Below are 121896 nucleotides of genomic sequence, written 5' to 3'. Positions count from 1 at the left end.
CCTTGAAGTCCTGTTTCCCTCCACTCTGTAGGAGTGATTCAGTTCATAGTCAAAAGCAGTTAGTGACATTTTAGGTGCCCTAGGGATCCTGCCTGCCCTTCAGCTGCTTCTCCACAAGTCTTGGGTCTCTTGCAGGCCCTCTGTCACAGCTGGCAGACCCATGTGCATGTCTCAAGTGCCCCGGATGGTGTTTGGGCAAGGTAGCCTGTCCCTTGCTACTGGTTGAAGCTAAACACTTCTCTTTTAGAAGCCTTAGTGCCATCGAGACATCTGGTGGTACAGCATTAAAACCATTTAATTTGAGAGGATGCTGCCAAGGCCCTGCATCTGCTCTTGGGCTGATGGTCACCTGGCCCCACAATAAGCCAGTTCAGATTTTAACTTGTCCAGTCCAGCTTCCTGCTGCCCTCCAGGCAGCCGCAAACAAACCTGTCTCTATAAGGAGGCGAGTGGGACTCCAGCAGTACAGCCAGGCTTGGAAGAGAGAGTGACAACACCAACCCAGAGCAGCTCAGACTTTGCAAAGTGGTCAAAAGGTGAGAAAAGGTGAAGCTGTCTTTCTACAGTGTTGTAACAACATACACCCTTATCCACACCTCCATTCTCTTCCCCTTTTCCCCCCAGTTCCAACAGAAGGATCTGAGCTGGTTGTCTTCATGTTTATTTTGTGTTAACTTGTCTTATTCCGTTGGCAGGAGAACCAGGGCTTATTTTCAGCACCAAACACGTTCTGTTTTTTTCTACCACAAGGAGAACCATTGTGAAAGAGAATATACTTTACATTGAGTAATACCAAAGATGCGGTTAATTTTCACAGACTGAGTTGTACATTTTGATTCTGGCCCTGTGGTCTGTGCATAAGGCTCTAAAGTCACTCTGGAAGGAAACAGGTGAATAGCTTTGTCTTTCCCAAGTCTCTGCTTCTTAAATGTCTCCTGGATGCAATACGTGGCCCCCTTTTAAGGGCTAAGGGTTAAACATCATCAAGAAATGTCTCTGATCTGTCAGAGCAAGAGGAAAAGAGCAGGGAAAATGTAAACTTCACCTTGAAGTAGATGCAAGTAGAATCCCTTCTGCTGGCTAGGGTGCATCACGGCATGGCCTTTTTAAAAGGGTAGAGTAGCTCCCAGCCATCACAAGAGCTTCGTGAAGCCAAAACCTGAACGTCCCTCTCTCATTTCTTGCATCTGTATACTAGAACGAACTGCAGCTAACGCCACTTCTGTATATTCAACGAACAATTCTGTCTGGCACGAGCAGAGAGCAGGATGATATCCCCCTAAAAGCAGGAGAGCGATTGCACCTTCACTAACAGCGTGCTTCAGAGCAGTCTCCACAGACACGTCAGGGAAAAGCTCCTAACAAGCCTTAGCAGTGCCTCTCTGCACGCTCCTCACTCAGACTCCACACACGTGAGCACGTGTTTCTCACACATCCAGGCTGACCTGTATTTTTGCTAAACCACAGGCTGGTCCTGTTTGTGAGGCTGCCACTCTAAATTCTCTAGTCTTCTAATCAGCAAATTTCTAGCTCCCTATTTGCTTTGCTTCCCCTTCTTCTTCCCTCTCCCATTTCACCAAGGAAAAAATGAAGGAGAGAGAAAAACCCTAGCTACAGAATCAGGTATGATTAGCTCTTTGCCTGAGGACCAAACCCGCTATCCATGACTGCGATGAGTCCAACGATCACTTAGAAGTAGCTTATGGAAATGGCTTCTCCGATCCCCGCTTCCTGCCTTTTTTTCTATTTCCTGCTCCACTGTTTAACCTGTTCAAGCCCACGATCTGGGCTTTTATTCCAACCAATCCATGAGACAGAAAAGTGTTTCTGACAGTTAGGGATTGGTGGGGTTTTTGGTGCTTTTTTTAATTTATTCAACTTTGTATTTTTATTTTTGTGTAAGAAAGCTAGATGCAAGAGATCGTTAGAGAATCAAGAAAGAAACAGAATCCTCTAAATGTATGCTAGGAATAACCTCAAGCTAGTAACACTGCATAAGCCATCTTTTTCTTGATGTTGGCATGTTACGACTGGAGAGTAATGTACTAACTTTTTCAGCTCCCACAATGGATAGCAATATGTTATATGTTGAATTATCCTAGGTAAACACTCATCATCCATATTAATACCTGCTTGTGGCTGTGGTTATCGATCATCTAGCAAGAAGGTGACGTATTGCAAATGCACAGGGTTGATGCTGATGTATTCAGAAGGTATTCACCTGGCTAATGGGGTGCATCTCCAAGTGTATCCATCTTTCAATCATTTCTCTGACTTCCTGCAAGACTGCAGGCTTCCCTCAGGAGTCATCAGACCTTCTACTTCTCCATCTACAGGGCTGACAAGAGATCCCTTTAGACTCCTCCGCCCTACCACAGAAGGGGAGGGTACCTTCACTCCGAAGATTTAAAAAAGGACCCCCAAACCTGTAGGAGGTCTTGTGACACATTATCCCAAGAAAAGGAGACTGAAGATTTGCTGCTGAACTAAGTATGAAGGTGAGTGAGACTCTTTTTGTGTGTGGGAAACATTTACTTTGCAATTTATACTTTTTCATGTGAGTATGATATTTAGGAACTGCAGAGCCTCTTCATAATTTTAACTTAAAAATAACCTGAGAGGAATATACACATAGTTATATTCAGTGTGCTTGAAAAAACTGCATTAAATATCATTAATAGCACAATGTGCTCTCAAAACCAGGATGAAATAAACCACTGTGAATCATAGTGTTAAATGCTCTCTGTTGCCCAGCACTGTTATCAATGCATGAATAACAACATCGTCTGTGCCAACAAGCAGAGATGCAACCTGTTTGCAGAAGATTCGTATTTAATGCTTTCATTTGCATGTGCTGCATCAGTGAACAAACTCCAAGAATCAAACAAGCCTCTCTTGTGACATGTGTGAAATCATGGTTGATGCAACTAGGATGCTAATTTTAAAAACTTTCTTTTCCTGAGGAAGTAGTGATCCGCTCTTTGGTTGGTTGGTTGGTTTGTTTGAAATGGAAAGTCCCCTACATTTGCTTGTTGTATAAACTCTATCATTCAAGGTTTGGTAGGATCAAGATATACTTTATATCATCTTTCCCCTTTAGTTTGTACATTATTCTCGTTTCTGGAGAATCTAATGTCCTTGTAAATAGGAGTACAAAGGCTGCTTGCCTCGATGGCAGTTCTCACCAGTACGGATCCTTTATAATGAACATGAGTAAAGAGAATAAAGTATGTTTGATTTAACAATCATCCTCCCATCAGATCACTGTGTATTGAAGCTAAAATAGCCACTGTGCAAGAGGAGGTTTGGCAGCAAGACAGGGAGAAAGCAGGGACTGGAAATACCCTCACATTTAGATTTGAAGTTCAGAGTATCTACAGACCTGAAAGACTTTTCCTGGACCTCATGGTTCTTTGTTCTTTACGCAGGGACTGTGTAAACTGTCTGCATCTGCAATGGCACTGTTCTTGGCAGCATCCTTTATATCTTTCTCCTGGAGCGCGCCTCAGGTAAACAGCTTGCTCAGGCTGAATGTGCAGCATCTGTGAATCTCACAGCTGTTCACGTATTTGTACTAGTCAGTAATGGCATGCAATGTTGACACGTATCTTTTCTCTTTTTGGCATAAAGGCTCCTTTCCAAAGGAGAAACTGGACTCCTCAGGCTATGTTCTATTTGAAGGGTGCACGTAAGTCTCAAGCTCTTTCCACTTCGAGGAGATAACTTTCTCTGCCACTGGATTATTCCTAATCTGCTTGGCTCCACACGAACAGTAATCCTTGAGGATGCTGTGGAGGTTGAAGTTCTGAGGTCCGCAGGGATGTGTTAATGGTTGTTTCTTCTTGTCTCTGAAACAGTGGCATTGCCAGTATTATTCTTATTTTGAAAAAAAATCAAATTGAAGAAAGCAAGCATTGGAAGAAGAAAAGCAAACCAAAGTACTGAAAATGTATAGAGTTTGAAGCTTGATTGTAAAACTTATTGGAAAAGCAGTTTCCTTATCTGAAATAATCTTAAGGGGGTTTAAGATGCACTGGCTATAGTTTTCATTCCTTATTTTCACTCAGGATTTATTAAAACATCTTCTCAAGCAATAGGAGAACACACATTCTTATTACAAGCATCTTGCACTGGAGTTGGTTATTAAGACCACGAGCAACCCCTTCTAAGGAGAACTTCGATGTCAGTGTTATCAATTCTGTGGTGTTAAGGTTGTATAAATGACCTTTTGAGTTTCTATTGTTAGTCCAGAGTTAAAGAAGCATTAAATATAAAGATAAAATTTAGAGCCAAAGAGAGATTTCGTCCTTTGATGCAAACCCATTAAATTTAACACAACTACTCTTTTTTTTTAAAAAAAAAAACTATTCTGAATTGTTGTTTCAAAATTAAAAGCTATCAGGTAGGGTAGGTATTAAGAGAGCAAGTAAAATAGCTTCCTTGAAATTAAAAAAAAATAAATATTGAAGCCCATAATCCAGAAAGAAATGCAAAAGGGAGACAATACAGATAATAAAAACACATAGTAAATATAGGCTCAAAACAACTGTAAGTGTAACTGAATGAAGTTCTAGTAACATTAATAAAATTATTTCTATTCATAAAAGCAAAGGATTTGGCCCTTTTTTCATTTGTTTAAATCTTCCAACTGAATAATGCACTGTGTTACTTCTATATTGACCTGTGTATCATTCTTATTGATATATAAGAAGAAATGTGATTTTATTGTTTTGCGGGTTTTTTTTTTCATTTTTTAAATAGAAATATTCCTCATAAAGGCAATACTTTATAATTCAGCAAAGAGATTGAAGACTCTTGACCATACAGCAGTCGAGGAAAGCGTGAGATAAAAATAGTAAATTCCCCCCTACGTACAGTTCTTACAGCAGGTTAATACAAGAATGAAAAGGGCTGAAACACCAGTTCTATGGAATAAAGGATGTCTGGAGTGTTCTGCTTCAGGATAGGCTGTGGCTGATTGGGAAAACCCCGGGATGGATTTATGCCTCTCATTTTATGTTTGTAGAAGTATTGCTATAATTTTGTACTTTGAAAAGACTACTTTAGGGATTGTAAAGTAGGAATTACAACAGGTTTGGGAGGTTGTTTTCATCTTTTTCCCACTGCTTTTGTAGAGGGACGTCGATTCATCCCAGATGAGAGCCAGCGAAAGGATCTGTATGACAGAATGCAGCTTGGTACGTACATGGGCGCGGGTGTATGTTTCAATCTTTCCTCCGATTATGGAAGAAATCTGTGGAAGCTGGAGGGGATTTGCTTTCCTGGAATTATATTCAAGGAAGCGATTAAACTCCCTTTTGTTAGTTCCTTCATTTCAAAAAGCAAATGATAAAGTCTGTCTGACTTCCCTCTCTTGTGTGCCTGTGTGACTTCATTTACTTAAGTGATGTTCCAGACTGACCTGGCTGTTATGTGCGATTATCATCAGTACCTTTGACATTCTTTTTCCACTGGAAAAAAAATCAAATCAATTTATTAATTGTGCTGAACTGACAAGCAACAAAAGTAGACAACATTAATCCATGCTAGACAATGTTTCTGGAGGAAACACAATGCTGTAGCAAAGTAAGAAACATATGAAAAAAGAAAAAGTATTTTCTACCTTCTAAGGGACTTTAAAAGAGCCCCCTTTGTAAAAACATTGCTAGTCTCTTCTGTGTTGGATATTTATCAGGCTGATTTTGAGCAGAGAATGTTATAGAGAGGAGGAGACAGCAGTATTTTTTTTCTCTTTGGGTCTAGAGATAAAAAAGCAAAGAAGAAAATAAATAAATGCCCATAAACACTAACAAACCATGCATCTCTGATTTTATAATTCTAGAAACACGCAGCCAAAACGCAAATCCTTTATCTCTTTCTGAAGCTGCAGCACTGTTCCTTAGTTCCTTACGGAAAGCCCAAGAAGGAGGTAAATGCATGTTTTGTATTACCCTGACTTTTTAAAAAGGGGTTTATCAGTATGTCATTTACTCACAGTTTAGTAAATTGATCTACGACCTGATTTAAGAAGATGTATTATTCCACAGAGTGCATTGTATTAGAGTGTACATTTACACAGATTAGAACATAAATCAGATAAATGATAATAGGTAAACTTTTGTATATTCTGCTTTTAATTTGCTTCTCAGATTTTTATTAGTTGATATTAAAGGGAATGGCTAGGGCTCCTTTTTCTGCAGAACATTGTTTGCTTGTGAAATTTTCATTCCTCCATTGTCTTTTATGCCCTGGTGGAAAGGCTTAAAAGAATCCTAAAAAGCCCCAGCAGAGGAGCGGTGGGATGGACATCTGGCTCCCGAGAGCTCTGTTGCTGGCATAGCTGACAACAGGTCCCAATGACATTTAGAGGCAGAGCCCTGAAATATCCTAAAAAATCCCGTAATTAATTCATGTATTCCCAGCCTCCCAGATATATTGTCTAACCCTCCCGTCTCTGTCTCCTTACCACCTGCTTCCTCACTACCTGCTACGTGCTTCCACTTCTCACTTCAGAACCTCGGAACCCACGTCTCCTTTGCACAACAGCAAAACCTGGCTACTGAGTCAGGCGCAGATAACTTGTGTTTCCTCATCTCCTTTACGCGCATTGCACCCCCTTAGATGCGGACCCCTATCGTATGTTTCCCAGCTCCCTCATCCTGCTATAGTCCACCTTTCCTCCCTAGACCAGCTTTCCTGCAAAGCCGTTATCCTGAACCCCTTATCGCCTGACGCATACCTACAGCTCACCAGGCTGAGACCCTAAGTCCACGCTATCCCTGTCCTCTGTCTTTCTACCTCTCACCTCTGCAAGTAGATAGACTATTTTTTGGAAATGGAGCTGGAGGGGCAGGGAGGTTGTTTAAAAGGAGGGTACATCCTACAGTGCTGTGGAGAGTCTGTGCTGTGCTCTGGCCCCTGGGTGCTGGGGGGCTGTCATAGCGCGTACGAGCCCAGGAGTTTGTCTAAGTTACACTCTTCCCCTCCTCGGTTCAGGACAGGGAGGAAGAGAAGGTGGCTGGAAGCTGCCTTTGCTTCTGATTGTCCTGGTTGCGAGTTCCTTATTCAAACTCCTAATTTCCATCATCATGACAGGAAGGAAAAGTGCTTTGCTTGAATTAGGAAATGTGAAGTAAAACCTTAGTAAAGTTCACATAGATGAGAGGTAAGACAGGCCTGTTACTGCCCAATTGCCTTTGACATCATCAACAGACAGTCATAAATAACTGTCTTGCCATTGCTGTGACATCACCTCTCCTTAGTTATCTAGAGTATGCAGCTTTCCTGAAATGAAAAGAGCGTGTGAGAAACACCTGACAGAATTTACCTGGTGTATGTGGAGATATGCTGGGATCACTCCTGTCTTCTCCACTTCCTAAAACCTCCCACGGAATGTCACGTAGCGCTGGGCTCTGTGCTCAGCTCTCTCTTCCCTGCCCTGGCAGAGCCCTGCTTACCAACAAAATTCAGTGGCATTTTGACTGAGAGAGAAAGGCAGAATTAAAAATTAAAATTGAATTTAATTACTTTAATTAAAAAATTAAACTAAAAATAAACATAGTGCTTTGGACAAAATATATGAGAAGTTCTAAAGATAAATGAGCGAAGGTGTCATTTGTGTGCTAACAAAAAGAGAAGATCCTCCCAAGTTCACGATTCATAAGTTTTAGTGGTATTTTCCTGCCTGCTGTTGCTGTCATAGAGGAGAGAGAGGACAGGAACGGCCCCCTAAGAAACGTGGTGACGTATCTGAGAGAGTAACTGGCAGCTTATTTGAAAAATACTACGTGGAATAACATTGCCATCGCTGTGGTAGGGAATAACACCACAATAACCCAAACCTGGGTAAGCCCTACAATTTCAGAAGACCCCTTTCAGGCAATTTTAGAATCCTCTTAACTGAGAGAAATGTGCAAATAAAGAACAAACACATTATTTTCTTCTGTATGAAAAATTTGTGCCTTGTACTAAGATATCCCTCTGGACATGGTTTTTATCCTTGCTCTTCAGCAAACAGAAAAATTCCTACATTAAAAAAGAGAGAAGATTTGATTATTTCTACGGGTGCCTGCATCTCTTAGCTAAGCGGTCACATTACATCAGTCCCGTGCCTGAGGCACACCTATCTCATGAAAACTTTGGCTGATTGAAATGCCTTTAACTACAGCTTATTTTTCCCCATAATGTCTTGTCTTACAGTTGAAGAAGAAAACAGTGATCACCCTGTCTACTTGACAGATAATCTATCAAATTGGTGAAATATTTCAAATTTCTTTAACGTTTGTATTGTATATACCCTGAATCCATGATTTGTGTAAACAGAGTATTTCATCCATCCTCACTTAGTTTCCCATATATACTCAGTGCAACATTTTGAATGCAAACTGGTTAAAAGTTATTGGTTCAGATGAGGAAGTTATTTGTAAAATTCCTGCCTTGTTTAGACCATTTTGTACGTCCCACCCAAAATTTAAAATACACTGTACCGTCTTCCCCGAAAAGTTGTTGGACAACTACTTCATTAAAGACAATTTTTAAATACTATTTGGCAAACCTTTTACCACCTTCCACCCAGCTGGATAATGAAGACCTTTTATTTCTGATAAAGGTAGATGCCTTCACCACTTCACTGCTGCCCTTGTAAGTTGCTGATGGTCAATAAAGTCAGTGAGATATTCAACCAATCCAGCTATCTTTGATGCAAAGCAGGTGACTTTTTTTTTTTTACAGATATTGGCTTCAAACTATAAGAGGGTAGATTTAGATTAGATATCAGGAAGGAATTTTTCTCTGTGAGGGTGGTGAGGCACTGGAACAGGTTGCCCAGGGAAGTTGTGGATGCCTCAGCCCTGGAAGTGTTCAAGGCCAGGCTGGATGGGGCTTTGAGCAACCTGGTCTGGTGGGAGGTGTCCCTGCCCATGGCAGGGGGGTTGGAACTCGATGATCTTTAAGGTCCCTTCCAACCCAAACCATTCTATGATTTGTCAGCACCAGCACTTACTTAGACCTCGGTGCTGCCCCAGTTACACACAGGTGGAAATTTATACTCTGAGCAATCCTACTGAGCAAGTCCCACCCCATGAAGATAGTATGGGGAGAGGTCTTACAGGATCAGGGCCTCACTAATGACTATGGCCCACAGTCACTACTGTTGTCAGGAGCTGCAGCGCTGCTAGAGCTAATGTTGGTGTACTAGGTACAAAACTCGTCTCATCCATGACATCAGGCATGCAGAATATTAATTACATCATTATTGTACTTCTTTGTCGTTCTGGTTTTTGAGTTGAAAAGCTGGAATTTTACATAAATGGATTAATTATCATCCCATGCTGATAAGGATATATTTAACATTATTTATGTAGTTTTGTGATCTTACTGGAAAGTCCTCTGTAGTTCTCATGTAATTAAAAAGTAGCCACGTGATTCCTGTGTCCAAGCAACTATGTTTTATTTTTTTAACATTTAACCCTAGTTGTGTTCTTCATCTTTTAATGCTGCTCTCCTCTGATCTTTCTCATGACACTGTTAATTAATTTTGTTATCTGACACTAACTATTATGTTGCTTCTCCTTGACACAAAGAAATGCAGCTGAAGGAACAGAGGAACTAATTTCTATCATGGGACTATAGGCATTTTCAGTAATGGTTTATAATCTCTATCATTTCATGGAGGAACTATGACAGAATGTGTTCATGATGAACTTCATCTAAAGACCAATGGTATCCACCAGAATCTTTTCATTAATTTAATTGCTCTTTGTTTCAAGCATACTCTGAATATCTGAGGTGCATCTAAGTTATTTTTCAGCATATTTTACAGTATGATCAGTCAGTGCTCAGACAAAAAGTAGAAGGCTTATACATCCTTTGGTTTGGTAGTATCATGAAATTCATATGCCTCTAAATGTCCCAGGTATTCAAAAACTGTACTAATCACATTCCCACATGACCGATTTCTGTATGTATTCCTGATCTAAGCTTATTAGCTTAAACAATTGTTCACAAATATCGTGAAATAGAATAAACATTCTCCTTGTTGGGGAGCTCTTTGTGAAACCCTAATATTTTCAATCATCTGGCAGATATTTGCTTATGTAACAGATAGCTGCCACCAAGCTTGTCAGATGTCAGCAACTGTTAGAAATGGGTGGCATTTCAGTTAGACAATCTGCTGCCTTGACTGAATGAAAAGCCATTCCCTCTAACACTGCAAATTAAAAAGGCAGAAGTGTTGTGCTGTAGTTAAATTGCCTTCCTACTGACGGCTAGTCCTAGCGTTCAAGGCAGAACTAAAATAAGCCTAGGGGCATGAGGCAGAGGTCATTTTGACCCCCGCAGGACCATTTCTGAGAAGAATGGGCATAATACTCACATTAGTCGGATCTCAGAAGCTGTGCACTTTCTGTCACCAGGCAGGTGCTCAAAGCGTGTGAGCGTGCTGAAACAAATGCAGCTGGATTTGTGCAAGATGTCATGCCAGCTCTCTGCTCTTCCTAGGGAACCCAAGCACCATAAACACATATCAGAGAACCCGCACCCTGGATCGTACATGTTGCTTATTTTTCTCCTCTAGGACTTGCCCAGAAAAAACAAGTGTAGTTGCCTTAATGCAACCCTAGCAAGACCTTTCCACCTTCCATATTGTCTGTGCTGTGCCTCCATCATTTAGCAATATTTACAATATGTGTGTAGTGACCACATCTTTCAGCACTGCAATGAAGCTGGGTCTGGAATGATGATTAACAGATGCTCATCAGCCCGTGGCTACTAGAACATTTTTAGGCAACAAAGGAAGTGCTGGATCACTCTCAGATGTTGTTAATGCAATTTTGATGACAGGGAATTTGGGGTGAAATGCTTTTCTTCAGTGCAACAGTGCATTGAAATACAAGCAATAATGTCAGATTTCTTGAATTTATTTTTTTTTTAAGAGATCTTTTACTTTCAATCAATATGACCTTTAAAGGTTATTGTGTTGGACTCTCAGCCATTACATTCTTTAACTCTGCAAGGGAACTTTGATTAAAAGCACTTTGGGGAAGAATATACATTTCTCAACTCAAAAATGCAGGTGTTCTCCCCTTAGTAAACTGTATGAAAGAAAATATATGATGTTTGCTTTCACCACATATGAACAGTAACTACCCATTGTTTTACTTACTTTTAAAATGGCTAAAAAATAGTGACTCCTTTTAAATCCAAGTAAGTTTTTTTGCCATAAAAGCCTGAACCTGTCTTCTGAGAATTCTTTCTGGTATCCAAATCAGCTTAAGAATGAAAGTCCAATTTTAAAACTGATTTTAGGTGGCCAAAAATACAAATAGGCACCTAACTTCTTCTATTCTAGATGGCCTACAGTGAGAACGACGTCATCAAATGTTGGTTAACTGTTTGAAAGGCAGGTGTCTAATCAAAGTTGTACATCTAGGCTCCCTCTGAGATTGTCAGTGAAGGTAAATACCTCCAAAGGTTACATTGTCCTACCTGCTGAAGAACAGGCTGAATCAGTTCCTGGAAATGTCTTTTCTTGAACAGCATGAGAAATTCTTGATGCACAAACTTCTAAAATAAAAGGTGAACCTCCTTCCTAATGTCTTCATTTCAACATCTACTTCTGAAGAGCACGTTCAGACCCTCTCTGCATCTCTAGGAATTGAAATACTTTTGAAAGCTTTCTGTAAGGCAAATGAAACGTCTAGTTCTCATTGTGAGGCTTAATTATTCCCCAAGCACTTCTAAGTTTCAGGTGCTTTTTGAAATTATGTCTGTGGGGCAGATGTGTTCTTGGAATTCTTTTAGCGTTATTTGATATGACTAGGTCTTTTCTAGAAGTGAAATAGACCATGGATTAATGGGGCAATTCAAAGAATTGGAGTTACCCATCTTTAAATGTTGTCACATTGCTCTGTGACATGTTGGTTTGTCTGCAGGAGAAGGCGTTACCTTAAAGGATTAAGGAAATTAAGGAAATGTAATTCTCTGTAGCCAAGTCACATTAATTTCCTCTCAAACTAGTTTGTTAACAAACTTAGAATCTAACACAAGATGAAAACAATAAAAGACACATACCAGAGGAATCAGAAAATAAACGGTCTGCTGTTTATTGTGGGTCTAAATGACTTCAGAAAGATGACTTCATTTGTCTCAAATTCAAATGCCCACTGCATAAGACTTTATATTGTTCCACAGGAAGTATGTTTTACCACTGGATCAAGACTGTGTGCTGTAAAAAAATGTTTTACATGATGTAAGCTTATAATAAACAGCATAAGGAAAAGGAAAGACCATTTTCTTTTCAGTGTATCTTTTTTAACCCTGCCAAGGTTTCCCCAGTGTAACACTTTTTTTCTCTAAAGTTGTTGAGCTCTGTCTTAAAGTTCATGTTAGTTTTGGAGGGGAAAAGGGGGAACATAAATGAAGCAGGAATACATTTGGGACACCCATAATGGAGTTATCAGCACAGACTATGATTAACATAGGTGATTATGTAGATACAGGTATGATCTGCAGTTTGTATAAGCTCCTGAGGGGATTCTCGCATTCTCTAGGTTTATTAAACTTGAGAAAGCTCTTCTACCTCAAAGGGCACAGAGAAATTGTGAAAGGGTGAAATAATATTAGGCTTTCCAACAGTGTAGCTCAAGTGACATTTAAGATTCCCCTAATTATATCACACTGTCCTTAATACAAAGCTTGCCAAGCCTACAGGAGAAACTGTTGAATGGATGGAGAGACCCTGCCAGGGTGAGAGCAACAAATTCAGTTCCTGTATTCTCCATGCTGCTTCTTTTTTCCTTGTGGCAATACTCCAAGGGAAAAGGGAGACTTGATGTTTTGCCTATCCCTTTCGGCTTCCTCATCCTCATCATATCTTTCATCCTCATCTTCATCTTCGCCTTCACTATGGTGAGGGCTGGAATGCTGAGAGACAGAAGGTGACGGTGGCACTGATGAAGGCCTGGGATACCTGAAACCTTCCGTCTGGCAAAGAGAGAAGCAAGTTGTATATATTATCACAGTGTTCCTCAATTGGTTGTATACAGCAATTTAAGGCTATCAACACTTCAAAGGAAATCAATGGTGGGTTGCACCTTCTCTGCACTCTGAAATTAAACTCCCTTGAAACCAGATCCCCGCAGTCCTTCTCAGCCATTAAGTACACGTTTGTATGGCAGTAATCTTTAGTCTGTGCCATAAAAAATATGCTCTGCTTCCAGCACTGCTTTTTGCAAAATATGACTACCTTTATTGAGCCTTAAAACCATCAACACAACATGAAATCCTTCTGTACTCTGCAGTTAGAATATGCTCATTGAAATCCAGATTTCAATCAGAAGTTTTAAAACAGTTTTCTCATTATAATGTCAATATCTGCAAAATCAGAACCAACCAAGGAATTTTGGCCTGAGCCTCCCTTCTTCTTATTTAAAAAAATGAGTTGCTCTTTGGAGGTTGCAAATAACATGGTTCTTACACTGGATCAGAGCAGACTCCTTTCTCAAATTAGTGCTAATATGCATTATGTAAGAACTGTTTGAAGGTGTCCTTTAAGCTGACTCCTTGTAGTTCCAGCCGCAGCCTCCTCCTCACATACCATGTACAGATGAAGGCAATACTTTGCCTCGCTTTCCCTTGAACATCCTTTTCCAGCTTCCCTTCTATTTAGTTTGTGCAGACCATCTCCATAGCATTTATGAGAAGAAAAATAAGAAGCTGCCACTCTTCTAATAGGAATTTCAAGGGCCGGTTCCTCAACTGGTCTAAAGTTGCATAGTTCCATCCAGGTCACTCTAAATCACCTGAGGAACAGTCCCTGTATTGCACCTGGTACCCCAAGTGTTTGCATCTAATACCATTAAAACTCCTGACTGAAGTTTGGGTCTTGTTGAGCTTTTAACTATGAGCTCCTACTCCCCTTCAGTTAAAACAAAACTTGCTAACTTTCTTCTCTCTCTTTCTGTCACACGCACACATTCTTTCTCTCTCTCTTTGTAAAGTAGCTAAAATGCAGATGAACTCATCTCCAAAAGCAGACTTTACCTTTGGTGGAGCACTTGGTTCCATCTCAAATTTATCTGGGAATGTTCTGCTGAGAGCCAAGTGTCTGGCATGCATGTAATACTGCAACATAAAAGAGAAGCCTTTACAAGTCAAGGAAGTCATGGGTAGATTTAAGCAGGAAAAAATTAATATAAAATGAGTATCATCTAAAATATGATGCTGAACAAAGGCTAAAAATGTTTTCGGTTAAGGAGAATCCAATTGATACCACTGCTTGTAATGAACACATTGCTGTGAAATAGTGAGCCTTTCGCACTAAAGTAGTCTGGAACAGAAGCTGAATAGGGTTTCTGTAAGACTAAGATGTATCAAGATGGAACCCTGTGCTTGTTTCAGTCAGTGTAGTTCTTCTTGAGTGACAGGTATTCTTTGTTCCTCAAGATAGAACTGGCTCTTTTTTAACCAGCAAAATTTACACCTTTAATTATGCATGGGTATACACATAAACTTTGGACTCATCCTTGCATAGGAAGCATGTGTAACAGTTACAAAGAAGTAACATTTAAAAGTTTACTGAGAGCTGGTATTTAAAAATTTGGCAAAAGTATTTATGGATCCACTATATTCACAAGTCTCCATCACATGCACTGAAAAAAGTTTGTGGTGTCAGGGTCTTATGCTGTGCTGGGAACTATATAAACAGAGAAGTCCTCACACAGGTATCAGGTCAGGACAAGGTCCAAAATAGTTACAAAACTGATGGATGTGCTTCCACTTCTTTGCTCCTGTGGACTTAAGAATAACACTGCAGGTGGTAGTGCAGTGTTTCCTATGTCAAATTAAAAACACTATTTTGCCTTTAAGCCACAGGGACAGTTTAGGAGTTTAGAGGAGCCACAAGGCCCAGAAACATTTTAGGAAGAACAGGTAGCATTTTTGAAAGAGCCCAGATGACTTTGGAGCACAAATTCCACTTAGTGTAGGGTTGCCAGTCAGAGACACAAGCTTTTTACATTGTCTTTTGCATGAGGATTACAAAGACCTCAGTGTGACTGGCTTCCTCTCTAACCTATTCAGTTAAGTCATGTCTCTCCTTAGGAGTGGTGAATGGAAGCATTACACAGAAGTGTAAAGGCAAGCTTTGCCTTCAGCACCTTTGAGAGGTGCTTTTCAGAACAGGGATGTTTCCTTGCATTGTAGCATGATGTTGAAGACTGCTACCTAGACCGATGTGTCTGGAATTTTTAACACCTCTATGACATAATTTCACACACCCTGCCTAGGTATCTCCAGTCCAACAGATCTGAGAGCCTCTCAGTTCGGTTTCTTTGGATGATCCTCTGGCGACGGGACTGCTGACAAAATCCGTACAGGAACTGAGTCAGCTGGTTGCATGATTCATCAGGTGAGCGGAACCTCCTGTCAACTATGTAGATGCCTGAAGGACACAAAAAAGGTGAAGGTGAGCGCAACTGAAAATGAGATCTGACCTCTTACATTTCCATTCTACCTTCTGTCACATAGCCTTACATACATTACATGTGTTATATGTTCTTTTTAATGTTAAAAGGTAGCTATGACTGGAACATCTGTTACTATTCTGATGGAATGGAAAGCCGCAGAGAAATAGGTATTTTTCTTTTAATTTTCTTCATGTTTCAGGCTGAAATTCAGTAAATTATTCAAAACTCAGAGGCTTTGTTGTTAAGTATGTCCAATAGGATTCCAGAGTTTCTGGATAAGGATATATAATTTTTACCTCCCATGATTTTTAAAATACTGACTGCTTAAAAAAAATAATGTAGTGCTTTCCTAGTATGCAGTAGAATTGAGAAGTGTGGATGGTCAGAATCAGCCTGTAGGAGAGAGACTGTGTTTTCTCTAGAAATACAAGTGTTTCCATAGAGATAGCTAACTCACATACATCAGTCAATATACAATTCTGGCAGAGAGAGGGCTGAGGTAAACTTTGCCTCTACGTAGTTTGTCAAGATCAATACTTTTATTTTTGCCACCTTCCTTACACCAGTGTGGTGTGAAGAAGAGTGTACTAGGCCTCAGCTATCTTAATGGACAAGACAGACACACGACTACCTTAAATGAAGTGCCCGCTGTCCCCTAGGAAAGTACAGTAAGTTACGTCAACGCTCACATCTCTGTTTTGGCAGGGAAGAGCAAGTGGCCTGTGCTCTCGGTCTGTGACCCTTCTGAAGGCTCTCAAACGACATGTCTACGCAGGCAGGCGTAGCTCTGTTTTGCAACTGGCTCTACCCCTGCCTCTGGGTCAGGGTATAGTTGGTACTAGTGTGGAGCCGCCATTGCCTGATGATGCAGACAAGCCCAGGTACTTAGAAAGAGGCCTACTTTGGGCACATTGTCAATATTGTCTCGACACACCAGGAGATGGCTACCCCCCTCCTTACCACACTCCAGTCATGAACCATTTCTAAACCTTTATGAGCAGACTCTTATTTGTAAGTAGGTTCCTTTTATTTTCACGTTTACTTTTTAGTGTACGTGATAATTTCTCTTTGCTTGATGGGGGCAAGTTTCACTGGCCTCGAGGTCCCAGCACATACTTCTTGGACTATTCAAAGAGAATCAGATTTTCACTGCTTCTTTTGAAGGGTTACCCTGTAACAGAAGCATTAAAGCGAAGTGCTGGTAGACTCCGGAATAGGTATGAGGAATGCTGAGTTTGGAAGGATGAAGGAAACAAGAGAGAACCTGGGAAGGGTTCGGATAAATATGAACGCTTGAATGGCTCATTTAACACAGCGAGATGTTCAGAGCTCTGAATATATCCCCTCAATGAACGCCATTGCACCAGTGAAAGCACGAAATTGAGGAGTAACAGAATCATTGCTGTGCTTCTTGCTCTCCTAACTTAGAGGTGGTATTTTGATATGGTGTTAAAATTTTTACCATAAGCCGCTGGGTCAGCAACATGTTCCTGCATGAAACAGCCGAATCCAGAAAGGTTTGTGGTTACACTGGGAATGCCCATCACAGTACATTCAGCTGCCGAAAGAGACAGACAAAAAGCATTTCAGGGAAATAAGCTTTGAACGGTTTCACCTTGAGAGAAAAAAGAAAAAGAAACTGGCAGACAGAAGGTCCCATAACACTAGAGCTGCTCTGAAAATGTGAAAACTATTATGCTTTGTTGTGGATTTGGAGAAAAAGAAAAAAGCAAAAAAGAAAAAGAAATTTTAAAGAAAAAATTTCACACTATTTTTGCAACTATTTTTGAAACATCTTTGTGTTTCCCAGCAACTAAACTGAAAACTTTCTGGAGTCCAGTGTTGAAACACAGAACTGCAATACATGGTCTAGACTGTTTGTTTGGATTTTAAATTGAAGCTTGTTGTACACATCTGTTCATTAGTTGTTCACAACTGTTTACAAAACTGAATCTCTTAAGTGCAGGAGCATGTTAAACTTTGTATTTTGATATTCATTGTTTGTAAACTGGTCCCTATAGCAAGAAAAACCCCCAACAAATCCCATCATTAACTCAGGACTGCATTCAAAGTAGATGTGGAGCTAGTTTTATAAAATTAAAAAAATGCGTGTATCTTCTGTAGTTACTTGGATCATTGCTGTGAGTATGTATAACTGTTTATTCAGGCTTCAAGAGCTTTTGCATATGAACTTAGGCCTAAACTAAACATGCGGGTAAATATTCTTGTCTCTGAAATGCTGAAAGCCATGTACATGTCCTTCATTAATACGACAATGAAAATGGTGTCTATAAAATAGAGCTATAAATTTACCTTAAAAAAATCACTTTTTGTTTCTGGGAGAATTAAATGGGTAACAACAAAGAGAATCACTTTAATCACTTTTGCACTGGTAATGGAAAGAGAAACTACTCTTTTAAGCAGTGTAAACCACAGATTTCCTCAAAACCGCTGCATATCAGTCTAACTTTTCTGTCCAGTTTTACTTTAATGTTGACTTCAAAATCACCCTGGCTGTTACATTTTACAACTGAGCCGAGATTAGAACAGGAAGTGAAATTGCTGGAATGCATGACAGTTGTCTCACTTGGAATAGAATAGCTCTCTTCATTTGAGAGAAGTAGCTCTGGAGAATGACTAAATTTGCAAAATTTCTATTCTGATTCATTGGCTTACAACAGATGCTTTTCAGAGGGGCACCACAACATTCAGGTGTGTATCAAGACTACAGAAGGTATTTTGCAGGACATAAAAAACCCGGGCACCTAGGCTGCAATCTTCATAGGTATTCAAGTTCACATTTTGTGCTGATTTCATCAGGTGTTAAGTGCCTTTCGTAAATCTGGGACAATTTTTTTTAAGTCAGAAACTACATGCTCTCTGTATCTTTAAAAATTTCCATTTAATTCTGGGAGATTCTCTACCACTGCATGTATTTGTGGTAAATCTCTTAGATATGGTGTTACATAATTCTTTCAAACTGAATTGTTATCTTGAATTAAATCCACTGAAGTATGTTGGCTGGTGGCATCAGAGTTCTTGCCCTACTTTTTTCCGTATGTACATTCCTTTCAATCTTCTTTTATAATCTTTGAATCAAGTTAAGAATTAAGTTTAAAAAATGATTTTTTTGTTTTAAAGCTACACACAAGCAAAAGATTACATGTTAGTATGGGCAAGGGTCCAGCGCAGGGACAGATGTGAGTAGTTGTCAGCCAGCAGATGACATTTTATACTACCTGGCCCCCAATTTTTGCCAGTACTAAGACCTTTGCACCGCACAGGAAATGAGCCAAAAGAGTTTTTTCAGCACTCCAGAAGAAACTGGCTGCAAAGCTATTCTGCATCAACAGAACAAGTCGTCAACTTTTGGTACTAGTTAAGTGTACAGATTGCCTACCTGGAGTGTAACCCCAGGGTTCATAGTATGATGGAAATACACCAAGGTGGCAGCCTCTAACAAACTCCTCATAGTCCAATGGCAGCAACGGGCTTGTCGAAGAAAGAAACTCCGGATGTAGGATCACCTGGATATTCAAAACTTATATTAGAAGTGAAAGAAAACCATCATCAATGCATTTTAATTATCAATAAGCTTAAGCAATTTCTTCACTCTGGTCTTTCCTAAGAATCTGGACAACACTTCCTTTGCCCATCTGTTATCTAATTTATTTCCCACACTAAAATGTATCCTGCCTGCATGCAACTTCTTCTGGAAATAGTACTGATAATGAACCCTTTTTCTGGACAGGTCTTCAGCTTTACCCTTGTTGATCAAGCAAGACCATATGCATTGAGAATTATGTCTAAGGCTGGGGCATTTAGCAATACCAAATTTGTTCTCTTGGTCTGTTGTACCAAGGTACAGAGTATTGGGATCTCTTATTCCAGAGGAGGCCTCAGGAGGCTACAGCACTTCTGAGTTTCACAGCATCCAGCTGAAATACAGGAATACTCAATAGATCTCTCAAGAACTGAGAGAATTTTGAAACCAGACATATAATAGCCCCATCATCACAATCCTGTTCCTAAGCTAATTAATCTTGCTGAAAGACAAAGCTTATTAACTTGGGCTAATGTCTGCTTTCAGGACCCAAGCTAATTTATCTGCATGACTCTGCAGGGCTTGGGGTCACTGCCCCATATTCCACTGCTAAGTAGAGAAGTGCCTTGTGTATTCTGTCCAGTTAGTTTTGGGAGGAAGAAGTGTGAGGGAAGGGTTTAACCTTCTCTGGGCTTTTTTCCCCATAGAAACATACTGCAGCCTTATTCCATGTCAAGGATATGCTTTTATCCTTTCTTAATAATATAGTCATACTACTCACTTGAGAAAATCAACACATGAATGTATTCAACGAGTAAATGGGCTGTAAACTCATTATGCAAGCTTATTTGATCTCAGTGATTCAAGTAAGATTTTCCATTGGCACTGCTGAGGCTATTTTTCACATGCCGACTGTGTCTGCATGGATATCTCTCAAAATGACTTTCCGATTGAAGTTTACAGAATTTTTGTCCATGATGTTCAGCTTATTAAGTATTACACCGGTTCATGCATCAGGTAATTTTCCAGTGGTAAAGACAGTTTTGTACAAAGTTGACGCATAGCCAGCCAATCAAGTCTGTTGAGAAGCAGGAAGAGGTGTCTGCGGTGTTATATGGTATCTGCTTTCTAATGAGAGTTCTGAGGAATTTTTTATTACATTTATATACAGTGCATCCTTCCACCCTGCTTTAGTTACATCTAGTTTATTATTACCGTATTATGCTCTCAGAGCTCATCGGAGACACAGGCTTAGCAGAGAATATGGTAAGCCAGGAAGTTGAGGAGAACGTTTACTCAGTTACTGTCAGGGGTTTAAAAGCCAAAACACTGAGAACAAGTGACATGTCATTGTCGGAATACTGTGGATCTGACTTTAAAAAGAAGGTTTGAAAGAGGAAGTACTTGCAATTTTAGGTTCTACTTTGAATAGACAGAGGATGAGATAGTCACAGTTAACAGAGAGAATGCCAGAGATTGCCAGACAGCTTTGGAAGTTTCATGAAAGTGGGAGCTGATCATTTCTGTGTTCTGGCAAGATAGACATGGAAGTAAGGAAAGGAATTATTTACATACATTTAGCTTCAACAGTTGATGTAAACATGAGCACAGCATGAACAGGAAGTATTTCTGCTCAGGATCAAAGCCCGGGTTACCTCCTACAGCAAATGCTGAGTATCAGGGTGCTGTTCTTAAGAGATGAACCAATACTTCAGAAACGTCTATGCTCAACCCCCGGATCTCCAGTTTTAAGCAAATGTATCTATTACAGTTTTACATCTGGGTGCAAATGACCTGTGGCACTTTCTGGATTTCAGGAGTAGTAGTTCCACATTCAGTACAGGAGGCAGTAATGGAAACAATTCCCTAACATCAGATTTCTGACTTGAAATGAACTTGGTTAAACAGCAACTGAGGATATCTGTGAAATGACTAGTTGTTATTCCTGGAAAGGGAGGAAGAGGGAAGAAGTACTCTATTAGTATAATACTGCCCATCAAGAATTTGACTGCACTCCCCATGCTAATGATCCAGACCAAGCCTGTTTAAAGAAATCCCATTTTATATCTAAAATGAAAATGACAGAATGTACCTTTACTCTGTCTGTCCGGTTATTGAAAAGGCCAATGCGTCGGATGGTATTGAGGATTGGATCATTGCCATCGTCAATCATGTTGTGGGTGGTCACTGGAGGCAGACAGTGTCGCTAAACAGAGAAAAGGCAATCCATAAGCCAGACAAAACTATTGGCAAACAGTCCTGTTACCATTTTCTAAGGTTAGTGGAAGATTTTGTCATCCATGTGGACAAGTTTTTACTCTTGCATTTTAAGGTAAGGAAGGAAAGTTATGCTCATATAATGTCTTCTATATAACTAAGGCCACAAATGACACCATAAAATCTGCCACAGGACTTGTTTAATTTACCTCAAAATAAATGCATTTGTACTAACTGTTAGAAAGGCCTACCATTTGATTTTAAAGGTTTTTAGTCAATACGTTATGTGTCCTTAAGAGACTGATTTTACATATTTAATATAAATGGAAGAAGCCAGGCTTCAGGAACATTGCCAAGTTCACACTTAGTGCAGAAGAAAAGAATTAGGAATTTTGGGGTCCTGCATGTGACTGGGGGAATATCCACGGATTCCCCAAAAGAACTAGTTTGGGTCATACCGTCATTAAAAACAATCACAGCTGATCTTTAAATGTTACTGCTGAGAAGTATATTTGCTGAAGACTTTTCAAATGCATGAAAATATCACTGTATGTCATACACAGTCCTTGTACATAGTCAGGTTTATCATTTAGACTAGATGTTTGTGTAAATAATACATTTTCTGACCTGAGTTGAAAAGATGGCTCTTTTCATAATGGTTATATCATCTCGGTCAAGAATCTTGTTCAAGTCTGGAATTTCTCCTCTGCAAAGGCAACAGAGAGCCTATTTTACCAAATGACTTATTAACAGTTGTATAAAGAAAATGAAGAAACCGCAAACAAGATCTGATCTGAAATCTGCTGATGTCAACATGAATCTTTCCTTTGTTTTCGTGGCCCTTCTATATTCCCTATATTTTGTTCTCTCATACACTTGCTGACCTTCCAATTAACTTCCAAAAAAGCTAAAGAATTCTTATTTTCTGGGTTTCAGAGACACATTGTTTTTGCTGAAGTTCCAGTCATCTCATTTGTGCTTTGGGTCATTCACTTCCAGCCGTCTTTTGAAAGGATATGATTAAGCCACTAATAAATATCACTTTGTCTCTGGTGCTTACCTACCTCTGGTGAGGTAGCTAATTTTTGACAGTGAGTAAGCCTTTGTGTTACTTAGACATCCCCCATATCTCTTAAGACTCTTTCCACAATGGGCTGCTAGCACCTTTTAAATTTTTTCTCTGTGATTTGCCTACTGAACAAGTAACCTATATATGGAACAGAGGGTCCCATATCCTTCTCCTATGCCTTTCCTATGGATGTCAAAAATTCTTACACAAAGAGTAGAAGCATAGAAACACCACAAATAAGCCAGCTAAATAGGTGGCTCTGCAAGGCAAAGCAAAATAACCTATACACTCACTTTAGCAGGGCATTGTAGAGTTTCTTTCCAAACTTTTCTTTCACAGATTGTGCAGTGTCCCTAGGAAAATAAACAAATATATGTATAAAAACAGGAGAATCCAGCACAAAGACAGAATAAAAGAGATGCCTGCTGTTGGAAATTAGATTGTGCTTTCATGTATACTGATGGAATCAAGAATGCAGCAGCAGACAGAGGTCTAGTTCTCACAGCCCTTTTATCCAGCCAGCAGCCATACTGATGGATTTCAGCACAACTGAGAACTTGACCTGCATCCAAAGATGAATGCACTGTGAAAACCAGAAGCAGACCTCACTAGTGATTACTTATAATATTTAGCTCTGATCAGTAGACCACACTTTCACCTAAGCTATGAAAAAGAGAGCATATGTATGACTTTACATAGCGAAACTTGATCTCTTGGATCATTGGAAAGAAACATTGGGCACTAATCAAGACTGAGAGGTCTCCAATTTCACTTGACCTCATAGGAAGTTAAACAAATAGGGCTTTTAAAGCAAGCTTCTCGCATCACTTTCTGCCCTACTTCCTAACTCAAAGACTTTTGAAAACAAGTGTTAGACTAAAAGGTAGTTTGCCATAAATTAGTTTGCAAACCAAAAAACTTCCTGGAAAGCTCAGGCCATGTTTTAAGCTAATAGCAAAGCCTGTACCAGACAAATGTTGTATTTTAGGTAAAAAAACCCTCACCCTCCAATGAACAACTCTTCCAAATGCAAAGATTCATCTATATTATCCTGAAAGTGCTGTTGTCAAAATAGCAAATGCACTCTCGATTTGAGTAAACCACCCACTTCATGGAACATTTCCTCCCTTTCTGATTTCTAAGAATCATACTTTGGGCTAAGACAAAACTTGTTATGTGAAATCCTAAGTAAAATCCTAAGGCTGAGAATCTCAAGGCTGAGAATCCACATACCTGTTAGTTGCTCTCTCCCAACTCACACAGACACAACAGTACATGAGTTAATTTTGGATGAGTTGTAAAGCAGCTAAATGTTAAACCAAATTGATCCAAATCCCAGCAAACTAGGCCCCTCATTAATATATTTTCATAGACTCATGCCATGAACAATATCCAAAACTTAATCCAGATAGGATAGACCGCTTTTTTAGAAGCAGAGGAAACAAAGGATTTTATATCCCAGATCAGCCATTGTTTATTTCTTTGTAAGTGCCAACCTCTTCTTGTATGTAATTTCTGTGGCATCCTTAAAATCCTCTAATACTATTATGTAATACTGATATCAGGTGGTTTTATCCAGGAGCTCCAGATTATGATAACGCTACATATGATGATGCAGAGGGTCTTTTGCTTTTCACAGAGCAAGTGGGAAGAATAGCTGGAAACAGCATTTTTTGCACGATTTCACATCTTTAGGTTTACCTTTACTGTTACTATTGTGCCTGTATTACTGAGTACCAGAGAAATAACCATGTAGTAATGATATAACAGGGAAAAAACCTTTGCGTATTTCATTTAATTTAAACTTTCCTAACATCCATATATTATGTATTTAATATTTACCTGTTGTATTATATTCAAACATTACATCAAAGTAGAGGCCAAAAGCACGTGTTGCAAGCAGGGCTGTTTCTCACTGCACTCACGTTATTTTCCTACAGTTCTTTGTGTACAGAGTTCTCATTAAAAACTCTGCCTGTGTTACCCCTCTTTAAACATCTACAGTTTAAGCTAGTTGCACAGATCCTCCACACATCCGCAGAGGGTGACAGTCTGTTTCAGAGAATGATTCCCTTCACTCATCTTTCTGAAGTTTTATAGGCTGAAACAGCATTTGTGATGAACGATCACTCTCCACTTGTAGTGAAGGCAGCTCAGATGCGTTACTTTTTAGGAAGCCAGAGTTGGATGATTAATTCCAACCTCTACATTTGTGGTACCTGTTTCCAGAGTGGTAACCAGGTAGAACGTTTCCTGTAAATCCCAAGAAGTTGCTGTGTGGTGACTCCAGAAATAATCTAGAGAGCAGGCAGGTTTCTCATATCTGTCTCTTTTTCCAGATATGGCAAAAGCTAAATGATTTCAATTATCCTTGTTAAACTATTTCTGTCACTGTTTTTGGGCAGGTTTGATATCTGTTAATCAAAGACTTCAACTTGATTACTGATATCCAGAAACTGAGCTATAGATCATCTGCTGGAGGCAGTTAATGAGATAACAAGAAAAACAGTACCCTCTTACACAGTGTCTTTCATCTACAGATCTCTAAGTCGTTTAGCTTTCTATCATTTTATAAATATAGAACTGGCATCAGAAAGAGGTTAAACAGAGTGAGACACAGACATAAAAGCAGAAGCTAGGTTTTGTGGGTTTTAGTTCCTTAGCTTTAAGACAGCTTCCTTACTTCTGCAGCAGAGTTTAACCGCTCTTGCCACCTGATAAGGTGCACATTTCCACTTCCCTGCTTAGATAATTAATGTGTAAATACATTGAGTGAAATGGCATTTTTCACTTTTTTAAACAAAATTAATTCTTGATAACCCGCCACTGATTTTGTTTATGAAGTCCAACCTTCAGTTTTGCCATGACTCAGTTTAGAAGTACCTCAATACGTGTCTTTTCCTATGTGGAATCACATAGCAGGTGAAGGTTAAGTCTGCTCCTGCTTTGCTTTTTTGATTGGGAAGTTGTAAAATTAAAAAGTTAAACTGAGAAGGGCTGTGACAATGTTCGCTTTTAAGCTTCACTGCTTGGGTATCGTCATTGCTCATTGTAGGCTATATAGAAAATTACATTACAAATTGTTATCAACTGTTATTCTGCTGGATTAGACAGTACAATTTCCATATTTCTAAATAAATGAAGACATATTTAATTTATTTTTCCCTCTGGTGGCAGAGAAGGTCACTCTGATAAATTAGCAGGTGGTCCTTATTTTGTGGAAGTTCAACGGTGTGTCCAAAGGGAGTATTAGAAACAGTCAGAAGACATCCAGAACACTGAATTTTCTAGAACCTTCAACTTTGTCACTGCAAACCAAGTACTATTTTTTTAACTTGTTACAAAGAATGGCAAGGCAAGTTTACTAAAAATAACCTAGGACAAAAAAGAGAAATATTTGCCCTTATTTATCATTCCCATCTCTGTCATCCCCACAAATACATTCCAGTTACCCACAATCCCCAATTTTACCAGAGCAGAAAGAAAGTGCATTATTTTTCATCAGAAGCTTTTGCACATCTCCTCAATTGACCGTACAAGGCCCTCAGTGAGAACGGCAATTACCAGAGCTGCTTCCGGACTGCTTGTCCTTTCAGGGTTTCCACATTGAAATTATTTGTCTTGGCTGGCATGATGAAGAACACAACAACTGTAACATCAGTCTTATGAACCTACATGGACACAAGACGGAGAGAAAAAAAACCCTTCTCACTCCAAGGTATGACAGCCATCTTTAACAGTAAGAATTAGTCACAAGAAAAGCCAGTGCACTTTGACTGGTTGTCCAGGGAGGCTCTGATCTTATACCTCTCCCTTTAGCTATGAAGTTTTTGTCAAGTCAGACATATAGCTGAGGATAGATACAGGTAAACAGATGCCACCCAGTTCCAGTTTGGGTAACAGAGATCTTCTTGGTTTACAGGCCATGGCTTAGGATGTGAACATAAATTGCAAAAAATAAAAATTCAACAGACATTTTCTCACCTGACACAAAATTAGTTTACTAGCTGTGGTATGCCCAGGCATGGGGCGAGGGATTCCCCACAGGAGCACGCAGAACTACCTTCTACAGCAATAGTGCCTCAGAGGCATGGACAGAAAGAGGCATGATAGCAACCCCCCTCTACCCAAACCCCTGGCAAAGAATCTGCCAGACAAAAAGCTGCAAGTAACTTCTTGCTCATCTCTCACATCCAGATACTGCAAAGGCAAAAAGCATTGGCTGCAAAATCTGACTCTTTACTTATAGATGGTTTCACTTGCTGTTTTCTCCTGTGCGCTAGCAAGATTCAGAATACCACGTCCCTGAGGGATACCTCACATGGAGCAGAACGAGGTTGTACTCCTGTCAGCAACTATTTAAAGAAAAGCTAAGGGTGAACTCTGTTCAGAGCTGTAAAAACTAAATTATTTTTAATTGGCTCCATTTTAAACTTTGGACATACAAACATGCTATAAGCATGCCTTCTCTAAGATTGATGTACAGGGAAATGTACATTTTAAAATAAACTATGGGAGTCACCTATCATTTTAAGGTTCTTCCCTTCCCTCTCTTCAAGGCAGGTTCAAAGTCCATCATGCTATGATCTCAGCGTGCATTAACGATCTGTCCCAACATTCGTATTTTATTTCCAAAACATTAGTAAGGTTTTCAAGTAGCAAAGGAAAAGGACTCTATAAAATAAAATAATTCCATCAATCACTATATATTTTTTAGGTTCAGGCTCATCACTGAAAATTGTTTAAGAAACCATCATTCCCAGATTCACAAATACTACAGGTATTCTGCTGTTTCCAATGGAATTACCTCTTGAAATAATCACAGAGCAAATGTTCTTTGAACAGCTAATCAGGTGATAGCGCGCATGTTGGAAGAATAACGCAATAAAGCCAGGCTCAGCTTATGGAGAAACAAGTCCCAGTACACTGTTCTAGAGAGCTTTGGAAAACTAGCCTCAGTTTCCTTTGACTTTCCATCAGCCTAGCTTGTCATTGATATAAATCATTAGATACAAAAAGAGATTGCTGCAATCATCGCTCAAGCAATTCTTTCCCCCTTACCAAATAACATCTTCCACATCATCAGCACTTATAGTTAATAGCTATGTAAATGTCACTAAAAGGGAGCTGATGTTGCACAACATCGCCAAACAACAAAAGTCATTTATTTGCCAAAGTTGTGGAAGAAATACTTATGTGAGGTGACCTGTTGTGTGAGTGAATGGATTAAGTATTTCCAGAAATTCCACAGGCTCTAATGGTGGCAGTAGAACAAGTGTACTTAGGGCTTTGAAAATTAGTATTTTTTCAGCCCTGCTGACAATATAGCATCAAGATTTTTAACCACGTTTTCTATATCATTTAAATGATAGAGTACAAAAGACAGAGTCTGGGACAACAGCCAGTTCATCCTTACTAGATGACTGAAAACTGATTAGCATTTTTAAAATTTTTTATTTTAAATGTAGTGGTCTGTGGGACACATCTGGAGACATTTATATGACCTCATTTGCAGGTGGCAAGTGCTCTGCTCTTTGGTCATGACAAGGCCTAGGACTTATCTTCATTAAAGTATTCCACAAAGGCACTTACAAACATTGCACTCACTTTTTACCTGAGGAAACAGAAGCATAGAGGAGTGAGTGGCTACCCCACGCTTATTCATCAGGCCACTGCCACACTGAATTTTAATGCAAGATTTCCATCCAATGCGATAATAGTACTCATAGATTAAAAAGATCATGGTCAGGTCCTAATGAATTAGGCAATTTGCTTAAGAAGATATTTTAAAATTGCATCATTAAAGGATTATTTTTATTTGCCTTATAATATATAAACCTTCAGAGTAAATTCTTGAATCTTATTTTCAGTATTTTTCTCTAAAAACAAGAGAGATAACCATGGATTAATTTTTTGAACTACATAATCAATTATTTTTAAACAGACTGAGATCATTATATACTCTGATGATTCAAGGAGAGAGCTTTATGAAAACACTGAATATTCCATAATTATCTTCCTATAAATCAGAGCACGGCATGGAAATTCTTGCAGGTGACTTCCCTAGCATGGTAAATTTCAGCATAAGCTCTACGTCATCTACGTTTACAAAAGCTTTCTCACCCTCAGCAAAAAGTTTAATCTTGATAAGGCTTCCAGAAACATATCAGCTCCTTTGTTGGAAAACTCGTATCTCCCAGCGATGAAGAAAAATAAGGTCTTCTCAAGACTGAAGTCAAGGTGGCTGAAACCAAGCAAACAAACAGACAAGCACAAAGCATTTCTCAAGATATAATCAAACAAAACACACAACAGCTTTCTATTCTGGTAGACTTTCTGATCCCAAGAAAATAACGAAAGCGAGGCTTTTCTGCTGTTCTTTAAATTAAGATGACTGTCTTAATCTGATAAACTGCATCTTGGGTAAATAATGAAAAAATCAGGACCTTCTGCCTGATCCCACAATCTGTTAACAAGCAGAGTTAGAATTGGTGTCTAAAATTCCTTTAGCCTCTGACTGAGAAATCCCAGACAGCTATTTGAATAAGGCAGTAGCATTTCACGTCCTCTATGAAGTACTTGTTAGTCTTCCTGCTTTGGTTCTTGCCTTAAATAGTGTTGGACAACCATTGCTAATTTTTGAAAAGTGAAAGCATACCCATAGAAATGACCTCGAATGAACTCTTGGATCCTAGCCTTGTACATGGAATGCAAATTCTGAAACTCATGCATTGCTGAAAATTTCTTAATGTTCAAGCCATTTGGGGTGACAACATCTGGAAAAGCAGAGAAAAGGCAGAGATAGACATCTTCAGAGTCAGAAAAATCTTTCAGCAAAGAACCGGCATGTCTTTCAGTTGTCAGTATGTGAACAGTTTATGTACTCTTGTTACTCGTGGATAGGGAACAGCACTGTCTAACACAATGGTCTCCACCAGCTTACTCTACAAAGCCATTGCGCGTGGCACTTGGCTGTCTATAACATTGAAGGGGCTTTGTACCATTTTGACCTGTACCCGACATTAGCAGAGATCCTGCTGAACAGTGAGGCCTCCCCCTGCCCTTTCATCCTGTCAGGACTTAAGTAATGTCTCCATTTAGCCATATGCTTTTTGTGCAACGTGCCCTTTACCTCTTTATTCTTGGTATCACTGTTGCCTGCTTTATCACTAGAGACTGAAAACTCTTGAAAGCTGAGTCTGTACTGTACACTACAGTACCATGTAGTACTTGTTTACTACACGGCACAAGAGAGGTCTGTTTTGTCAAGACTTCTGAGGATTTACGAGAAAAGGGAGAATATAACAGAACTTTATAAAAGGACCACCTTTCAGTAATCTGTTGGATTTCTCCTAAAAATAGCCACAAAATAGTATGCTTTACATTTTTTTGGCTTGCCTCCTCAAAGACTCCAATGCATCTTACAATTAAAATGTGTTCATTTTCAGTACCTTCTAAGATAGACTTATAGAATATACATAGAGTTACAAGGATAGACATAGATTGTTCCAACCAACACTGAAATTCAGTCACTCTTCACCTTTCTGGTAGAACACAGCAGCTATTCAAAGGCTTGCCCTAAATCTAATTGAATAAATGAAGAGAATTCCATTTTCTTTTATTTAAGTTGGCTGATGAAAGCCAGGTATGGAAATGAAAGGGGAAGCCAGTTCCTCAGCAGATGTATTTAATAGTAACACAACTAACATCAGTAGACTTATACTAATTTATGATCCCAAAGATTCTTCAGATACAAAGAATCTTCAAAGAATCAAGTAGTGCTAATTATCAGAGGATGTACTAGCGCTGATTTCATACTTGTTCTCCTGGCAAGTGTCATCAGATGTCTAGTAACCACAACCATTAACTGTAGTAATTTTAAAAGTTTTATTCATCATCTAAAGGACCTTCAGTAAGATACCATTCCCTACCACACACGGTTCGTGCAAACAAAACCGCATCTCCTCTGATCTTGGTGCACATGGTCAACTCCCCCCCCCCCCATACTGATGGGCTACTGATGGGAGTAGAGTCTCTTGCTTGCCACCGATACAGGACTTGAACATTACTTCTTCTTTCAGTCAAGGATGCTTGACATCCAGGGTTTTCTGTCCCTTCCCCTAAAAGTAGAGGTTTGTAAGTCTAGCATTAAGCATCTGACAATACAAAACTGTCTCTTATTTCTGGAGAGACTTAGGGAGATGTTTTTAAAACATCTATCACTCCTTTGGTTGACTACATATCAAGATGATCTTAAAATAAGTATAATCAATTCTTCGTATGATGCCCAGTGTACTTGCTTAACATTTTTCATGCAAGTACAACAGCCATTTTTAATTACTTCCTTGAAATTTACAATCTGTTTTAGCAGCATATGTATTTTTCTGCAAGGTAAGTGATCACCAATTGCTCTTTATCTTGTAAAGTGTTTTGGGACTCTTTAGGTTAAACAGCAGCACATAAAAATAAAACCTTTATTAGTAACCATGCAATATCAAAAAATTTGATGGATCTGTCTTGAAACACCACATTTCAAACTGAAGACCAACCTTCACCAAGAAATCTTTACTTGCTAGGTACTTGGGATTTGGTTCTCAGGGACAAGAAAGGGGAGTCTTGGTGGGCATGACAAGAAAATTGTATACTCAAGTTTTTGACAAATATGGTTTGATAAATTATTGATCAAATAACAACAGCAGTAAGTGAAATCAGTGTAATGCAAGCAGTCGTTCTGCCAGGTTTAGACTGGCAAACCGGCCTTTGTCCTGGTGCAAAAGCTCTTTATGCAATCACATCTACTGAATTTTAAAGGGGTGTTTCCAAGTGATGAGATTTATAATTATAATCCAAGTTTAATGTTAATGAGAATTAACAGAGACTGCTATACTTACCACATTTCCTCAGTTATTTTTAGTTAACAACTTCGTTACAAAGTTTTCTTCTCAATAAATTCAAATGCAAACAAAAGTCAATTTTGCCAATTCTGCATCCCTCTTCTAAAATTTTATTTTTAAAGTGTATCGAGAAGTGTACAAATTCTTTCAGTATTCACATTCCTTTGCAGAATTCAGCCTCAACGATCTACTGAAAGATTGCTGACGTTTCTGAACAACCAATGTCTATGCTGATTTCACTTCAAGGAGAATAAATAGTATGAGACTAGATTCCTACGCAGTTTATCTGTGGTCTAAGATACAAAGAAACTATTCCCATCAGAACATATTTTTCCACTTATAATTGTCTCCTAGGATTGGGGTATCAATTCCTATTGGATTTCTCTGTCAACATGAAGCATGATATGTCAATTTTTAATCCAAACGCTAAATATATTTACTTGGTTTCTTCAAAGTTGCAAGAATAATCAAAAAAAAATCTCAGGCCTGTGAATCTCTGTGCATGGAATTCTCTTCAGCTTCAACTGATGGTCTATCTGTGAGCAGGCTGCAGATTTTTTCTCCCAAATTAAACTGGATTCAGACTCATTTCAGTCTCCTAAAATCCCAAAACATAAACTATGATTTTCAAGAGTAGCTGTTGTGGGGAGAAGCCTCATGCCAATATAAAACAGCTTCAAAAGTCTGATTTTCAAAGATCAAGTGCTCCGCACCTGGTGAAAAACAAGACCTTTCAGAGATATCCCAGATCAGATGACTGAACACCTAAATTACTTTTAAAACATGGCTGTCATGTTTAAAATAAAAAGGAAAAATCTCTTAAGTTCATCATCCTATTGGCAATTTTTTGCAGTTTTTCCCCCCATGATGCTGACCTGCGGATGGAGTATTGTGGCTTGTCCTTATAAAGCACTGTGCTGATTTAAAGAGAACTTTAATGACACATCAAACTGGGATCATGACTTTATTCAAACTCCACGCATGGAACACGACAAGGTGTGTTGGTAAGTTCCATATTTTATTAGACTAATACAAAGGGGGAAATCAGACAAACTGTTGGGCAAATATCTCGACTATTTTTTCAAACTGTACTGCTTGGTCTATAAGAAAATATTGCATCTATGAAACTTATCATGGTTAGATCCTAAGACCATCATGGCCGCAACCATACTGCTACTCCCAGCTGTGAGAGATCCGGGGAAATAAACTGTCTCTTCTCTTTCGATATTAAGTAAAGAAAAACAGCATTAGTCCTGGAAATCAAAACTTATCTAACATTCTGTTTTGCATGTGAAACTTTTTGATACATTTCTAAAAGAATATAACCATCATCTCTAGCAAAGCAATAAACCTCACACTGTAAAAGCTGGTGAAATGTATTACAAAGATCGCAGCTTCGGATTCCGTCAGTTGACCTGAATATACCACCACCACTGGAAACCCCACTACAGACAGAACTCCTGAAGCTGAGATGTTCTTGCAAAGAAAACCTAACATCCATGGAGTTAAACTAACGCTCTCCTGGGATGGTACTGAAAGCAGTTATTAAATGGTGCTGAACTTGACTTCTTCTGAATTACACATGCTACTAGAATGTGTTTCAAGTGAAATTATCTGCACTTTTCTTTTGAAAATAGGTTATTCTCTGTAGCGTAGCCAGACATACACATGCATGTGTTCTTGTTCTTCATGTTTGTATACCTGTCTCTATTATTTTCATTCAGCCTGAGGGAACGTTGGCACTCAGAGGAAATATAGCAAGAACAGAATTCAGGTCTTACCAGGATTTCTTTTAAGCATATGTTCTGCTTCTATAGCTGTTATCTGTGAGACTGTGGTGAACACATGGGCACAATGTACAGATGCCCGTTCCATACAGTACCGATGGTAAATCTGTCTCTCTCCTGCTTCCTTGTCAATGTCAAACTGTTAAATAATAAAACAAACAAAAAAGACACCTGTATGATATGCTCGTTAGACTTACTACCACAGAGGTGGTCTCTCATGATAAGCTTACTTTCCCCAGGGGATAAAAATCGTGTGATTATGCTGTTGATTTGTCTTTGTGTTTTTTGAACCATTTTACCAACTTCAAAGAGTTTGAAGAAGCAAGAAAGGTCTCAGTGCCTGCACGTTTGTGAAAAAAAAATGGCAGCTCTGCAATGGAGGGAGACCTAGATTAATGATCCTGTGAAAGGTGAGGATCTGTAATACTTGGCAATATGTCATGCTGCATCTTGCCTGGCCTTGTTGAAAAACTTGGGAGAGCAGGGAAGTTGCTGGTAACTGAGGGTATAGGGGAGAGAAGAAAAAAGGCATGGGGATAAGTAGAGAATCTGGGGACTGGGTAGAATGGTGGGAATCACTGGTAGGCAAGAGAGAAATGGAATTGTGGTAGAGGTAGGATGTAAGAACTCAGTCACAAATCCTGAGGGAACAAAGAAAATAGAAAATGAGATATTTTCTGATACTCAGATGTTCTTCCTCCAACTCCACCACTATTATTTGCTGTTCCTTTTACTTCAATTTGAAATCCTTCAATTTCTAGAGGCAGGTGTAAGTTAAACTGCTAGATAAGGCCATCCCAAATACCAAAGTATTTATAAATCACCTTTAAACCTTGCAGCTACCCCCTTTTTTTTTTTTTCAGTGAGCTTATGTAAACCTGATGGGAAGAAAACGCACAATACCTATTAAGCCCATGCTTAAATGTTTGAATGTTCACTAGTGCCCACTGCAAAAGCACTACAATGTAGTCTAAAACAGAATAATGCCAATGGGGTATCAATGATTACAATTAAATTACAATCCTCTTAGTCTTACATGATGTTTCACTTGCGGGAACAGAAGTGTTGACCTCCTAAGGTCAACAGCACGGGCACCAAATAGACTGTGTGAATCACACGAGAGCGACAGTGACTCTCAACGAGCTCTGCCATTATCAGTGCCTAACGCTAGGTGCAGTCTGATTTTGATTGCATTTGACTCCGTAACTTCATTGACCATAATAGATTTAACCATTATCATAGGCTGGGCAGACAGCGCTTTCTATAGTTAGGACTATCCGACCCTTGCCATGGCTAGTTGCTTTTACTACTTTAGAACTTAGTCGGTAGTAAAGCTATGTAGACCACGACTTCTCATACTGAGTACATGCTTAAGGTTGGTATAGAAGATATTTTAAGAAATTTCAGCAAATGTGAACCATGTCAGGGAATAAGATCTAAGCAAACTATTTTTTATTTTTACTTAGGTATGTATAGATGTAGGTATAGATATCTTACAACTGTTTTGCTAAGAAACTTAAGCGCTTTTATCCACTGCACACACATTTTGCAGTGGTGCTGCACTGTTGGTGAGAAAGTGGCATCCACTGTATTAGTTGAAAATGCCACCTTAATGTGACCAAAAAGGAGCCTTGAAAAATTTCAGCTGAAAAGCTCTAGAGAAACTAGATGCTTTCTTTTGGTATTGATGACCCTCTACATCAAGAGTTTCTAACCTTGCCAAAGAGATTTTTAGAAAAGCTGTAAAACATGCTATACATTATGATACCATTTTTCAGTTGTATCGTCATATATCATATTTTCTGGATTCACCATGAGGATTTTGGTGCATGAAATACAACCATGTCACAAAAGATCTTTTCTCTAGAACATACATCTCATTTGTCACAGAAGTTGAATGGTAGAAAAAGCACAGAGCAGGAAGGTAGAGTAAGAGAAAAATAAAAGTGAATTCATTTGACTCCTTAGAGTGCCACAGATCTCCAGCATGACGCTTCACTTACCCTAAACCAAATCTTTCACATGCAGTTCTTAACTGTGTGTTCCTCCTTTTCTGGGAGACTACCTTGATATGTTTAAGTCTGATCTGTTGAAGTGCTGAGCATTCAAATCTACATCTGAAATACAATGTGGACCTATGCTCTGAGGTTATAAAGTACTTGGTACTGTTAACACAAATAAAAGCTTCCCTAAGAAAATATGGATGATGTAGCTACCTCCCCTCATACGGGTATGGTAAACTAAGTAATTAATGTTTCTGGACCATTCAGGTACCACTGATGAAGTGTACTCACCTGGAGTACTGTGTGCAGGTCTGGAGCCCTCAATATAGAAAGGACATGGACCTGATGGAGGGGGTCCAGAGGAGGGCCACCAAAATGATCAGGGGGCTGGAGCACCTCTCCTATGAGGACAGACTGAGGGAGCTGGGGTTGTTCAGCTTGGAGAAAAGGAGGCTCCGGGGAGACCTCATAGCAGCCTTCCAGTACCTGAGGGGGGCCTACAGGAAGGCTGGGGAGGGTCTGTTTACAAAGGCCTGCAGTGACAGGACGAGGGGCAATGGTTTTAAGTTGGAGAAGGGGAGATTTAGATTGGATATTAGGAAAAAATTCTTTACCATGAGGGTGGTGGAACACTGGAAGAGGTTGCCCAGGGAGGTGGTTGAGGCCCCTTCCCTTGAGATATTCAAGGTGAAGCTCGACGAGGCCCTGGGCAACCTGGTCTAGTTGGGGGTGTCCCTGCTGACTGCGGGGAGGTCGGACTAGATGACCTTTGGAGGTCCCTTCCGGCCTGGACCAATCTATGAATCTATGAATGCTGCAAAACAGCTCTTAAGAGACATCTTAATAACACATTGTAAATAAGGTAGGAAGCTGCATATTCAACAATACAAAACCAAAAATCATTATGATTGTTCAACCATTCCGCGTGCCAAAGACACAAGATGGGACAGTCCTTTAGCATGCTGGGCAGACACACAAATGGGACGGGGCACCACTGCACAGTCAAAACTATGGAAGTTTTTCCAAATGTGTTTGACTTTGTATTAAAGAAGATTTTTAAATTGCTAGCAAACAAATAGCTGGCCAAACTTTACAAGGCCCTCTCTCACCGAGAATGGGTTATTTACAAAATGTAACTAAAAAATAAATTCAGGACATATTCACTGTGATAAGACTATTCACTACGATAAACACTACTAGGAGAAAGGTTCATAAAAGGGTTGTTCAAAGCACTACGGCTTATTTCTTGGTAGATTTTATTTCTTTGATTGCATGAAAGCTTCTAACACATTTAACACATACACATATTGGTGTTTATTTCTTCATTGCTATTCATTTTGTCATCTTCTGGAAATGGGAAATATTTCTTCTACACACGCTTGCATGACTTTTGGCACGCTTTTTCAAAGGTACACAATTCCCTGTCTATTAGCAAGTGTAAACTGAGGTCACAGGGTTCTCATGCTGGACTCTTTTCAGTGGTTCCCAGCAATAGGACGAGGGGCAACGGGCACAAGCTGGAACATGGGAAGTTCCATTCAAATATGAGGAGAAACTTCTTTCCGGTGAGGGTGCCAGAGCGCTGGAACAGGCTGCCCAGGGAGGTCGTGGAGTCCCCTTCTCTGGAGATCTTCAAGATCCGCCTGGATGCAGTCCTGAGTGATGTGCTCTGGGCAACCCTGCTTTAGCAGGGGAGTTGGACTAGGTGATCTCTAGAGGCCCCTTCCAACTCTGACAATTCCCTGATTCCGTGATTTGCTCTCACTCTCCAGCAGTTCCCTCCACCGATCAGTAAAGCAAGATCTTGACCTTTGACTTCACTTACAGGGTGGAGTAAGAAACCTCACTGTGCACCTCTGAGCAGGCTGGATGAGTGACTACAGAAAATAAGCCTTAGACAAGTTGAAGGGCAGGTTAAATGGAACTTAATTGATGAGACAGTGCAGGAGACAAATTTAGTCCACGCAGTACTGTGCAAAGACAGCTGAGCTTGCTGTGACAGTATTAGCTCCGGAATTAGAGGCAACACGGGGCATGGCACTGTATTGAGCCAACAGGCTGAAATGAAGTAGAACACCAGTGCAGCCAGTTTGCTCTTCACCCCAAAAACACTGTTTGGCTTTGCTGTCTGAATGCTTGTCTGCTACAGCTCAGGCACCTGTGAACTATGTTCCACAGCACTGGCGTTCAGCAAGGGCAAAGCAAAATATCTGTTAAGTGCGTCATGATTACTTTTGTTTGTTTGCCGTTATCAGCAAATGGGAACACTAGCAAAGTCACAAATGAAAGTTGCATCAAGGGAGAGACAGACCTAAGCCAGAATTAACTGTTTATAGAATTATTTAGGTTGAAAAATACCTGTCAGAACATTGAGTCCAACCATTTCTTCCCTCGGTGACTTTTAAAGACTAATGACTTCAATATCCACCCCCCTGTAAATATTCCACTGCTCCCGGTGAGGATCCTCTCCTACTCCGATTGTTAGAAACCAAGCAGATTATTAGAATTTACATGATGTCAAGGATCAGAGGGGAAAATGCCTCCCTTACAAGGCCACTCTAATTTCAAAGCAAAACAGGAAGATGTTCCACAGGCTTTAAAGTAAAACTTGCATTTGCTGCAATGCAATTCTAAGGAAAAATTTCAGCTCATTTCTGTCCTTTCTATGGATCCATGTGATGCATAACATTTCATTCACGTCTTAAAATTTATCACGTTAAAAGGCACAGTAGGTAACGACTGAACCTCCCAGCATGACATTCTGGTTAAGACAGCTAAGATAATCTTTGAATGCAAAAAGAAGAGAATATTAAGTAGTTATGGGATACTGTTGTTATGCTTCTCTTGGAAACAGTGAACAGTCACTGAAGTAATAAAAAAAAACCCAAATCAGACATTCCTACTTGAAAATAATAAAGACAAATTGCAAAAAACTTACAGAAGAACAAGAAGAATGATTTGAGACAAAACCTGGGAAAGACTATACTAGCTATGTAAATACTTTTCTGAAAGACAGATAAATTATTTGTCACAGTCTGCATACAATCTCTAGATACTGATACTAGCCTATGCTTTCATAAAGCAAAAAAAACACCCCAAAAACTATGATGAAAGCCAACAGAAGTTAAACGAAGACAAATTCAAACCGGAATTAAAATACATAGTTTTGCTAATGAATAACTTTGTGACACCTTTGCATAAATAATAAAGATTCCCCTCACTACTTGAACATTACCTCAACATTTTTGTATGTAGTTTGTATCTCAAAGAAAAGGTACAGGTTTGATGCACGAATTTTTAGCTGAGGATCTTAAGCAGAGAATGAAATGATCTCTTTTGGTCTTTATAATCAGTGGCATGCTGGAGTTCAGAAGGTGATTCTGCAGCAGAATCAGTAAAAGTCAGAGACAGGCCTGATGTTCAAATTCCTTACCTACCAAAAGGTAGAACGGACAGATCTTCACTTCTCGCATAATCTCACTGTCTGGATTATGTAAGAATTACTCTTTTTAAAATCCAGCTTACTTCAAATTTAACTCCCATTGATTTTTATCTTTCGCAACTAGAACTTTCATTCTGGTATAGCTCTGCCACGCCAAGTAAGAATGAAATTTACACTTCCTGGCTTAAGTCAGATTTCCATTAGCTGCTCTACTAACAAAGCGGATCAGCTTTGCATAACAGTGAGCTCGGTGACAGCCGGGACAATACTGCACTAAGTGGAATGAGAATTTGGGCTTCTATATCGTTAGCATAAAAGCTCTTGACTGTTTATTTTCATTGGGACTTTTAGTACTTTTCCTTGAAATCTTTTGGGACAGAATTCTCCAGCACTTTGCAAACTAGATTCTGCACCTGTATGAGCCGAATGTAAAATGTTGCTAGGTCTAAATAAAAGTGTTACACATTGGCAGGTCAACCTTATATTGAGGAAAAAGGCAATGAAGAGACTACATTTGTTTTTTCTTCTCCTTAGAGCACTTTTTCCATTATAACTCAAAGTGATTTTTCAGTAAGAAGCATCAGAGGCTGAAGCCTACAAATTTCTCCATTATGCCTGGCCAGTGGTCCACAAAACCATTTCAGATGGTCACCTCTCCGATGATATTCCAGGTTAGATCACTTGCCAAAAAGACTGCTCGCAATACAGCTGTCTATTCACCTATGAACCAGCCTGGATCAGCAGTGTCTTTCAGTCAGTTTATGAGAGGTGTTAGTCTATTTAAAACTCTGCAGGGGTGAAATGAGACCAAAAAAAAACCTACCAATCAACCAGCCGAAAAAAACCTAAATTACCCAGTCCCCTTAAACAATGGGGAAACCAATAAAAGATTAACATTCTTGATCTTCAGCTGAGAAGTCAGTTTCTCCTGAAGAGAAAAAGGCTTCACAGAACTTCTTTCACAGAACTTTCTACCTTCTGGGTGAACTATTTTGGCTCAGTTTATCTTAGAAAGAAACATAACCTACTTTCACCAGTGTAAAAGCTACACTGGACATGGGGACAATGGGAAAAAATGCATTGCTGGTTTGTCCTGGTTTGAGGTAAAACAGAACCAATTTTCTGTTCAGTAATTTTACTTTTCAGCTAATCCTCTCCTACCTGAACTCTCAGAAATTAACTGCATATTTTTAAGACAGTAATCCACTTCCAGAGTGATAAGACTTGATTGTTTATAATTTATAAATGTATATAATTTATATAATTTTTATATCATGATATATAATTTATAAATTACGTATGATTTCTAATTTATAAAGTCCAGTCCAGTCTAGGACTTTCCCAGTGCCTGCTTGTGATGTCATCCCAGGAGCTTGATATGCTTTCTATACATTGTATATATTTCATTATTTCCTTTTTATTATTTTATTAATATTTGCGTTTAAGTAGTTTAGCTTCTTTTCAAACTCATAAGTCTCTTTTCTCTCTCATCCTTTTCACCCTGAAGGGAGATGCTCTCCTTTCTCTGAAGGGGAAAGAAGAAAAAGAGAGCATCTGTCATTTGTTTCATTGGCCAGCCTAGCCCAAACCACGGCATGGTTGGACTATTTAGATCTGCAAAACTTCTGTAGCGTAGTTAAATCTATGACGGTATGCCCCTCGTTAGGGCAACGAGGATGATTCAAGGATTGGAGTATCTTCCTTATGAAGAAAGGCTGAGAGAGCTGGGACTGTTTAGCCTGGAGAAGAGAAGGCTGAGGGGAGACCTTATCTATGTTTACAAGTACCTAAAGGGTGGGCTGAAGGAGGAGGGAGCCAGACTCTTTTCAGTGGTTCCCAGTGAGAGGATGAGGGGCAACAGGCACAAGCCGGAACATAGGAGGTTCCACTCAAATATGAGAAGAAACTTCACGGTGAGGGTGCCAGAGCCCTGGAACAGGCTGCCCAGGGAGGGTGTGGAGTCCCCTTCTCTGGAGATCTTCAAGACCCTCCTGGATGCAGTCCTGAGTAACATGCTCTGACATGCTCTGGGCAACCCTGCTTCGGCAGGGGAGTTGGACTAGATGATCTTTATGGTCCCTTCCAACTCTAAAAATTCAGTGAAATCTCTGTTGGGAATTAAGCTCATAACATATCCTGCTTGATACTGAAATTAGAATGTGTTGACTTTGGAAGCGTTCAGGCCAGTAACCTGTAGGTAGAGTTAGCAGTCCCTAAGCCAGCCATTTACCCAGGGTTCTTCAGAGGCTTAAAAGTAAGTAAAAATATCACACGCTACCAGTTACTGTACAAGTCACCTTCTGTTTTGTTGTTTTTGTTTTCCCTTCCTTCCTTCCTCTAGAATCAGAGTGATTTAAATGTGAATCTAGGAACTAAAACTTACACTGAGTAGCTGTTATATGGTCATCACCTCAGGGTTCCTCAGCTCAGACACAGCCCTGTGGTGTTTGTCACGTGCTGCTGAGAACATACCAGTGCTGCTGCTCCTGTGCACACTGCTAAGGGTTTAACACCCAGGTTTCCACTGCAGCAGAGGCAACTAAATTTCTCCCAGTCCAGATGAACTGAGTTAAGGCTGTAAGAATATAAGAATTATATAAATTTCATACAGTAATGCTGTGTAAGAACCAGGATCCTGTCTCTGATTGAGGCAAAAAACAGATGGCTTGGGAAGAGCTCAGGAGTCAGACAACATTAGAGTCGTTATATCAACAGTGCACCCGCCTATCTTCCAGCAATCTACTAGGTTGACTAGGTTTTCAGCCCCCTAGAAAATGTCCTCTTACAGCTCACAGGCTGACATATGCCCTCAGCTCAAGAAACAAAGAATTTTGTTTAGCCTACGGTTCAGGCCTCTCCATGATTTAGGGAATCTGTAAAGAATCATCCACCACAATGTGGCAACCTTTCACTAAATCAACTAGTCCTTTGGGGAAAAGTTAAGAATAAGCTGAAAGTCAAGTTGTCACAGGTTCAGTGTTTGTAAGGGCTATCAGAAGACCACGTGCAGCCTTCCCTTCCAGTTTTATCACCTGACAGGGGCTGGTGACTTGAGCTCTTTGTTCGTAGAAGTGCTAGAGAAAACGTCAGCCACCCCGCTCCGCACAACCCTTCGCCTGATCATTGATACTGACGTTCACTCCAAACAGGTTGGAACTCGGGCCAAAGCCTTCTCTGGTGTAAAGCTACTGACCTCACTGGCTTACTTCAGAGAATACTTTTGTACCTTCTACACCCGTGCCAATTGGCACCTATTGAGCTTTGTTAGGAAGGTGAATTGAAGTGGTATTTTCCATGGTGGAATCCAGAGAAAAAAAAGAAAATCTCAGTAATCCTTTATATTTTTAAAAGAGATGTTTCAACTCATCTCAGATCTTCTGGTCTTGCTTATCGTCAGGGAGGGTTTAACACTGAAGTGGATGAGTGCTGCACTGTGCGGGCACGTGTGTGTGCAGAGCAGGCAGTGGAGGACGAAGTGAGAGTGTGTCACAATTTCAGGTCTAACAGGAAATATTACGGTGAGGAACAACACACTGGCCACAAACACTGAGGGCACTGTGAAGAGAAAGGACCGTGAAGACGCCAGGCAAATATCTTTTATCAGTCATCAAACAGCCATGTCATGGTTTTGCCTGTGCATCCCACTGTTAAATCCCTTAACACTGCAGAAAAGCACTTGGCCTCACAGGGCTGAGTAGAACTCTCTCTTGCAGGCGTTCTAAGCCAGCTTTTTGTGGTCTGTGTTGGGGACTAGAAAAGGGAACATGAGGTTTCCTCTTTCCTCTGCGAAGGCTGTGCGTACCTGATTGTCTCTAGGCACAATTAAACCATACCTTTCCTTTTTGCGCTGCAATAATTTTTCTGCTATATCTGGCACAGCACATATTACAGTTGCATCTTTCCCACCCATCTTAACTGCTGTGCTTAGAACTGGTGGAAATTGTGTTCTGACCATGAAACGCTGATCCAAAGAACTTAAAGTAAATTATTATTATCGTGCTTTAAAGGAAGAAAATTGTGCAACAGCACTGGAACAGGAAAACCAGCCCTTCTACTTTGGGGTGGGAGGGGATGATGCCCTAAAAATATATTGTCTCATCCAAAGATTAAACATTAGGAAGCCCTGGAAAATCTTCTCTACTGGACAAACTGCTTGTTTGACCTTAACAGTTTACTACTAGAAGACAAAAACAAGAATAGCCTCTGAAGACTTAGCTATCTGTATCATTTAATTGTTGTACTCCAGATCAACCTCTCATGTTTCTCAACTGACTTCTGGGCCAGGTTGACGTTTTTACAGCCAAAAGAGCCCTCGTTAAGACATCTGATCTCTTACTAAAAGTTAATTTTGTCAGGGAGAGCTTTAGCACACTATAAGCAGGTTAAACAGTAGTATAGCAGGTTGGCACCATTTCCTCTATTAGTACCTTTAAATATCAGTCTCTCCACAGAGGGCATAAAGCATTAAGGTCTAGAAATCCTTTTAGTTTGTTTGTTTGTTTTTACTATGGCTTCCTTACTAACTAATTATCTGTAAGATGCAAGGCTAAATGAACAAAATTACTGCTGAAAAGTCCCCACTTGATCTCAGTGTTAAACCTGAAACTGCACCGTTTTAGTTCTTTTAATCTAGCTCTGTCCAGAGAAAAATAATGTGACTTCAAAGCTAGATTTTGCATATATACACATAAAGAAAATATGTCTAGACTCCTCTAATTTGGGTCTGACAACAGGACTGAGTTATTCATGCTGCCTCATTAATGCACCTAATATAATTTAGGAGGCTAGTTTTCCTAGGTGATAGATAGAGACAGATCTTTCCAGTGGTAATCTGAGGATGTTTGCCTTAGACTGATTGTGAAGAGGCCAGTGTAATTCCACTGATGATAGATGGAGCTCGGAGGAGTAACCACCTATGTTAGCTACCTCATACTGGGCAGAGAGAATTCCCCCTAAACACCACCACGCTGCAACCTTTGTGCATACGAGTGAACGAGTAGACATAGTCTTTGACTCTTAGTGTGGTCAGCAGATTCAATAGTTACCTTTGGTGGGACAGGAAAAAAAAAAAAAAAAAAAGGTGAATGACTGTTTCCTTGGAGCACAATGGACTGTTAATCTACTCCAAGCTTCTAAACAAGGCCAGTCGCACACTGCTGCTTGGGCCTTGTCTTTGGAAGATGCTGTTCCACAAAGTGTCAAGCTTCAAACATCCAACTGAAAATTGCCAACTGAGTAACTTTTTCATTGATTTTAGCCAAGGAAATGCATGGACAGTGAAGAAGGCAGCTGTTTCAGTCTTTTAACTACCTCTACCCTCAGTAAGTGCTGGAATGCAAAAATCTCTTGAACTCAGTTTGTCTGTAACCATATTAGAAGCCCCAGATCAGGTAATGTACCTCTACTGAAGGCAGTGCTAAAGACATCTGGGTCCCTAAAACGTTGGTTTGTGTTATGCTTCGAGTGGAAAGAGAACAGTGAAAACCAAAACCACTAGATAGTTAACAAAAATTCCAAGAAACAGATGTGGTCTTTTGAACTCATAAAATAATTCCTACATTTGACAGTTACAAGTTAAGCCTAATCTGAAAAGCCTGAAAGTAGAAGGACTTGTGACTTGGAAGAATTAAGAAGTAGGCTGGCGAAAGAGAAAAGATAATGGAATTCCAGGGTAATTTCAGCAAGAGGAGGGGTACTGGCTATTTTTAATACTGCCTTTCATTAAGAAAGACTGGTGTGAGGCTGCACCTGAAGTGTCAGGTGATGACTGCAGCTGAATAGGTTTTACATTCAGCGGTTACTGATGCTGCTACCAGTAACTCCCAAACCACAGCAATCAACTCAAGCAATGGATGTCTTTCGTGAACACAAAGGGGAAGATCCTCAAGGACACTTAACTTAGAACATTGTCTGGGCCCATAACTCTCCTGTTGCTTTTGAAAAATGTCCCAAACCATTGCCAACAGAGATTCTTAACCTTCTTTTCAATCTCATACTGCTGCAATATTACTCCATGTATCAGTGGATTGGACTAGGGTGCTGACTTGACTGGAGACTGAGTTTCAGTACTCTGCAGTGCAAATCTGGTAAACCCAAGTTCACTGAAGGTAGCACAAGTATTCTAGACTCCACTGAGCTTTAAGATCTGTCAGATGATACAGAGACAAAGGCACTCATGCCTCGACACCACATGGTCTTACAAATACCATTTCTTGTGCTCTGGAACTGACAGCCAATCACTCAGCTGTGGGTCAATCATAAGCTATCTCACAATATACAATATGGTGTAGCACAGTAAATAGAAAAGGAGCCAGAAGCTGATTAACTGAAAAAAGAAGGAATGAGGAAATGTCTCTTACCTGGTCAAGATTGTTGTAAAAATCTATATTGGCTGCACAGAGGTATCTTCCAAGTAGAGTTGCATGGGTAGTAAAAATTGTGGCAACAGGAAGTTTCTGAGATCGAGACAGTATTAAACCCACTCCTGCCTGCCACTCATGAAAGTGGGCAATTATGTTGGGCTTGTCATCAAACTGACAGGAAAGCTGAAAATAATTAGAAAGAACATACATTATGATGCTCATCATCCCAGCTACAGAAACCTCTTCTTTTCATGCCGCCTTCTGTGTGCTTGCTTTCTCTCATGTGACAAAGCAGTACAGAGTTTTAAGTGGTCATTCATCTTGATTCCCATCAGCCCTAATCCTTAGCCCAAGAAGCACATGCACCTTACTAGTGCCTCAGAACAGTATCCTTTCTAGAGTGTTGGGGAGCTCTGGCAAGCACAGTTACTCGTTTCCTTTAACTTGCTCTTCTGCTGCTGAAACTCGTTTGGATAAGAAAATCATGAGCACCTATGACAGACAGATGATTCCACAGATTAACAAAGTTTCCTCTCTTCAGGTAGGCTGTGGTAGAGTGACATGGGAAGTGATAGTGCTACCAGTAATTCTTTCTGTCTGTCTATATTCCCTGTGCAAGGCAGTACCTAATTGCTGAGAGATGGCTTGACCAGCTTCAAGAACAGTTTGTGAGTGTGACATCTTGACTACCATTGAAGAGAATAAGGGAGTTTGAGATCCTACGTCTAAGGGCACCCAGTAACAAACAAGGGAGTTGAGAAGAAACAGAGGGGGAAGTGACAGTAAAGACACATCCCAAAATCTCACGTAGGTCAGCATCCCACCCCCTACCGACCACCCACATTCTCCCAGAAAATATAGTTAAATGACCACTTAAGATTTAAATTTTAAATACAAATTTGATCTACATCTGGTATCAACTTCCTTAAAATCATAGTTTTCAAACTGGAGAATAGGAACCACATTCCAAAGCTCTTTTGCCCTGCTGACAAGGCTGAGGTTTGAAAATCTCTATAACAACTGTACCTCTTTTAAAAACCAGGCTGTTAACGATCCAAAAATCACAGCATCGTTGGCTTCTCGGTCATGAAAAGGGATCCCTATGTTGCTGACATCCCAAAATTCACCTTTCCACTTGTCCAGATTCCAAGCTGCTGATCCTATATCAAACAGTAAGACATATGGGCTTCCCTCTATCAGCCATCTTCCAAAAAAGACCTGTGGGAAAGAGGCAAGGATATAAGCAGAAAATGTAAAAGTAAATGTAAAGGCCAGTTAGCATAACTATTTTCATCCATCAAATCTTAAGTATTTTACATAAGGAATATGTGATCATAGTCCTACACACGCAGGATTTGTGGTTTTCCTTGCAAAATACACGGAGTAATACTGGACCAAACACAGGGTAAAAGGAAATGACAATCTTTAAGAACATCCTGTTTTTAAGACTTTAATTTTAGATTTTCATTACAATGTTAACTTTTTGTAATGAAAGCAAGCTTAGGAAGACTATACTTGGCTGAATAATGAGGTCTCACGTTCTTATTGAAGTATCTGTGCCATTTTTGTTCTTATTTCAAAATAATTATTTTATTTCAGTCAGATTTGTCATCAATCTTTCACCATTTATGCTAGATTACTGCTGACAGATTTTGTAGCACAGGTGCTCGGGAACTGTATCTACCATGACATTTCCTCACTCTCTCCAGGCAGCACAGCTGATGTCCTTTGGCATAGTAGAACGATCAACCAGAAGGTGTAATAATAGCTAAAACCACATCAGCCCAAAAATACAGCTTTCCTACTTTATCCGCATCAGTATCGTTAAACATCTCTAAGAGTATTTAGAACTCCACTGATATAACTTACGTGCCCAACCAGGAGAATAGGCTGAAATGTCATAAGGCAACACAATAGAGATTGTACCAGTCTGCACAGTCAAATTATTTCACATTAATTCTACCATCAAAAACACCTCAAAGGAAGGACACCTGGAGAGCAGCACAAAGGAACTGCAGCCACTCCAACCAGGGACCCAGCTTAAGTGCCTCTATGAAAACACAAGTAGCACAGGGAACAAACAAGAGGAGTTAGAGACGTGTGTACACCTCCAGGGCTATGATCTCATTGGCATCACGAGACATGGTGGGATGGCTCCTATGACTGGAGTGTTGGAAGGGAAGGATACAGGCTTTTTAGGAACGGCAGGCAGGGGAGACGAGGAGGGGGTGTTGCTCCCTATGTCAGTGAACAGCTGGAGTGCATGGAGGTCCACCTGGGGATGGATGAAGACCCAACAGAGAGCTTATGGGTCAAGATTAAAGGGAACACAGGGGCAGGTGACGTTACAGTAAGGGTCTGCTACAGACCACCTGACCAGGATGATGGAGCAGATGAGGCCCTCTATAGACAGATAGGAGCAGCATCACGTCCACAGGCCCTGGTCCTCATGGGGGACTTCAACCACCCCAATATCTGTTGGACAGACAACACAGTGGGGCACAAGCAATCTACAAATTTCTTGGAATGCATTGAGGACAACTTCCTTCTCCAAGTGGTAGAAGAGCTAACAAGGAGAGGAACAATGCTGGACCTTGTCCTGCATATGCTGGATGAACAAGGAGGGGCTAGTGGGGAATGTCAAGCTCGAGGGTAGCCTCGGCTGCAGTGATCGTGAGATGGTAGAGTTCAAGATCCCTAGGGCAGTGAGGAGGGTGCACAGCCACTACCCTGGACTTCAGGAGAGCAGACTTCGGCCTCTTGAGGGATCTGCTTGGTAGGGTTCCATGCATAAGGCACTGGAAGGGAGAAGGCCCAAGGAAGCTGGATAGTACTGAAGGATCACCTCTTCCAAGCTCCGAAGCGATGTAACCCAACAAAGAAGTCAGGCAAAAAAGCCAGGAGGCCTGCACGGATGAACAAGGAGCTCCTGGACACACTCAAAAGCAAAAAGGAGGCCTACAGAGGGTGGAAGCAAGGACAGGTAGCCTGGGAAGAATACAGAGAAACTGTCCAAGCAGCCAGGGACCAGGTTAGGCAAGCTAAATCCCAGATAGAATCTGGCCAGGGACATCAAGGGCAACGAAAAACTTCTATAAGGATGTTAGTGATAAAAGGAAGACTAAGGAAGATGTGGGCCCTCTCCGGAAGGAAAGGGAAGACCTGGTCACCCAGGATACGGAGAAGGCTGAGGTACTCAATGACTTTTTTGCCTCTGTTTGAACCGGCAAGGGCTCTAACCACATCACGCAAGTCGCAGAGGGCAAAGGCAGGGGCTGTGAGAATGAAGAACCTCCCACTGTAGGTGATGATCAAGTACGAGACCATCTAAGGAACCTGAAGGTACACAAGTCCATGGGACCCGAAGAAATCCATCCATGGGTCCTGAGGGAGCTGCCAGATGAAGATGCTAAGCCGCTTTCCATTATATTTGAGAAGTCATGGCACTTTGGTGAAGTTTCCACTGACTGGAAAAGGGGAAACAACCTCCCTTTTTAAAAAGGGAAAAAAAGAAGACTCAGGGAATTACAGGCTGGTCAGTCTCACCTCTGTGCCTGGAAAGATCATGGATCAGATCCTCCTGGAAGGCACATGGAAAATAAAGAGGTGATCACTGATAGTCAACATGGCTTCACCAAGGGAAGTCATGCCACAAATTTGGTGATCTTTTATGATGGGGTTACAGCATTGTTGGATAAGGGCACAGGAACAACCGTCATCTACTTGGACTAGTGCAAAGCGTTTGACACTGTCCCACATGACACTCTGGTCTCAAAATTGGAGAGACATGGATTTGATGGAGGGACCACTTGGTGGATAAGGAACTGGCTGGATGGCCACACTCAAAGTGTTGCGGATCAACGGCTTGATGTCCAAGTAGAAACCAGTGATGAGTGGTGTTCCTCAGGGGTCGGTACTGGGACCAGTGCTGTTTAACATCTTTCTTGGCAACATGGGTGTTGGGATTGAGTGCACCCTCAGCAAGTTTGCCGATGACACCAAGCTGTGTGGTGCAGTCAACATGCTGGAGGGAAGGGATGCCATCTAAAGGGACCTGGACAGGCTTGAGAGGTGGGCCCATGCTATGTCATGAAGTTCAACCAGGTCAAGTGCAAGGTCCTGCACCTGGGTCGCAGCAATCCCAAGCACAAATACAGGCTGGATGGAGAACGGACTGAGAACAGCCCTGAGGAGAAGCACTTGGAGGTGCTGGTTGATGAAAATCTCAACATGAGCCAGCAATGCACACTTGCAGCCCAGAAGGCCAACTGTATCCTAGGCTGCATCAAAAGAAGCATGGTCAGCAGATCGAGGGAAGTGATTCTATCCCTCTACTCTGCTCTGGTGAGACCTCACCTGGAGTACTGCATCCAGCTTTGGAGTCCTCAACACAGGAAGGACATGGACCTGTTGGAGCAGGTTCAGAGGAGGGCCACAAAGATGATCAGAGGGCTGGCACACCTCTCCTATGAAGAAAGGCTGAGAGAGCTGGGGTTGTTCAGCCTGGAGAAGGCTCTGGGGAGACCTTATAGTACCCTTCCAGTATCTGAAGGGGGCCTACAGGAAAGCTGGAGAGGGACTTTTTACAAGGGGATGTAGTGATAGGATGAGGTGTAGTGGTTTCAAACTGGAAGACAATAGATTTAGATTAGATATCAGGAAGAAATTTTAAACTGTGAGGGTGGTGAGGCACTGGAACAGGTTGCCCAGAGAAGCTGTGGTTCCCCATCCCTGGAAGTGCTCAAGGCCAGACTGGATGGGGCTTTGAGCAACCTGCTCTAGTGAGAGTTGTCCCTACCCATGGCAGGGGGTTGGAACTAAATGATCTTTAAGGTCCCTTCCAACCTAAACCATTCTATGATTCTAAGCAGCAGAGACATATTAACTGGGAAGAACAAGGTACTATAGGGAGACTACTGCAGTTTATACCCCATGCAGAGAAATCTTTTATGCCACTATTCAATCTCTTTTCATTCACCAACCCCTGGGACCTCAGGGGTTGAACCCAGCCCTGATGTTAGAATTGGTTCAGTAGAGGTCAAGTCTTGAAAATAATGAGGTGAAAGCTCTTAGACCCGTTTGCACAAAAAATACAGAGTGTAACAAAGACAGGTGTGTGATGGAGGGTCAGCTCCTTATGTACTTGTTTCAGGCTATCCAGGTTTCTTACTCAGGAAAATGAGGTTAAAGAGCAGGGAGTTTGTGTGAACCCATACTTCACCTAAATATGAAGTCAGGCTGCAGCAAGGAACACACCTGACCTGAGAAGTTTGGAAGTGTTCCTAGGTCCCCTGGTTTAAAGGGATCCATTGTGATGCATAAGCAGAATCCAGACATAAATGTTAATAGGATAAGCGCAGCTGCTGGAAACTAGAGCGTCATTATTAGAGATCAAAGCTATACTTGACGTACCTGGGAGAGATTTGCTGCTATATGTGAATATGCCAGCAGCACAATGCACATGGTAGGCTGGCAGAGTTGGCTGATTAAATTGAATGTATTGCTGGAACAGCAAGAAGTGTATAGAAACAGCATTGCAATTAATCTGCCCCACAAATCTTTAGCTGTTTTCCAAACAAAAGAGCGTTACACAGCCTGTAGAGACATGAGGCATGCAACAGAGGCAACAAGAAAACTTGACCAATCACTTACAAAACTTTGATTAGAAATAAGAAATGGCAGTTAGATTTAGAACTAAAAGTTCAAATCTTTTAGTTTGAACTCCAACCTGAACAATGCAAGCATCACACAATCTTATTGTCCCCAACAGACGCTTTCCCAAGGCTTGGCACATACATATCCAACTTCTATATAATATGCAATAGGACACTGGATCCTAGTAACAGCAGAACTACTGTTACAAAGGGAGATAACACCATTGCCAGTGCCACCCCCGGTGGCAGCCCAGGAAGTTTATGAATTTCTACATTAAAGTGTGTCATGCCCCTCAGCAACAGAAACTTTTAAGAACACTTGCTTGCTGTTCCTCTCAATGTTTTTCACATCTGTTCGGCACACATTATAAGCCAACAATTTTTCCTCCTGCCAATTAGCATCTCTGAGGAACTCAATGCTGAATGAGAGTGAAGGTGAGTTCTAGATCTCTGATGAAGACTTTCAGGAAAGGAGGTCAGATTTAGCATGCGTTATCTTCCACTCATTTTCAGGTAATCTATTGTTCTCAAGGGTGCAGCTGCTTGCAGCTTAGTAGCTTACCCATCAACACAGCAGATTCTATTCCCTTCAGCAGATCACCTTTACAGAAGAAATTTATTCCTAGTTTATTGTTGGAGAAACAGTCACAGAGAGGCTATGAGGTTTGACTGAGACCGCACAGAAAACACTGGCTAAAAATTGTGTAGGAAACACAGATGAACTCACTCATTGTGCTGTGGTTTAACCTCTCTTCCTAGGGCACAACTAGTTGCATTGATCCAACAAAGCAGATTCTTAATCAGTAGGGTGCTTTTCTTAAGTCCACCTGTGGTTTGTCCCTTTCTGGCTTTCAACTCAATATAATGCTTCCTAAGAAAAATTGTGAACTAGTGGAATGCTTCTCTCTCTCCAGCACAAGAGTGTCAAATGTAACATAAGGGTTCAGTCAAAGTAAGGTCATATTATATCTACTCAAATCTCACTGTATTTAGAGACTGGATAGATAAGTCATTAATCCAATTAACCAGACTTGCAGATAAATGACTGTTAAAACCTGTAATTGGATAAACTGGTTCTTCCTCAAAAAGAACCTTTAATGAATTGACTCTGCTGTTCTAACAGTGGATTCTGAGCCTTTCCTATTGTGACATTGACCAGGACTGCTGTGTCAAGTGGAACAGCAAGAGCATTAACCAAAACTGTAATCTCCTCAGTCAGCTTCGTTGCCCTGGAAAGCAGTAGCACATCTTATTTACCTGACACCCTTGGCTTTTCATAGTGTCCATTGCCTTCTTAACTGCGGGGTTTGGAGGCTCACATGCTTCCACCTGAGTCTTCACATTGTGCTCAAAATAGGGACCAACCAGAAAATAGTTTTCACCCCATTCATCTGCTGTAATTTTCGCTTTTGTCTGGATCACAGTGTAAATGCCTCCCACTGCAAAAGAAGATCACAAAGAACAAAAAGGAGAAAGGGGTACAGGCCACAAAGCTCTAGAATAAGCTCCAACCTACTGGTGGATCAGATAGACCTCTACTTAAATGCCTTCACATATTCAGATTTTAAGTGAAACCCAGAGTCCATCAAATAAATAGAAGTTTGGTCTCTTAAATGGGATCAGAGCTTCACTGTACCATTTAGGAGTATCCACTGATAGCAGACCATGTGTAATTCTTAAATGACAATTTAACGCTTTGCTTACTCCTGAGTGGCTTCATACGGCTTCCCTCAATTTCTCCTCTAATCTCAAATGGATGCTTTCTACCCTTAACTTTTATTTTTATCTAGTCTGTGATTTTTTTTTTTAATTTCTTTTAGGCGGTTGAAATCACACCACAAATGTTGAATTAATACATTATTTCATTCTTAGGTTATTCCCCACTTTTTGGCACTTGAAATCTTTACATGCAGACTGTGGGATTCAAATCCCAGGGCTCATGCTTCCGCTTTTCCATGCCTAATCTTGGTTCTACTGCAAACCAAGTACAGCCTTCTGCTTTTTTATTGCAGCAGATATAATTTTCAAACATAGTTTTGGTGATGTGGAAATACATGTGGTGAGAACTGAGCTAGCACTTCCAGATTGTTTTACACAAATCACTGAGAGAAGTTGAGGGGCATTGACTACTGACTATAAAACTGGATTGAAACCAATATCCTTGAAGCAAAAGGTGTCATGTTCCATCACCATTCTAAAGAGTTGTTAAAGTTGGAAGGAACATAGCCTACACTGCCAATATAAATGTCTGCAGCACCTTCCACCAAAACATTGTCCATTTTAAAAACAAACACATTATAAAACGTATAAGAGAATGCGACAACAACATCCCCTGACGAGTCAGTACAGATCTATCTAGTCTTGTGCCCAGTATGCAACATTCATTTGGCCGCTCTTCCTCTGTTTTCCATAGCCAGCCCTGTAATTCAAAGAATCATACAGGGTTGGAAGGGACCTCTGGAGATCATCTAGTCCAACCCCCCCAGTTCTTGCATTGGCAGGGCATCCTTGCAAAGCCCCCTTTGCCATGGGGCCCGGGGTGCCAAGCAGTGGGCGTTCCACAAGCACAAATTTGGAAGAACAACAGCACATGCTTGAATCCAGCAAGTGGAAGGGAAGGCAAGGGAAAGGAAAATCAGAGGCTAGGTAGCTGCTGTACATCAGAGACAAGTTTAGCATAGCTCCAGTGATTTTAAAGCGTGGTAAGATAAATGAAGCTCAACAGGTACAAGCAAACAACAAAGGAAGCAACAGGAAAAGAATTAGCGCTCCTACTTAAAAATTTCATCCTCCACTGAATTTGAAAACACTTGGTAATACTCCGGGTAAGAAGGCTGTGCTATGTCTTTCCACAGCGACATCAAAATTACACAAGAAGTCAGCACTGCAAGTTGCCAGTGATGGACAGCAGGTACTCCAGGCTTACTTTTTAAAAGGTACTGGGGCATCCAGAGGTGCCAATGCACTGCATGCAACTGCACACAGCAAGAATCTTCAGAGAATACCTGATTCTCCTTAAAAATCTGCAGCAAATGACCACTATTTACAGTACAGCAGCTCAAGTTGCTCAGCACTTTGGGAGATCAGTTCCCAGATTAATTAAACTGAATCACCTGACAGTTGCAGAAAGCCTCCGGCCAAGCCTGGTACCTTGTAGCCCTGAAGAACTGAACGACAGTTTTTAATTGTGCTCCTAGAAAAGAAACTGTGCACTTAAAATCCTTTTCTTTAGAACTATACCATTTGTTTTGAATGCTTGAAGGGTCCCTAGCTCTACGATTTTAAAGTCAAGATGTCTCGGGATTCTAGGTATTTTACAAAGAAAACCAAATGCAGTTCTAATCGCCCAGCTTGCTATGTAGAATTATTACAATAAATTATTACCCTACATAGGAACTCAAGACCTAAGAATATAAGAATCTTACAGGTATATGTTCCTAAATCAAGCTCACAGTTCCAGAATTTCACATCATATAGACATGGAACCGCAGAAGGAAATCTATGCATAAGATATTCTTCTCCACTTCATTAGGACTAGAAAGGTAAGAAACTAACAGTCACCATATTCTTCCATCACTGCTCCAGACAGGGATTTAGAGAAATCTTAGGTAAATGACACTATATATTTCCTCCAAGTTCCTCTGCTCACAAGCTGAGAGAGACTACTTGAATAACTTTGATTCACATAAACATATAATTTTAATTATATGAGACAAGTCAGAATGTTCAGCCCCTAAAGCGACGCGGTAACAATGATACGTCTGTTCTTAGGGGGTGGTAAGTGCGTCACCTGAGCATAAGGCACTGTAATCCAACACGGATAAACAAGGGACTTGGTAGAAATCTTAGTCATGAAACTAGTTGGTTTTAACTGGCAGAAACACTGAACTTACAATAAGGAAAGTTTTTTGTGCAAAGCAGCCTGGTGACTCCAGGAAAAGAGAAAATACCTTTGAGATGAAAGATACGTTAGATAAAGCTACATATGACTAGAGTGGCCCAAAGCTCTTACCCCGCTCCCACAAGAGTGGAGATCAGCCTCTGTCACACTGCAAGGTGCTCAATATTGGGATCGGCAGGTAGCTGATTTTCCACAGCTATTAATTTTAAGATTAGTAAGAAAGCTGCAGCTCAGGAGCTGCACAGAGCCTGGAACTTTGTTTTGTATAGCCAACAGCCGAGTGTTTCTTTTCACAAGGTTTTGCTTCGGATCACCACGTGTCCTAAAGCGTGCCCTGCAAAAACGTATGGAAAGCCTGTTTGGAGGGTTAGAGCAGAGAGTACGCTGTGCTCTGCCACCGGAATCTCTTGCACAGCAAAGTAAAAAAAAAAACACTTCAGGGCACTGACTTGCCTGAAATGCAATGAAAAATTCTTAGGATAAAAACAAAAAAGTCGGTTTTACGGACTAAAAACTCTTCAGAAGACAGCTGTGATAAAAGCTCTGGGTTACCTGGTCCCCAAACTTGCTTTTGTCTTCTCTGTTACTGTGGAAATGTGACTCACAAAGCACGTCTCTGCATAAGCTTTAATTGACAGGGGAGAGAAAATGTGGAAGTGAAACTACGTATATGGAAAGTGTTGGGCATCACTTAAAAAAAAGACATCTTGAAAAGAACAGAGCAATGTCTAGAATGACGTATTGACTTTTGAAATTACAGTTTTCCATAGCAAATTCAAGGAGCACATTATGTATCATTAAAAGATAGCTAGTATCTGCTCAGTTACTCTGAATTCCCTGGAAATACTTGTGTCAGTAAGCAACGCATTACACAGCTACTGAGTAAGAGAGTAAGGGTTTACATATTCACTTGCAGCCTAACAGAATTCTCAAATTACTTCCAACAATTTAGTAAACCTCCTTATTCTTCTCTAATATAATATTTTAAGGTCATATTATAAACAGAAAGTGTTTCCAAACAACAGGGATGTACCAAAATGTACTTGATGTTGCAAGTTTCTGTATGCAGCCTCTGAAGTTTTGTACTTTGAAACAGGTTTTAAAACAAACAATAAAAGACAAAATGAGGAATAGATGCAGAATTAGAGAGAACAGATCCAGAGAACTGGTTTGGATCATCACAAACATGGGAAATTAGCAGTAAAATGTGGATACAGGGTTAGTTTAGTGTTCTGATTGCCATAAAAATGTTTTATTAAAATATTTTAAGCTTTAATCAATTTTAAATGTTCCTGAGCACAAAATATTTCTATTATTTCTTTTTAAAATACGTCTTTAAATTTTCCACCAGAGTAAAGGAAATCAAGTTAAAAAACAAATCAGCAAGAAATCTTTTTCCCCATTTATTTCCTTTCCATTCTTCCTCTACTTCTAGGGAAAAAATAAGCTGGAAAGGGGAACTAAAATGTTTGGGAAAGAAGGGTTTTGTTAATTTAAGAGGAGTCTGACTTTTTTTAGTGACCTCTTTAAAAAATAGAAGATGAAAACAAAATATTTTCTCAGAAAATTTCATAGAATTATTTTTAAAAGCTCGAATGTTTTCATATACGTTACCACTACTATGAATTTGTCTAAAGGAGTTCTCTGCATCACTCCAGTCATTTTCTTCTTTCTTTATTTCATAAGTCCTGGTGCATTATTTCCTTCGTATATTTTAAATCCAAGCAACAATTAGAGCCCTCCAGCATAGGCATCAGAACTATCTAAATAAATTAGAAGTCTGTGAGTCAAGAACAGTCTCCCAATATCGTATCACTACTGAGGACAACATTAGGCAGAAGTGGAGATCTAACTATGCAACTGGAGACCTTTGTGCAAGATCTAATACGCAGATGTGCTCTTTCTTCCACAAGCTGCTATATGGGAAGATGCATTGCCAATGCTTTTTGTCACCTGATGAGGAACAGTCCACAACTTCCAGGATTACCCAGGAATTGCGCTGACAAAAAAATGTCTTCTGGAGGTGTGACCCTTTCAGCATGGAATTGCCCAAACTTCTCGAAACTGCCAGAGATACCCACCATTCATTTTACTTGCTCTCCCACCCAGCACACATTGCAGAAGGGCAGAAGCAAGGAGCAGCAGAAATCAGAAAAGGAGGGAGAGTGATAGGAAGCGAAGCTGTAGAAGCGAGACATAGGTAAGTGCAGACTGTCACTGATCGGTGCAGTAACCTTTCCACACACACCTTTTCTACACAGACAGAGAGGATCAGGGTGCTCCCAAGGCTCTTCACCTTCTTTGCTATGGCCAGACCAGGCCACTCAAAGCACTAAAGCCTTCCAGAGGACCATGGCTGCCATGGAATCCAAGAAAGCCATGGGACCCCAGGTTCAGGATTCAAGTTGACTTCACCGCCACAATTACTAGTTACATCGACTATTCTTTCACGCCTTCCCCTCAGAATGTATCTCTGATCTATAGAGATGTGATAAAATTGGGCTTGGGTTTTTTTTTTTTTTCTAATGATTAGTTGGAATTTTATTTATTGTTTGCCTGTTGAGATATCTGGGGACCATTTTTAGAGTAAGGTTGTAAAACATGGCAGGTGAAAAAACCCCAGCATCTTCAGAAAGCAAATTTTTTTCATGTATTTTTGGCTACGTTTGTGGTCAGGACTCATCAGAAGACAGAAGTTCTCTAAATTCTGTGAAATTCTGGCATTCCAGACATGTTCTGAACTAATACTGAAACACTGAAATTCATGACAGATGTCCACAATACAGAAGCTATTTCTGTGTGCATCACCCCCAATGCACGAGATTTCATTTGAGATTGATTTGACGTTGACATACCGCCCCATTCTAGAAATGCACAGGGCTCATGCCAAGTTTATGCCAGCACATCCCCGCTCCCCACAGTGTGTTAGTTTAAGTGCGTCACAGATTACATCTTTCACCTTCTTCCAAGGAACTTTAATCATGGAAGGATGTTTAATGAAGAGGGGGCAAAATGTTGGTCCTACTGACTTCAGTGGATTCAGGATTTAATTTCCAATAGTCCAGATTTTCACCAGAGAAACTGCACACAGAGCTCTGCTCCAGGGAGAACTGAACCCAGGTTTGTTTTCAGCAGAGCTTTCATTCCAATAGGGATGGAAAAAAGTATTTAGGATTCATTTACCAGTGATTCTTGAGCTAATCTGTTCACAGCTAAATGATGATATAAACTGGCTGTTTGCCTAGCCTTTTTAGGCATTCTTCTATTTTCTATCTAAAAGCTGTTAGTATTACAGCAGGAGATACTAATCTAAATATTACTGGAATTATTTTAAAGACATCTTTATAGAGCACAGACCAGATCTTGAACACTCTCATCCCTTCTCATTGACGTATCGGAAAACCCACTAAACTACAGCTAACTGTTATTATAACTTACAGAATTAACTGTTATTGTAACTTACAGAATTTATCCAGATTAAATACTTACATTCTCAGGGGGGAAAAGGGACTGCTGCCATTACTCCTGCAATGGCCTTTGGCTACTCCCTGTTGACAATTTCCACCTGTGGGGCTTTGGACACAAGATCTACATAGCTTGTAGCCACTTGGTTTGTGCTCCTGTCCTTAAAGTTTTTATTAGTCTTCATGTTATGGGGTAAAGAAAAGCAGTCTTCCTTTCCAACATGTACAGAGATCTGACCAGACCTGGCTTTACTGGAGCGTGGTGGCCAGGAGAGAAGGGAAGGGTGAAAAAAGCTGAGCTTCCCCAAGATTACCATGTGGTACTGCAGCGCACTGGAGCTCTTGCCTGCCCGCTTTTTCCCTCTTCAGTTACAGAAACACAGTAGATCCACTTCACAGCATGTGTCTTACCCATCAGTGAAAATTCAAATAAAGTGAGGAAAACCTTGCAAAACAAACTACGGTTTTCTCATTTCTTTGGCAGGGGACTTGCAATGCAAGATGATTTCAACGTTGTGCTTGGTTTAGGTGGCAAGTTCCTTTTCACAGGGAGAGTGACACTGGCAAATGAGACTTCTTTATTTCTCATTCTCTCCTCCAACTACCTTGTCTTTCCTTGCTCGAGACAGAGAAAAGGACAAACAAGAGCTGTCAGTGCTTTCCAACATATATGTCGGAGATTGCCACTTAGCAATGTCCAGGCAGCGGCCAGGACAGAGAACATAAAAAGAAGTAGAAAGCTCTGCCTAGTTAAAGCATGTGTTAATATGATCTAGATTTAAGGAAAAAAAAAAAAAAGGAAAAAAAAAGAAGGAGAGAGAGACACCTCCACTGCACCAGCTGCTGAGAAAGAAGGGATGAGACTCTGGAAATCATGGATACTTGTAGATCTCCGAGCACTGCATTCATACAGCTGACTTGTCCTTCCCTACAGCGGCATCTCATGCCTCAGTACCAACCAGCACCATCTGCTGCTCAAGGAAATCCCAGTAAACGTTCACTCCCCATGGACAGCCTGGCACACGAAGATTCTCTCACAATACGTAATCAGACATGCTCCAATTTGCAGGACCCCTTCATCATCCTCAACCTCTGAAGGAGAATATATTTGAAAGGTTCAGAGAACAGCTCAGCACCTGTGAAGTGCACCGTTTACAGGTGTGGGACTAGATAGCTATCCGTGAGCTCCGGTAGTATGTTCCTCACAGGGAAGAAGACATTCAGCCTTGAATGTCACTGTCACGTGTCACTGTCACAGAGGATTGGAGGAACCACTAAGAAGCAGCATGGGTCAAGGAGAAATTGGACCCCAAGCACCTAGTTAAAAGTTAATACAAGGACTTGAACTCTCTCCTGCAGGCAACAGCAGCTTCGCACCACTTTAGCAGTGCAAGGGAGCTTCAGGCTGAACCACCCTGACACACCTTCGCATTGCCAGAAAGGACGAAAGAAACCTTCACGCTAAATGCTCAGAATTAGCTTGTCAGACAATAAACCCAGCTAATACTTATCTTTTCCTCTACATTAGGAATAAATATAGCAACATTAAAACTAAAACAGGTAGCAGTACTAAATGTATGCGGAGTCAGCCCACTTAATCAAATAAACAGTTCTTCCTTCTGTTACAGGAGGCAGGAAAAATACAGTGTAAGGTACTATTTTTCCTAAGCCTTTGTACCTTCTGTGATGACTCTCCCCATATTTTGTTGGCTACACTCTCTCCTAAGAAACACAGTGCCCTAACATTTTCCAAGAACTGTTTATAAAAGTTATGTCACCAGGGAACAGTATCTCACAACATGACTTAGACATTCAATTGCCTGGAAGATACAGAAAAAAAACACTACAGTATCAAGATTTTATCAGAAAAATAAGCTGAAATAGGCTAATTAAAGAGTTTTTGCACAAATGTTTCCAGTCAAGTTTGGTTAACAGAAACTTTGCACAGAAATCTGGTTCGAATGAAGAAATTGTTTGCTATGAGCAGTTCAGTCAGCTCTGTTTGAATATATGGGCTTGGTAAGTGGTGGAATTAACAGCACCTTATTTTTAAACTGAATAGATATTCACCCTCATAAATATTAATTCTCTCAAAATGTGAGAATAATAAATTTTAGCTGTGTCAGTTGATTTGGCTTTGGTGAAGTCAAGAGCTATATGGATGATTAAATGATTCACTGCATTTTGTACGTACACAGAAAGACAGATAAATCTAATTGTGTTCTACTTTTTCTTAAACATATTGTGTGATATCTATAACCAGTAGGTCCAGATGACTCAGAAAATATATATACTACGGAGTTCAGAGATGTTAGCCAGAACAACTGAATTTTCTAGATTTCTGCTGCCATCTGCTTGCCAGCGCCTTACTTACCATGCACACTGCAAAATTAAATGCTGCGTGTTCCAAGTTCTGATAGTAGTAAATTAACTCAAAAAGCTCTACTGAAGCTGCTGAAAAATAAGCCCATGGGGATTTGAAGCGCAAAAGCTACTTTGTACTACCTCTGGGTATTGATACACTGCTTTTTTCACGGTGGTGAGGAGTAAAATTGCACTGCAGTGCAGATTACATACTGGAAGCTATCACAGAATATAACTCCAGTTTCACCATGAGGATAAACCCTAGCTGGCTGTTCCTCTCACACACATTTCCCCTTTAGAGTTAAAATCTTAACAGATTACAGATCCTCTCTCCTGACTAATCTCTCTATTTTTCTGCCAGGACAATAAGACACATGAGGTCAATCATTCACTTATACTAACTCACTTTTGTGGCAAAAATGGAGCCTGTCCCCCCTTGGTGAACCACCCCTAGCAAAGAAGGATGATTTGATGAGTGAATTAGAAATGGAGGCAGAAAGATCTTTGCAGAACAAGCAGCGTGCACTTTGCTTGACAAGCTCTGTGCAGTGAACAGATTTTGAATCTGTACACATGCACAAAGCATGAAGTCCCTGTCTGGCATCACCTGTGTTTGCAGAGACCAGTCCAAAAAGGTGCTGGTCATTGACATCTGGCTGTTGTTCAGTGGCTTCAAAGCAACTATGTTTATTTATACTTGTTTCAAATTTGGCCTCTTCTCTACAGGGCTACAGAAGGGAGACCACTGAACTGCTCTGAATCTGATGTCTGTTTTACAGCTCATTTTCATGCACTACATTCCCAAGTGAAATTGCAGGGAAGGTAAAATATAAATATGTACAAAGCAACATCCATATAGATGGAGATATATCCATACATCTGCACACCCAGGCATAACACTTCAATGTTTGTTTAAACAACCTATCCCTGGTGGTGAAACATGTAAAGACACACAGACATCCAAACTATATGCTCATCCCACACATAGCATGCATGACTACACACGGATGCCACAGGCACTCCTTCCAACACAACAGCTCTGCAGCCCGCTTTTCCCCAAGCTCCCCTTAATGCCTTTCTTGTCCGAACCCTTCACGCCTCCCTCCAGTCCCATGAAAACAGCAAGACTAACTCCTAAGAGCGTTATACAAACCTTTGTTGGTAACTTCCCAAGAAACTTCAAAGAGCAACAAATCCTCCACTGGTAGATCTTCATCCTCCCACTGAGGAAGCCCGTTAAGAGAAGTCATGGACAGTGATCTAGCCAGTGGCATTTTCTTCAGCCCTTGAATGCTCACCACGCAGGCCACAACAGTTAGCAAATGTCCCGTTAACGTGGCAGTTCTCTGCAGTTCTGGTTCGAGCAATCTGCTGGTGTGCTGGGCTCCGAGGAGAAAATTATTCAGATAGCTGGGAGCTAATGGGTTTAAACTGTCTGACCACCAGCATTAAATTGGCTCAGTGAAATCCTCAGGGCTTGAGAAGCAGCTGCTCGTAGAGGTAAGAATTTAAGACTGACCTGAGAAAGGTCTTGACTGTTTTGGGGCCAGGGTTCTTTCTTTTTCTTCTCTTAGAGGGAGGTAAAAAATGGTTTGGAGCTCCTCGGCCACAGCATTCAGTATCTACCACCTCAGGGACAACAGAAACTCGACTGTTGTAAATTCAGTACTGCCCTGAGCAAACTCCAGCAGGGAGGACACTTTGAGTTCACCACCTGATTTGAGTCCAGCCCCTGAGTCCTCCCCTTGAGATACACCCTCCCATTAACACCCATGGACCTTCTCTATCTGCTGGTCACTTAACAACCGGGTTAGTAGACTCGTTCTATGTGATGTCTCTTGGATTACTTGCCAGGTTAAATGCCGTTACCTATTCTTGTTCAGTTCATCAGTCTGTAAGCACTAGTCTACCTCATACCCTTCCTCCACAATTAACTCCAGCTGTGTACCCAGGGCTCTGCACAAGCTTCTGGCTTCATTCTGTTCTCGAACAGCCTTGCAGCTTTTACAAACAGAGCTACAAAGGCTCTATCCCTATTCTGGCATGCACTTTGGCAGTTCTGATCCCTGATTTTCCGCCTGGTTTCTCTTTTTCTATGCTGCAGCTCTTTTCTGGCCGCTGGGCCCATGTCCTGTGCCCAGGGAAACTAGTGAGTAGTAAGTCAGGGAACAGTATGCCCCAGTCTTGCTCCAGCACAGAGCCTGGATGCTGGAAGTGGTGCACACACATGTGCAGAGATGTTGCTCCATAACTCACAACCTGAGATCCTCAGAGCTCCACAGAGCAGCTGCCTGTTTCAAAGATGCTTATGTGCTTACACGTCTGATTGGGAAGCCAGTGCTTCTGGGACAGCTGTGTGAGTTGAAGCTGATTCTGAGCTTAGAGCACAACCTGCCCAAAATCCGCAGCTCAGCAGTGAGCAAATCTCCAGGTGAGATCCAGGGCATCTCTGGCCCCGCGGAGAGTAACACTGCACCAGCAGGCACGGACTACACAGGAGCACTGAGGGAGAGGCTCTGAGCTCACTTAAGACAAAACAAGCCCAAGGCAATCGGTTTAAAAGACGGGCAGCCCATATATATGCACAAAAGTCTCTGGGACACGCTATAACACAGCTCAGCCTGCTTTAATGGCTAACTACTCGCCAAAAGACTTGGCCTTCCCCTGACACTGCCCATGCCCTCTCTGCGCTCACGGTGGTCAGACCCATCCCTCAGCTGACGGACACAGCTCACTGAGCCAACCTAAGGACGCAGAGAGCCTGGCAAGAGGGGACGGAGCGGCGCAGCCGGGAGGAGGGAGAGGCGGGCAGGCTGAGAGGGAGCGCTGCCTCAGCCGCCGGAGGAGCCGCCGCCTCACCCGCGGCCCGGGCCGTGGGGCGGGGGAAAGGTTTCCCTTCCAGGTTAACTGGAAGGCGTTACAGCCCGCCCCGGGAAGGGCTCGGGGCTTTAGTGGCTGGGTGTCCTTTTGTCTCAACGGCTTAGGTTGCCCTATTTACCCGTTTATGAAAAGAAAAAAAAAAAGCCAGGCTGAGAATCATTATTTTTGGAGCAGCTGTGGCTTTCACTACCTGGAGCAGGCCAGTCCCACGAAGGCGACCTCAGGCGATAAGCGGAGAAGGGAAGAACAAAGCAGCCCACAACCCCGTCCCCATCCCGGAGGCCTTCGTCAGCCCCGAGCCCAGCGCTCACAGGGGACAGCGGGGGCGGGTGCCCCACAGCCCGCGCGTGACTGCGGCCTACGGACCGCCTCCCGCGGCGCCGCAGTGCTGGGGGGGGGCTGCTGCCCGCCCCGCCGACCCTCCCGCCGGGCCCCCCTGCTGCCATGCTGCATGCCGGCCACCAGGGGGCGCCGCCGAACGGCCACCGTGGCGGGCCTCGGTGTCCCCTCGCAACGAGCGTGATGGCGGTAGGCGGAGGCCTTGCGGTGTCTCACTGCCGGACGGCCGGCGGGTTCGTCGGTAGTGTCGGGGCTATGTACGAACTTTTAGTCCAGCTCTGGAGCCCCCAGAAAAAGGACAGGGACCAGATAGAGCGGGTCCAACGGAGGGCCGCAAAGAGCACCTCCCCTGTGAGGGACAGGCTGAGAGAGCTGGGGCTGTTCAGCCTGGAGAAGAGAAGGCTCCGGGGAGACCTCACAGCAGCCTTCCAGGGCTTACAGGAGGCCTGCAGGAAAGGTGGAGAAAGGGACTCTTTGTCAGGGAGTACAGTGATGGGATGAAGGCTGACAGTTTTAAACTGAAGGAGAGGAGATCAGGAAGGTATATTAAACTGTGAGGGTGGTGAGAGCCTGGCCCAGGTTGCCCAGAGAAGCTGTGGATGCCCCATCCCTGGAGGGGTTCAAGGCCAGGCTGGACGGGGCTTGGAGCAACCTGGGCTGGTGGGAGGTGTCCCTGCCCAGGGCAGGGGGGTGGGCTTTAAGATGGATGGGCTTTAAGATGGGCTTTACTGGATGGGCTTTAAGATCCCTTCCAACTCTAAACATTCTGTGATTTGCGTACTTTGAGTCTGGGTTTGCTGGCCACAGAACAAGGTATGACCCTACACTTTAATGGGTGGGGCATGGACGCTGATGCGATCAGGGACAAACCCAGTTTTACTGTAGGTGAGTGATCTTTTAAAAATCAAGATTCACTATCAGAGGAGAAAAGGGCCCACCCCCTGTCCTCTAAGACAACCGATACCCCTTCGTGCACATCCGTCTCAAGCATCCTGCAAGATGATGCCCCACAACATAGCTTTGAATTCTTTCACTAACCGAGAACAAAGCAGGAAGGAACTGTGCAAAGGTGATCAGGACCAGTTATTAGCAGGAACTTAAATTAAGCTATCAAAGGATGGAAAGCCTTCCAGTAAGATCTCCACATGGAGCTACAAAAGCAGACTGTAACATTCCCTCTCCCATCGGTAAAGGAGTCTGGCCCTTAGCCCACGACCGAGAATGACAGACCTCCCGAGGTCTCCCTGGGCCACCCTTTGTCAATAGTGCTGTCACCAGCATACCATGGTGTGATGTTTCACCAACTACAACGATGCTTACTGACCCGCAGGATAGGAGTTATCTTGCAATAGGAGAGAACTTGCACGAACAGGAATGAACTACATTTAGTCAGCACCTGGACTGAAACTAAATCCTACAGAAAAGGCTTCCAATAGGGTTGCATTAGGGAAGTCCCACCACAGGTGATTACTACATTGCTTCTAACCTTTTGAAAGGACATGCGTGTCTACACCTCCGTGTGCTCTGTGGCAAACATTAAAGGAGAGCTCTAGAGTAAACTAGACAATTTCAATACTGAAAACAAGTCACTAGGACAACAAAACATGCCAGAAAGTTGCTTTATTTGTTCATAAGGTCTGTGCGTTACAGCAAGCAAAAGTTTAGCTACTGTGGACAAAGCTCAGCCTGGAAGAGCGTGACGTGTTTACCATGGAGATGTAGGTTTGCACACAACATGCTGGCTTTCTATTGCTGGAATCTAACATTCGTGAGTTAGAGATCCTTGAGGTCTTTCTGGATGTTCCACAGAGTATCCGCGCTCTTCTTCAGCTGAGCCACCTCATCATCCTTCAGCTTTTGGTTAATGACACTCGTCAATCCAGAGGCACTTAAGACAGCAGGAAGGCTCAGGAAGACATCATTCTCAACACCATACATGCCCTGCCACAAACAAAAGAGGTCACTCGGACATGAATCCATCACTCCTGTTCAGCTTTTGGTTTGTAGAGCAGGAAGCCTTCTGGGCACAGAGCTCAAGACTATTATTTTGCAGCCTGCAAAAAGTTTTCAGTCACAATGTATTTGAGAAAATAACAAGTACAGAGCTGTTTCAGACCAAGTGATGGCAATACTGAGATGGAGATTTCAGAAATCCCACCTCCAAACCCCTCACTTGTATTTATATACAGCAAGTCGCAGGCAAAATTCAAAGACACAGGATTAGGGTAGGTCCTTTTTGCTTCTATAGAGGGGGCACTAAGTTCAGCCTGCTCAGAGTCTGTGCTGTACCGGGGGTTATACAGCTGGTACAGACTAGATGCAGCCAGTTACGCCAGCCGTAAGAGGGCATCACTCTCTTCCCTCGCACCGTCGCTGGACAGTGGTTCATGCAATTGCAGCTGGGCCTCCATTAAGTTTCCCATTTTTGCTTCATCTTCGTGAATCTGCACCCCACACATGGCAAGCTTTACACACGGGTAGTACAACGTTGGGTAGAGTACAGAGAACTTTCAGCTCCGTACTTGGGAGAAGGGTAGGCTAAGGGGTCTGGCTAGAAAGGAAGTTGCAATAGGAAGCTCCCATTTCAAATTCCAAGTAGTATTCCACAAAGCTTCCTCTGTTCAGCACCTTCCTAATTGAGCCTGGATAGCTTTTCCGTAACAACAATATGCACTGGAGCATCCAATCAGCCACCGCTTCTTACCTTTACCAGGGTTGAGACGGAATGCACCCGGCACAGGTTCTTCAGCATGGTCTCACAGAGGTCAGCAACGCTGAGGCCAATAGCCCAGTTTGTGTAGCCCTTCAGTTTGATCACCTCATAGGCACTATGGAAATATTGAAATACAGTTGCCTTAAGATGTCGTCAGGACGCTGCGTGAATGCCAAGTCTTAAGATGAGTGAATGTTTCCCTTTTAAGGCATCTGAAATTCCTGTGACACGTTGTAAGTTTTGGAATTAAAACGTCAAAGAGAGAGTTACGTATTTCAGCATTAGAGGATAAAGCATGAAGTCTGCATTATACCACAGGCGTAATAAAGAAGGCCTGTTGTTCTCACAGGATTAGATGGAAAGAAAAATAGCTTCTGTCTGTGGAAGTGTTCTTAGTGTTACGCAGAAACACAGACACCTACAACTGAACATGTTCTCTGTTCAAGTCAGCGGCATAATCATTCTGAGCACATTTGGAGTAGGTAAACATTTAGAGTCAAAGCCATGCACTGCCTACACACATCCTCATATTTTTTTTTTAGCCAACATCTGTGTATAATTTGTGCTAGTATAGTCCTTATTTCACAAGTGGGACAAGGGATGTAGCAACACGTATAGTTACCTCTAGACAAGTTTTCCTAAAACAATGAACAAAATTTTCCCCAAATCAACTGGAGAGGCAGTGACAAGGAGGCAGCCGAGCTACTTTCAGCATCCCAGATACCCAGCTTATTCCTCAAGGCACTCTACCTTTCCACCACTTGCTTGTGGACCTCCTTCCAGTTCTCGGCATCTTTGTCAGTTCCCATGGCAGGATTCAGCTCCTGGAGAGAAACGCCTGCCACGTTAACTCCGCTCCAAACAGCCACTGTAACAGAGAGAGGGCTGAGGTGTCAGCAGACCTTAGCAACTCCCCCTCCACTTTTCCCATCCAGGATAACCGGAAACAGAGTAGGAGTAGCCAGGACCACAATCATGTTTGAGGCCTCAACCTCTAACACCGTCCCGCTTATTCCCAAGGAGGTCAGAACGGCTCCTTACCACTGGAGTCACCATGTTCTCCCAAGATCCAGCCATGGCAGCTGCTGGGGTGGATACCAAGTCTCTCAGACATCAGATAGCGAAACCTTGCTGTGTCTAGATTGCAGCCACTTCCAATCACACGGTGTTTTGGCAGGCCACTCAGCTTCCAGGTGACATAAGTTAATATATCCACTGAAAAGAAGAACATGCACAGTAAGTGACACAAGCCACATACACCCAGAAGAATGCTCCAACAATTACTTTGCTGTAGGCATTCAGGAGGACTCCAAAGACAGTTGGGCTCACTGGTCACAGTATTTTAGGTCTGAAGTATGCTTTTAAAATATGGACACTAGAAGAAGCTCTGAATAAAAAGAGCATCAGAAAGTACAGAATATTTGTTTGCATTGTACCATTAGCAACTACATGGCAGATGTCCACACAAACAGAGCTATTAATTTTCAACATTCAGTTTGTAAATTAGAAGACTGAGAAAACAAAACACTAGTTCCCTCACAAATAGTATTCATAACTGCTCTAGGATAAGACTGCCTTACCTGGGTTGGAAACCACCAGGATGGTGCAGTTGGGACTGTGCTTAACAATCTGAGGAATGATGTGTTTGAAGACATTCACATTCCTCTGAACCAGGTTGAGGCGACTCTCCCCCTCTTGCTGACGAACGCCTGCAGATACTACCACAATCTTGGAGTTGGCTGTGACAGCATAGTCTACAACACAGCATGGGGGAGAGATACGGGAGGCGTTAAATAGACTTACCACTCATTTCAAGAGCATTGTGTTCATAGAGGTATTACGGGTAGCTTCTCCACCGTGCATTCATTCAAACCCAAGAAACATGAGACAACATTCAAACCAGCACTATCTCTTACACTGTCCTGCGATATCAATACATAGGTCTTGAAAGTACATTCAACTGCTCCGGATCTCAATTCCACTACCCAAATAACAATACTGTTCCTTATACATCAATGAGGTACTAGAGTTCCACAAAAAAACAGTTTTACTCATCAAGCCCAAACCAGTAAAGTGACCACTATGGATGTAAGTGAAAGCCCAGGTTAAGTGTCACTCCCCTTGTTACAGGGTTCATCCGAAATCTCACCCCAATTCATCTACTTTAACTTTTCGATGCCAAATCCTTAAGAATTCTTTACAGTACACAACTAATGCTCCACTATTAAGCAAATTCATAAAATACCAATATTAAATAAAAGAAACTGAGGTTCACCTTTGTCTGCCACAATCTTGTGAGTGTGAAGGAACAGGCTCCCATGCTGTAGATCCATCATCTCTCCTTTTAGTTTGTCTTCCAAAACGTCAACCAGAGCAAGCTCATCGCAAAGTTCCTGAAGAAAGCCACAAAATTTGAAAGAGACAATCAAGCAGCTCACCTGCATTTCAAAGCTACCCCTGAGTTGAGCTATGTTCTATGTTGCCTTTTAGAGTGGCACGTTACACATCTGAAAGCATCCCTTCTCCAAAGGTAAACCAGCAGGACAGCACTGTCTTGGTGTTCTGATGCGTCCCGCAGTAACAAAGTCAGAGGCTACTACCGCACGGGCTCATAAAACTCATTCAGAGCCTCTAATGGGGGAGTTTGAATGCACAGCTAACCCTTTGCTAACAAGGCACTTCATGATTTAGGTATTCGGAAAAAGCTTGCATCTTTCAGAGTCATAACAAACTCTCTAAATCTGTTTTAAATTTTTAAATACATAACACAGCACACCACATAATTACCATATAGATATTCTCTTATAACATTCCTTCAACCAATTCATTTCACAACGAATAGAGCGGGAGCAGACTATTCCAGAGCACCCGGAGTAGCTCCAGCGACTGATTTCATGAGTTTGCATCAGTGCTGGCAAGCAAAGAATTCCTCTCACTATTATCCGTACCTTTGCAAGGACGCTGATGGCACAGGCCATCCCAACCTGTCCAGCCCCCACAACGGTTATCTTGTTGTTCGGGACCTTGGCTCCCGCAGCAATGGGGGTGATCAGCTTCTCCTTCAGCGTTGCCATGGCGTCCTGCAAGGAGAGGGGGCGAGGTTTGGTTCAAAACAATCTAGCGGGAACCGAAACGCGTGCTCTGAGTTGAAGAGGTCACCTGCCACAGCCGGGAACCTGCCGATGGAAGTGCTGTCGGTGGCCGCTGGTGGTGGTTTAACGGAAGGCAGCACGCGGGCAGACTGCTCGTGCTCGCCGGGCTCCTTCCAGCCCAACGGTCGCCAGCCCACCCACCAGTTAACGGCTCTCTGGCAGCCGCCTCCCTCCCAAGCGCCCGGCAGGGCTGGCGGCATTGGGACTGGTCATCAAACCAGGAACCAGTTGGGCACCAGTCAGACCGCTGGCATTTCTCCCACTTGTTTCCCCTCAGCCCCGCAGCTCCCCTTGCTCAGCCCACCCGCACATCCCTGCCTCCCCTGGCAGGGGGCTCAGGCAATGAGGGCGTTCTGCTCTGCCTAAAACTCTTTTTGAAACTCTTACCTCCCAGGATGTTGTCTTCTCTGCACGCTTTGACCTAACTCTGTCTATTCGGGTAGAGCAAAGTTTTTTGCAAACACCACCTCGGCACGTAACCCCTGGAAGTGACTAGGCATGGATGTTGTCTTCACACCACAGTGCCTCCAGAAGAGCAACTTCCGACAGTCTTTTCTGTTGGAAAACTGACTTCAGCCTCCCTGGCTGCAAGTGAGAAAGCGTGTGTTAGGGGAAGGAACACTCTCAATGTGTGGGAGTTTATGTTGAGATAACTGCCTAGGTCTGGCTTGTTCTGAACATAACTGCCGTTTCAGGTTTGCCTGGGTTAACTGCAGGGAAAAAACCACCCAAGACATAGATGTTAAAAATGCTCATACACATTGAGTCTAATTTTACAGGAGGAAGCTACGATGGTTTGTAGCAATTGCTGATGTACGCACGCTGTACTTTAGGCGTAGAGCAGTAGGTGGCACTGACGGTGTTAACGTTGAGTTCTCCGGTGTCTGTATTGCTTGCTTTGACCAAGAGGCTGTTTCATCCCTATTACTGAATCCTGGTTCATGACAAACATTAGTTTTATGAAGCCCGCGGAAACAGAATCACAACACAATCGGCAAAATGGGGCTTCTCTGACTGGAAGAAAAGTTCTTGCCTCAGGCTGAGAGACACAGGGAAGAGAGGAGAAGAAGAGGAAAGACTGGTTCCTACATAAAATGAGCTCTTGGTACTCAGCAGTGTGGGCTGCCAAGGCTAAAGCAGCCCTTATGAAGAAAACTCAAGGAACTTAGAGGCTGAGCTTTATTTTGTACCCCTACAAGTAATATCCACTCTCCTAAAGGGACACATTACAGACATTTGTTTGCCGAGGATGCTGCTGAGTTTAAAAAAGCAGTATGATAACATCACATTTCTTTTCTTTTCCCTCTTCACCCCAGATTTTTGTTCTCTTCTTTCTTTTCCCCTTTTGAACTTCATTGCGGTATTTCCTGTCTTCAGTTACCTAACATTTAAAGGTGTTCCTTTGATCTCCATGTGATGTAGGTGTCTTTTTGACCCCGCTGGAAGGCCTCACTGTTTATTACCTTTGCAGTTTAGGTTTACCCATGAAGCTCCCCAGAAGTATTTTAGAAAAAAAAATCAGATTTTTACTTCCTTATAAAAAATCTTTCCCAGAATTTCAAGGTAGAAACGTCTATTTTCTGTGGTTTAGTTTTGTGTTATACAACCACAGTGAGACGGCAGCTGCGCTTGTTTTTGACCCTTCTAAACAGAAAAGGGTAAAGTCTGACTATGTTTTGCTTCAGAACCTAGTAAAACTCATTATAAATCCCAACGTGGTAGAGAAAATGAGAATAATAAAGCGAACCTGCCTAAGTGCTGTGTCTAAATTGTTCACCAGCATTCTCCTCCTCTGTTACAGAGGCTCTGTGATCAAGCGTCTTAGCTCTGCTGGCCATCTGCCAAGCTGTCGCGTGGTCTGAAACCCAGTGGAAGAGCTGGATCACGATGGACAGACTTTGCTTTAATAAATAAGACTTGAGAAATGCAGGAGGAGCGTACAGGTACGCATAGGACTGCTTGAGATGTTGAGGGTCTTTAGTTACCCTTAAAGCATTTGGCATTCAGTGTACGATCAAACTCTAGTCAAATTTTTTGTGAAACTGTCTGGAAAAGATTTCCGGGAGCTTTACATCCAGGTCCCGGTAGCTGATAAAATCAGGACCTGTTCTGAGGAGGTGGGGGATACGTGTCTGTTAGCTCAGCTACTTCTCTCTCTTTTTGTAGTTGGAAAACAAATCCTATGAAGAGCGGTTGAAGGAGCTGGGACTGTTTAGTATGAGGAAGAGGAGGCTGAGGGGAGACCTCATCACTCTCTACAACTACTTGAAAGGACACTGTAGAGAGGTTGGTGCTGGTCTCTTCGCACAGGTAGTTAATGACAGAACGAGAGGGAATGGCTTCAAGCTCCAGCAGGGTAGGTTTAGACTGAACATTAGGAAAGAATTTTTCACAGAAAGAGTGGTCGGGCATTGGAACAGGCTGCCCAGGGAGGTGGTTGAGTCACCATCCCTGGATGTGTTTAAGAGCCGTTTAGATGTGGTGTTGGGGGAGATGATATAGGGAAGAATTTTGTAGTGTAGGGTAGATGGTTGGACTCGATGACCCCAAGGGTCTTTTCCAACCTGGATGATTCTATGAGACACAGCTATGATTTTGCTCCATTCAATACCCATGGTAAATTGCTTACCCAAAGGAGCTCTGGAAAAATTTGTTGGTGGGGATGTATTAGTTGATTTTTCAGATGTTTTGAGGGATCACAAGTGTTTGTCAGCCTGATCTCACTCTCCAAATACTGTAGGCTAGAAAATGGCATATTATTAAGCCTCTAGCCTTGGTAGAAGACCTCAGCCTCAGACCACTGCATTCTGGGGTTGATAGTTGTTGAGAAATTCCTGTCTGAGGATACTCCCAAACTGGAAGAGACTTCCCCAATTCTGAATCCCAAACATGTTAAGGGTAACTGTATATGCTTATAAGCCCCTTAAAGCCACAGACTGCCACAGACATTAGTTTATGCCAGCACTACCAACGATTTTGTAATTATCTGTTAAAATGGTAATAAAAAAATATCCAGGTTAGCATGGCATTTCAGCTGCCACGAAAGGAATAATTTAGAGAGAAAACTGCCTGTTCAAAACTGTAGCTGCTGGTGAGAGGATCATAGCAGTCGTGTGGCATGACAAATAGCGAAACAATTTTTCTTTCCTACCCCAGCAGAATACCTACGAAAGTGAAAGGAATTCATGCTTCAGAACAGCACATGAACTTCTAGAAGTGTTGCTCACAACTCTTTTTGCAGTGGCTGCCACCTTCAGGCCTGATATTAAGGACCTTAGCTGTTGGGGAATCATAGAATCCTATAATTACAGAATGGTTAGAGTTGGAAGGGACCTTAAAGATCATCCAGTTCCAACCTCCCTGCCATGGGCTGGGACACCTCCCACCAGAACAGGTTGCTCAAAGCCCCATCCAGCCTGGCTTTGAAGACTTCCAGGGATGGGGCATCCACAGCTTCTCTGGGCAACCTGTTCCAGTGCCTCACCAGCCTCACAGGAAAGAGTTTCTTCCTGACATCTAATCTAAATCTCCCCTCTTTCAGTTTAAAACCATTACCCCTCATCCTATCCCTACGGCTCCCTTATCTGATAAAGGGTCCCTTCTCATCTCTCTTGTAGGCCCCCTTCAGGTACTGGAAGGCCATTATAAGGTCTCCCCGGAGCCTTCTCTTCTCCAGGCTGAACAACCCCAGCTCTCTCAGCCTGTCTTCGTAGAATCAGCTAGACTTTTCCTTTTTGCTGCCACTTACCTGGTTACTGCATGGGCTCTCCTGAGCTGTTACCTTTGCTGTGCAAATGTCATGGGAAGCGAGGCTGCCTGAGCAGTCAGCTGAAGGTTCCCCGGCACTGTCACCAGCACACCAGAAAGCTGTTGGAGGACAAAGCTATTTGCAGAGAGAACAGCTCATTGAGAGAATAGCTCATTTTCCGGCACGTTGCTCATTTAGGGTCGTTGCCAAGTAAAGGGAAGATCAAGGAGTTGTTCAGAAATGCTCTAGGGCCAGCCCTCATTGCCTGCCTGCACTCAGCAAGTTTAGCTTGTTCCAGCTGTGAAGTGACAGCCTTCACCTCTGCTTTGTGCAAGTCCAAAATCTCACACGCGTGGAGAATTGTTCCTTCCAGTTAGAAGACCCTGTGAAACGGCCAGTAGGGAGTAGAGGCTATGAAAACTTTTAAGTTTTGGGGAATGATGCGACACAATGGACTTTTCTGAGTGACTTCTGGTGTATGTTTTGTCCCAAATGAGCATGGAGTAGGTGGACTCCATGGCACACCAAACAAAAGACATTCATATCAGGTGGTCTGAGAGGCCAATGTTCCCAGGTCTGCAGAGCATTGTGGCCTCTACTGCTTCATCCAGGAGAGTGAGAATGAGAGTCAGCCATCTCGCAGGTATCAGTTTGCCAGGGGCAAGTTTAATGTTAATCCTTTTGGACTTGATTTGGCAAAGGATGCCAGGGTAGCTCAGCCACTAAGCTGGGTCCTGAAACTTGGATAAGAATCAGAATGCTACCATTCTATTTAAAGTTTGAAATAAATGCTGCGATGACCAAGTATCCCTCCGGGAGAGAGGACTGTTGGATGCATAAAAGCTACGCTACAAATTATGTATGCCTTTTTCCCATGTGAGTAGAATTCTAAGTTTGGGGTTTTTTTGTTAGAAACATTAAAAAGCTCGGGCTAGGTATGAATTCTTAGTACATCTCTTATCTTGTGTGACCTTGGAGGAATTGCGATCAGGGCTGCCAGCTCTGCTTCACAGAGCTTATCTGCATCTCCTCAAGTAGGCAGGACTGCATCGTTTTACTTCTCTGGCTACAAACAAAGGTTTCTATGCTTGGAAAGACTGTGCTGCAAACTCAAGGGTGTCGTGCTGAAAGAGGCTTTTCCATTCGTAAGGACTTCATAAAAAAACAGGTTATCCCATGGTCAGCATTAAGATTGAAATTTAACCCCATTCAACAAACCACTTAAGCATAAATCCTACTCAGTGGAACAAAGGCGCTTGGTCTAAGGGGACTGTGGTCTTCTTTTCTGTCTGAGAACCACTCTACTGACTGTGAATGCCCTTGAAGCACGTCAAAAGAGATATTTCTGTTTATTCCTCTTCTGACTTTTATCTTTTAAGAAAATTATACTGCAGCATTCAGAACCAGCCCAGCACAGAAGTCATTTAAAAATTATTTATATCCTTCTACTGCACAACAATTTGCTGTGGGAGAAACAAACTCAGTAAAACGAACAGCAGGTCAACAAACACTCTTCTAGACTGATCTTCAGTCCGAGAGTATGAGGGACTACTCTGCTGTTGTATGTGGGTAGGAAAATGAGTTTGATGTGACTCTTAGACATGGTAACCATGCCTGATTCCCAGTAATACTGGGAGAGTATTCCGGTATCTACTGTTGGTGGAGACTGCTGAATGAACAGACTCTGGAAATCATTGCCTTTCTGTCTCATTGTCTGAAATACAGAATTAGCAGCACAGAGAAAACTGTATCTCAAGCAAAAAATCTTTTTTCTTCCTTTTGCATTTTCATTTAGAAATCTCAGAGCAAGAATTATGAATATTCCTTTCCAGAAATCAATGCTGGTAGGAATCCACCTTCATGCTATTTTGACAAATTTTCTGGATTCTAAACCTCAGATACGGAAATGTGTAAACACATCTAAATAATGTTGAAGAGCTGTTAAAGAGGAGAGCATACGGGAGAAAATAGTTACTCTGAAATCTTCCTTTGCGTAGCCACTGCCTGGGCCAGCCTGGGCTTTGTTGCTCATGTTTGCAGGTAAATTATTCATCTCGGACACTGAGCAAATCCAGCCCTCCTGAGTCTGACCCCTCCAACTGACAATTTAAGTTAATTATTTGCACGACTCCTTTGCTTGCACAGAACAATAACTCGCGTAGCAATGGTATCTCAGGAACGGTTTATAAAAATGTGGTACGTCCCTGTGACCGGTGTGGCTTTTAGGAAGACTCTGGCTACTGTAGTCTCTGAAAAGCTTTGACTCACATAAGGCTGGATTCACAGACGTGTTAGAGAAGAACTGTTCGTAGAAGAAAGAAATGCCCAAAAGCAGGTATTGCCCTGAGAGGCTGTTACACTATGGCACCGTGTCAGTCTGGAGCACAACGTAAGGAGCTGTGTCTTCAATATTTTTGGGCTTTTGGTCACACTGACACCAGTGAGAGTTCAGCATCTACATTCCACTGGGAATTGGTGGCTTAATTGTTCTGGTTTATATCTGTAGTTGGGGAAAACAGCATTTCTTTGCAGCACAAGGCTGCCATGAATTGCGTAAACACAATGATAACAGGAACTCTGTGAGCAACTTAAGGCACAAGTCACCTACTTACCATAAAACACAGTGCTAAGTTAGCTGGTACGAAAGTCATATGAGCACTACCAGTCCAGCAAATTGCATAAATACACCATTTCCACTGCTCTACACCTACATGTTCTTTTTAACTTCATTTCACTCTTTAAACCTGCCTTCAATTCCCTGCCCCATTTTTATCCCTTGACTATTGAAAAAGCAGCTCTTTAGCCTGGAGAAGAGAAGGCTGAGGGGAGACCTTATCTATGTTTACAAGTACCTAAAGGGTGGGTTGGAGGATGATGGGGCTGGACTCTTTTCAGTGGTTCCCAGCGATAGGACGAGGGGCAACGGGCACAAGCTGGAACATGGGAAGTTCCATTTAAATATGAGGAGAAACTTCTTTCCGGTGAGGGTGCCAGAGCCCTGGAACAGGCTGCCCAGGGAGGTGGTGGAGTCCCCTTCTCTGGAGATCTTCAAGACCCGCCTGGATGCAGCCCTGAGTGATGTGCTCTGGGCAACCCTGCTTTAGCAGGGGAGTTGGACGAGATGATCTCTAGAGGTCCCTTCCAACCCTGACAATTCCGTGATTCCGTGAACTCAAACTCTGTCTCCATCACATCCATTTCTTTGGAAAGCCATGATACAAATACATGCTATTACCACTGTATCTGAGCCTGAGCATAACTCAGAGGACTGAGTTTCTGTTGTCCTCTGGCACAACCATGCCAGTAGTATCCTTCCCGTCTCTGATGTCCGTCAGTGTCTGCTTGTTTCTTGTCTGACATTTGCAGGGTAGTCAGGCTGACTTTCTGTTCCGTAGCCTGTATCTCTATACCTGCAAAAGGGAGGGGGTTCAGATCCTTCCAGCAATTAAAATAACATTACTGGTCTTACTTCACTTGAGTCCAGCAGGTTGTCCTCAGCACCTTCCGAAGTGTTCTGCTGTGCCGCTTCTTACTGGCTGCATTACTCCGTCCAACAGCACCACCATGTTTTCTGTTGGACCAAGGAGTGACAAAGGCACCTCTTGACACACAGGAATGTGTTTAAAAACCTGCACTGCCTTTCATGGAATAAAAGAAGAACAAAGTTCATGGTATCAATGGGCTGTACAAACAAAGCATATACAAGATAGATACGAGTCTACTGTGTTCAGAAAAAAACCCACAGCTATCTTTTAGTGATAAAGTACAACAACAATGTAGTTATTAAGGAAGTTATATAGTTGATATAAGACTATAATATGGAAAGCGATAGGCTGGTGGTGTGTAAGCATACGTAGGGGAAGCTATTCTACAGCCACGCGACCGTAATGAGGTTAAGATACAAGGTTGTGTGATAAGACTCCTAATAAAAATTAATTACAATATAATCAATATACTTGCCCAGGGCTTACAAACATCAGCGAATGCAACAAATAATCTGAAGGGCCTATTTATAAAAACCTAAAAATCCCCTAGCCTGAGATACTCCTTCCTATTCAACAATTTTGAACCAATCCCACATAGCACCCGTTAGGCCACTTCATTGTTGTTTAAATTCCTTAGAATTTTCCTTCATTATATCACCTCCCCAAAAGTACAAGTTGGTACAGTGAAGCTGCTGATGTGCTGAGAAAGCGCTCATCCTTGCTCATTCCTTCAGCTCCTTGTTTGTCACGGACGGCACTTCTTTGTGACAGTTTCTGTCATCACCTCTCTGGTTGCTTAATATCTAGGAACAAAAGATCTCATGCTGCTGTTGTGATTATGATCACTAAAAAAGAAAACCTCTGTGGACTCAGAGGGGATTGAAGGAATGCTTGACAGACACTAGGTGATAGCAGCTGCCCAGCTTGGGCACTGATCACCATGTTCCTTGCAGATGCCCCAACCTACTTTGAGTCTGGGTTTGCTGGCCACAGAACAAGGTATGACCCTACACTTTAATGGGTGAGGCATGGACACTGATGCTATCAGGGACAAACCCAGTTTTACTGTAGGTGAGTGATCTTGAAACAAATCAAGATTCACTATCAGAGGAGAAAAATGCCCACCCCCTGTCCTCTAAGACAACCGATACCCCTTCGTGCACATCCGTCTCAAGCATCCTGCAAGATGATGCCCCACAACATAGCTTTGAATTCTTTCACTAACCAAGAACAAAGCAGGAAAGAACTGTGCAAAGGTGATCAGGACCAGTTATTAGCAGGAACTTAAATTAAGCTATCAAAGGATGGAAAGCCTTCCAGTAAGATCTCCACATGGAGCTACAAAAGCAGACTGTAACATTCCCTCTCCCATCGGTAAAGGAGTCTGGCCCTTAGCCCACGACCGAGAATAACAGACCTCCCGAGGTCTCCCTGGGCCACCCTTTGTCAATAGTGCTGTCACCAGCATACCATGGTGTGATGTTTCACCAACTGCAACGATGCTTACTGACCCGCAGGATAGGAGTTATCTTGCAATAGGAGAGAACTTGCACGAACAGGAATGAACTACATTTAGTCAGCACCTGGACTGAAACTAAATCCTACAGAAAAGGCTTCCAATAGGGTTGCATTAGGGAAGTCCCACCACAGGTGATTACTACATTGCTTCTAACCTTTTGAAAGGACATGCGTGTCTACACCTCCGTGTGCTCTGTGGCAAACATTAAAGGAGAGCTCTAGAGTAAACTAGACAATTTAAATACCGAAAACAAGTCACTAGGACAACAAAACATGCCAGAAAGTTGCTTTATTTGTTCATAAGGTCTGTGCGTTACAGCAAGCAAAAGTTTAGCTACTGTGGACAAAGCTCAGCCTGGAAGAGCGTGACGTGTTTACCATGGAGATGTAGGTTTGCACACAACATGCTGGCTTTCTATTGCTGGAATCTAACATTCGTGAGTTAGAGATCTTTGAGGTCTTTCTGGATGTTCCACAGAGTATCCGCGCTCTTCTTCAGCTGAGCCACCTCATCATCCTTCAGCTTTTGGTTAATGACACTCGTCAATCCAGAGGCACTTAAGACAGCAGGAAGGCTCAGGAAGACATCATTCTCAACACCATACATGCCCTGCCACAAACAAAAGAGATCACTCGGACATGAATCCATCACTCCTGTTCAGCTTTTGGTTTATAGAGCAGGAAGCCTTCTGGGCACAGAGCTCAAGACTATTATTTTGCAGCCTGCAGAAAGTTTTTGGTCACAACGTATTTGAGAAAATAACAAGTACAGAGCTGTTTCAGACCAAGTGATGGCAATACTGAGATGGAGATTTCGGAAAGCCCACCTCCAAACCCCTCACTTGTATTTATATACAGCAAGTCGCAGGCAAAATTCAAAGACACAGGATTAGGGTAGGTCCTTTTTGCTTCTATAGAGGGGGCACTGAGTTCAGCCTGCTCAGAGTCTGTGCTGTACCGGGGGTTATACAGCTGGTACGGACTAGATGCAGCCAGTTACGCCAGCCGTAAGAGGGCATCACTCTCTTCCCTCGCACCGTCGCTGGACAGTGGTTCATGCAATTGCAGCTGGGCCTCCATTAAGTTTCCCATTTTTGCTTCATCTTCGTGAATCTGCACCCCACACATGGCAAGCTTTACACAAGGGTAGTACAACATTGGGTAGAGTACAGAGAACTTTCAGCTCCGTACTTGGGAGAAGGGTAGGCTAAGGGGTCTGGCTAGAAAGGAAGTTGCAATAGGAAGCTCCCATTTCAAATTCCAAGAGTATTCCACAAAGCTTCCTCTGTTCAGCACCTTCCTAATTGAGCCTGGATAGCTTTTCCGTAACAACAATATGCACTGGAGCATCCAATCAGCCACCGCTTCTTACCTTTACCAGGGTTGAGACGGAATGCACCCGGCACAGGTTCTTCAGCATGGTCTCACAGAGGTCAGCAACGCTGAGGCCAATAGCCCAGTTTGTGTAGCCCTTCAGTTTGATCACCTCATAGGCACTATGGAAATATTGAAATACAGTTGCCTTAAGATGTCGTCAGGACGCTGCGTGAATGCCAAGTCTTAAGATGAGTGAATGTTTCCCTTTTAAGGCATCTGAAATTCCTGTGACACGTTGTAAGTTTTGGAATTAAAACGTCAAAGAGAGAGTTACGTATTTCAGCATTAGAGGATAAAGCATGAAGTCTGCATTATACCACAGGCGTAATAAAGAAGGCCTGTTGTTCTCACAGGATTAGATAGAAAGAAAAATAGCTTCTGTCTGTGAAAGTGTTCTTAGTGTTACGCAGAAAAAACAGACACCTACAACTGAACATGTTCTCTGTTCAAGTCAGCGGCATAATCATTCTGAGCACATTTGGAGTAGGTAAACATTTAGAGTCAAAGCCATGCACTGCCTACACACATCCTCATTTTTTTTTTAGCCAACATCTGTGTATAATTTGTGCTAGTATAGTCCTTATTTCACAAGTGGGACAAGGGATGTAGCAACACGTATAGTTACCTCTAGACAGGTTTTCCTAAAACAATGAACAAAATTTTCCCCAAATCAACTGGAGAGGCAGTGACAAGGAGGCAGCCCAGCTACTTTCAGCATCCCAGATATCCAGCTTATTCCTCAAGGCACTCTACCTTTCAACCACTTGCTTGTGGACTTCCTTCCAGTTCTCGGCATCTTTGTCAGTTCCCATGGCAGGATTCAGCTCCTGGAGAGAAACGCCTGCCACGTTAACTCCGCTCCAAACAGCCACTGTAACAGAGAGAGGGCTGAGGTGTCAGCAGACCTTAGCAACTCCCCCTCCACTTTTCCCATCCAGGATAACTGGAAACAGAGTAGGAGTAGCCAGGACCACAATCATGTTTGAGGCCTCAACCTCTAACGCTGTCCTGCTTATTCCCAAGGAGGTCAGAAGGGCTCCTTACCACTGGAGTCACCATGTTCTCCCAAGATCCAGCCATGGCAGCTGCTGGGGTGGATACCAAGTCTCTCAGACATCAGATAGCGAAACCTTGCTGTGTCTAGATTGCAGCCACTTCCAATCACACGGTGTTTTGGCAGGCCACTCAGCTTCCAGGTGACATAAGTTAATATATCCACTGAAAAGAAGAACATGCACAGTAAGTGACACAAGCCACATACACCCAGAAGAATGCTCCAACAATTACTTTGCTGTAGGCATTCAGGAGGACTCCAAAGACAGTTGGGCTCACTGGTCACAGTATTTTAGGTCGAACTATTTGTCTGACTGCTTGACATTTAGGACCCATCTAGCTACTGTTAAAAAAAAAAAATCAAGGAAGGTCTTTGGAGATTAATATCCTAGTACCTAAAGTCAGAGATGCTTTTTTGTCACAGCTAAATCCCTAGAACATCCAGAATTGGGACTGAGCTCTTCATATGGCTAAAACATTCACGCAATTTCCTTAAGCGATGTTTCCTTCTACTTTATCATCACAGTAAGAGGTAAAGCAATTGAAAATGAAACGTGTTTGAGATTCACATTCTAGTTGGTAACTACTTCAGGCTTATTTCTTAAACAGATTTGTGCATTAAGCAGTTTCTGCACTAATTTCCTCTGCAGCATGAAAAGCCAGATGAGTTCTGTCCTTCAGATGCACGTGTAAAAATACAGTTTTAGAAAAGAAAACCCGAACCTAGGCTGGGACAGTCAGAAAAGGCTGTGAGCAGAGAGGAAAAAAACCCCTAGTCTGTAGCTCAAAGCAACAATAAGAAACAGGCTACAATAATTGTGGCTCCAGAACTCAGTTCTCAGCAGGGAACATTTGTGTACAGATGTGTAACACCTTGCTGTTACAAGTGACATGCTCGCCAGGCGTAGTTTCTGTACAGCTTCAGCCAGGGCTGCTCCTGCCAGGATCACAGCAGTCCGTCCAAACTACAGAGCACCTCCCTACTGAACACTTGAATTCGCTCTGGACAGTCTGGCTTTCAAGTTAGCTGCTGAGACACCCCCAAACTTTGAGCTCTGCTTTGTAATCTCATCGTTTGCCTACAGTAGGGCTTTCCACTCGGGCCAGGCTGCAGACAGTGCTGTCTAAGCTAAAGCCCAGGCAGATCTAAGGAAGTTAAACAGAGAAGGACATCAAGGTCACACACCGACACACATGCAGAAGAGACCCCTGACGCTCCGGCACCCTCGAAGTCCCTTCTAATGGGCTCACAATAACTTCCACTATGAAAGGCTAGTGAACAAAATTCCACACATTGATAAAACAAAGCATTATAAAAATAACTCTAAAAAAGCCATGCAGTCCTCCTCCTACAGCTACTGTACTGGAGAAAAGTCTATGGTTTGAATTCAGCCTTGCTAGAACAAGAACAATTTGTTCTTTCACTCAGTTTGATTTTTGGGTAAATGTTTAAAATTGTTATAAATTACTGTACTTGCACAGTAACCACTTGCTCAGTACACCAGTATTCAGTGGTAGTAATTGTATACCAGCTAATTACTCAACCACCAGCCGAGTCGTGCACTGTTTTGACTCTGCCAAGTTACCTTTAAAAGCAGCGTTACTTCATTGCCAGGGCTTTGTAGCAATGGCTTTACTCAGATGCTGAATCAAGCAAAGATAGCCCGAAAGAGATACCCTACAAAGCATATCAGCTTTAGACATCCAAATGTCCAAGCTGTCCCAGTACAAAGAGATACTTGCAAGTGAGCACACAAGTATGTGTAATCACTTATAACTCTCTTGTAACCTAAATAAACTAATCTAGTACAGTTACCCTTTCCCCTAACATAAGCTTCAGCACAGGTATTTTTTCCTGAAAATATAGAGGGTAAATTCTTCATACTAAAAAAAAAATCACTGTATCATTTCCAGACACAAAAGTTATGATTTACATACAATTTAAGAGCAAAATGAATGTTTCCTTTAAAGATGAAAATTTTAAAATATCTACTGCTTAAGGTAAAGGATGTAAATAACTGGACTATTTACACTGAAGCATCCTTTTACAATATGGACATTATGAGAAGTTCTGCATAAAGAAGTTCTGAATAAAGAGAGCATCAGAAAGTACAGAATATTTGCTTGCATTGTACCATTAGCAACTACATGGCAGATGTCCACACAAACAGAGCTATTAGTTTTCAACATTCAGTTTGTAAATTAGAAGACTGAGAAAACAAAACACTAGTTCCCTCACAAATAGTATTCATAACTGCTCTAGGATAAGACTGCCTTACCTGGGTTGGAAACCACCAGGATGGTGCAGTTGGGACTGTGCTTAACAATCTGAGGAATGATGTGTTTGAAGACATTCACGTTCCTCTGAACCAGGTTGAGGCGACTCTCCCCCTCTTGCTGACGAACGCCTGCAGTTACTACCACAATCTTGGAGTTGGCTGTGACAGCATAGTCTACAACACAGCATGGGGGAGAGATACGGGAGGCGTTAAATAGACTTACCACTCATTTCAAGAGCATTGTGTTCATAGAGGTATTACGGGTAGCTTCTCCACCGTGCATTCATTCAAACCCAAGAAACATGAGACAACATTCAAACCAGCACCATCTCTTACACTGTCCTGCGATATCAATACATAGGTCTTGAAAGTACATTCAACTGCTCCGGATCTCAATTCCGCTACCCAAATAACAATACTGTTCCTTATACATCAATGAGGTACTAGAGTTCCACGAAAAAACAGTTTTACTCATCAAGCCCAAACCAGTAAAGTGACCATTATGGATGTAAGAGAAAGCCCAGGTTAAGTGTCACTCCCCTTGTTACAGGGTTCATCCGAAATCTCACCCCAATTCATCTACTTTAACTTTTCGATGCCAAATCCTTAAGAATTCTTTACAGTACACAACTAATGCTCCACTATTAAGCAAATTCATAAAATACCAATATTAAATAAAAGAAACGGAGGTTCACCTTTGTCTGCCACAATCTTGTGAGTGTGAAGGAACAGGCTCCCATGCTGTAGATCCATCATCTCTCCTTTTAGTTTGTCTTCCAAAACGTCAACCAGAGCAAGCTCATCGCAAAGTTCCTGAAGAAAGCCACAAAATTTGAAAGAGACAATCAAGCAGCTCACCTGCATTTCAAAGCTACCCCTGAGTTGAGCTATGTTCTATGTTGCCTTTTAAAGTGGCACGTTACACATCTGAAAGCATCCCTTCTCCAAAGGTAAACCAGCAGGACAGCACTGTCTTGGTGTTCTGATGCGTCCCGCAGTAACAAAGTCAGAGGCTACTACCGCACGGGCTCATAAAACTCATTCAGAGCCTCTAATGGGGGAGTTTGAATGCACAGCTAACCCTTTGCTAACAAGGCACTTCATGATTTAGGTATTCGGAAAAAGCTTGCATCTTTCAGAGTCATAACAAACTCTCTAAATCTATCCAGCAAAGATGTCTGTTTTAAATATTTAAATATATAATACAACACACCAGATAATTACCATATAGATATTCTCTTTTAACATTCCCTCAGCCAATTGATTGCACAAGCAACAGAATGGGAACAGACTTATTTTCCTCAATACTAAAAATATCATCAAAACAGATCCTTTACCTAACCTTCTCTGCCAGAGCTGCTACATTATATTTACTTTGCAAGAACAGATGCATGGGTTTTGTCCAGCCTGGTTAAGTTGGGAGATAATGTCATAGTCTCAGAACAGGAAAACAGTGAAATACAGGGGTGCAGGAAAAAGGATTCTGCTATAATGCAAAGTTTTACTGCCTTTCAACAGAAGTATTTACTACCCTTGTAAATTCTACTATACTTAAAAGCTTGTCATTCAGTAAATTACACCAAGATTCAAATTACTACTTCTATTTTCCTATGTATCTACAACCCATTTGAAGAGAGTAAAGCCACTTTTACACTAGTGAAAATATATTGCTACAAGCAAGCTTCTTTGTTTACTTTTCTGTAAGAAGCTAGCACTCATTACTTCACATAGAAATATTATTAGCATCAACAAAACTACTCCAAACAGGCAACAATATGCACTCTTTTCCTGCAGAAAAATGTATTTAACAGCAGGCATACTTAAGTTTTTCATTTCATTCTCTAAAATCACGTTAAGAGTTTATTGCTCTTCTGCATTGTTTCCCTTCACAGCTGATTTGATCAACTTTTGAACACCAACCCTAAGAGACTATATCTGCACTTGGTCTGTTCTCGAAATTGTCTGCAGGGTAAAAGTAAAGCCTTGGTTATTTAAATATTATGAAAAAGTGTCCTTAACTGAAGTCACTGGTGTTAAACTAAGAAGTTAGTGGATTCAGAATTTGAAAAAAGACTGCGTGCAGATGTGTGATTATGCATGACTCGTGCATATGCGGTCTGACAATATGGGACTTTCTCACTTTAGACCTTGCAACCAACGGTCACCAGACTCAGCAGGTTCAAGGAGCCAGTTCTCACTGAAACAGAAGAGCACCTGGAATAGCTCCAATGACTAATTTCATGAATTTGCATCAGTGCTGCCTAGAGAAGAATTCGTCTCACTATTAGCACACAAGCCTACACCATCACCAAATGCAGCTTAGAATACTGTCACTGGAAACAGCTGACTTGTGACTGTGGAGGTGTCTAAGACAGTATGGCAACGTCAGTGACCTGTTTCTAACAGAGAGGGAGCTAAAAATAACCAACATGGAAGTTTTAGTGTCATTCAAATGTATATATTAAATACCACACCAGTAAACTGAAATTAGTATTATCACACTGTGCAATTTTATGAAATTGAGAGCCATCTAAAACTCAACTGCATCTACATCTTAAAGTAAAGGAAATTAAGTACAAAATTTTATGGCATCATTTAACAAAAAGACATCTTGGGGAGCCAACCATCACACACAAGTCAAAGGCACATCTAATTCAGTGACAAGAATCAGATTCTTTTCTTACAAAAATGTTTTACTGCAGCTTATCCTTAAGAGAGAATAAGAGAGCAGAAGCCTGGTTGAAATAAACTCCATCATGCCATAATCCAAGCTTGAAAAATTTAAAACCAATTTTTACTCTGGATTTGGTGCATTCAACTCATTAATAGTAAAACTTTGTACCTAGATTTCTGAAAGCACAATTTGATCCTGCTTAGGGCAGCTTATTAAACAGAGATGAATGCTGGACTGTAGTGAAGTTTGTGGTAAGTTCACCTGGCTCCCTCACTGCCAGCCTTACAGGTTACAGTATTCCTTCAAAACCAAATGAGTTCAGACCACGAGAGGCAAACAGTTGCTTGAAAAAAAACATAAATACGGATACCCACGATGAACTGTCATTGGCTTTTCATTAAATTTCTTTTTTTGTTAGTTTTAAAAACTATTTGTTACTTTCACATCAGTACTTAGCTTCACTGTGGCCTTTTTTTACTGTCAGTTTTTCCATGCTTACAAGGCTCATTAGTATCAGCAAGTGAAAACTCTCAAGAATTTTTTTAATTATTAAAACCCCAGTACTTTAAAACATGCATTCTCAAGGTAACAGGTAGAGGAAGGATCACCTTCAAATAAAATACAGCTAATACAGTAGCTTTATTAGTACCTGCAAGATTCTCTCAGTGAGCTACTTGATTTAAGATCTGCCCCTGCAAATGGCTAGAGCTTATCTGTTTATGCCTTCTTTTAAAAAAAAAAACAAAAAAAAAGATCTGCAGCTCCCATTTGCCTTCTCAAAAACAGCATGAGAAGAATCAAATTTAAGTCATTCACAACATTCTCTAAAAACAAAGTGCAAGCACAAGAGATCCTTATTGCATAATAAGCCTTTGCTTTGCTCAAAAACTACAAGATGAGATTTGCCAAAAAAACCCCTCAGAAACCACCAAGAAGAAAAGTCAGAATAACCTCAAAGTCCAGCCTTCTACTTTTAAACTAGCTAAAACCTATAAATAAAACAATAAAGCCGTATTACTAAACAATAAGGGCTTAGGAACACTTAAAGCCTACTGAAGGGGACAGCAGTATTTCCAGTTATTATGCCCTACATGCATTAAAAGAGTAAAATCAAACACACGTAGTTTTGATTCCCAACCCATGCTTCACACAGATTCCTGCCCTGTCTGCATTCTTTGCCCAGCACAGCTCTCCCACAAGTAAACTCCAGCTTTCACTGAATTTTTAGAGTTGGAAGGGACCATAAAGATCATCCAGTCCAACTCCCCTGCTGAAGCAGGGTTGCCCAGAGCACATCACTCAGGACTGCATCCAGGCGGGGCTTGAAAATCTCCAGAGAAGGGGACTCCACGACCTCCCTGGGCAGCCTGTTCCAGGGCTCTGCCACCCGCTTCACTGCGGAAGAATAGAGAAAATTAAAAAGAGAAAGCCAGGTCTGCCAGGGGCTTCGCTGCCTTCTCCCAGCAGCCTGCAAGACGCTGCCGCACGAGCCATCCATTGCTAAGCGCGGACGGAAATGCGACAGAAGGAGGAGAAACCGCATGGGGAGGGGGGGTCCTCGTGTGAGCGGTGTAGACCCCCGCTGGCTTACAGGGAAGGCTCACAGCACTCCTCTGCTGAGACAAACGGCGGGGCAGAAACACCTCAGCAGCGGGCACTCCAGCAGCACGCTGTCCTTGGGCCCTACCTTTCCAAGGACGCTGATGGCACAGGCCATCCCAACCTGTCCGACCCCCACAACGGTTATCTTGTTGTTCGGGACCTTGGCTCCCGCAGCAATGGGGGTGATCAGCTTCTCCTTCAGGGTTGCCATGGCGTCCTGCAAGGAGAGAGGGCGAGGTTTGGTTCAAAGCAAGCCGGCGGGCAACCAAGCTCCCGGCAGGGCTGGCGGCTGCGGGACCGGTCATAAAACCGCGAACCGGTTCGGCACCGGTCAGACCGCCGGCATCTCCCCGCGGCTCCCTTCCCCCGGCCCACCCCCACATCCCTCCCTCCTCCGCAGCCCAGCCAGGGGCCGGGGCTGGTAGCCCTAACCCAAGGTCACCCCGCGGGTTTCTGCCGCCGTCCCGCCCGAACAACCCTCAGGAGCCACGGCCCGGCTCCGGCCACCGGCCCGCCCGTCCCAGCCCTGCTGCGACAGACCCACCGGCCGCCAGCCCCACACACCATCCGCCCGCCACGCGGGGAGGCTCGGCCCCGAGGCAAGGCGCCCGGCAGGACCGAGCCGCCCGGGGCAGGGGAGGAAAGGAAGGGCCGGGCGACCCTGCAGCAGCCCCCGTCCCGGAGAGGGGACCCCGCCGGCTCGGCTCGGCCCGTACCCACCAGCGAGGCTCAGAGCGTGAGGAGAAGGGGATGGCGGCCGCGGGGTGCGCGGGCAGTAAGGGCTCGGGCAATGAGGGCTCCGCAGCGGAAGGGGCGGCGCGGCGGGCAAGGCCGGGCCGCCCCCCGCCGCCCCCTCCCGGGCGGTTCCCGGCGCCATTGGGGAGGCGGTGGCCGCCGCGCTCAATCCCCGGCAAGGACGGAGGCTCAAGGGTGAGGCCGCCCCGCCCCCGGATCCCTCCCTTCGTCCCCCCTCTTCCCTCCATCGTCCCCTCGGGGACGATGCGCGCCCGGGGTCGGATGGAAGGGCTTTGTCAGGCGGGGATGTAACCCGCTGCAGCGCCACGAACGCTGCTCCTCCTCCCCCCCACCCCCTCACACGCTGTCTCCGGCCCTTTCCCCGTGTCCCAGGAGAGCATCGCTTCAAAATTGTCATCTCTCACCCAGGAATGAGCCCCTGGAGCCTGCGTGGAGTCTTGTGCCGTGTTAAAATTGATAAGGACACATCCATGGCTGTAACGGGGAAAACCAGACGCCGTGACGCGCCTTTCCCCTCACCCCTGGAATAGATCTACCGAAATTTTGGGCATATGATTTGCCACTGTTGCTGAACAGGGAGGAAGAGATTTGTTGGAATTCCTGCAGGACAACTGCATGGGAAGTAGGAAAGAATAGCAAAGGATTGCTGCTTAATTTTCTCTTTAATGCTGTACCATCGCTTCTTTCTAGCTGTCAACGGAGAAAGTAGAGGTAAAACACTGATTTGGACACGTTTCCAGTTTCACTGACAGGAAAAAAGAAAGCTTTAGGTTCCTCGTCACACGTGATTAACTCTCTCACAAGAGGGAAAACAGAACGGTAGACTCCAGAGTCCTCCCAAATAAGTCACTGGGTTAAACGTGACCAGGCAGAGAGCCTAGCCCTGCCCGTCTAAAACTGTGATTACCCTTTTTTCTCTTGCTGCGGCCAGTTTAAAGTTTTATTGATTTTTTTGCCAGGTATTTTGCCAGGTTAGTAACAACTGGATTAATTCCCTCTGGCTCACCGAGCAGCCAAATGCTGGTGCCAGCATGAGAGAGGTGGCGAGCACGAGTGGTGAGGAAAGGGTGAAACTTGCTTTTCTGGGCAGCAGTACGAATTCATGCTGGCTTTAAATGACATTCCAACCATGACCTACTTTGCTTCTGTATTGTTTGATATTGCCAAGGGTCCCCTGGAGGGAAAGGAATGAGTTAAGCCATCCACATGGCCCTTCAGGTAGCGATTTGACTTGCTATAAGCAAATAAATTCAAGACTGGTAACTACAGCTGACATGGGAGCTGGAGGTAAATAATAATTACGCAATGAAATGTAAGGATAAGAAAGTCTGTCCTCTATAATCAAACGGGAACATGTGCAGCTGAACTTTAAGAAAAGAAGGGGGAAGGGAGAAGAAAAGGTACAGGAGAGGTTAGGGAAAGATCAGACCAAGGTTTTTTCATTCCTGAACCAGAACCAAGGAGCTGTGCTTGACCTGCCCGGTGCCTGTTGTGAGCGGCATCAGCTGCTGCAGTATGTCTGCTTTGGACAGGATCATTCTCTCTCCTTATCAACAATTACCATAGTAGCATTTGTAACCAAATAGAGAGGAAAATGCTACTTTCCCATTTAGAATCATAGAATCGTCCAGGTTGGAAGAGACCCTTGGGATCATCGAGTCCAACCATCTACCCTACTCTACAAAGTTCTCCCCTACACCATATCCCCCAACACCACATCTAAACGGCTCTTAAACACATCCAGGGATGGTGACTCAACCCCCTCCCTGGGCAGCCTATTCCAATGCCCGACCACTCTTTCTGTGAAAAATTCTTTCCTAATGTTCAGTCTAAACCTACCCTGTTGGAGCTTGAAGCCATTCCTTCTTGTTCTATCGCTATTTGCTTGTGAGAAGAGACCAGCACCAGCCTCTCTACAGTGTCCTTTCAAGTAGTTGCAGAGAGTGATGAGGTCTCCCCTCAGCCTCCTCTTCCTCAAACTAAACAGTCCCAGCTCCTTCAACCGCTCTTCATAGGATTTATTCTCCAGGCCCTTCCCCAGCTTCGTTGCCCTCCTCTGCACTCGCTCCAGCACCTCGATATCTCTCTTGGATTGAGGTGCCCAAAACTGGACACAATACTCCAGGTGTGGCCTCACCAGTGCTGAGTACAGGGGCACAATCACCTCCCTACTCCTGCTGGTCACGCTATTTCTAATACAAGCCAGGATGCCATTGGCTTTCTTGGCCACCTGGGCACACTGCCGGCTCATGTTCAGCCGCTTGTCAATCAGAACCCCCAGGTCTCTTTCTTCCAGAAAGATATTTCTTAAGATATTTGCAAGATCCTAAGCTTTTAACAGAAGACCAGACCACGTAGCACATTTTACAGCAGCTCTTCTAGGCCCTGCTTTAGGTCATACCTTGTTTTGCTCACAGTGTTAAAAGCACAGGGAATTTAATCCCCTCCCTGAAGTGCGTGCCATCTGCATAGACAAAGCAGGTGCAGATCGGCAGAAAAAAAAGATTATTCCCTCTTCCTGCTCTTAGTTATTTACTTATTTATTGTTCCGGACGTGGAGGACTGAGGCACCGAGAGGGGAAAAGATCTCCCCAAGGTCACACAGGAATTCTCTTGGTGACAAGTCACAGTTTCAAAGTTCAACTCTAGTTGGCAACATTAGAATTTTTGATGAAGTGCAGTTTTCCAGAAAAACAAACCCTAGTGTTAAGGGACACAGTCTAAATAAATTTGCCTGGTAACCTTCATACAATTACATAATTTTTTGTGTGTACATTTTAATCACATTTAACTTTTGGTTTGTATAGAGAGTCTGTAATTAGATAAGTCTGAGATACTCCACTACTTGCATCTGTCACATCATCTTCCCAAAACACATGAAAGTAGATATGATTTCACTGCTGGTGGGTTTTTTTTTAGGTGTTGGTTTTTTTGTTTTTTTTTTTTCAAATCTGCAATTAAATCTGATTAGAGACAGAGATCTCACTTGAAAAACTCTATTAATGGAACCCTTTACTACACCTACATGTTGATGGCCTGATGGCCATGGTCTGATGATGGCCATAGACCTAAGGTAGTAAACATCACGAAGAATATCACTTAGGAAAGGAAGGAGCCCATACCAACTGCAAGAATATGGGATTCTCATATGGGATTCTGCCTTGGTGGCAGGAGAACACGAGGTAAAGGGTGATCTTATGTCACTGTGACACACCTGGTAGATCAGGTCATTAGGCTGAAGGATGGATATGTTCGTTATTTCCCATAACTGTAACCGAGAAACAAGAATTAGTGGTCCAGTTTTGCGCTCTTCATATCCTTGCGCTAGGGTTCCCTCTTCTCCTTGCTGTGTCAGTGTAACTCTTGGAAAGTCCTCGTAGGTTCTCTGTCATCATCTTGGTGAAATATAATCTTAAAGAAAAAGAAAAAAGGAAAGACCATCCTAAACCATTTTTGTCAAAGATCCTTTCTAATTTCATCTTTAAATTACCAAAGACATTTCTGAAACTGTTCCTACTCCATTATAAACAAGGAGTAATGGCTTTAAACTGGAAAAAAGCAGATTTAGATTAGACATTAGGAATAAGTTCTTTACCATGAGGGTGGTGGAGCACTGGAATAGGTTGCCAAGGGAGGTGGTTGAGGCCCCTTCCCTGGAGACATTCAAGGTAAGGCTCGACAAGGCCCTGGGCAACCTGGTCTAGTTGGGGGTGTCCCCGCTGACTGGGGGGGGGGGTCGGACTAGATGACCTTTGAAGGTCCTTTCCGGCCCAGATGATTCTATGATTCTATGATAATCCAGTTTGTACACCATTGATGGATAAATAGAAGTATGTTTTCCACAAGGACCATTCATCCAATGCTTTCCAAATGCAAGCAAAAATACATAAAATTGAAAGTTTGTATGACGTACAGACAGTGATTTTTATCAGTAGATGAATTCCCATACAATATGGACAATTTCCTTATCTTCGGAGAAAATACTATCCTATTTGAATCTCCTACGTCTGGACATGTTAAAAATTATTGCGATTCTGAAGACAGACCGAATGCATTTTTGCCCGTTGTACAGAAACACACTTCTGCCCGTGCTCTCTAGCACGGTCACAGCCTTCCAGCCACTGCCTTTGAAGCAGATTGCTGCTGTTAAGGGTCAAGGTTGATCGACCACCCTCCTTTTTGGGAAGCGTCCATTGATATCTTAACTAACCTTTGCCATATTGCACTCTGGACCCATACTGCTCCCCAGTTCACAGAGCAAGCTTTGTGGAAAATACTGTGAACGCAACTGGGCTACCATTTAACACATTTCCCAGTACTGAGGAATGTTTGGCTCCATCGCTACAGCCAAGTCCCATGTGAAGACTAGGAAGGACACACTTTGCACTGAACCCACCGGGGACAGTTGGCAGAAAGCAATCAGGCAATGTGAGGGACCATCACAGAATCATAGAATCATAAAATTGTCTAGATTGGAAGGGACCTTTAAGATCATCTAGTCCAACCATCAACCTAACTCTTGACAAAAAAACCCCATCACTAAACCATGTCTCTAAGCACTATGTCAACCCGTCTTTTAAATACCTCCAGGGATGGTGCCTCAACCACTTCCCTGGGCAGCCCATTCCAAGGCTTGAGAACACTTGCAGTGTAAAAATTCTTCCTAATATCCAACCTGAACCTCCCCTGGGGCAACTTGAGGCTATTTCCTCTTGTCCCATCGCCTGTTCCTTGGGAGAAGAGACCGACCCCCACCTCTCTACCCCCTCCTTTCAGGGAGCTGTAGAGAGCGAGAAGGTCTCCCCTCAGCCTCCTTTTCTCCAGGCTGAACACCCCCAGCTCCCTCAGCCTCTCCTCATAAGACTTACTCTCCAGCCCCCTCACCAGCTTCGTTGCCCTTCTCTGGACCCGCTCCAGCCCCTCAATGTCTTTTTTGTGGTGAGGGGCCCAAAACTGGACACAGCCCTCGAGGTGGGGCCTCAGCAGTGCCCAGTACAGGGGGACGATCACCTCCCAAGTCCTACTCACCATGCTGTTCCTGAGACAGGCCAGGATGGTGGCCTAACCTGGTGTTAGCTTTAACCTAACCTCTTTCATCCTACCCTGGTGTTGGCTTTATGGAGAGGAGGAAGAGAACCATTGGCAGATGCAGTGCATCGCTGTATGTTTCAGTGCTGGGGAGACTCCTGGAGTGTCCTCAGTCATTGCTTATTTCACCTGACCAGTATATGTCCTCAGAGGTAGCAAGTGGCAGTGACACAGGGGCTCCTCATTGGAGAAGGCATGGTAGGTCAGCACGCTGTCAGCCTGGCAGACTTGGTCATGAAGGTATGCAAGTTTCTATGCCGGGTCAATCTCACTGAAACATTTTCTGTATTTCAAACTGAGGAGTTTTCAAAATCTGAAAATGAAACCGGCCTTTAAAATCACACATGGTGGCATGCTAAGAAGGGCTATTCTGTGAGTCCAGAGTGCCCCTTGACTCTGCTTAATCTGTTCCTGTGGTTAGAGGGTTTTGCAGGGGAAAAAAATCATTGCAGAAAGCAGGGACAGATGCAAGTCCCACATGAAGCGAATGGGGTTATATTTTTCAGTAGTGGTCCTAGAGAGTAATACACAAAGATCACGTAAGACATCCATGAACATATTTTGAATCTTCTTCAAACTATAAAACATATCCCAGTTATTCAACCAATCAAGATTCCACTTCGGTTTGTAATCATAGAATCATAGAATCATTCAGGTTGGAAAAGACCCTTGGCATCATCGAGTCCAACCATCTACCCTACTCTACAAAGTTCTCACCTACACCATATCCCCCAAGACCACATCTAAACGTCTCTTAAACACATCCAGGGGTGGTGACTCAACCACCTCCCTGGGCAGCCTGTTCCAGTGTCTGACCAATCTTTCTGTGAAGAATTTCTTCCTAATGTCCAGTCTAAACCTACCCTGTTGGAGCTTGAAGCCATTCCCTCTCGTTCTGTCATTAGTTACCTGTGAGAAGAGACCAGCACGAACCTCTCTACAGTGTCCTTTCAAGTAGTTGTAGAGAGTGATGAGGTCTCCCCTCAGCCTCCTCTTCCTCATACTAAACAGTCCCAGCTCCTTCAACTGCTCTACATAGGATTTGTTTTCCAGGCCCTTCACCAGCTTCGTTGCCCTCCTCTGTACCCGCTCCAGCACCTCGATATCTCTCTTGGATTGAGGTGCCCAAAACTGGACACAATACTCCAGGTGTGGCCTCACCAGTGCTGAGTCCAGGGGCACAATCACCTCCCTACTCCTGCTGGTCACGCTATTTCTAATACAAGCCAGGATGCCGTTGGCTTTCTTGGCCACCTGGGCACAGTGCCGGCTCATGTTCAGCCGCTTGTCAGTTAGAACCCCCAGGTCTTTTTCCACCAGGCAGCTCCAGCCACACTTCCCCAAGGCTGTACTGATGCATGGGGTTGGTGTGGCCCAAGTGCAGCACCTGGCACTTGGCCTTGTTGAAGCTCATCCCATTAACGTTGGCCCATCAATCCAATCTATCCAAGTCTCTGTGTAGAGCCTCCCTGTCCTCATGCAGGTCAACACTCCCGCTTAACTTGGTGTCATCTGCGAACTCAGTAAAGTGGGAGTGTTGAGTTGCATGAGGACGGGGAGGCTGTAGGCAAAGCAAAATGAGCCATAAGCTTTAGGATGACTGTAACAAATATCTTTGATTTGGATTTAACAGGTGCCTACTTATAATTTCTGTCATTCTTTTTAATCGTTGTGAGGAACTGTCGTTTCCTTTAGCACACGCCATTAGTACCTACTGAAAGACGAGCCAGTGAAATGCTTCATGGCTGGAATTCCGTAATGTGACATGGAGGGTTTCAGTGCAAACTCGTTGCTCCAAAGCTGTGTCAAATCAGCAGAGGTCAGAAGATGTTGCTTTCTGATTGTCTCCAAGTACCATTATTTTGTATACTGATAGCCCTCTCTTCTAAGCAAAGGAACCAAGACATCTGTCCCTCGGTTCTGCGAGTGAGGCCCAAAGCAAGCTTCGGATGGAGCTCGTGGTCTCATTGCTCACGCCACCTCCTCCAGGCACCCCTCGCCCACCACAGGCACCCACTGCTGCCTGCACGTAGCGCGGACTCACGGCTTTGACCTTCTGACTTGCACCTAAGCGAGATGCCCACAGAAGAGAGGACTTGAACCCCTCCTGTTATGGCGAGTGAATAAATGGAGCCTTCTGGGGGGGGGGCTGTTCCCAAATGATAGTTCTTGCCCAGGGAAGCTATTTTCGCCCTCCCACCGTAGTCAGCAGAAACGCTCCTCCAAAAGCAGTTTAAGGCAGAGTAAAATATTCTGGCTTCAGAAATTAGGCCAGCTTCTGATGTTTTCACCCCATGTTGGCAGCTTCCAGTTCTGCCTTGCTGTTTGCTGCTGTTTTATCTGTCTCGCTGCTGCGATTGCACTGCCTCGAACGCAAATCCCTGCTTTCAGGCAGATAATCGGTTTGTTATCTGGCCCCATGACAGTGACAGCAGCATGAGAACAGGAGTGGGAAATTACAGTGCGGGCGTAGGGACTCCTTCCACCGATAAAATTGTCCACTCACAGAGCAGCCGGGGGTGAAGTTAACCAGCGGAGCTGAGTCAAAGGATCAGCTCAGCACCGCGGGAACCAGCAAGTCTCAAAGTGCTGCCCTCCACCCCTGCTCATCCCTCGCACCCACGATGCTTCTCTAATCTCTTCCTGAGCCAGTTACGCTCATTAAATCACTTATCTTTCCGTGAAGTAACTTTCTATCCATTAACCAACTGTCTGGGTTTGGTGAAGTGCCCAGCAAACAGCAGAGGCAGCTCAAGAAGGGACAGGATGAGCAGGCACAAGGGGGGTCCCTTCACTTTGTTGTGGCTTAGAGACACTCAATCAGCGCTCTGCCCCTCCTGCAACTTCAGCCCGAATTAAGCTCGTGCTCTGAGCTGCCTTCTAGAGAAACATAACATTTCACAGACTACAGAAAGGGCTGGGGCTGGGGATTAGCTTCACTCAGCTAAATTTAGTCTATGTGAATACCTCTTCCTGTACCCGGTGTTGTAATTCCAACACTTCTTAATAATAACACATGTACATAAACTATCGTAAGCTGTCTTGAATAGCATAATCAGCCCCAGCAGCAATACCAGCTAACATCGACTAGATAAGAACGACATTTTTTTCCTTTTTTTGCCTTTGACTTTTTACTGTGCACATTTAGCTTGTACTCTTGAAATTCCCATGTCGTTGTAAACTTACTATGAGACATATGCCTGTGGGCAGCAGGACCTTTCATAGGTTCAGAAAGTCACAAGCTCCCTGGAATTTGTTCATTTGCTTTTTAGCACCCTAAGAAAAGTAGGCAGACATTTACTTTGCCTGGATTGGAGTTTTACTGATCGGGACTTGGAATAGTAAGTAAAATGAATAGATTTCAAAGGGTGCATGTTAGATGGCAGGGGATTTTGGTTTGCAAAGGTGCAATTAGAAGTGGTTTATTTTGAAAGTTTAAAAAAATAGAAAAGCATTTTACATGAAAGCCATTCTGAAAGCAGGTAAAACCTGTACTTTGTGCGACAATGAATTGTCTTATCCTTTTATAACCTTACTGTGTCTGCTCGGCTTGCTTGGGCTGGTTATGTCCCTGAGAGATGGACATCCTTTCTCTGGCTGTTTTGAAAAGTTCATAGCACCAAAGGCAAAAAATTAATGAACATTATGAGGTAGATATCAAAACCCTGACTTTTTTCCAGGTCATCCCTTCAGTTACATATTAACACCCTACTCACTGCTGTCTTTAGTGAAATGTCATGTTTATTTGTTTCTACATCAGTGAGTTGATTAAAACCCCTTAAAACCATGTGATGTCCTAAACTTATTGTTTACTTTTCCTCAGGACCGCCGACGTACCTTGTAGCTGCTCACTTTTGCAAACCCATTTCCGTTTGAAATTATTGCATCCGTGATGCTGCTTAATTAATTTCAAATTGTACTTCATCTGCCTGTATTATGACACAAATGATGTTCAATATCATTGCAGCTGTTGTAGCTACTTGGGGATGCAGTGTTTACCTTTCAAATCAAATACACGCACAAAAGTGATTACATTCCACTTTGTCTTTAGTTGTATCATCGTTGTACAAAACATAATTAAATTGTCTTGCCATATGACAGGAAGTATACTAAAAGGACATTTGCAGCCCGGTGCCCCTGATGGTTATATTTCATGTAATAAAGGAACTTGACGACCGTCCCCATTTGTACAAGTTAATGAGTTCTAAATAGCAACTGAATGAGCTGTGTGAGCGTGGATGATTATCTTCATCTATTGCTTATTGGTATTTACTCTTTGCAGTAACTCTTTGCATATATTTCTGTCATTACTAAGACTTCCTCAACACTAGAAAGGATTTGGCAGTGCAGCTAGTTAGACTGGGAAAGTATGCCAGCCAGTTCTCTTGGTGGAGGCTCATCTTGTAGAGCAAGAGCCTGGTTCTGGGACAGTTCATGTCACCTCTGCATATAAAACATGCTGTATCAACCAAACCACCTTTGATATCTAGCGTGTGTGTGGGTATGTGCAGTTAGACAATAGCTATACTATAGCATAATTACATTATAATAAGTCCTACTGGTACCATGTAGTCTTCTGACAAGCTTCAAATTTATGTTACTGTAGCAGCAACACTTCTAGGAATAGACCAGGGCTCTGCTTTATTTTTGACACAGTAAATAACAAAAAATACAGTTGTGACTTCTGGACAACTTCCTAGTTGCCTTTTAATGTACTGTTTGTGAACTATAATATTATCTAAATATCAATTATAATATGTTAGCTATTAAAGGAATGCAGAAAAAATATGCAGAAAGAGCCCATCCCTCTTCCACTTGTTTTTTGCCATGAAAAATACCTGTGGGCACAGAGCTTGGGCAACCTTTGCTTCCACAGATGGCTGAACAGTGAAGGAAAGCACCTCCTTGAAGGATCTGTCTGGCATGAGGCTGACACCTTGATTCTGAAATCTGATGTGACAGAGGCCATCCTAGGCTTGCTCAGTGATGAACTGTTGACCTAGGGAATTTAATTGGAGAAAACACAGGTCCTTACAGACATTAATGGCAGACTATCGGTACCTGATGCTTGATCCTGAGGGCAATTTGACTAATCCTAGAATACAGGCTAAGAGGACGAAGTACCTGTAGGGATGCATACTTCTCACTGGGATTGTAAAGGGTCTGGTCAGCTGGCTTAGAAAACTTCTTGATGGGGAGACGGAGAAGAGATGAATACACACTTTAGTGATGGGATTTATCTCACCTACCTTTAGATAAACAGAACATAGACTTCTAGCTGACTAGCCATCTCACAGTGAAAGGAAAAATACAAAAGTTCCTTTGATTCATCTGTTTTAATCTCAATGTCTGTTATGGGAACAAATACATTTAATCCTAGAAGTGCATTTTTCCTTCTCTTCACTCTAAAAGTGAGATGAATCATTGGGAGGGGAAAGAAAAAGATTCATTTTCAGTCTGATCAGTGACAGAAGCATGTAGCAGGGGAAAAGGAGGAGGTGGGATCACCGCTTTTGGTACTAGCCCTTCTTAACTCGGCATAAGCCGGTCTTGAAACTGCACCTTCAGAGCAAGGTGAAGGTCATTCATTCCAGCTGGGTGCCGGGCTGCAGAGTATGGCAGGCATGTGCTCCTATTGTCCCCCTGCCAGGTTCTAGGAGAATTATTTTAGCCAAAGCAACTGCCAAGGTCAAGTGACCGCCTGTCTATTTATAGCAGCAGGGCAGTGCCATTAGCAGTGTTCAGTGCCCAAACTTACAAAGGAAAATGAGCCGGTCCAGGAACACCGTCTCCAGCTCGGGTTCCCTCTGCTGCTCGTATGCTAGAGGTGTGGTTTACAGCTGCAATTAATTCTGTCATGATCTCGTTAGCAGATGTAAAAAAATGAAATCAGATCGGGTTACTGTATGAATGACATGGTGGACTCATGCAAAGACTGCTCTGTAAAACTGGGGTTGGCCAGTACTTAAGGAACTGATGGCTCTTCAGGATGTAAAATTGCACTAGTGCTATCATCACAGAAACAGAAAAAGAGAAAATCTCAGTGCTTCCGGTTCTTAAGGACCTCAGAGGTACTGGTTCTGGGAGTTTTATTTAGATCAGTGTGCTTATTAATTAATAAAATGTCTTATAAGGTAGCATTTAGTATTGCAAAAGGTTATGGATATTTCTATCTCAAGAAGCAAGGTAATCGCAACATCCCTTAAATAAGCAGTTGTGAAGTACCTGTGTCAGGAGCCACTGAGGCTGTCTAATTATGTAACTAATTATGCCTATATCTCTGGTGTTTACATTGCGCTGCCCTCACTGACACCAGTATAACCCACACCTATTTCAGGTAGCTGGGTGAGGAAATAAAGGGTGCTTTCCTACTAGCCGAGTTTCTTATAAGCCCTTTATTGCTGCTACTCCCACTCTGAGTGTGCGGAGTCCCCTGATTACTCTGACCCGTTTCCAACTGGTCTGAAAATTGAAAAACGCAGTGGAGATGGCCCAGCTTGTACTGATCCGTGATTTACTTCAGGTGGAAAATGAAGATCATACAGTTGGATGGCTTTCTTGGCATCTGTCTTCGATGACAGCTCTCTGATTTGTGCCGTGGAGGGCTAAATTTGTTAGCTAGTCAGCTCAGGGAGCGCCAGGGTAATGTTTATTCTCCTGATTGGTATCTTTTGCTCTATGCTCTACTTGGAGCTTCTGCAGCGGAAACTCCAAATGGAGCAAAAAGTATTACTGCTTTTATGGAGGTCTAAAGGTTTTTGGAGGGATTGCCTTTGAGTGGTTAGTGTGGCATTTTATGCTCTGGGATCACACTATCTGATTCAGATTTCCAAGCACAAACATAGCACAAGCAATATTATGTCATGGTGGCTCATAGCACGTTGCAACTATCTCTACCCTGCCTATCTTGGCTGCCCCTTTGCTTCAGCACCGTTGCCATCTCCAAAGTTATGGTTCAGCCCTATTCTCAGTGAAATCTACTCTGTCCTGAATTCCATGTCAGGGTAATATTTGTGTGCTGTGTACACCCGGCTCCAAAGTATTTGTAATGATCACATCTCAGCCACTAATTTCTTTTCATGGTCTTTTCTGTTATACGGTTACTTTTTTGACCATGGAGCTGTTTTTTCTTTCAGTCAGGGTGTCAGTAATCTATATGAAAGCCCCATTGTCTTTAATGATGCTTGTAGCATCCAGAGTTAAGTTCCCTTTGGTCCTGCCTTCAAGGTCATTGCTTCTCAGCCTGAGAAACCTTAGGAAACCTTACCCAAGCACTAACTGATCTTTCATTTTCCTTTTGGCTCCAAATATTTTTCTTGGCATACGTACATACTCTCTGAAAATGTGTTGGTTTGGTTTGTTGTTTTTTTTTTTTAAATTGTATTCATCTACTAGGTGCAGAAGAACATAAACCCAGAAACAAATTGTTTTATAGACTCTGTGGTCCAAAAGCACAAACTTACAATTGGAGCTTGAGATCTCTTATGGAGGGAATACAGCATGTTACAGCAAGTGTAAGCCAACAGCAAATAGATGGCTCCAGATAGATTAAGTCATCTGGGAGATGGCAGTATCAAGAGACAATATAAAAGGGGCTCTAAATGTTGTGTCAAGGCCAAGGGGTTTATAATTTATGTGTAATCGGTTTTGCTACCAAATGAGGATAAAAGCAAGGTAGCTATCATGAAGCAAAACCTCAAGACCTCTAGAGAACTTAATGCATGATTTGCACTGTGAGTGACAGCTTCTGTTATTATTTATTTCCACTGCATTTCATGTTATAGCAAGACAGACAAATAAATAAGGGAAGGGTGGTAATCAAAGAATCAGAGCACAGATAAAGCTGAGAGAGCATGCTAGAGATTTTAGAGGTGTTGAATTTACCAGAACAACTGACACAGCAGTTTATAAACACCACCAACAAAATCTTAAACTAGGGGCTTTATGAGAGGCAGATTAGGAATAGCCACAGAGAAGAAAGAAACACCAGAAAGGAACCATGGAGATCTGTGCTCTTGTCCTGAGTGCTAGGAGTCAGTCTGCTCACAGATTGCTGGCAAGACCCTTCACTTCTCTGAGACCTACATCTGCGTTTGTGCTCCTTGTAAAACGCTGTGAGATTTGCAGAAAACCAGCAGGCTGCTGCGCGGAATGGATTTTTAAGGACTGCTATATATTGGATCAGAGCAATGGGTCATTTAGTCCCGTATCCTGGACAGATACTGAGAGAAGTTAATTCCGGTGTGTCCTCCTAACTTTCAGCAACCAGCAGTTTAGGGATGGGTTTGGCTGGTAAGCCTGTCATTTGTTGGAATTCACAATGGTAAAGTCCTAAGAACACTCCTTGGCAAGGAGTCCCCAAAGCAACACCAGCAGCAGGAGGGGACAGTGGTTAAACCTTGGGGAGATCTGGCCACAGTTGGTTTGGAACGAGCTCCGGTACAAAAACCCGGATCTAAACCAACCACATTGGGAGCACTTCAGTTCTGGAGTCTCAGCATGGAAAGCGCCTGGGACGTTCAATCCAAGCTTATTCCTCAGTGGAAATATTTTTAGCTTATGGCTATGTCTGCTTTGTAGCAATTTTACATTATAGGTAAAGAGAGCTGTACAGAACATGTTTGTTTTAACTTTTCCGAACGAGGCGTCTCCGGTAATGCCGGTTTGGAAGTAACTATTAGGCAAAACCCAAAGCCCCGCTGCGGTACTGTGAATGAAGGGAGGTGACCACCTCAGGCATTTTAAACTGCTCACTAACACAAGCCAGCAGTACCACCACCAGCGTAACACAGGCCTCCTGGAAAGTAAATCCATCTTCCTTGGCTCACGTGGCCGCTCGCAAGGACAAAGGTCCCGTTTCTGTGACCTTGTTGTTTCAGGGGCTTGTAGAATTCTTTACCTTGTGTAGCATCTTCTCCTCATTAAGTTCCAATGACCTCAATGGGATTGTTTGCAAAGTAATCAGGGCTGATGTGGGCATCATAAACTGACCAAAACAAGTCTTTTGACCCCCTGTGGAAGCTGAGGACATGGAGAGAAAATACTAATGTTGGCAATGCTTTTTCTTAAAATGAGTACAAAGAAATGTCTTCAGTGGATAAAAAATATTTCATATCTAGTCCCGCTCGTATTTACTTCTTTAAAGCAGTTACAGTATTGTTTAGACAGGTATTTGCTTGCTTTCACTGTTAAAATAACTTGTCCCCGGAGCAGAATGTCAGATATTTACATTTTGCCAGGGGCCATTCATTTAGATATTCTGCCAGTCAGGCAGAAGTAAGTTCTGAGGCATTTAAGTAAGAAAATTAAAAAGCAACCGCACAAAGCAGTGCTTTTCCTCTTCAGAGCCTGGATTTGCTGAATCCAGTGAAAAGGATTTCAACGCAGCATCCCACGAAGGAATAGAAATGGTCAATAGTGTTTAGAAGAGACCACTGTCTATTCATGCATTGTGTTAGTAAAATAGAGCATCCACAAAGTGTTAGCAATCTGGAACTATGTAATCCAAATTATTAAGTGCTTCCAATTGACGTTTCTTTTCAACAGGTTGCTACATGTACACAGCCACACAGGAGCTTACACAGAGTCAGTTTTTTGTAACTGAATCTTTGTCAGGGCAGAATGAGAGCCTAAAATATACATGAACAACAGTAGCAGAGGAAAAAAGATAGAACATGGAATTGAATTTCATCACATTTTAGTTTCCCCACACACTTAAGCCATCTCCCAGTTAGACCTGCTGGAGTTGCATTTGTTTCTTCCCCTGTAGAAAGTGAAAGTTGGGTAAAAAAAAAAAAAAAAAATTAAATTTTCTTCTTGAAATTTCTGTTTCCTTCTTCACATAGATACACACATATTTTTCTAAGAAAGCAAACAGCTGGAGAAAGGTTAGGTTAAAATTTTACCAGAAGCCTTAACTCAGCACAAAATCTGAAGTGCCCTTGTGTTTCCCCAAAGCCTGTAGTGAGTTTGCTTAACTGTTCCTCTCTGCTTTGTGAACAAGGGCCACCCAGAAACATCAGCACTCTTTATGCTTGTTAACTCCAGTTGTACTGAAGATAATCTTTATCTCCAGCACTTAAGAGGGTGGCTGTAACTGCTATGCTTGTTGGAGTCAACAGAAAAGCAGTGCTGAATCTCCTTGCCCAAAGCCCTCTCTCCTCCAGTAAACAGAGCAGGGTACCAACCCCTCCTGTCAGCCCTCTGGGTCAGAGCTGGGGAGACACAAAGCTCAAGCAATTTCTTCCTCCTCTCCTAGGGTGCTTGGTTTTTTTCCTGCCCTGTTTCCTAAATGGTAACACAGGACCAAACCCGATCATTTTTACAGGCTCTGCTTGTGTGTGGCTGCTGCTCTGTTCTCTCCTGAGAGCTACTGAGTTAACTCCTGTAACTTCAGTTACACATCAGAGAGGAGTTGGCTTCTCAAAACCACTAACTTTCTACACACTCAGCAAAAGAGGACGAAGAGAGGAGAGATTTTTTCATGCTTTCTTCCTACATGGAAAGTTAATGAGTTTGCTTTTCTCATAGCCATTAAAGAATCCGTATGACAGAGACGTTTTGGAGAGAGACTTCATTCCTTCTGCGGCCCATAGCATTGTTTAACATGCACGGTCACCAGAAGGAGCTGGAATGAAAGAATCAGCAGATTTTGTCATTCCTGTCACTGCAGGACAGCAATGGTGCCGTAACAGGAATGGGACAAAGAGTGGCTGTGGGCCGACGTGCACACACAAAGGGAGAAGAATGCAGTGGAAGCAGAAACTGAGTGGCTGGGAAATACAAAGGAGACCGTGAAAAAAAAAAAATAATTACCAGTTTGTTAATTAGTCAAAAAAGCATTGCCCACACAGCTTGTTTTCTTTGTTCTTTAGCCGGGGCAGGGCTCTGATGAAACAGGACAGGCAATTGTGTAACGTCAGTGCTGCACAGAAGGGTGGTTGGGGCAATGGTCAAACAAAACCTTGAGGACAAGAACCAGGAGGTGAGGCTGATTTGTGAAGATGTGTCACCAATTAGTGCACCAGCAGTGGTGGCTGGAGACCAAGTGATTCTGAAAGAGAAGTACAGATGCCCTATGAGAAATGACACCAAAAGAGTTGGCCACAGGGGCTGTGCCTCCATCGCCGGCCCACGTGCTGATACAGACCATTGTTCGCTGGCCTCGGCTCCTCCTGGATTCGGCGTCCCCTCCCAGACACCTTCCTCTTAGCTGCTCCCTCTGCCAGCTGACACTCTGCTGGTGGAACTAGCGTCTTTCTCTTTTTCAGACTAAGCCAAATTGTCCTTTGTTTCTGCCTGTCAAACCCATGCCCATTTTTTCCCTCATCTGCTGGATCAGATGAATCCACTCAAACACAGCCTGACAAAGTTAAAAAAGCTTCTAAGGGTGGCTTCTAAATGGCTGGCACGCCAAGCAGCCGTGCACCCGTTCTGCAGTGGGGACCTCTGCATTTACCGGGTTTGTATGCAGGAGGTTCAGCCTCCAAGCAGCAGCACAGGCAGCCGAAGAGATGAAGGACCGAAGCTAACGGGGAACGTGGGCCAACAGTAATTGCTAGACGTGCTTGGGAGATGCCGGTCTCAGTTGGGATGGATTCCTGGTCGCGTTCTTTCTAGTCTCGTTAAATGTCAACAGGCTTTTTCTTCCCCCCGCGTGTTCAAAACCAGCAGCGATGACAAAACCAGAGAGTATGATGCAGCGGGGCTGCGTTTGCAAGAATACACACGGGGTGATTTAACTCGCGCTCTTTCTCAGGACTAACCTAGCATAGGTTTTGCTACCAGTCCCTCTCCTGCTCCCTTAAAAAAATTGTCGTCCCGAGGGGTTTTTTTGCTCTTTCTGAGAAGGAGAATTTCCACTTTGCATTTCAACCCAAGGCGTTGGGTCTCCTTTCCCCGCCCCCAGGCTGTTTCCTGTGCAAACCCTCTGACTTGCCTTTCTTTTGGAGCCAGCTGAATTTGCATGTCACTGGGCCCTCTCAAGCATAGTCTTTCTCAGCATGTGAGAGAGGGGGCTGTGCTGGGGGACATGCTGGGGTGCACATCTGGCTCTTGGACCAGGACCCAGTCCCTTGCAGCACGACCCCGGCGACAGCAGCAACCTCAGTTTTTCCGTGGCTCCCTGTGCCAGAACAGCTAGTCTTTTCCACTCCGGCTGTGTATGCGCATGGATGGATGGAGGCAGGTAGTCACATCTCGGTATGCAGGCTGTGACACTGCCTTGCGGGAGAGAGATATTTCATATTTCTCATATGGAGAACTAGCTCTTTGCAGTGCACTGGAGTTTACTGCATGAAAGAGACAGCCCTTGGAGCTTTTTAACGTTCGCATCACCTAACCCCATTTAGGATGTAGGGATCCCAGAACAACTGGACTGCCCGATGGACCTGAGCCTGAATGTGATGGCCTGCGGCATAAAGGTATATGTTTAGCAAGGTGAATTGTGACCAGCATCCTCGCTTCACACTTGCACACTGATCACAGAATCACGGAATATTTTTGGTTGGATGGGACCTTTGAGATCATCGAGTCCAAACAACAAAAAAACCAAACAAAAAAACAAAACAAAAAACAACAAACAAAACAAACAAACAAACAAACAAACCAACCACACCCAAAATATCCCAGAACACCAACACCAAAACCAAACCAAACCAAACGCCCACACCCACACCCCACACCCACCCACAAACAGACACAAACCAACAATCTCGGGCACTAGAGCATGCCCTGAAGTGCCACGTCTACACGTTTCTTAAATACCTCCAGGGATGGTGACTCCACCACCTCCCTGGGCAGGCTGTCCCAGTGCCTGACCACCCTCTCAGTAAAGTCATTCTTCCTAATATCTAATCTAAACCTCCCCTGCCGCAACATTCAGACCATTCAGACCGTGATATACTGTCCACCTGCATGCAGTGGATAAGCAGATTTGCTATCCCTCATTCAGCTCCAAGACAAATTGGCTTCCAGAAGTAAATTGGAAGAAAATATCTTCTGTCCTTGGGCACCAGCATGCCCAAGGTTTATTGAGGTGAGATCGTGTTCATGACACCTTGTGGCTGGGGCAAATACCTAAGTGGCACAGGGAAGGAAGGACGAAGAAGCCAGCAAACAAAGACAAGCCCGCTTGGTCCTCTGGTTGTAGTAACACCTTTCCACAAAATCAGTGTCTTTCCATGGAGTGTGTGAACTCCAGTCAATCTGTGTGTCATGATGGAGACACTTCAACATTTCTAATACTGCTAATCTGCAAATCCAAGACGTTAGTAGACACACCGTTTCATTCATCAACTTTATGTTCAGTAAGTGTGCACCTATGATGGATGTATAAACCAAATTTGAAAGATGCCCTTTGTTATTTGAGCACTTTAATTAGTTTTTTTCAGACATCTGTACATCTCAAGGAAATACTGTGTGAGGTCTTGCCTTGTGGATTTTCAAAAATGAAAATCTTTCTTTATCTTATATTAAGATATTCTTTATCTTAACGAGGTTGAAATGAAAGAGTAAATCGTGTGAGAGTATATTTTAAGTTTTGACTGTTTATTTCTGTGGCTCAGTTCCTTATCAGAAAGCTAGATGGCCTGGAGAGGCTGGTAAATGAGATACAGAGTCTTTTATCTTTAAATCAGCTCGAGTCCTGCTTTGGTTGCAAATGCCGAATTCGGTTATTTACCATCCCAAACCTATAGCTGTCCTTTTCCATAAGAATAGATGGTCTCTGCCCAAGTTACCAAACTAGAGGTCAGAGTTCAGCAGTCAGGGGCTTGTTCTGATTTGTTTGGTGTGCAGAGATGATAAAGAAGCCAACGTGGGAAAGCAGAATGAAATCTTAGTAGCAAAAGACAGAATTAATTCTACTACTCGGTAACGTCACGTGTGTTTCACTTATGTAGTGGTAAAGGCCTAGGAAAGTAATTTTTAAGTGATTTCAGGGATCAGTCATAAGGGCAGACTACTGCCCGCTGCAGTGGCTGTACTGCACAGGGATGCACAGCTTCCAAATCTGTAGCTGGTTGACAGCTCCAGTTAAACTATGTTAATAAAGGCATTTATCAAGATCCACGTGCTAGGGACAGTGCTACAAGAAAAAACAAGTTTTTCCGGTAAGGGGAGAGGTAATAGGTTTCACTTCTAATGGCCCTGTCATTTGTGGATTCTCTGAGGTCTAGTACAGGGTGAGTTATTGCTCAGGGGCATTACGAGGTCTCTCTCCTCTACCCAGTCCCTGTTTCATGAAACTTCTGGGAACCTCATCTCTCTGTCTTCTGTTAAGTTAGTTGGAGTTGGTCAAGCGGTTCAACATGTATGGAAGGAGGAGGAAGGAAAAAAAGACTAAGACAAGATGGAATGGACAGTATGATCCTCCTTAGCCTTCCTTCCCTGAGGAAACAAGCTGAAAAGCCTCATCAGTGGGATTTATGGGATTTTAGGGTTTATTTTCCAGTGCTTTGTTGTTAATGCTATGATGCTTGTAATAACACTGGGAAAAAAATCCGACCCAAACCCCCACTAGTTTTAAGCTGAAGCAACTTGAGATTTTTATTTAATATGTCTGGCTTTCACATGCTGGCATTGCAAAAAAGCTTATTAATAATTTATATTTGTCCCTTAACGGTTTTATCTTCACTCCTTTTGATTTTGATGTTTCTGTGCCAGTTCCAGGTAGATGGTTAAGCCTGACAAGTGTACAAATACAGCCGGGAGGATGAACACCATAGCAACCCAGTTTGCATCACGGCAGCAACGGTGGTGCCTTCCGAGCAACCCACTCAGCATCGTTAAGAATAACAGACTTGCCTTCCACTAGGGGAGATGATTTTAGACACTAGCCCCGTACCGGCACCTGCAGCAGGAGGGAGGAGTGAGAGCCTATTTCGGAGGCAGACGTGGGCTACGGTGAAGAGCAGAGATGTAAGTTCAGATGCGAGCAGTGCCGAGGAAGGTGTAGATCTAGGATTCCTCTGTGGCTGACCGATGAGGCAGTTCCGCTTTGCTCTGTGGACTGATGCTACATTTGAAGTCTGGACGGTGTTGATGCCCTCCCTTGCTTCCCTCTTCACGGTGTCTGAAGGTGATTAGCTCTTTAGTTAGTTATAACTCAGGCTAGATTTGAGAGGAAGGGCTGTATAAGGCAAGGCTGTGCACCTGACAGAGCCTGGAGATAATTAAGATGAACTCAGCAAAGCCCTTGCTCCCACTTGGCTCTGCAAACCACCTGAGCTTCCCCGGGGGACAGTGTACTCCTGTGATCAGACCCCCCCACAGAGCAGCTTATGAGTCCGAGCCAGAAAACCTCCCGGTATGAACCGTCCCACCATCAGCCATATGACTCCCACCTTTAATACGGCAGAAAGAGTAGGCGGTTGGGAGCCAGCTTTTTTCCAAATAAGGGGACCGTGAACAAGATGATACAAAACAAGCTCTGGAGATGCAGTCACACGTGGCAATGAATGAAAAGTTCTGTGATCAGACGGCGGTTGCGGATGGCCTGTGGCTGTGGCTTGAACACTCCTCTGTACTATCTGGCAGGGCTGTCCCCCTTCGCTGCCTCTCTGTCATTTCCTTCTGGGCTTTCACGTGCTCGTGCGAAAGTGCAGGAATCCTTCTCCTCTGAGGCTGCAGAAGGATTTGACCCTCAAAATCATGTTATTCCAGCCAGGCTGTTGTTCAGCATTCCTTAGTAGACAATGTTCGATGTTATGGAGTGAAAAAAAAAACCCACCAAAGAAACCACTTAATATCCAATATCATTGAAGCCAGACATTTTGGGAAAGCATATTTTTTGTTAGTCCCTGGCAGGCAGCAGATCAGTACTCTGCCTGAAGTCAGGGCTGGGCTGGGAACGGCGTGGGGTTTGGATGCCGGATGGAACAACGGTGGACGTATATCCCAGACCTCATTTACATTTGGCCACGAAGCCTGACTCGGTGCTTTTCAAAACATTTGTTATACACTCTGCAAGTAATGCCCTTTGATTTCATAGCAGGGCATGTTTTTCGTATACTAGCCTTTTGGGTTCGCTTTTCACTTAAAGTGCGTTTCATGACAACTTCTGTTAGATTTAATGCACTGAGGGCAGGAAGGGAAAAAAAGAAGGGGATATCGAAAGTACTACTGTATCTGCTAGTATGTAAAATATTTTCTGCGCATACAGACAGAGCAGGCTTTGCTCACCATCCCCGGATGAATTTAAGAGTCGCTTAGATGTGGTGTTGGGGGATACGGTGTAGGGGAGAACTTTGTAGAGTAGGGTAGATGGTTGGACTCGATGATCCCAAGGGTCTCTTCCAACCTAGACGATTCTATGATTCTATGATTCTATGATTTTAACTCAACCAAACGCCATTTAAGGACTGCAGCTTCTCCAGCATTCTCAGGGCGGCACGGGGGCCTCGGCAGCAAGGAGCTGCCTGGGCTGAGTGGTGTAAAACACAGGATGTAGGGCTCTTCCTTGAAGAGGTGACTTGTTTCTCTGGATGAACTGCTTGATTACAGATGCTAACGGCAGCTTCTCCTCTTACTGAGATCCTCTCCCAAGAGGGAATTAGAGTTTCCGTATCGTGCAAAAACAAAGCTGAACTGCTTAATAGTCTCATTGTCCGGCTCGCACCCAGCAAAAGGGCAATTCCTGGCTGAGGAAAGCTGGGGTAGAAATCCCCTAGGGAAGCTTTACCTCTGGCAGCTTCCACTTCAGCTTCGTTGCTGTGCAAGTTGTGGCTGTTTCAAATCACAGCGCTAACTCTAGGCTGAACCTTGGGAGATGAACCTCAAATTTCCGTTCTGCTTTGTAGCGGCGTGCCAACGGTATGTCAGAAGCTGAAATGACAACAGCTCCAGGAATTATATTCCTAGCTTTTAAAAAAATGTTTCACCTCGAGCACTGAAGCAGCTATAGCTGCTCATTTTCCTATGTGTTTTTGTGCTCTGATGCTGAAGTACAGCAGAGTCTTTGGTAGGATTTCTGAGGATTTCTTTTTTCACCCTTCGGTATCTAGAATCTAAGCTAAAACAGAGCGATGCTGTTATCTGGGAACAAAATCAGGCTGTTCTGAGTGGCAAAAGCTGGGCTTGTGTCTTGCAAGCTTCTATGAGAAACGTAACATTTCCATACCAAGATGCACACACAAAGCATGGAAAAACGGAAAATGGAAAAAAAAAATGGAAAAGGGAAAAAAAAATGGAAAAAAGTAAAATAGAAAATGGAAAAAATGGAAAAAAATGGAAATAAAATGGAAAAAATGGAAAGTAAAATGGATAAAAAAAACCCCAACCCAGACATATTTTTATAATGGAAGTGTATAACTCACAATAGAGATGTATGACATTTAGAAATCTGTAACTTTTTAGGGAGAAGGTTGGAAAGCACCACTTGAGTTTTCTGTGCAATTATTATATACTCTTTCATGTCAATAACCCGAATTGTCATTGCACATGTAATTAACAGAGTGAAAGTCCTATTTTGCAGATAATTGGGATGTGTATGTTAAATAGGAAATGAGACTTGTTAAGACTAACATGCTTCCTTTTTTCTCAGTGAAGAACTAGTTTAGCACTTCAATCTCCTATTCATGCGTTATAAAGGCTGGAAGCACAGATGGTACAAAAAGGAATTGTAAGAGACCATGAATGGCTCTTAGTCATTACTGAAAACACTCAATTTACTTTGTTATTTCAGGAAAAAAATGCATGTTAGAGCATAGTGTAAAACAATTATATTTTCTCATATGTTTTTAATCTTTTTTGGTTGTGGTTTGTTTTTTTTTTTGTTTGGTTGGTTTTTTTTAATCTTTCAGCTTCCCAAAGTGAAGAACCTATTTTATCTCATCTTTTTTTTTTTTTTTTCTCTCTAGCCTTAATGAAGTCTTGTATTTCTATAGCCTTCGTACAAGATTTAACTCTGTGGTCCTTATTCACACCATGTTGTATGTTACACCAAGACCTTGATAAATTATCAGTTAAAAGTCACGTATTTTAATTTCAACAGATTTTGGACTAAGTTCCTGGAATATTTGCATACTAGGCAGACAGTACAGAGTTAGGTTCTTATCAAAGGAACAGATTAGCATACTATTCCTGTTTTCCAAATGGGAAGATGTAGTGTGATAGTTTGAGAACCAGAGTGGGAAGTAAACAGTAAAGGCAGTCCTTCCCTACAGCACAGATAGGTCTAGATCACCTCTTGCTGAAGTTTCTTAGAGATCATTTCTGTTCGAAGTGTGTTGTCTTGGTTCCTACTGCTGCAACTTTCTAATTGCGCCATCATAAATTAATAGGTTACCCATACAACGGCCGTATGCTTTACTTGCCTTGGAATGTATCTTAGAAAATCTTCCTGAAGATTCTACTTGCGACTGTAATTTTTTGATCGAGGATGAAGCTTACTTTGATCATAGACTACACAGAACCTGTGCTCAAAGTGCAGACAATGAAATGTAGACTTAGTTGTTGCTCTGGTGATTTTGATGGTTGACATTTGCTGGGTGGGACTAAAAGAAGCTCTCTGGATTGGGAGAAAATCCATGGGACCCTCCTGATTAAAGCCCTCCCTCCCTTCCCCCTGCCCCCCTGCCCATGTATTAGCTGACTTCTGTAAAGCATTATATCACTTTAAACAGTTTATATTCTACTAGAGAGTGATAAACACGTCCCTGTGTTTAACTTAGTGTTCCCGAAAGGCCTTTGCAAGTTGCAAAATATTCTAACTGTTACTGGGAACTTTTGTACCTTAGTTAAGAAAAAGTGTGTTTAGTTGTTGGCTTCCACATACGACAACAAGAAAACAGTGAGAAATTTCAGTTTAAGGAGCTGGTAAAAAAAATCAGATTGTGGAGTATGAAAGCAGGCTGTTGGAGAGCACCGGGAGATAGTCCAGGCTTCAGCTGGAAAAGAAAGGGGCAAATCCCTTCAGAAACAGTAATGCGGCCGCTGCGGCATAGTGACTGATTTTGAGGCTCTCCAAGCCTAGGGCCATCCTGCTGCAAGGTCAGTTGGGTGGCAGGGTGGGACAGACCTACCCAGACCCTCCTCTGCTCCTGGGGATTTGGTGTCTCCTGGCAGGAATCTGCCATTTCTCTTGCCCCAGCAATCCCCTCTCCTGTCTCTCCTCAATTAATGGAGAGGCAGTGGCAGTGCTGCTTTCTAGCATCCTTAACCTTAACCCTTAACTCCTTAACCCTTTCCTTTGCTGCGAGCTGCACACCCCAGTGGAGGCAGGCAGAGGCAAGAGCAATGGACATAAAACCACACAACATACAAAAATGTTGACTTAGTTTGGAAGGAGAAGCAGCAATAAGAAACAAGATCAGTAAGAACCTGTGAGAGTGAAGAACCCCAAGAGTCCTTTACTCGGCTGTACAGTGTCCTCCGTTAGTTTTATGTCTTCTTTGTAATTTAGGCTTTGTGTGTTAATTACGAACTGGAATTTAAATCATACTTTGTGCATGTGTGAAACAACATGGTTTTTAAAGAAAATAAAGAGTTCTATGTCAAATCAGCTGTCTGATGCCACACCAAGCAATTCAGTAGTCAGTCATGACTTGTATTACTGCCCACTAGCTCCCCCTTTTTTGTAAAATACTGATGGTGAAGCTCCCTTTCCTGCTTTTTGAAGCAAAAAGGGTATTAGCAAAGCCACAGGGAGCACATCAGCAAATGAAGCCTGTACAAAACCAGACTCTGTTTTTCTATCAATGCATCAAACAGAAACCTAGCATCTCTGTGTATGTCCTCCTGCAAAGGTTAGAAGAAAGGAAAATGTGCTGTATATCAAAACCTCTCGCATCTGCCAGTGGCAGGTTTTTTTGCCCTTCAGAAGCAGATAGTTAAAGCAGTGCTAAGCTGGGACCTGTTTAGTACCATTCAGGAGGTGTGGGGGACATTTTATTAAGCAAGATAGACAAATGCATCTTTCTCACAGTCTCAGATTGGCAGGGAGTTGCAGGTAAGAGAGGCTTTGGAAAGACACGCACTTGCTATTGATTGCCTCATCAAATAAAAATATGTACCAGTCGCATGGCTTTGTTTATTCAATGGTTGAATATTAGCTAAACTACAGATAGGAAGGAGTGACTGTCTATACCAGCAGTCCTTGGTCCAAACTCTTGTCCCCCTTGAACCTTCCCTCTCTCCCCAGGCAGTCAAGGAAGATTCTGGTGACAATTTCACCCCATCATCGCTCTGGCTGACATCAAAGGAAGAAACCATAGGAAGGTTTGTGGGTTGTCACCTGAGCTGCTCCTAGATGGGGAGACTGCTGGGTGTATGCTGGGAGAGAGGGGACACAACACATTTAGGGAACTCTTCCAGCAGAACAAGTGTGCATTATATATTATATTGATGATAGAGGGATGGAGCACCTCTCCTATGAAGACAGGCTGAGAGAGCTGGGGTTGTTCAGCCTGGAGAAGAAAAGGCTCCGGGGAGACCTCAGAGCAGCCTTCCAATATCTGAAGGGAGCCTACAGGAGAGCCGGAGAGGGACTCTTTGTCAGGAAGTGTAGTGACAGGACAAGGGGTAATGGTTTTAAATTGGAAGAGGGGAGATTTAGATTAGATATTAGGAGGAAATTCTTTCCTGTGAGGGTGGTGAGGCACTGGAACAGGTTGCCCAGGGAAGTTGTGGATGCCCCATCCCTGGAAGTGTTTAAGGCCAGGCTGGATGGGGCTTTGAGCAACCTGGTTTGGTGGGAGGTGTCCCTGCCCAGGGCAGGAGGGATGGAACTTGATGATCTTTAAGGTCCCTTTCAACTCTAACCATTCTATGATTCTATGATTCTATGTTTGACAGCATACGCTGTAAGACTTCAAATCCCAGGGTTAGCAATATGGCATGGGATGAAGAACAGTTGTCCATTGCCTGACTAGGATAATTTTCCACTGACTTTAAGGGTTATGCCCTACCTTGCCCTGAAAAGTCCTTTTTTGGTTTCCTTACACACCTTCTGTTCTCCCTTAAATTGCACTGCTACTATGTTAGTAAGAGCTGAGTCAGTTATAAAGGAGTGGGGCTCACTAACATCAGACAGCTGCTCCCCTTAGCCTCAAAGAGACTTGCACCAGCCTTTGGCCTCCTCCCGTTGGCTTCGGCTCCCTTTCCCTGTCTCCTGGCTCCGACTCTTTTCTTTACTGCAGATTTACTGCAGCTGGCTGGACTATTTCAGTTCATGGCTATGCATACTAATCACTCTGACTTTCACTTCACGATACTGAGACAGACACCATCAGTTGTGACAAGAGTTTTGGGCTCTGTTGTGCATAGGCCATCAGCAGGAAATCCTTCATTCAGAGTCCCTCAAGTGCAGGAGAGCTATAGCTCCTCCAGAGCTTCCGGACAACCACGTCTCTCTGGAGGCTTGGGCTTTCCTAATGAGTTGCAGTTGTGGCATTCATGTTTCAGGCTGCTGTGGAGCTGGAGAAATGACACACCGGTTCACCCTGCAGACTCTCATTTCCCCTGCCTGAAATGAGTACCAAATGAGTCATTCATCTAAAATTTCCTTCCTTGCAGATTTTTCTTTCAAATTGATGATGGTTGCAGAAGTATGATCAGTTCCCGCCCAAGCTCCTCTTTCACCTACCGTTAAACAACCTTGTCATTTCCTTGTCATGTTCTGAAAACCTTATTCCATAACTTCTCCACTTTATATCCCTGTAGTTGTTGTCTTTTAATTTTCATCATTTTCGCCCACCAGTGTCCTAGTAACACCCATAATATAAAGTTATTAAGAATAATAAAGGCACTGGGACAGAAGGGAGCATTGTTCCTATTTCTGCCTTTGCTGCTGGCAAGTATGATGACCTTGTCCTTGGAAGCTTGTCTTTGCATTTCCTCTTCCATGACGTGTTGGGTCTTGATGATATAAATTGGAAGGAAGTAACTCCAGTGGCCTGTCACAGCCAGCCCATGCTGGGCTTTCTGCCAGGGTGCTGTGCGTTTCCTTATAAACCCTTTGCAAGCAGATTCAGGAGAGGTGTCAACCATGGGCCTGCTGCTGCTGGCTACTGTGAAGATGCCGTCGTCTCCTCCTGAGAGCCGCTGGAGTCGGGCAGGCACAAGATCGACCTTTCTGTCTCAGTAAGAAGCATTTTGGATGTGACCATCTCCAGTTCTGCAAGAGTTTTAAAAGCACTCAGCAAAGCATTTTACCTTCCGTAAACTGCTTTAGCTCCAGCCATGAGCTATGAAATTAGCTCCAGGAAAGATCGGCACCACAAGTTGTTAGCAAAATATCAGCTCAGCTTTGCCCATGCCAGTAAAAGTACAATGGGGCAAGTGGTAAGAATTAAAAAAATTGAAGAGAGGAACACTTTTATTTTAACCAGCCAGTTTACACTGAGTTTGCCTCATTATATCATCGTATGAAATGTCATACATTGCTATGGCATGATGTACACATGGAGACAGGTAATTCCATTGGTACTCCTCAAAATGGGAGAGCAGGTGTTGTAATACAAAGCTGTTGTATTAGCAGAGTTTTTAAGATGCAAAGAAGACATTATGGGGCCCTTCCAACTACGACTGTGATTCTATGATACCACAGCAAGCACCTCTTCACAGGTGTGACTGCAGTGGCTTTAACTGAGCAGTATCTCTAACTAACACAGATTAACTAGGGCCTTATGTGAAGTTCACACAGAGCTGGAGATGCAGACACTAGGAATGTATCCCTTACGAAGATGTTGGCCCCTTCTCGTACCACCTGAGTTATGATTTGTTCCTTGGAGAAGCTTCTCTCTCTTCATCGCCGGTGCTCCTAATCGAGCATCTCCATTGTGGGGGCCCAAATCTGGGTCTTTTTGCCCCCAAATATCTTCTTGTCTTCTAATCCTTGATGTACCTTGAGCCATCTGTAACAATCAGCCTCCAACAAAGTACTTTTCGTTTCTCCTTAGGGAGCAGTAGCCACTTTCAGCTCTCTCTACTAGTCTGGTCTTTTTAGCTGGTTTGTGACTCATGTGAATATTGCTTTTGACTTTGTTACCAATGGCTCTATTCTGATGTTCCTAATGGCATTTGTGGTGGAAAATACATGCTTAGCCTTCCTGTTATGCTGCTAATCCAAGGATGATGAGATCTGACAGCAGATATCCAGATACAATCAGACCAGAGGTCTCCAATCTTTTCCAGTATTTTCCCCATGGCACAGACTGCAATTAAGCTCTTGGTGAACTGATTTTAAGAGCCAAGTTCTCATTTGTGAACTGACTCAGCTCGATTCAATGAAAATAAAGGACATGCTGAACAAGCTATGATTATTCACTTCTGTGACCAACAAAGGAGTAATTGTGTTTAGAGTGAAATCAAAGAAAAGACACATAAAGCTTTGTCCTCACATGAAAAAGAGTCCAGGTACTCCAAGAGCCAATGATGCCCAACTCTCGTGATTTTACCACAAGTTTCAGGATATAAATAGAAATACATATCAGTATTATTTTTCTTAAAGTCCATGGCACCTGAGGTTGTGTGACTGTCTGAGAAAATCACCTCTTCTAACTTAAAATTTGAGGAAAGAAAATAATCCAACTGTACTCTGAAGAAGCCAAGCCAGAAGGCAAGTAGCAGTTCAACGTTTAAGAGACAAAGACTTACTGTGATTTTTTCACAGCGGAGTGAGAATGGAGCAATCCACCCAAACTTTCATCCTGGGTCAGAGTCGTAGAAATAGCTGCCGTTCCTGTAAGGGAGCTGTTGCTTTTGCTATTGCTATCTGCTTTTGCCCCAGGTACCCCCAGGACGGCAGAGGCACCTCGCACCTCGCAGTACTGCTTTCCCGCGTGTCAAGCTGGCAGCTGCATTTTCACAGAATCACATGGGGTTGGAAGGGACCTCTGGAGATCATCTAGTCCATCCCCTGCCAAAGCAGGTCCACCTAGAGCAGGTCGCACAGGAATTTGTCCAGGCGGGTTTGGAATGTCTCCAGAGAAGGAGGCTCCACCACCTCCCTGGGCAGCCTATTTTCCTCATGTGCAGACAAGATTTAAGAAAAAAGAAATGCTTCAGAAGTTTATTCTTGGTTCTCAAGGAGCTCTTGTTTCCAGCAATGCCTCCAGGAGCTTTGGGTATCTTCAGTTTGTGGAGTGAATTCAGCTCTGCCTGGATTTGTGGATAAGGTGGGAATTGAGGGGATCACGCAGGAGCCTAGAAGCAGTCTGCAGGGGCAGCGTGACAAGCTAGATAGCAAGGACAGGCAGAGAATGGACTGTGGATAAAGACAAGAGAGTGACATTTTCAGAAGCCTGTCATTTGACAGCTAGCAGGCTCAGTGTGACAGTGCCTGTGGATTTTTGTACCTAGCCTGGTAACGGAGTCGACAGCCTTAAGCTTGGCTTTAGGATTGCCTGTAAGACTTGCAGGAAGACTTAAGTGGAGCCGTGAGTGTCATCAATCAGAATGGGAAGCTGATGGGAGTAACTAAGTTATGGGGTGTGCTAAATCCCCCAGCTCCTTGGGACTGCCCGTGCTTGCTCAGGGGACCCCTGCTTTCATCCAGGGCTCTCAGCCTCAATACACATTATGGTTGTTGTGTAAAAGTTCAAATCCCTCTGTAAGCAGTGCAAGAGGAAGATGCCAAACGTTTTTTGAGTGAACTTTTGAGATAAAATGCTTGCACGTGTTTTAGTGCAGGCAGTCTAATCTTGCCTCCTCCTTCCTATATCCAGAGCGTGCCTTAATCAGCAGTCTAGTCTCCCTTTCTCCATTCTCCCTCTCTCTAAAATACCAGAGACACAGCATGACTCAAATGTCATTCAGACTCTCAGAATACAACTTATGCGCTCACTACTTCAAAAATTTTGAGAAATACATCGCTGATATTTGTAACAAACTCAAAGCAGAGCTGCAGTTAGTATAGACACTTTCCTGCTGGGGGCACGGGAGGCTTCAATTTAAGTCAGAACATTGCTTTTCTTACATACTGTCCATTGCAGAACAGTTCAGACTCTCCAAGTTGCAAAGTTTTCATGGTAATTAGCCAATTTATGAAGTAGAATTATGTTGCTTTGTCTTCTTAATTGGCATGTTCTAACCCACTGCAGTTGAACTGGTCCGTTACGAAACCAACCTACTAAGTAGTGAATGGCTTCACATAATTACCCCAAAAGAGTATTTTGTGAAGTGTTAAGATGTTAAGAGTCTACTTCCCCCATCCATATATATGTAGACACATACACGTGTGTGTATGTATATATTGCTTTTAAGGTATTGTTTATACACATAAAACAAATTTAAAGAGCACAGAGAACAGTGTATGCACAGAAACATGGCACATTTACTCACGTCTGTTGTGTTTTAGTCCAATGCAGAAACTCGTTTCACTCCTAGTTAATTTTATCATTTTATCATCATTTTGTCCCTGTCCATGGCAGGGGGGTTGGAACTCGATAATCTTTAAAGTCCCTTCCAACCTGAACCTTTCTATGATTTATCATACAAAGATAGGGTAATTCTGATCTTCTGTGTGCCAGCTACTTACAATAAAGGTATGCTAAATTAAATAACAAGTTATCCCGCTGCAGTCTCTTGGTGTTATTAGAATGACATTTCTATATGCGAAGGATGTTCTGGCTGACCGAGATGCCGCTCACTGAGGACAGCCTTGTACTTGGGACCTTGGAGACGCATCCCCAATTTCTGTCACCAATCTGACACAGGGCAGGGAGGAGCCATTCAGCCGGGCACTCGCAAGACCAACGGCAGCGAGTTTGCTTGCTTGAAGAGTCTTTATGTGGATTTGGGTGGGCTTTGTGCCCACTTTAAGATCTCACCTGTGGGGTAGAAAAAAAGGAAGGAGACACTAAGTGCTGGGATAAACTATAGAGCTCCTTCCGATGGGCTGTTCTGACGCAATGATGTGTGGTATTTTTTAAAAGCATGCTGCTGTTCTTAGGGGACTGCTCAACAGGACACAAAGACACGTTTTCATTCAAAACTTAAGCAAACTTGCGTCTGCTTCCAAAAATGCCCAAGCTCAAACCAAGAGTGAGAAAGCAGAAAAATTGAAATTGTTTGTGGTTTTTGTTGGGTTTTTTGTTTGTTTGTTTGTTTGTTTTATTTTTTTTTTTAAATCCTCCCAGAAAGTCTCAAACATCTAAGGAAAGGTTAGTGATAGCAGCTCTACCCAGCTTGTGTGGAAGATCCTGCCCTGTGGGTGCTGCCTCTATGTGAGCATACGCTGTTCTGCAGCTCAAACAGGCAGCCAGGATTCAGCAACTACACGTTGTCTCCTTTTGAGGGAAAACCAGATAAAAGTCAAATATTTCTTTGATACAGTTCAGTTATAGGGACTACATAGCAAAGAGCTGTTTGCCTGTTCATGGGAGAAACTGGGGAGAAAGATACCATTTCTCCCACCACCCCCTCATTGTTTTGAACCTTAGTTTAGAAGTCTCCCAGGGACATCCAACAAGCATCCACCTAGTAATTTTGCTGTGTCCTGTGGCTTTTCTGTTGTTTCCTCTCTTGGTCAAAGACTGTCTACTGATTGTAGTTTCATTCACCCTGAACAGCAGCCCTGTGTTATGGCCCCAGCTTCATTGTGAGATGCTCAACTCACTGAGGAGCATCCAGAGGAACACGCCATTGCCCCCTTCCTGTTCCCCTGTTGTATCTGACCTCAGCAGAACTTTCTTGCAGGGATGCCAGCAGAAGTTTGGAAAATGGTTAAGACCACAGGGTGACATAACTTGTACTGTCTGATGCTGTCTCCTTGTTTCTTTCTATTTTCCATTTGACCTGCATCCATCTGTTGCCTCCTGCCCAAGATAACAAGCTGCCTGGGCCACCACTGGCTTTGTTCTGCCTGAGGATGGTTCCTGATGCAATGGGGTTCTGAGCTGTATCAGGGCATAGGTGCTCTGGGCATACATGGAAATAACAGTGGGGATATTTATGATCCACTCTGGGCCAGGTGAGCTGTCAGAGTGGCTACTTCTGACATTTTGAGAGTGTCTCCGGAGTCTCCTTCTCTGGAGACATTCAAAACCCGCCTGGACACATTCCTGTGCAGCCTGCTCTGGGTGGACCTGCTTTGGCAGGAGGTTGGACTAGATGATCTCCAGAGGTCCCTTCCAACCCCATATCATCCTGTGATTCTGTGAAGGTTACTCTCTCATTTTGGCACTTGCTGCTACGTACAGCCCATTATGGCTGATAAAGCCTCCATGTGCAAACACGTGTCAGCTAGCTGCTCTCAGATATAAGAAGCGACTATTGAAATGTCATTATAGAGAAATTACTGCTTCCAAGAGCCAAGCTATTGTGTAGATCCTAGCTCTGCCGGTAGCCAGGGGTGACACTTCCCAACCATCTTTCAGTCAAGTGCCTTGGAGTGCTTTGCAAACAGAGATTACTTGTGCCTCACAGCACCTCGAGGCACATCGTATCACCTGGTGCCAGATAAGCAATGACACAAAAAGGAAAGAAAAAAAAAAATAGCTGGTGCTATTAACTGCTCAACTCAGAGCACGAAAAGTCTGGTTTTCACTGCTGCGCTGGATTTGTTTGGGCTGCTCGCTACATCTATGGTGTCCCCAAACAGAGGCACCACAAACAAGCAGCTGTTTCTGCAAGAGCTAGGGGTCTCACCTCATTCTGCAAGTCAATCACCCACTGAAAAATGAACCCAAAGCCCTTGCTCAGCTCCCAGCCTCCGTTGAGCTTCTGGACTGTGCCTGGATACGATGTTCTCGTAGCTCCATGTGGTTGCTGAGACAGCTGTTACAACTTATTTCTGTAGCAACAAAGCTAGGGCAATTTCCAGGAAACAAGAAAAAGAAAAAAACTATCTCAATCTTTTAGGATGACTGTCAAAAGAGAGTAAGATACATATAACATACATTCTTTTACAGGAAACTTTTTGTTAAGATTTCAGGTGACAGCAATAGATAAGGAAGGGCTCAGATGAGAAAGGTAATGGACTGAAAGCTTGCCTAGAAACTGGTATGAACAATGAAGTGAGTAAACACAAGGTTATTTCCATAGTTACATGCAGAATTATATGTAAACCAAAGCTGAACAACCTTTACCTCATGGTATTTACAGCAGGGTCTGATGTTTCCATCTACCTGGACTCCAGGAGGGTCATTTTCCCTTGATGCCATTTGATGCCTGGGTTAATGTCTGGGAGAGTCTTGTTTAGAGTGGGTTTTATGGGCCTGAATGGAGCAGGACAACATGCTCCTCCAGGGAGGGTAGCCTCATGCATGGTCATGCTAGAGCCTTCTGCCCCTTCAGCATCCTCCTTTCCACACCCCAGCAGGTCATCCCCTTCCTCCTACACCTACACACGCATTGCAAGAAGAGTTCAGCAAACGTAACTTGAGCAACATTCTCTCCCAAGAAAGGTTTGGACCAGTTTTGCCTCACACAGCACCCTGGAGGCTTAGAGCTTACAACTGCAGTGCCTGGAGATGTCCCACTGTACCCTGGAGTGTGGAGAGATATACTGGATAAGTGTAAGTCCAGCTGTTTGCTGCCCTGTCTCCTTTGTAGCAAACACTAGAAAAGTCTATCCCAGAGGCAGCCATCAGCTGAAATTGATTGCTATTAACTCTGACTTCAAAGGTTTTTGCTGCCCAAAAGGCAGTTTTGGGAGACAACATAAAGCTTTTCTGCTGATTTTGGCTGCGATAGAGTTAATTTTCTTCATAGTTGCCAGTACGGGGCTATGTTTTGGATTTGTGCTGAAGACAGTGTTGATAACGTAGAGACGTTTTCATTGTTGAGTCACCATCCCTGGATGTGTTTAAGAGCCGTTTAGATGTGGTGTTGGGGGATATGGTGTAGGGGAGAACTTTGTAGAGTAGGGTAGATGGTTGGACTCGATGATCCCAAGGGTCTCTTCCAACCTGGATGATTCTATGATTATTGTTGAGAGGTTCTTACAGAGTCAAGGCCTTTTCTGCTGGGGGCGCAGTGAGCAGGCTGGGGGGGCACAAAGGGTTGGGAGGGGACACAGCTGGGGCAGCTGATCCCAACTGACCAAAGGGCTGGGGGAAGAAGAGGGAAGGGGCGAACATTCAGAGTTATGGCATTTGTCTTACCAAGTAACCAGTATGCATGATG

At 42.8% G+C, this 121896-nt stretch overlaps 4 protein-coding genes across 6 annotated transcripts; 1 reads left to right on the top strand and 3 right to left on the bottom strand.

Moving 5' to 3' along the window:
- Positions 1-3007: 3007 nt before the first annotated feature.
- SPX (spexin hormone) lies at positions 3008-8258 on the top strand. The gene is given in 6 exon segments (XM_074162670.1): positions 3008-3055; positions 3429-3509; positions 3631-3688; positions 5136-5198; positions 5843-5929; positions 8200-8258. Coding segments are annotated over 6 exon segments (396 nt in total).
- Positions 8259-12078: 3820 nt separating this feature from the next.
- GYS2 (glycogen synthase 2) lies at positions 12079-63356 on the bottom strand. 2 transcript variants are annotated; one of them, XM_074166023.1, is made up of 17 exons: positions 63236-63356; positions 61319-61794; positions 51694-51875; positions 45809-46000; positions 44780-44965; positions 32970-33114; positions 28953-29070; positions 28418-28538; positions 25859-25965; positions 22588-22647; positions 21853-21931; positions 21101-21214; positions 18865-18991; positions 16927-17022; positions 15276-15439; positions 14041-14121; positions 12079-12981 (listed from the first exon to the last, which is right to left on the bottom strand). In XM_074166023.1, exons 2-17 carry the CDS (start codon positions 61437-61439, stop codon positions 12760-12762), a joined length of 2115 nt encoding a protein of 704 aa, XP_074022124.1. In that variant the 5' UTR covers positions 61440-61794; positions 63236-63356; the 3' UTR covers positions 12079-12759. The 2 variants fall into 2 exon arrangements, with proteins under 2 accessions (XP_074022124.1, XP_074022133.1); XM_074166032.1 differs by lacking the exons at positions 45809-46000; positions 63236-63356 and having other exon boundaries at positions 61319-61439.
- A 1631-nt stretch (positions 63357-64987) lies between these two features.
- Positions 64988-69171, bottom strand: LOC141474317 (L-lactate dehydrogenase B chain-like). 2 transcript variants are annotated; one of them, XM_074162167.1, is made up of 7 exons: positions 69046-69171; positions 68373-68490; positions 67678-67851; positions 67139-67312; positions 66848-66965; positions 66089-66212; positions 64988-65325 (listed from the first exon to the last, which is right to left on the bottom strand). In XM_074162167.1, the coding sequence occupies exons 1-7, from the start codon at positions 69169-69171 to the stop codon at positions 65158-65160; spliced, it is 1002 nt and encodes a 333-aa protein (XP_074018268.1). In that variant the 3' UTR covers positions 64988-65157. The 2 variants fall into 2 exon arrangements, with proteins under 2 accessions (XP_074018268.1, XP_074018277.1); XM_074162176.1 differs by lacking the exon at positions 67678-67851.
- A 9104-nt stretch (positions 69172-78275) lies between these two features.
- Positions 78276-87839, bottom strand: LOC141462588 (L-lactate dehydrogenase B chain). The gene is made up of 8 exons (XM_074144541.1): positions 87706-87839; positions 87071-87202; positions 83405-83522; positions 82710-82883; positions 80422-80595; positions 80131-80248; positions 79373-79496; positions 78276-78610 (listed from the first exon to the last, which is right to left on the bottom strand). Exons 2-8 carry the CDS (start codon positions 87194-87196, stop codon positions 78443-78445), a joined length of 1002 nt encoding a protein of 333 aa, XP_074000642.1. The 5' UTR covers positions 87197-87202; positions 87706-87839; the 3' UTR covers positions 78276-78442.
- Positions 87840-121896: the final 34057 nt, after the last annotated feature.

The sequence above is a fragment of the Numenius arquata genome, chromosome 2, assembly GCF_964106895.1.
Source record: "Numenius arquata chromosome 2, bNumArq3.hap1.1, whole genome shotgun sequence".
NCBI classification, from domain to species: Eukaryota; Metazoa; Chordata; class Aves; order Charadriiformes; family Scolopacidae; genus Numenius; species Numenius arquata.
The sequence above is the reverse complement of the archived record's forward strand: the minus strand, read 5'-3'. Positions and strand labels throughout refer to the sequence as shown.

What these genes read in the sequence shown, in the direction of transcription:
- GYS2 (XM_074166023.1), bottom strand. Translation starts at nt 61,439, where the DNA reads ATGCCACTGGCTAGATCACTGTCCATGACTTCTCTTAACGGGCTTCCT. An exon ending in CAGCCTGGTTTTTAAAAGAG is followed by an intron (nt 44,966 to 45,808) that starts GTACAGTTGTTA and finishes AATTATTTTCAG; the next exon opens with CTTTCCTGTCAGTTTGATGA. An exon ending in CTCTACAATGCCCTGCTAAA is followed by an intron (nt 21,932 to 22,587) that starts GTGAGTGTATAG and finishes TTGCCTTTGCAG; the next exon opens with AGGAGAAATTCCAGACTTGA.
- LOC141474317 (XM_074162167.1), bottom strand. Translation starts at nt 69,171, where the DNA reads ATGGCAACGCTGAAGGAGAAGCTGATCACCCCCATTGCTGCGGGAGCC. An exon ending in AGAACATGGTGACTCCAGTG is followed by an intron (nt 66,966 to 67,138) that starts GTAAGGAGCCGT and finishes TCTCTGTTACAG; the next exon opens with TGGCTGTTTGGAGCGGAGTT. An exon ending in CCGTCTCAACCCTGGTAAAG is followed by an intron (nt 65,326 to 66,088) that starts GTAAGAAGCGGT and finishes TGTTTGTGGCAG; the next exon opens with GGCATGTATGGTGTTGAGAA.
- LOC141462588 (XM_074144541.1), bottom strand. Translation starts at nt 87,196, where the DNA reads ATGGCAACCCTGAAGGAGAAGCTGATCACCCCCATTGCTGCGGGAGCC. An exon ending in AGAACATGGTGACTCCAGTG is followed by an intron (nt 80,249 to 80,421) that starts GTAAGGAGCCCT and finishes TCTCTGTTACAG; the next exon opens with TGGCTGTTTGGAGCGGAGTT. An exon ending in CACAAGCAAGTGGTTGAAAG is followed by an intron (nt 79,497 to 80,130) that starts GTAGAGTGCCTT and finishes ATATTTCCATAG; the next exon opens with TGCCTATGAGGTGATCAAAC.